The sequence below is a fragment of the Muscardinus avellanarius genome (assembly GCF_963383645.1).
Source record: "Muscardinus avellanarius genome assembly, chromosome: 12".
In the NCBI taxonomy this organism is placed as follows: Eukaryota; Metazoa; Chordata; class Mammalia; order Rodentia; family Gliridae; genus Muscardinus; species Muscardinus avellanarius.
Window position 1 is genome coordinate 78,305,464 of NC_137798.1, and position 143,607 is coordinate 78,449,070.

Genomic DNA, 143,607 nt, shown 5'->3' on the forward strand with positions numbered 1-143,607 from the left:
TGAGGCTGGCTTCAAACCCGTGCGATCCTCCTGTCTCAGCCTCCAAGCTTGGAGATTACAAGCGTGCACCACCACGCCCAGCCCCTGGGGTGTAGTTTGAAAGCAGAATGTCCCTGAATTTAATTCCCAGTACAAAAAAGAGAGACATCAATATGAAGCTGGCTTGGGAGACTGAGGCAGAAGAATTGCATGTTCAAGAACAGCCTCCTCAATTTAGCAAAGGCCTCCGCAGCTTTGCAAAATCCTGTTTCAAATTAAAAAATAAAATTGGGCTGAGGATGCAGCTGAGGTAGAATGCCCCTGGGTTCAATCTCCAGTACAACAAAAATAAAAAATAAACAAATACAAATAAAGAAAATAAAAAATAAAATAGGGCTGGGGGTGTAGCTTAGAGATAGAATGACCTTGGTTCAACCCATAGTACAATAAACAAACAAACAAACAAATAAATAAATAAAAGGCTGGGGGTGTAGCTTGGAGATAGAATGCCCCTGAGTTCAATACTTACTACCAGTAATAATTAAAAAGCTGGGTGTGATGGCACACATCTGTAATCCCAGTACTTGGGAAGCTGAGACCAGAGGATCGTAGGCTTGTGGCCACCTCAGCAACTTAGTGAGTCCCTTTTAAAATAGGAAATAATGGCCAGGTATGGTGGCCCACGTTTGCAATCCCAGCACTTGAACTTTGGAGGCTGAGACAGGAGGATCGCACAGGTTCAAAGCCAGCCTCAACTACTTAGTGAGGCTCTCAGCAACTTAGTGAGACCCTGTTTCAAAATAAAGAATAGCCGGGCGTGGTGGCACACGCTTGTAATCCCCGCGCTTGGGAGGCGGAGACAGGAGGATCGCGCTGGTTTGAAGCCAGCCTCGCTGGCTTAAGAGACTCTGTTTCCACATTAAAAAAAATGTTAAAAAATAGGTCTGGGAGTGTAGCCCATGGGAGTGTATCCCGGAGGTAGAAGGGCTTCCAGGAACCCCAGTACCACAAAATAAATAAATAAATAAATAAATAAATAAATAAATAAATAAAAAAAAATCGGGCTGGGGGTGTAGCTTGGAGGTAGAATGCTCCTGTGCTCACTCTTTAGTACCAAAAAAAAAAAAAAAACAAAACAACAAAAAACACTTCAGCATATCTTTTTTTTGGGGGGATCACAAATTCATAACCAGAGGCATTTTAGGACTATATTAAAATTAAAATTCTCTGTACCCCCCAGATGATGTAAATTATGTGTGCCTATATGTTTGTATCACTTTGAATCTCACAATAACGTATAATTAAAATGCACCAGTAATTGCCAGGCGTGGTGGCGCACGCTTGTAATCCTGTGCTTGGGAGGCTGAGACAGGAGGATCACACAGGTTTGAAGCCAGCCTCAGCTACTTAGTGAGGTCCTTGGCAAATTAGTGAGATCCTGTTTCCAAATAAAATATAAAATAGGTCTGGGAGTATAGCTCGGAAGTAGAAAGCCTCTGGGTTCCACCCCCAGTACCACCAATAAAATAAAATAAAATAAAAAATAAAATGCACCAGTAAAAGTATAAAAAAAATAAAGAGTTTCTTTCTGCCCCATTGAACTTGAAATTAAATTGCTAGCTGCTTGGCCACTTCATTCTGCCTACCGTGGTGGCTCTTCTCTACGCTCTGGTACCTACTTTCACCATACCACCTACTATACGGTAACCGGCTCTCTTTCTTACCAGGCGGCAAGTCATGGCCCTTGTTCTCCTTTTTATTGCCTAGTTCTAGCTCAGCGTAGGCACACAGGCTTACTGAATGAATGAAACGTCACAGATCACAGATCACTTTGGAGATAGTACATCACTACTTCCACAAGTCAGCTTCCTTGAAAACCACCCAGTTTCTTCTTGGTGCTCTTGACAGCTCTCTCTCTCTCTCTCTCTCTCTCTCTCTCTCTCTCTCTCTCTCTCTCTCTCTGCTCACATCTGGTTCCAGGGTACCTTTAAAATTGACTATGTGGTGCTTGCCCAGCATGCATGAGGCCCTGGGCTCAATCTCCTGCATTTAAAAAGAAGAAAAGACTATGTGCCTTTTAACTCAGGAAGCTCCTACCTTCCTGCCCATCCTCTTGCTCAATTCTGGTTGTCTCAGTTTCCATGGGTTGACACCTACCAGGATTTTCCCAGTGAGCAGTGACGTGTTAGTGGGCGTTGGTTATTCCTCTGCCTGTGGGTGCCTCCTCCTGACTGTTCCTCACTCCTCCCTTGGCAGCTGGTACGTGGGCCAGTCCTGGTCACCGCACCCAGGTTAATACTCAGCACGTTGGGCTCCTGTTCATATGAGACAGGAATCAGGCAGTCTATGGCTTCTTTTTATTTATTTATTTTGGTCCTTCCTAATTTACTTAGTAGCTTTATTGAGATATAGTTCACATCCCATAAAATCTACCATGTGTGTGTGTGTGTGTGTGTGTGTGTGTGTGTGTGTGTGTGTTATTGGGGATGGAACCTAGGGTGTTCTACCTCTGAGCGACACTCATCTAAAATGTGAAACATAATGCCAGGTGTGGTGGCACACACTTGTAATCCCTGCGCTTGGGAGGCGGAGACAGGAGGATCGTGCAGGTTCGAAGCCAGCAGCGCTGGCTTAAGAGACCCTGTTTCCAAATTTAAAAAAAGTATAAAAATGGGTCTGGGAGTATAGCCCAGAGGTAGAAGGGTTTCCAGGAACCCCAGTACCACACACACACACACACACACACACACACACACACACACACAAATCCAATAGGTATGTAATAAAATATGCTTCTTAGCCTCCAATTTGGCCATGCCCTGACAACAGACCAAGACGAGAAATACTCCAGGCATTGCAACTGTGGAGGTGGTGTGAAGCTTGGTTAATAGGAAAATCTCCTGTGACCTCAATCCTGAGAAAGAAGGAATTCAACTGCAGAACTCTTGGAGGGGGCCCTGCTGCTTGGCAAGCTGTCACCTCCCCAGAAGCCTGACCACCCAAGGAACCTTTTGCATCTGTGGCTCGTTGTTCTGTGGTTTTGATTGTTCAGTTTGGCCATTGTCTAAGCCATTGTCTACCAAGATGTTTGGGTTTGGAAATTCTTCATTATGCCTTTGAGCAAATGATATCACATTTTTCTCTCTCAATCTTGCATTCATTGATCTTTGTAAATTAGTGGAAAAATTAGCTTTAGTTTCCTTGGGCTTTGGGGTGTGTGTGTGTGTGTGTGTGTGTGTGTGGTACTGGGGGTGGAACCCAGGGCTTTTCTACCTCTAGGCTATACTCCAAGACCTATTTTATATTTTATTTGGAAACAAGGTCTCACTAAGTTGCTGAGAGCCTCACTAAGTAGCTGAGGCTGGCTTCGAACCTGTGCGATCCTCCTGTCTCAGCTTCCCAAGTACGGGGATTACAAGCGTGCGCCACCATGCCCGGCTGGCCTTTGGTTGTATTTGTTCTCATAGCTGTCAGCAAGTTCTTTAACTTTTTATGTATTTAAACTTCTCCCTAAACAAAAAACAAATATACTTTAAAAAATTAAGTTCTTTTTCATCTGGTTAAGATTTCTAGGATTTATAGTTAGCCTATCTGGAAGAATTGGGCCAGAAACAAAAATATTTAAATCTGACATATCTTTGCACTTAGGCCATTATGTTATCCTCTTTTTTTCAAACCAAGCCTCCTAACCAATGTAGTTAATAAGGGCTAAATATGTAAATTTCTCTGCGGAGACAATCACTTTCCCTGAGAGAGAAGCAGCTGAAATCTAGCCATCCCATGTCTTTACTTTCTAGTAAGTCAGGCCATACAATAGGCAGGGACAGCTCAGTCACTCCTCCAAGAGTGATTTTTGAAGCTAATCTATGACTATGTTGTTAGTCAATAAATGGAAATAGCACCCACCATTTAGGAAGGCACTGTGCAGAGATACCTACAAAAGGTCACAGAGTATATAGGTTCTTAGCAAGTAAAACTCCACAGCCTTTTAGAGGAAGAATCTGGCCTCCTCCAGACCCTCCATTCAGGATGACCTAAACCTACACAGGGCCATGGGGGGTCTTGGCTCATCTCACTGAGATGCTATAATGGAAATGACTGGGTTAACAACATGTATGTAAAGTATTCTTTCTCCTCCTTCTTCTGGAAATTTCATTTATTATTGAGCCCCTAAAAGATAGTCATGAAATTTTGTTGATCTAGTTGAAATAAAACAACTATAACGTGATTTATGTAATATGATAAATCTTTTTTTGAGTGTGGTACTAGAGATGGAACCCAGGGATATTCTACCTCTGAGCTACGTCCTTAGTGCCCCCTTTTAATTATTATTTTATTATTTGGAAACAGGGCCTCACTAAGCTGCTGAAGCTGGCCTTGAACCTAAGATCCTCCTGTCTCATCCTCCCAAGTACTAGAATTACAAGCGTGCCCCACCATGTCTGACGATGATGAGTTTTTTTTTTTGTTTTTTTTTTTTGTTGTTTTGTTTTGTTTTGCAGTACTGGGGATGGAACCCAGGGGCATTCTACCTCCAAGCTATATCCCCGGCCCTATTTTTTATTCTTTATTTTGAAGCAGGGTCTCACTGAGTTGCAAAGGGCTTCACTAAGTAGTAGCTGAGGCTGTCCATGAACTGTCACCCTCCTGTCTCAGCCTCCCGAATGCTGGGATTACAAGCATGTGCCACTAGGCCTGGCTCAATGATGAGCCTTTTAATAAAGCATTCATGCACAAGCTGGGCATGGTGGCGCACGCTTGTAATCCCCGCGCTTGGGAGGCAGAGACAGGAGGATCGCACAGGTTCGAAGCCAGCCGCGCTGGCGTAAGAGACCCTAGAGACCCTGTTTCAAAAATATAAAATGGGTCTGGGAGTGTAGCCCGGAGGTAGAAGGGCTTCCAGGAACCCCAGTACCACAAAAAAAAAAAAAAAAAAAATTATGCACAAAAAGGGAAACATCAGCATTTTCTCAAGGTAATAAAACTATAATTCTTTCATTTTATATTATTTCAAAAAAGTTTTTATAATGACTATACTTTATTTCAATAATTATAAGAATAGGCCGGGCGTGGGTTCAACACAGGTTCAAAGCCAACCTCAGCTACTTAGTGAGGCTCTAAGCAACTTAGTGAGACCCTGTTTCCAAATAAAATATAAAATAGATCTGGGAGTATAGCTCAGAGGTAGAAATCCTCTGGGTTCCACCCCCAGTACCATAATAATAATAATAATAATAATAATAATAATAAATAATAATAATAAATTATAAGAATAATAAAACATGGGGCTTAGAGCACTCTTTCTTTTTCTTTTTTTTTTTTTGCGGTATTGGAGATTGAACTCAGGGGCATTTTGCCTCCCAGCTACATTTTTTATTCTTTTTATTTGAAATAGGGTCTCATTGAGTTACAGAGGGCCTTACAAGTAGCTGAGGCTGGCCAAGAACCCTCGATCCTCCTATCTCAGCCTCTCAAGTATGCACCACCACGCCCGGTTTAGAGCACATATTTGAATCTACCACAATATGGGAAAACTTAAAAATAAGCAGCCTTTAATGGTGGAGAAGCAGGCCAAAAGTCTGCCGCTGGAGGGGGTGGTGCCCAGGCCTAAATTCCAGGTCACAGGGCAGTTTGCCAGGATGCCCAGTCACCTCATGGCATGTCTGCCCCCCACTGGACAACTGGGGAAAGTGCAGGTGCTGGCCCAAATCCTTTCTCCAGGGAAAGACCCAGACTGGATTCAATAACCCAGTGACATTTGGAAAACTTGGCTTCATTCCTCAAAAATGTTCTGGAAGAACTTGCCACAGAGCAACTAATCATGTGATGATTCTTTTATGATCCCTACCCACTTTTGAAACCCATTTGTTTTTTAAGTTTCCCAGAATTTAATCTAGGATTAAATACATACATACATATATACATAATTTGGATATTAGGGCTTTGTTGGTTGAAAATAACCCCCCCCCCGCCCAGCCCCGGATCCTGGGTATTGAACCCAGGGGCATTCTACTCCTCAGCAACACTCCCAGACTTTAATTTATTTTCTAATTTTGAAACAAGGTCTCATTAAGTTGCTGGAACAGGGTCCAGGACTGATGGGTGCATCTGGTGATGGCCTGTCTCTGGCACAGCCCGCGCTCATCATGAGCTTTCCCGGCGGCACACCGCGTTCCCACGATTGCAGCCGCGCTCCTCAGCTTCTCAATCCATACTCCAGTCTCCATCAGTTCATGGGAGGCAGCTGCTTTTGTTTGCTTATTTCCTCTTATCCCCATTTCCCACTCCCATTCCTTCCACATTTCCATAGACATTCACTGTATTGTGTTTGATAGGTATTAAAGCATTTGTAAGCTTTTCTTAAAAGAAAATACCATGTACAAGCTGGTTGTGGTGGTGCACATCTGTAGTCCCAGTACTTGGGAGGCTGAGACAGGAGGATCACAGCCACAGTAACTTAGTAAGACTCTCAACAACCCAGTGAGACCCTGTTCCAGAACAAAAAGTACAAAGGGATGGGGGTGTGTCCTGGCGGTCGAATGCCCCTAGGTTCAATCCCCAGTACCATGAAAAAAAATTGTATAGAGTATATTTATGTAAATGAGATTGTGCTATAGATCTTATTCTATTTCTGCTTTTTCTCAGCACTATTTTTATTTATTTATTTTTCTTTATTATTTTAAAATTTTTATGCTTTTATTGGTGCACTGTAATTTACATCATAGTGAGATTCAAAGTGGTACAAACATACATGCACATAGCACTTGGTGTGTTTTCCCCCACATTCTACCCCATACCCCCACCTCTTTCCCCTCATACATATTGGTAACAGTGATAGTGGCACTATCGCTATTTCAGCTGTTTTCTTTATCAAGTCTCCTTTCCCCACTCCACCTCTCCTACCACCAATCCCTTTCCCTATTATACTGTTCTCTATCCTCATTTATCTGAAGTCCCTTTTATCTGTGGGTTTTCACATATGAGAGAAAACATATGACAATTGACTTTCATTCTTTTTTTAACCTTTGACTTTCTGAAACTGGCTGCATAATGGAATTTTTCTCAACCAAAAAGAAGAACAAAATTATGTCTTTTACCAGAAAATGGATGGAATCAAAGTCTTTTTATATTGACCTTTCCATGTCGCGATTTTTTTTTTTTTTTTTTTTTTGCGGGTCTGGGGATGAAACCCAGAGGCATTCGACCTTCAATCTACACCCCCTGCCCGATTTTTTTTAAATTTTTTATTGGTGCACTGTATTCATACATCATAGTGGGATACAAAAAAAACTTTTGTAGACATACAAAAGTAGACATACATCGCCAGTCAGCCCCCACCCGATCCCCACCCCATTCCCTCCCCATCCCTCCTTCCCATGCTTGGCTTAGTGGTTGACATCTAGTATTATAGCAATTAATCCAAAATTAAAAATGATAATCTCATATAACAGTTTCATTTGTCTGATACCGAGCTTTTGATAACGTAAAGATAACATTTCAATATTTCTTTTTGCTTTCTTTCTTTCTCAGCACTATTTTTAAAGCTATTCACATGGCCAGGAAATGCTTAGTTTTGGCTTCTAATTGCAACAGTTCCTTCCCTTAGCATCAAGCCCTGGAGCCCCTCCTCCCATCACTGCACAAAGCCCTGCATGAACAATGTTTTGTATGGGCCTGGAGATGTTTCCAGGATTGTTTGCATTTTCTAATGCTCTTCAATTCATCTGCCCGTCCACTTTGATGGGTTGATATGAGTATATCTAGGTTTTGCTATGACCTTAACTCTGTTCTTTTTTTATTTTTTAGCACTGGGGATTGAATCCAGGGGCATTCTATACTCACCCCTAACCTTTTTATTTTGAAACAGAGTCTCACTAGGTTACTAAAGGCCTCTATAAGTTGCTGAAGCTGATCTCAAACCTGTAATCCTCCTGCCTCAGCCTCCCAAGACTAGAATTACAGGCATGTGCCGCCACAACTGGCTTGGACTCTATTGTTGAAATTTTCTGTTGACAAAAATAAATTTTTTTCCCAATTTTTACTTTGACCGTGTTCTTTTTTTTTCTGTTTGTTTTGTTTTGTTTTTGTTTAACAACTCTGAGCTAGGCTTTCGTTTTTTAATCTCAGCTTCCAGGTTTGTGTTAGATGATAACCGTACAACTTAGTTTGGATACCTCCTACTGCAGAGTCTAAGATGAGGCCTGTGATGACATTGTTTAATTGGGCGACTATCTCGGAAAGTGAGTGAGGAAGAAGGTAGAGGACACAGGGAGGCAAGAAGCCAGCCGTGGTGGCACACACTTGTAATCCCAGCATTCAGGAGGCTGAGACCGGAGGATTACGGTTTACAGACAGCCTCAGCTACTTATTGATGCCCTTCGCAACTCAGTGAGACCCTGTTTCAAAATAAAGAATAAAAAAATAGGGCTGGGGGTATGTCTCAGAGGTAGAATTCCTCTAGGTTCTATCCCCAGTACCGCAAAAAAGGGTGTGTGTGTGTGTGTGTGTGTGTGTGTGTGTGTGTGTGTGTATATATATATATATATATATATATATATATATAAATTTTTAGTACTGGGGATTGAACCCAGGGACATTCTACCTCTGAACTATACCCCCAGCCGTATTTTTCATTCTTTATTTTGAAACAGGGTTTCACTGAGTTGCAGAGGGCTTCACTAAATAGCTGAGGCTGGCCACAAAACTGCAGTCCTCCTGTCTCAGCCTCCCAAGGGCACTGGGATTACAAGCGTGTACCACCACACCTAGTTAGAAGGTGTATTTTTTTTTTTTTTGTAGGTCTGGGGATGGAAGCAGGGGCATTTGACCTCCGAGCCACACCCCCTGCCCTATTTTTATTCTTTATTTTGAAACAGGGTCTCACTAAGTTGCGGAGGACCTCACTAAGTAGCTGAGGCTGTCTGCGAACTGCGATACTCCGGTCTCAGCCTCCTGAATGCTGGGATTACAAGCATGCGCCACCACACCCAGCTAGACAGTGTATTCTTGAGCTGGTTACCACTGCGAACCACTGGCTCCCTCTCCCTGGAGACTTCCTGAAGACCTGTCTAGACACCACTTACAACTGTCCTACAGAAACTTGGGAGATTGGAATATCGATCCCACAACCTCAGCTTCCATCAGCAACCTTCCACCAGCCCCTCCCGATCCACACATTTCAGCTGTGGCCTTAATTTCACAAGAAGACTGAGTGAGCTTCCAAACTGAGGACAAAATCCCGAGGTAGAAAAGCCAAGGGCTCCCCTGCTACTCGAGATGGGGAACTACCAGCATGCACAGGAGCTCTTGACCCGGCTGTTCCAAGTCTCAGGCCCCGGTTCCAATCAGTCCACCACAGCTGCAGTGAGCCACACCTGTGAGTAAGACGTCTTTGCTGTTCTCTGACCTACTTCTTGCCCTGCACCTTGCTACTCACTCACTACACCTGACCTCTCTTCCTGCCCCAGCCAGACCCACTGGAACCTCTACCAGGGCCTGACCTAGAGAGGCAGCTCCAGCCCCTCCCTAACCCCGGCCGCCTTCTGCAGTGCACGTCTGGGGATTCCACACTCTCTTGCCCAGCAGATATGCTGCTTTCCTGTCTCTTTCTCACTTCTCTCCCGTTTTCACGTCAAGCCCGCCAGGATCTCCAACATGTTAGTGAGCCCTACTCAGATCATTGGCTTACCTGGTGTGTTAGCTGCTCAGCTTTCTGTCACTAAAACAAAAACACTCGAGATAATTAATGTCTAAAAGGAAAAGGTTAGCTGGGCGCACAGGTACACAAATCCCAGGAGGTGGGAGGCTGGGATAGAAGGTTCGAGGCCAGTCTCAGGAACTTAGAAACACCCTCAGCAGCTTAGCGAGACCCTGTTTCAAAATATAAATGAGATAGAGCTGAGAGTGAGGCTGGTGTTACAGATAGAATACCACCTGGTTCAATTCCCATTTACACAAACATGTGTGGTCACACATGCATGCAAATACACACACACACACAGACACAGACACAGACACACACAATCACAGAGAAGGTTTATTTTGGCTCATGATTTCAGAGGTTCCAGTTCATGACTGAGTAGACTTATTTGATTTTAGGCCTCTGGTAGGGACGGCAGTGGTGGGGAATAAGTGGCAGAATAAAGTCATGGGCAAGACAGCAAAGAAGAGGAAGGTTCTGGGTTCTACAACCCCTTTAAGGGCACGCCCCCAATGACCTAAAGACTTCCAGCAGGCCCCACCTCTTAAAGGTTCCAACATCTCCCAAGTAGTGTATACCTGGGGACTAATCCTTTAACACATGGGTCTTTGGGGGATGTTTAAGATCCAGATTCTAGCACCTGGGCTCACAGGCCACGCCCACGCTCAGCTTCAAATACTCTGAGTAAGCAGAAGGATGCCTGAGACTGACCACTTACTCCAGGCCAGCACAATGGGATATGCAGCTCAGTCATCACCTTATTTTATTTTCACAATGACCTGATGGGGCAAGTACGATCATCAGAAGTGGAACAGAGGGTGGGAGAAGGTGACTTCCTATGTGAGCTGGTACTCAAGTACATGTGGCCTTAAGGGTTTCTTTTTGGCTATGCCAGCACCAGTTGGGTTAGCCATTACTGCTCTGATCCTTTGAGAAGGGACTTCATTTTTTATGCCTGGTCTCTGATCTTTCAAATAGGATATTACACCTTGGCTGGTTTGTTGTTGCTGTTGTTGTTGTTGTTGGTGGTGGTGGTGGTGGTGGTGTGTGTGTGTGTGTGTGTGTGTATTTTTCATTTTCTTGGTCCATGGTATTATCACCATATGATGCTTTTTTCCAGGGCCAAAACTTTAAAGGATATCTCGCACACCAGCCTCTTGATCCCTAAAATTCTACAATTAGAAATTAACTCATTTGATGTCTCCTCACAGTTATATAAGAGATAATATGTATTAATCCTTCTTGGCCCTTTGTACCTTAGCATGAGTAATTTTATGATCCTCTCCTGAGAGCTAGTTTTGAAAGCGGAGACCAGGAAAAAACATGAATGCACTAAGCCTGGATTAAAGGGAAGCCACCCTAGGTCATCATCCTAGAAAAGAGCAGAAGCACATGTGTACCGGGACTTATGTGCAAAAATGTTCTTGGCAGCATTGTTTATGATTGACTGGAACTAGAAACAGCCTTACCCATTAGGAACAGAATGGGAAAAAATGCATTGTATCTGGTAGAGTAGATTCATGAAACACAGTACAATATAGGAATTAAAACAAGTAACCTCAAGCTATACCCAGCAAGTTATTTGAATCTCACAAACATAGTGTCAAAGGAAAGAAGTGTGATACAGAATAATGTATACAGTGAGGAGCCATTCGATATGTAGTTCAAATATAGGGGCAGATTATAAAGAATAAGAAGGAAATTAATATCATAAGAGTGGCATTAATTAGTGATTATTAATCAATTATTGATATTGATTAATTAGGAGGATAATTGTAATTACTTCTGATAGGGTTGGAGGAGGTCATTATTACTCTGAGGATGCACAAGGAACTTCTTAGATGCTAATAATAACAACTTCTTGACCTGAGTGTTGGTTACACAGAGTGCTATTTTGTAATTATTTGTTGAAAGCCCAAATATGTTCACTATGTTTTTTTATATGCATGTTTTATTTTACTCTTTTGAAAAACAAACAGGATCCGGGTGTGGTGGCGCACGCTTGTAATCCCCGCGCTTGGGAGGCGGAGACAGGAGGATCGCGCAGGTTCAAAGCCAGCTGCGCTGGCTTAAGATGCCCTGTTTCCAAATAAAAATATAAAAAAAAGGTGTCTGGGAGTGTAGCCTGGAGGTAGAAGAACTTCCAGGAACCCTAGTACCACAAAAAAAAAAAAAAAGAAAGAAAGAAAGAAAGAAAGAAAGAAAGAAAGAAAGAAAGAAAGAAAGAAAGACAAACAGGAAAATACAGTGGAAGTGAGGGAGTGAGAGAAAAAAGAAAGGGAGGGAGGCGAGGTAGGAAAGCCAGCCACCCAAATGTGAGGTGGATTATAGCTAACCCAGACCAGGTTCCAGAAGGCCACAGGGGGAGGGGTCAGGTCCAGGATGAGTGGCACAGACCATCTGTAAATTTTCAACTGTGCTGGATAAGATCAGTTTTCTGAAGTGACTGAGCCAGTTCTATTTTCTCATCAGAGTTCTCCCTTTTACATGTCCTTACTACTATTTGATAGTCCTTTAAAAAAAATTTTTTTTTTGTGGCACTAGGGGTGGAACCCAGGGGCTTTTTACCTCTGGGCTACACCCCCAGACCTTTTTTATATTTTATTTGGAAACAGGGTCTCACTAAGTTGCTGAGAGCCTCACTAAGTATCTGAGGCTGGCTTTGAACCTGTGCGATCCTCCTGTCTCAGCCTCCCAAGCGCAGGGATTACAAGTGTGTGCCACCACGCCTGGCGTTTGATAGTCATTTTAAATGTTTGCTTCAACCAGGCATGGTGACACGTGCTAGTAATATCAGTTCTTGGGAGGCTGAGACAGGAAGACCACAAGTTTGTGGCCAGCCTCAGCTACTTAGTGAGGCCCTCTGCAACTTAGTGAGACCCTGTTTCAAAATAAAGAATAAAAAAATAGGGTTGGAAGTGTAGCTTAGAGTTAGAATGCCCCTGGATTCAATATTAGCAACACACACACACACACACACACACACACACACACACACACACTAAATAAAAATGTTTGTTTCTTTTGTAAAGGCATACTCTTATTGATTAAAGTTGTATTACCTTAATGAAGTTTTTTTTTTTTTTTAACTGGGGGTGGAACCCAGGGGCATTCTACCTCCGGGCTATACCCCCAGACCTATTTTATATTTTATTTGGAAACAGGGTCTCACTAAGTAGCTGAGACTGGCTTTGAACCTGTGTGATCCTCCTGTCAGTCATTATTTTAATATGTTCTTCATCTTTTGTGAAACCCATATTCAGGTCTTTTGCCCTTTTTCCTTATTGGGTTGTCTCTCTTCTTGATTTATTTTAGTATATATAAAATTTGGATATTAGGGCTTTGTTGGTTGAAAATAACCCCACCCCACCCCCAGCCCCGGATCCTGGGTATTGAACCCAGGGGCATTCTACTCCTCAGCAACACTCCCAGACTTTAATTTATTTTCTAATTTTGAAACAAGGTCTCATTAAGTTGCTGAGGGTGTCAACAGGCTTGTTGCCCGTGACTTTCTAGGTGGGAGGGCCTTCTGGATTCTTGGATACCTTAGGGAATGTGCACATCTTTTTTTGGCAGCCTCTACCCTTTCTGGTGCAATTTGGACTTTCAGGCACCACCACCAGGGGCACTACCCTCCCCTTCAGGGGCAAACTGCCCAGGAAGCAAGTGCGGGTTGTTCTGAAGCTTTGATGATTGAGTCTGATGAGATAAACTGACACAAGACGGAGTAACAATGCCTGGGGGCATCACAAGAACGAAAAGTGAGTACCCAATAACCGAGTAGGATTTAGGAGCTTATATACCCTCTTCATAGTGGAGAGGTGGGGAATGTAGGCAAAGTGTGTGTGTGTGTGTGTGTGTGTGTGTGTGTGTGTGTTTGTGTGGATTTTTTTTGAAGATTTAAAGAAGTTTATTAAAAGATAGAAATACAGAGAATAGGAACAGCTCCATCCCAGATTGGCACAGAGGGGTGACTGGAATGAGTACACCCGATTTGTGTGATTTTAAGACTGAATCCAGGGGTACTCTACCACTGAGCCACATCCCCAGCCCTTTTTATTTTTTATTATTGATTTATTTTTGTGCTACTAGGGATTGAACCCGGGGACATTCTACTTTCAAGCTACACCGTAGCCCTTTTTATTTGTTTATCTTGAAACAGGGTCTCTTTAAACTGCTGAGGCTGGCTCTCAACCTGCGATCCTCAGACTCAGCCTCCCAAGTACTGGGATTACAGGTGGAAAGAAACTTGCTTTTTTAGTTCAAAGCCTTCAGCTTTAACAAAAGTGCCCTATTTCGGGGTATCTGGTTTCTGAGCCTCCATAGAAGGAGACTGCCCTGACAGTGACGCATGTGCACACGCGCTGTGAACATGCAGCCGGCTTTTTTCTTCCTTCCTACTCTTCCATTAGCAGAGGAAAAGGAATTGGGGCATCAGATCAACCACAGAAACTTTTACGTCCTACATTAGTGCTGGAAAGAACAAAACGGGACAGGACTTAGAGGTTGGCCAACTTCTGCAGCCCTTTTTACTAGCCCAGATTTGAGTTTAGACGGCAATAGCAGATGCGATCGGAGAACCAAGAGCACGACTGTGCCAGGCCAGAGAGCGAATCTCGCCGTACTAGGGGCAGCCATGTTGCCTGCTCCTGCACGGGCTGAGAGCTCTCTAGCAACCCTCCCTAAAATACCTAGATACCTATGTGGACATGGGACTGGCTTCCAGCAGGAAGTGGGGGGGGGCGTGACTTATAGATACACTGTCTGTTCTATGCCATTGTGCTAAGGGGAGGCCTGACTCTAGAGAGGAGGTGGAAAAAGAAATTGTAGTAAATTTATTTATTTATTTATTTGTTTTCAGGTCTGGGGATGGAACACAGGGGCATTCTACCTCTGAGGTACATCCTGTGCCCTATTTTTTATTCTTTAATTTGAAACAGGGTCTCACTAATTTTCAGAGGGCCTCACTAAGTAGCTGAGGCTGTCTTTGAACCGCAATTCTCTAGTCTTGGCCTCCCAAATACTGGGGTCACAAGCGTGCATCACCACGCTTGGCTGTGGTAAATTTAAGTAATTTTCACATGTGACAGGAACAATATTTCTGCATATGTGGCACTGGGGGTTGAACCTGTGGGCATTCTACCTCTGAGCTACAACCCCAAGCCCTTTTTAAAATTTTTGTTTTAAACAGGATTTCACTTTGTTGTTGAGGCTGTCCTCAAATATGCGATTCCCCTGTCTCAGCCTCCCACGTACTGGGATTACAGGCATTTGTCACTGTACCTGGCCAGGGTCAACATTTTTTGAAATACAATTAGTCCGTATCCCCTCTCCCCAGTCCCATTCCTTTCTCAACCTCAACCTCTTGAGGAAATATGTGGTAGTGGAAAGAGACGACAGGGGCTGAGATTCCTGAGGATTGAAGGAAGACTTAAGGAGTTGTCTGATGGGAGAACTTTGGGACTAGAGAACTTGCTTTCTTTTGGATAAGGTAGCCCCTCTTCCAGCTGATGCTTGTGGCTTTGATACTTGCAAGGCTATGTGGAGTCCTGTCTTGTCTTTTCTTTCTTTCTCTCTCTTTCTTTCTTTCTTTCTTTCTTTCTTGTGTAGTACTGGGGATTGAAACCAGGGGCACTCTACCTCTGAGCCACACCTCTAGCCCTATTTTATTTCAAAATAGGGTGTTGCTACATTTTTTATTTAATATATTTTTATTGGTACATTGTAGTCAAACATCTCAATGGAATACAAGCACATCATCCAATTAGCCCTTATCCAATCCCCATGCCATTCCCTCCCCCTCACTTAATCCCATGCTTGATTTAGTGATTGACTTTGATATATTTGTTTAAGTAACCATGTGCTTTAAAGGATTTGTCTGCATCTCCTGAATCCTGGCTACTGCCGCCACCATCTTGACCCCTCTCCAATAATATTTATTTATTTATTTATTTATTTATTTATTTATTTTTGGTGGTACTAGGGGTAGAACCCAGAGGCTTTCTATCTCCGGGCTATACTCCCAGACCTTTTTTATATTTTATTTGGAAACAGGGTCTCACTAAGTTTCTGAAAGCCTCACTAAGTAGCTGAGGCTGGCTTTGAACCCGTGCGATCCTCCTGTCTCAGCCTCCTAAGTGCAGGGATTACAAGCGTGCGCCACCATGCCCGGCTCCAATAATTTTTAATAAGAGAAGACAGTATGTGTGTTTTGAAGAGGTTGTGAGATCAAGCACTAAGCAGCAATGAATTTTATCTCCCCTCCAAGAGTGGAGGCACACAGCCTCACCATGTAGAGCAGGATCTGCTGTTCTGAGCACACTATGGCCCCCAGCGCAGCATAGAGGGGCATGGCGGCCAAGCACACTGAGTTCCCCGGGGCGCGTGGCTGGGCTTCCAGCCCAGCACTTCTGGGCTCCCTCCACCGTGCCCGGATCATTTTTCTTACAAGGTATGTTGTTAAGAGTTCCCCAGCATGGGCAGCCGAAGCGGTCTTTTCTCTAATCTCTTCTGGGATGTTCTTCCAAAAATCACTTTTCTTGCATGGTGGGCGCCTCCTTGTCATCTTGATTCTAATTCTGCCATCATCAACTCTCTCTCCTGTATTCTAGATAGGAAGTCATGGCTGAAAATGTCTCCTTAAGTTGTCCCAATCAGATGTTAAACCAAAATCTGGTGTCCAGGGCTTCTCCGAGGAATACATGTCCTTTTCGGCGGCCACCATCTTGCCCCCTTTTTCCTAAGTTTTTGAGCATCTCATTACTTGCTGAGGCTGTCCATGAACCTGAGATCCTACTGTCTCAGCCTCCCAGGTACTGGGATTATAGATGTGTGCCACCATGCCCAGCCTGATGTTAAGTCTTAAGGAAAGAAATGGGAGTTCTGATATATTTGGATCATACTCATATACTTCTCTTTATCTGCACCAACAGCACCTTATACACAAACAATACTTATTCTACTGGGATGACTATATAGGATGTAATATTATTGAAGGGCTGGGGATATAGCTTAGTGGTAGAGTGCTTGCTTAGCATAAGTCCCTGGGTTTGATCTACAGCAGTGAAAAGTAAAATAAAATCTGAGACCCTCATGATCCCCATCATTATCCCCCCTCAACCCTCCACAAGCATCTCCAGGAGCCTGCTCCAACTCTTAAGACCTGCAGCTGCTCTGCTGGGAGATTCTCCTTTGTATACATGAAGATGGTTTTTGAATGTTAGGGCAGATCTTTGAATTTAACCCATTGTTCCATCCAGTGAAGTCTGTGTAGGGTTAAATTTTCTCAGAAACCAATCTTGAAAGAAGGATTTTAGTGCAAGTAGTTTATTTGGGGCAGCCGAGGAAGCCCCAGTTGGAAATGAAGGGATGTGGGCCCAACTGCTGCTGATACCAAAGAGGCAATCCAATGGGGCAGTGACATCGTGCAACAACTTCAGAGCATCACAGCCGTTGCTTCTTTGGCCTTCCGTATCTTATGCAATTTTTCTTTTGTTGCCAACCCTAACTTATACACACTACAGGGTAGGGAATGTTGGGAAATGTAGTTCCAGTGGCTCTATATGAGCACCACCTGGCTTTCCTGATGAATGGACAGAGTGTGCGTCCACACCATCTACACAGTCAGACCTGCACAGCAGGATGCCCCTTATAAAGGTGTGTCTGGCTCACCCCACTCTGACAGGCTTGCAGAATACTTCCGGTCCATCATGCCTAGTGTTTTCCACTTTGAGATCAAAGATCCTATAATCTTACCCCAATTCCAACATGGAGGTGCCCCTCTGTCACTGTTACTAATGAGACTAACTTTGTCCCTTTCCCAGTAGACCCAATGGACTTGCGTGAAAGACGAAGGAGCCCTAGCCGGGTGTGGTGGTGCACAGTTGTAATCCCAGAATTTGGGAGGCTGAGACAGGAGGATTGCGGAGTTTCCAGCCACCCTCAGCTACTGAGTGAGGCCCTCTGCAACTTAGTGAGATCCTGTTTCAAAATAAAGAATAAAAAATAGGGCTTGGGGTATAGTTTAGAGGTAGAATGCCCCTGGGTTCCATCCCCTGTACCAAAAATAAATACATAAATAATAAAAATATGGCTAGAGGTGTAACTCAGAGGTAGAATGCCCCTGGGTTCAATCCTCAGTACCACCAAAAAATAATTTTTTTAAGGAAAGAAATAAAGACTGGGTATCCCTGTGCCTTTCCTCTCTGGGGTTTCGCCGCCTCCCTGGGGCCCTGCCAGGAAATCAAGACTGAAGGGACTCTGTTCTCTTCAGTTTTCTTAAACGTTGAAAACTCTTGAACCTTTTCCTTCTCTCTTCCTTCTGCTTCTACCACAAAGCTTCTCTGTTCTCCTAAGGACTTGGTACACAAGAAGTCAAGACTCTGCATTCTACCTTTTCCAACACCTTCTCTGAGGTGATAAAGTCTAAAGCTCCCTGCTTGATGGGAAAGGGAAAATGCAGGAGAGAAAACACCTCTTAAATAATAATATGTTTATTAAATTATAATATAAATTAATAATATATTTTTGGTGCTGAGGTAGAATGCCTCTGGGTTCAGTCCCTAGCAACACACACACACACACACACACACACACACACACACACACACACACGAGTCTATAAATGAATGAACAAATAAAATGTAATGCAGAAACTCTGGCTGCTGCAGCTGCTTCCTCTCTGTCTAGACAAGGATGATCACTGGTGACAGCAGCTGGAGGTGGAGGCCAGCACCCGCCTCAGTCACCACCACCCTCTCTACCTTGGATGCTTCTCCCAGCTGTGCAGCTGCAGTGGGCGGGGGAGAGCCCAGCCGCAGCAGGAGGCTCCAGTTGCTAGGAGACCTCTTGAGAGAAGGATACCTCTCTGCCAGCAACAACCTTCCAGGTGTCTTCCAGGTGTCTGTGGGCCGGAGGAGCCTGCCTGTGTGGGGACCGCAACATGAGAACCGACCATCAGTTTGGCTTCTATTTCCTTGGGGGGAAAAATGCAGCAACTCAGCCAGCCACAAACCCAGGATTGATAGAATTGCTCAAGGGAGCACGTTAGCATATTACAAACGATAATAAAAGTGATGGGGTGCAGGAAATACTGCCCCAAAATATAGCACCTTGGAAGCTGAGAAAATGAGAAGCAGGAAGAAAGTCACTGTCACCCTCCCCTTGCCTTGGTTCCTGAATTGACCATAAGACCCAGGAAGGTCACACCCTGCCCTCTTTCTCCCTTCTCCCTGGAAACTCTTCTGTGACAAGTGCCCTCTCTGTCTCTGGAAGAAAGAAATGTCCTTCTCCCTGAGACACAGAAGAATCCGAGCAAACAGGTCTTGCTAAATTGCTCCAAGTTTATCAGCGTAGATTACATTCTCTTTGTCCTTTAATCATACTTCTGCACTGCTGTCCATAAAAATGTCTTCACTGTTTCTTTAGGTTTTCATTTCTGAAGCCTCCCATGACACATAAACCTTACATTGAATAAAACTGATAAAACTGTATGCTTTTCTCTTGATAATCCTTTTTTGTTTTTGTTGTTATTGGAGATTGAACCCAGGGGCATTCTACTGCCAAGCTATACCTCCATCCCAATTTTTAAACTTTATTTTTTATTTGGAAACAGGGTCTTGCTAAGTTGCTGAGGCTGTCCTCAAACCTGTAATCCTTCTGTCTTAGCCTCCCAAGTGTTGGGATTACAGTGTGGACCACCAAGTCCAACTATAATCTATCTCTCTTTTTTTTTTTTTTTGTAGTATTTGGGATTGAACCCAGGGGCATTCTACCTCTGAGCTACACCCCTAGCTCTATTTTTTTTTAATTCTTTGTTTTGAAATAGGGTCTAAGTTGCTGAGAGCCTCACTAAGTAGCTGAGGTTGGCCTTGAACCTGCAATCCTCCTGTCTCAGCCTCCCAAGTACTGGGATTACAAGTGGATGCCACCATGTCCAGCTAATCCATCTTTTTTAATGGAAGACTCAGTCATGTATGTAGCAATGAGTGAGAAAAAATATTACTTTTCTCTTCTACAGAAGCATAAAGAAAAAAAAGATGAGCCAGGCATGGTAGATCATGCCTATAATAAATACCAGTACTTGGGAAACTAAGTCACAAGTTCATGGCCAATCTCAGCAATTTAGAAAGGTCCTCTGCAATTTAGTGAGGCCCTGTTTCAAAATAAAAAATAAAATGGGGCTAGGGTAATAGGTCAGAGGCAGAATGTCCCTGAGTTTAAGTTCAGTGAGAGAGAGAGAGAGGGAGAGGGGGAGAGAGAGAGAGAGAGAGCGAGCATTGTACATACGTACCTACACCGTGTGTAAGGACAGTATGCACACAGGTATCTAAGTCAGGGACCTCAGCAGCTACAGCATCACAGGTACCATGGGAGATAGGGAACAGCGGTGGATGATGTTGTTACCAACGGAAACCTGCTATTGCCTAAAGAGCTACTTAGCAAATTTCTTCTTGCCCAGCCTTAAAATCCGAAATTCTTAATAATTTACTAAAAACAATGTGACTTCCAGCAGCGAAAATGCCTACATCTTTTTTTTTCCATGTGTTTATCTATTCACTTTTACTATGTAGCTGTTTCTCGAGGTGGTGCTGAGCAGCTGGCTTCTTAGCAAATCTTTTGTGGCTAGTTTCTGAAAGTGGGGCTCCACTGAATGGTCTTCCAGAGAGTGACTTCATACCATTGTCAAGGACTTGGATGCACAGTGTGGAGTAGACTGATTGCACTTGACATCCCTTTCAGCTTGTTTTCATTCCTGATTTTATTACACATAATGCTTCCACTGTCCTTCCCTAGACACCCCTCCCCAGCATCCGGCATGTCCACTCAGTGGCACTGTGCTGTCAGAGATTTTTTTTTCTGGTACTGGGGAATCGAACCCAGGGGCATTCTACCTCTGAGTTACACCCCCACCCCTATTTTTATTTTTATTTTTATTTTTTGTGGTACTGGGGATGGAACACAGCAGCATTCTACCTCCGGTGACACTCCCTGACCTATTTTTTTTTCCTTCCTTCCCTCCCTCCCTCCCTCCCTCCCTCCCTCCCTCCCTCCCTCCCTTCTTTCTTTCTTTCTTTCTTTCTTTCTTTCTTTCTTTCTTTCTTTCTTTCTTTCTTTCTTGGTGTGTGTGGTACTGGGGTCCTGGAAACCCTTCTACCTCCGGGCTACACTCCCAGACCTATTTTTATACTTTTTTATTTGGAAACAGGGTCTCTTAAACCAGCGGGGCTGGCTTCAAACCTGCGGGATCCTCCTGCCTCCACCTCCCAAGCACGGGGATTATGAGTGTGCGCCACCACGCCCGGCTTTTATTCTTTATTTTGAAGCAGAGTCTCACTGAGTTGCAAGGGCCTCACTAAGTAGCTGAGGCTGTCCATGAATCCACAATCCTCCTGTCTCAGCCTCCCAAGTACTGGGATTATAAGCATGTGTCACCATGCCCGGTCTGAAAATAATGTTTTTTCAAGTTGAAGAGATGGTGAAATCAATTAAAAGAGGCACGTTCAAACTCATGTTTATTCATTTTATCAGAAGAATGGAAGCTGAGTGTGGTGATGCATGCCTGTAATCCCAGTACTTGGAGGCTGAGACAGGAGAATAACAGGTTCGAGGCCAGCCTCAGCAACTTAGATCCTCTGCAACTTAGTGGGACCCTGTTTCAAAATAATGAATTAAAAGGCCGGGTGTGGTGGTACACACTTGTAATCCCAGCATTCAGGAGGCTGAGATCCTAGGATCACATTTGTTGGACAGCCTCAGCTACTTAGTGAGGCTCTTTGCAACTCAATGAGACCTTGTTTCAAAACAAAGAATACGAAATAGGGCAGGGGGTGTAGCTCAGAGGTCGAATGCCCCTGGGTTAATTCCCCAGACTACCCCCCCCTCGCACGGGAGCGCAATAAAAAGCCCCTTGTTTCAAAATAAAAATAAAATAGGGCTGAGGCTTGAAGGTATAATGCCCCTGGGGCTCACTCAATCCCCAGTACTCCTCCCTTACAAAAAGAGTCTGATTCTGTATTTCATGTGTGTGTGTGTGTGTGTGTGTGTGTGTGTGTGTGTGTGTGTGTGTGCGTTACTACTATGGATAGAACCCAGGAGCATTCTACCTCAGAGCTATACCCTATTTTACTTTTTATTTTGTAGCAGGGTCTCATTAAGTTGTTGCGGGTCTTGCTAAATTGTTGAGGCTGGTATTAAACCTGTGATCCTCCAGTCTCAGCCTTCCAAGTACTGGGTGGGATTACAGATGTGTGCCACCAAGCCCAGCTCCAGATTCCATATTTTATTAGTCAGCTAATACACAAAAAGTAGGCTAATGGAGCTAAATTTTACTGGTAGGAGTAGAGAAAGAGGTGAATAGGCTTTTATTTAATAAAAATGAAACAAGTAGCTTACGGCATTAAAGTTCTTAAAAGATTCATGCCAACAGGAGGAATAGGAAAGAAAATTATGTTTTGCAAAAATATAGGTAATATAGTGACTATAAGTAAAATAGTGACTTTAAAAGCAGTAGGAGCCGGACGTGGTGGCGCACGCTTGTAATCCCAGCATTCAGGAGGCTGAGACTGGACAGCCTTAACTACTTAGTGAGGCCCTTTGCAACTCAATGAGACCCTGTTTCAAAATAAAGAATAAAAAAATAGGCTGGGGGTATAGCTTGGAGATAGAATGCCCCTTGGTTCCATCCCCAGTATCGCAAAAAAAAAAAAAAAAAAAAGGCAATAGGAGAAACTTCAGGTCCAACAACAGGACAACTTCAGCCATTTTAGTTCCAAGCTCCTCATAGAATTGGTTTCCCATGGAGTTTAACTACTTTTTTTTTTTCTGCACAAATCTGCTTCCTTCTTCTTCCTTTCATAGGTGCTCCTTCCAAAGGCATTTCCTAATAAACATCTTTTTTCATTTTTGGTACTCGAGATTGAACTCAGAGACATCTTGGCCCAGACCTTTTCACTTCTTATTTTGAAATAGGATCTAGTTAAATTGCTGAGGTTGGCCTTGAACCTGCAGTCCTCCTGTCTCAGCCTCCCAAGTAATAGGATCACAGGGCTGTGCCACCATGCCTAATTTCCTAATACAGTGTGTGTGTGTGTGTGTGTGTGTGTGTGTGTGTGTGTGTGTGTGTATCTATTACTGGGGATTGAGCCTGGGGCATTCTACTTCCAAGCTACACCCCCCAGTCCTTTTTATTTTTTGTTTTGAAACAGGGTCTCACTAATTTGCTCAGGGGCTCACTTTTGAGGCTGTCCTCAAACCTGCCATCCTCCTGTCTGCAGCCTCTCACATACTGGGATTACAAGTATATGCCACCATTTCCTGATCTAACATATTTATGATCCCACTTATATAAAATATCCTGAAAAGCCAGATGTGGTGGCGCACCTTGTAAAACTCACTACTTGGGAAGTTGAGACAAGAGGATCATAGGTTTGCTCAAAGCTTCACCAGTCTCAGCAACTTAATGAGACCCTGATTCAAAAATAAAGTATAAACTGGGCATGGTGGTGCACTCTTGTAATCCCAGCATTTGGGAGGCAGAAGCAGGAGGTTCGCGGTTCATGGACAGCCTCAGCTATTTAGTGTGGTCTTTCACAACTCAGTGAAACCCTGTTTGTATTTATTTATTTATTTATTTATTTATTTATTTATTTATTTATTTATTTGGTGGTACTGGAGTTCCTGGAAGCCCTTCTACCTCCGGGCTACACTCCCAGACCTATTTTTACATTTTTATTTGGAAACAGGGTCTCCTAAACCAGCGCGCGCAGCTGGCATCGAACCTGCACAATCCTCCTGTCTCTGCCTCCCAAGCACGGGGATTACAAGCGTGCGCCACCACGCCAGGCTGAGAACCTGTATAAAAAAAAAAAAAAAAAAAAGCCGGGTGTGGTGATGCACGCTTGTAATCCTAGCGCTTGGGAGGCTGAGACAGGAGGATTGCACAGGATCAAAGCCAGCCTCAGCTACTTAGTGAAACCCTGTTTCCAAACAAAATATAAAATAGGTTTAGGAGTATAGCCTGGAGGTAGAAAAGCCCCTGGGTTCCACCCCAGTACCACATACACACACACGCACCACACACACACATACACACAAATAAGTAAATAAAAAAGGAAAAAAAGACTAAAAATAGGGCTGGGGGTGTAGCTCAAAGGTAGAATGCCCCTGGGCTCAAACACCAGTACTGAAAAATAAATAAATAAATAAGTAAATAAAGTAAAAATCCATAGAAGGCAAATCCATGCAGACAGGAAGTAGATTAGTAGCTGCCAGGGGCTGGAGGAAGGGAAACAACATGGAATGATTGCTAATGAGTACAGTGATAAAAATATAAAATTAGATACTGTTAATGGTAGTGCAACCTTTTGACTATATTGAAGATTGCTGAATTGTATACTTTAAAATGGTGAGTTCTATGACATATCTCCATAAAAAATGTTAATAGCGGCAAATGTGGTGGCGCATCTTGTAAGCCCAGTACTTGGGAGGCTGAAGCAGGAGGATCACAGGTTCAAGGACAGCCTCAACAAGTTGTGAGACTCTCATCAACCTTATGAGACCCTGTTTAAAAATAAAAATAAAGCCGGGCGTGGTGGTGCACGCTTGTAATCCCAGCATTCGGGAGGCTGAGACCTGGAGGATCGCGGTTCGCAGACAGCCTCAGCTACTTAGTGAGGCCCTCTGCAACTCAGTGAGACCCGGTTTCAAAATAAAGAATAAAAAATAGGGCAGGGGGTGTAGCTCGGAGGTCAAATGCCCCTGGATTCCATCCCCAGACCTGCAAAAAAAAAAAAAAAAAAAAAAATAGGGCTAGGAGTGTAGCTCAGAGGTAGATTGTCCCTGAGTTCAATCTCCAGTCCCACCCCCTTCACAAGAATGTTAAAAGCATCAGCTCTAGCATATGTTTTTGACATAGTACTTGTGAACTTTGGACAAATTTATCAATATGAAATGTTTATTCACCCATTCATCTATGCAACTGATACTTATCAAGTACCTTCTTCTAGGCCTGATCCAATAAAAGGTGCTGAGAGGTTGAGATAAACAAAGCCCATGATCAGTGGGCGTTGAGTGCCTTACACACTAATGGGGAGACAGGTGTGGTTTCCATCTCTTACCTTGTCATTTTATTTCTCTAGGATGCATGTTTGGGTTTGCATTTGTGTCATTATGAACACATCATTGCCTTTTCCATGAAAAGATATTTATTTAGCATCAAATTATCTTTGATGTGGCATTAAGTGCTATGGACTATGCAGATTGGACGCACTTGAATTCTTTCTCCTGAGTAATTTTCACTTTGAAATGTGATGACTACACAGGAAGTCATATGAGGTCATTTTAATTTACAAATAATTTAGTGAGTGAATATTTAAACATATCAGATTAACCATTTATATTATGCTTGAGTGAAACAATGTATACTATAGCATTTTTTGATAAGGTGGAGGTGGAAAAAATTGACTTATACCTCTAGTTATATCTGGAAAGTCATTATCTGAGGAAGTGCTTCAATAAGGAAAAAGGCAGAGCAAAGGTCTGCAGAGGAGAAAGGGAAGAGAATTCTTGATTTAAGGCAAATATAGTGAAAGGGTTAGGAGAATGTGCTCCTTTCCTTCACACGCCTTAGCATCGAGAGCCTAATTTAATATTGCAGGGTTGCTTTTATATTTTGAAATACTATTTCTTTTTAGTTCCAATTTTTTTTTGTGTGTGTGGTATTGGGGTTCCTGGAAGCCCTTCTACCGCTGGGCTACACTTCCAGACCTATTTTATATTTTTTTATTTGGAAACAGGGTCTCTTAAGCCAGAGAGGCTGGCCCCGAACCAGCGCAATCCTGTCTCCGCCTCCCAAGCACGGGGATTACAAGCGTGCGCTACCACGCCCGGCTTTAGTTCAAATTTTAAACAAGCCAGGTGTAGTGATGCACACTTGTAATCCCAGTACTTGGGAGGCTGAGACAGAAGGACCACAGGTTTGCAGCCAGCCTCAGCTGTTTAGTGAGGCCCTCTGCAACTTAGTGAGACCCTGTTTCAAAAATAAATAATAAAAAATAGGGCTGGGGGTGGGAGTGTAGCTTGGAAGTAGAATGCCCGAGTTCAATCCCCAGTGCTGGAAAAAAAAAAAAAACACGTTTTAAACTACCCTTATTTTCTATTACTTTTAGTCTGAGCATTTTTTTCATCAGTTGTTTCAAAAGGTTACTGAAAGTCTAATCTGTACATGACAGATAGAGAGATTAGCTCTTGCTCGAAGGTGTTTGCAAAGTGCAGAATTCTACTACTCCTTTTCAGAGAAGTAATAAAATGTTCAGAGGTAAGGGTACCAGAGTGCCAACCTGTTTAATTGCTACCAATCTTCCTGATTATGTCAAATCTTCTTCCGGGTACTCTGTACCATAATTTGTGCTGTGCTATTAGCTCTCACAGGAATTCAACGAAAAAAACTGTGTGTGTGTGTGTGTGTGTGTGTGTGTGTGTGTGTGTGTGTGTGTTAATGGAGATTGAACCCAGTGACATTGTACCACTAAGTTACACCCCCAGCCCGACGTGTGTATTGTTATTAGGGATTGAACCCAGGGGCTTTCTACCACAGAGCTGCACCTACATCCCTTTTTTATTTTGAAACAGGATCATACTAAATTAGCACGCTGGCCTGGAACCTGTGATCCTCCTGTCTCGAGTCTCCCAAGTACTGGAATTATAGGGGTGTGCCCCCTCTTCAGCTAAACAGCACTCTTTATACCTGTCCCTAACTCAGCAGTCTCTCATAGGGTTTGAAGTCCCTGGGGATACAAAGCTGTGCTAGGAATATGCCGTGTGCATTCCAGTCCAGCATTAAAAGAGGTGCTTAATAATTAATGACATTGAGAAATCAGCCCGCATTAGGTAATTCATTTTGAGGAATCTGAAATTCTTTGCGAAAGAAAAGATTAAGCCGTGTCTTAAAGATGCGCCAGCAGATTGGAGCGAAGAGTTTTAACCTCAGCACTGTCCCCAACTCGCTGAAAGGTGGGTGGTCCAACCTCATCGGTCCTCCGAGCCTCAGTTTCCCTATTTACAAAACAAGGGATAGGCTTGATGGTCCCTCTCTCGCTGTAATTTCCCAGTCGGAGGCTCGCGGAGTCTAAAACAAGAATAAAATTCCTTTAAGGTTGGCTGGTTGTAAACTCGGTCAGAGTTGAACGATTTGTTCCTTGGGTCCAGACAATAGGGGCGGCCTCGGGTACCAAACCTGGTTAATTTATTAATGCGTTTTGCCCAGTTCGGTGACTTTTCTTTGAAGATTGTCCTTTTCCCCGCCTCTCAGGGAAAGGAGGCGGACCCGGGCATCGAACCTGAACTTCAAGATCCAACCCCTGCAGAGGGGAGGGGCGCGGAGCCGGGTCCAGCTTTGCGCTTGCGTACTGCGGTCGAAGGGCTAAGGTCGCGGCGCGAGTTAGCCCCTCTCTTCTCGTCAAGTCTCGCGAGATTTTCTCCCAACTCAAGTACAGCAAGTGACGCGCTGGGGCCGCTGGGTCTGCGGCTTCCGCAGCGGAGAGGCTGGCGCGGTAAGGGCGGGTACTCTGGACCTGGCTGCGCTACAGGCTCACTTCCGGGGCTAGTGCCGACCCCTGCGTTATTTTTTAGGACACCAGAATAGGGAATGCCCGAGAAGCTGATTTTTTTTCCTCCCCAAGAATTAGGGGTAGCCGGGAACCGTGGTGCACGCCTGTAATCTCAGTTACCTTAGAGGCTGAAGCAGGAGGATCGCAAGTTCGGGGCCAGCCTGTCTCAAAATAAAAAGGGCTGGAAGGTAGCTGAGAAGTAGGAAGCTCTTGGGTTCAATCCTCAGTACCGGGGGGAGGGGGTCATGTTAGGTGTAAGCACCTTCAGATTTGGACGTAGCTGTGTTTGGGGCTTTTCGTTGAATGCCTGTTGAGCAACTTGTGCCAGGCTTAGGGCACTTAGGTCACTGAATAACGCCGACACATGCTCTTAGCTTCCATGATCTCGGAAACCAGTTTGAACTTTTGGGCTAGGGACCCAGATTATTAGTAATTTTCGTGTAAGTGTTTGGTGGTGGGAATTGGAGAGGACAATGAGGTCACTGAGAGAAAGAAAAGCCATATAAGACTTGGAGAGCCGAGGGCTGGCAGAGAGAGTCAGGACAAGGCAGAGGTCAACAGAGTCATCGGTGGCAGAATAACTCAACAAGGGTAGAGAAGTGTTTTATTAAAAGGCGCTAGGGGCTGAGGATGTGGTTCAAGGCTAGAGCCCTGCCTGGTCTTACCGAGGCCCGGGTTGATTCCTCAGAACCCTGTGATAGGAAGCTCATGTTAGGAGAATGGTATATGAGCATGGGTTCTAGTGTGACTATTACAAGTTGTGGATCCTGGACAAATTATTAATCCTCTTAAGACCCGCCTTTCCTCTTATTTTGTAAAATGGAGATGCAGTTAACAACCTCATAGGACTTTTTGGAGTGGGATTGTGTTTAGACAAGATACTACAAAGCCTTTATCCCAGTTCGTTGTCACATAGGAACATTTAGAAAACAGGGTGAAAGAAGAGACTTCCAAGATTACACTTAGTTAGAAACAGGTATATTTGAGCCAGGCGTGGTGCCTCAAGCTTGTAATCCCAGCATTTGGGAGGCTGAGAAAAGAGGATCGTAGTTTATGGACAGCCTCAGCTACCTAGTGAGGCCCTCCATAACTTAGTGAGGACCCTGTTTCAAAATAAAGAATAAAAAAAATAGGGCTGGGGGGTGTAGCTCAGAAGTAGAATGTTCCTGGGTTCCATCCCCAGTACCATAAGGGGGAAAAAAAAAAAAAAAGAAAAAGAAGCAGGTGTATTCTAATTTTTTTTTTTTTTTTTTTTTTGGTGGTACTGAGGATGGAACCCAGGGGTGTTCTACCTCTGGGCTATACTCCCAGACCTATTTTTAAAATTTAATTATTTTTTGCAGTACTGGGGATGGAACCCAGGGGCATTCTATCCAAGCAACCCCCAGCCCTATTTTTTATTCTTTATTTTGAAACAGGGTCTCATTGAGTTACAAAGAGCCTCACTAAGCTGTGGCTGGCTTCGAACCTGCACAGTCCTCCTGTCTCAGCCTCCCAAATGCTAGGATTATAAGCATACACCACCAAGCCCAGATCTCCCAGACCTATTTTATATTTTATTTGGAAACAGGGTCTCACTAAGTTGCTGAGAGCCTCACTAAGTAGCTGAGGCTGGCTTCTAACCTGTGTGATCCTGCTGTCTCAGCCTCCTAAGTATGGGGATTACAAAGGTGCGCCACCACGCCTGGCTCCCAGCCCTATTTTTTATTCTTTTTTTTTTTTTTTTTTTTGGTGGTACTGGGGTTCCTGGAAGCCCTTCTACCTCCGAGCTACACTCCCAGACCTCTTTTTACATTTTATATTTGGAAACAGGGTCTCCTAAGCCAGCGCGCGCGGCTGGCTTCGAACCTGCGCGATCCTCCTGTCTCTACCTCCCAAGCGCGGGGATTACAAGCGTGCGCCACCACGCCCGGCCTTTTCTTTCTTTCTTTTTTGGTGGTACTGGGGTTCCTGGAAGCCCTTCTACCTCCGGGTTACACTCCCAGACCTATTTTTTATACTTTTTTAATTTGGAAACAGGGTCTCTTAAGCCAGCAGGGATGCTATCCTCCTGTCTCCGCCTCCTCCTTGATTGTGCCACCACACCTGGCTTATTCTTTATTTTGAAACAGTGTCTCACTAAGTTACTGGGAGCCTCACTAAGTTGCTGAGGCAGGTTTAACTCTTGAGTCCTCCTGTCTCAGCCTCCAAGTACTGGGTTTAGTGAAACAGGGTTTCACTAAACTGGAGGGTCTCACTAAGTAGCTGAGGCTGGCCATGAACCTGTGATCCTTCTGTCTCAGTCTCCCAAGTACTGGAATTACAATCGTGTGCCACTATGCTCAGTCAAGGCTGGCTTTGAACTTGAACTCCTGACTCAGTCTCCTGAGTCACTGGGATTTCCCAGATAAGACTACGTTTTCCATCTTTTCCTTAAATCCCCAAATCACCCCCATTTCATCCATATTCAGGCTTCACTTAAGCATCTGTGTTAACATTGCCATTGTTAAATATAACAAAATTAATAATACAAGTAATTCTTTAACATTATTTAACACCTAGTGCATATTCAAATTCCTCAATTGGTTTAAAGTTATATATTTTTACCTTGATTCATTAAAATAAGGGTTCTAGCTGGGTGTGGTGGCACATGCTTGTAATCCCAGTACTTGGGAAGCTGAAATAGGTGGATCACAGGTTTGTGGCCAGCCTCAGCTACGTGTGAGGCCCTCTGCAACTTGGTGAGACCCTGTTTTAAATTAAAGAATAAAAATCAGGCTGGGGATGTAGCTCAGAGGTAGAATGCCCCTGGGTTCAATCCCCAGTAAAAACACACACACACACGTCTCTAGGTTCACATAGTATATTTTGAGTTTCCCTAAATTTTTTATTTTTATTATTAGTATTAGTATTAGTATTATGGTACTGGGGATGGAACCCAGGGACATTCTACCTCCAAACTACACCTCCCAGCCTTATATTTTATACTTTATTTATGGTCTCACTGAGTTGCAAAGGACTTCACTAAGTAGTAGCTGAGGCTGTCTGCGAACTGTGATCCTGTCTCGGCCTCCCAAATGCTGGGATTACAAGTGTGTGCCACCACACCTGGCTCCTACATTTTTTAAATCCATAGTTTCTTGAATCTGTGGAAGCAAAGCTCAAGGATATGGGATATGGACTGTATTTATGTATATAAACGTTATAAGGAATAAGTAATGGAATCTTTGTGAAACTTTACTGTCATCACCACGTAAGTGCTATCTATGTTTAGCAAAAGTTGAAGAAAATACTCAGTTGGGCATGGTGCCACATGCCTGTATTCCCAGCTTCTCAGAAGGCTGAAGCGAGTGGATTACTTGAGACTGCAAATTGAAGACCACCCTGGGCAATAGAGACCTGTCCTAAGGAAAAAAAAAAAAAAAAAAGGTTTAACAAATTACTATTATAATCAGAAAAATTACTAAAGAATTTTTATTTTGATAAATGAATAAAAGAACCTTTGAAAATTTGATGATTTGATTACATAGTGGTTTTATTTTGCTGCGGGAATAACCATCTAGTTAGGGAAGTAAATATATTTTTCCTTTAATCAACCAATAATAGGATGTTTAATCATGATGATATAAGAGGAATGTACTTGAATTATCTAAGTCCAAAAACTACTTCTCATTTAATCTTTAGTGAAATCATTGCTTTTACGTAAGAATTCTAACTAGATTTAGTCCTTCTGCCTATCTGCCTATACTTGTTTTAGGAGGCAAACTCTGACAGAATATGTTTGTTTTTTTTTTTTTGATTCTAATATGATTTTTCCTCTTGTCATTCAGAAGCAAGAATGGATTTTTTTTTTTTTTTTTTTTTTTTTTTGGTACTGGGGATTGAACTACGGACATTCTACCTCTGACTGACACCCCCAGCGAGCTCTTTTTATTTTTTGTTTTGAAACAGAGTCTTGCTAAGTTATTAGGGCTGGCCTTGAACCTGGGGTCCTCTTGTTTCAGACTCCCAAGTACTGAAAATTACAAGCATGAATCACCATGCCCAACTATGAATAGACTTTTATTTTTAAGTATTTGAATAGCAACAGGCCCGGTGGCATACACTTGTAAAACTAGTACTCGGGAGGCTGAGATAGGAGGATCACAGTTTTGAGACCAGCCTCAGTCAACCTACTGAGATTATGTTTCAAAACAAAATAAAAAGGGTTGGAGGTGGCCGGGCATAGTGGCGCACGCTTGTAATCCCCATGCTTGGGAGGCAAAGACAGGAGGATCGCGCAGGTTTGAAGCCAGCTTCGCTGGCTTAGGAGACCCTGTTTCCAAATAAAAATATAAAAATAGGTCTGGGAGTGGAGCCTGGAGGTAGAAGGGCTTCCAGGAACCCCAGTACCACCAAAAAAAAAAAAAAAAAAGGGTTGAAGGTGTAGTTTGGTAGGATGCCCCTGGGTTCAATCCCCATTATAAAAAATATATATTTTCTAATACAGTTAGCTTTCTTTCTTTCTTTTTTTTTGATTGGGGATTAAATGAACACAGGGGCTCTGAGGTACACCCCCAGCCTTATGTTTTTCAATAAATAAATAATTAATGAATTGCAGTACTGGGGATTGAACCCAGGGACATTCTACCTCTGAGCTACATCCCCAGACATTTTTTCTTCTTTATTTTAAAACAGGGTCTAAGTTACAGAGGACCTGGTGTTGCTGGGGCTGGCCATGAACCTGTGATCCTCCTGTTTCAGCCTCCTAAGTAGTGGGATTACAAAAGTGCACCACCGTGCCAGGTGTTAGCTTTTTATCACTGTGGCTAAAATACCTGAGAAGAGCAACTTAGAGGAGAGAATATTTATGTTGCCCCATGGTTTCAGAGGTTGCAGAGCATGGTTATCTGGCTCCATTGCTTTGGGTCTGGAATGAGGCAGAACAAGGCAGAAGGGCATGGGATAGGAAAGCTTTTCAGCTCTTGGCACCTGGGAAGGAGGGGGGGGAGGGGGAGAGGGAGAGAGAGCGAGAGAGCACTACCACCTATCGTTTCTACCATTCCCAGTATTCAAATGATTAAATCATTGATAGGATCAGAACCCGCGTGATCCAGTCATGAATTTCCTAAAAGCCCCAGCACTGAACACTGTTGCAAGGGGGACTAAGCCCTCAACACATGAGCCTTTGGGGAGATATTCCAAATCTAATCCATAACAAATACTTGACATCTTTCTTGTGATTTGTTTTTATTTTTTATTTTTTGGTGGTACTGGGGGTGGAACCCAGAGGCCTTCTACCTCTCTAGGCTATACTCCCAGACCTATTTTATATTTTTATTTGGAAACAGGGTCTCACTAAGTTACCGAGAGCCTCACTAAGTAGCTGAGGCTGGCTTTGAACCGGTGTGATCCTCCTGTCTCAGCCTCCCAAGCACAGGGATTACAAGCGTGCGCCACCACGCCCGGCTTTTCTTGTGATTTAAACATTTTTCTGTTTATAGGAGTTATACAGATATCTTGTGAGACTGCAACAGAGTGATGATTGTAAAGCGAGTGGTATTGAATTCTCGACCTGGTATGTATTCGTCTATAATGAGTGAATAACTGTGGTCTTTGATAATTATTAACGCATGTGGGGAAATCACAACTAAAATGTCATCCAGGTGTGGGAGCATACACTTGTAATTTCAGTACTTGAGAGGCTGAGACAGGAGGATTATAGGTTCAAATCAAGCCTGAGCAACTTACTTAGGCCCTCTGCAACTTAGTGAGACCCTATTTCAAAATAAAAATAAAAGCCGGGCATGATGGCGCACGCTCGTAATCCCCGCGCTTGGGAGGCAGAGACAAGAGGATCGCGCAGGTTCGAAGCCAGCCGTGTGCGCTGGCTTAGGAGACCCTGTTTCCAAATAAAAATGTAGAAATAGGTCTGGGAGTGTAGCCCGGAGGTAGAAGGGCTTCCAGGAACCCCAGTACCACCAAAAGAAAAAAAAATAAATATAAAATATTATAAATATAATATAAAAATAAATCATTTATTTTTATTTTGAAACAGGGTCTCACTAGGGTAATGAGAGTCTCACTGTTTGCTGAGGCTGTCCTCGAACCTACAATCTTCCTGTCTCAGACCCAAGTACTGGGAATACATACGTGTGCCACCAAGTGTGGCTCTGAGTTCATTTTAGTAAAATGAGCAGTTAGATTAAGATCTTTACATTCTCAATTCTAGCTATTTGAGAGGTTGAAGAAGGAAGATGACTAGTGTGAGGTCAGCCTCAGCAATTTATAAGACCTTGTATCAAAATAATAAGAACGATGGCATATGCCTATAATCCCAGTACTTGGGAGGCTGAGAGACGAGGATTGTAGGTTTGAGGACAGTGTGTGTCAACAATGTAGTGAGACTCTCAATAGTCTAGTGAGACTCTTCAAAGCAAAAAATAGGTGGGTGTGGTGGTATATGCCTGTAATCCCAGTACTTGGGAGGCTGAGAGACAAGGATCACAGGTTCAAGGCTGGCCTCAGCAGTTTAGTAAGATGCTCAGCAACTCAGTGAGGCCTTGTTTAAAAAAAATAAAATAATGAGGAAGCAAATCTTACCTAACTTTTTACTCTGGATGATATGATTCTGCTGGCCTGAATTTTTTTTTTTTTTTTTTTTTTTTTTGCGGGTGTGGAGATGGAACCCAGGAGTATTCGACCTCCGAGCTACACCCCCTGCCCTGTATTTATTCTTTATTTTGAAACTGGGTCTCACTGAGTTTCAGAGGGCCTCACTAAGTACCTGAGGCTGTCCGTGAACCACGATCCTCCGGTCTCAGCCTCCCGAATGCTGGGATTACAAGCGTGCGCCACCACGCCCGGCTGGCCTGAAAATTTTAATTTCCATAATAATTTTGAAAGCCTCCTGTATTATTTAAAACACATGAAGTAATTTACTTATGATACTTTAAAAATAACAAAATTAGACTTTTACATCAGTATTAAAAAAAAACTTTGAGAAAATCAAGAGTAATAGACACTATTTGAGTATTTATGCGGAATCATCTCTACGGTTACAGAGAAGTTACAAGACAACACAGATTTATTCCTTGCTTGTTTTAGACAGGATTGCTCTGTATCTTAGGGTGACCTTTTAAACAATAATGGCTGTCTACAAGGAAGTGACTTTTTAACTTTATATTTTTGCCTGATATTTTAGGAAAAAATGGTAATCCAGTGGCAGAGAATTTCCGAGTGGAAGAAGTCAATTTGCCAGATAACATTGATAAAGGACAAGTACAAGTTAGAACTCTTTATCTCTCTGTGGACCCTTATATGGTAAGAATAGGGTGTTGTGTTTTGGTGAAAGTGACTATGTTTACATATTTTTCCTCTTCTTGCATCAGGATTTCATTGTACAGTCTTTATGACTTTGAGCAGTTGTTTCTTGAAAACTGTGAATGACAGATTATTCTTATTCACTAGTATTATTAAGGAATGTTGTAGAATAGAGATTGAACCCAGGGGCACTGTACTTTCAAGCTATACCCCCAGCCTTTATTTACTTATTGGTACTAGGGATTGAACTCAGAGGTATTCTGCCTCTGAGCTACACCTCAGCTCTTTCTCTCTTTTCTTTCTTTCTTTCTGTACTCGGGGTGGAACCCAGGGGCTTTTCTACCTCCAGACTATTCTCCCAGATATTTTATACTTTATTTGGAAACAGGGTCTCACTAAGTTGCTAAGAGCCTCACTAAGTAGCTGAGGCTGGCTTTGAACCTTTGCAGTTCTCCTGTCTCAGCCTTCTAAACGCTTGGATTACAAGTGCGTGCCACCATGCCCGACATTTTATTTTTTATTTTGAAACAGGATTTCACTAAGTTATTGAGGGTCTTGCTAACTTGTTGAGGCAGTCCTTAAACCTATGATCCTCCTGTCTCAGCCTCCCGAGTACTAGAATTATAGGCATGGGCCACTGTGCTCTCTGAATTATCTGTATTTTTATTACTGAATTGTAAAAGTTCTGTATGTATTCTAGCTATAAGCCCCTTACCTGATAAATGATCTGTATTTTCTCCCATTTTGTGGAGTGTGTGTGTTTGTGTGCATGTGTGTGTGTGTATTTTATTTACTATCTATCTCTCTTTTTGTGTCTGTGTGTGGGACTGGAGTTTGAACCCAGGGCCTGACACACGATAGGAAAGTGCTCTACAACTGAGCTACATCACAGCCCTTTAACTTTATTTATTTATTGCAGTATTGGGGATTGAACCCAGAGGGATCCTACCTCTGAACTACACCCCCAGCCCTATTTCTTATTCTTTATTTTGAAACAGGATCTCACTAAGTTGCTGAGAGCCTCACTGAGTAGCTGAGACTGGCAGAGAACCTTCGATCCTCCTGTCTCATCCTCTCAAGTACTGGGATCACAAGCGTGCGCCACCGTGCTCAGCTACCTTTAACTTTATTTTAAATTCTGAGACAGAATTGCTAAGTTGCCCAGACTGGTCTTGAAAAGTTTCTGCCTTAACCTTCTGAGTAGCTGGGTTTAAAGACATGTGCCACCATGCCCAGTTTGCCTTTTCACTCTCTTGATGGTATCTATTAAAGCAAAAGAATTTTTTTTTTTTCCGGTACTAGTGATGGAACCCAGTGACATTGTACCTCTGAGCTATACCTCAGCCCTATTTTTTATTCTCTTTATTTTGAAACAGGGTCTCACTGAATTTCAGAGGGCCTAAGTAGTAGCTGAGGCTGTCTATGAACCCCCAGCCTCCTGTCTCAAACTCCCAAATGCTGGGATTACAAGCATGTGCCACCATGCCCAGCTCTTTATTTATTTATGTATTTATGTACTTGTACTGGGCATTGAACCCAGGTACACTCTATCACTGAGCCAGCCGTATTTTATTTTTAGTTTTGAAACAGTGTCTCTCTAGGTTAATGAGAGTTTCACTATTTGCTGAAACTGACCTCGAACCTGCGACCCTCCTGTCTCAGCCTCCCAAGTACCAGGATTACAGGTGTGCATCACCATGCCCTGTCCTTTGACCTATTTTGAGTTGTTGGTATGAGGAAGAGGTTCTGTATTAGAGACACAAAACCAGTAGGATATAGATTAAGATATACAGATATATGAGAGGGGATTTATTAGGGGAATTGGCTCACATGATTTGGAGGCAAGTCTACAGACCAGAGAACCTAGAATCCTGATATCCATGAACAGGAGAAACAGAGAAATCACCCCTTTCACCTTTTCATTCTATCCCCCACAGCAAAGTGGATGGTGCCCACCTAAGAGCTTATCTACTCAGTACACCAACTCACATTCAAGCTCCTTTGAAAACACAAGATACAAGCCGGGCGTGGTGGCGCACGCTTGTAATACCAGCACTCGGGAGGCTGAAACCGGAGGATTGCAGTTTGCGGACAGCCTCAGCTACTTAGTGAGGCCCTCTGTAACTTAGTGAGACCCTGCTTCAAAATAAAGAATAAAAAGTAGGGTAGGGGGTGTAGCTCAGAGGTCAAATGCCTCTGGGTTCCATCCCCAAACCCGCAATAAAAAAGAAAGAAAGAAAAAAAGAAAGAAAGGAAGGAAGGAAGGAAGGAAGAAAGGAAGGAAGAAAACACAAGATACATGCAGAAACAGTGCTTCTCAAGTGATGTAAACATCTCTCTGTACAGTCAATTAACCATCACAGTTGAACTTTGTTCTTTAGCATGTGGCATACAGTTGAATCAGTTCTATTGGTTGATAAGATAGTTCTTCTCAGAGAAGTTCTTATCCCCTCCTCCTGCTGCAGAATGTGTTGCCACTGTAACATTTTGTCCTTTAGGGGTTGAGAGAGTATCCATCTGAAGTTGGTGGGTGTGATGTAGGAGAAGAGCGGGATGTAGGAAAAGTGCATGATCTGAACTGATGAACAAATGTATAAAAACTGTTTCCTTTCTTTTGGGTCACTTCCATTGAGGAAGAATTGCTAGTCCAAGCTGGGCGTGGTGGCGCACGCTTGTAATTCCCGCACTTGGGAGGCTGAGACAGGAGGATCGCACAGGTTCAAAGCCAATCTCAGCTACTTAGTGAGGCTCTCAGTAACTTAGTGAGACCCTGTTTCCAAATAAAAATATAAAATAGGTCTGGGAGTATAGCCTAGAGAGGTAGAAGGCCTCTGGGTTCCACCCCCAGTACCACACACACACACAAAATAAATAAATAAAAGAATTGCTAGTCCAAAAGAAATGAAGAGTTTGTGGTCTGTATTTGTGCTGAACGCAGGTCAACTCACTGCTCAAAAGCCAGTACTTGGAAGCTGAGAGTTGGTGGGGAGGAATCAGGTTTGAGGGCTGGTACTTTGGAAGGTGTTTATGAGGAAGCTAAAATACATTTTAGGAAACTTAGGTACACAGAAGGGCTTTTACAGTACAAGAAAAAGGCCTGCAGTGGGACAGAGAGTAGGAAGGCCATGTATTAGATTGTGTCTTCGTTATCAAGCCCCTATGTTTCCTTTTTTTCCCTTTGGCCAGAAGATCAAAATTGAGCTTGACCTCTTAGGGCCAATTCCTGCAAGTCTTTGTCTATCTGTATGTATGTATGTATGTATGTATGTATGTATGTATGTATGTATTTTATTTATATTTATTTATTTATTGTGGTCCTGGGGATGGGACCCAGGGGCCTCTACATCCAGGCTACACCCCTGACCTATTTTATATTTTATTTTGTAACAGGGTCTCACTAAGTTGCTGAGAGCCTCACTCAGTAGCTGAGGCTGGCTTTGAACCTGTGCGATCCTCCTGTCTCAGCCTCCCAAGCTCTGGGATTACAAGCGTGCGCCACCACGCCTGGCTGTATGTGTGTATTTTGAATGAGTGTGGTACTGGGGATTAAACCCAGGGGCATTCTGCCTCTGAGCTACATGCTAGCCTCATTTGTTTTCTTTTGTGGTGCTAAGATTGAACTAGGGGAAATTTACCTCCAAGTTATATCCCCGTCCTATTTTTCTTAGTTTTTATCTGGAAACAGAGTCTCACTAGGTTGCTGAGAGCCTTGCCAAGTTGCTGAGGTTGACTTCAAACCCATGATCTTCTTGTCTCAGCCTCCCAAGTACTGGGATTTAAAGCCATGCACCTCCATGCCCTGCTAAGTTTCTTTTTAATTATACTATTTTTGGGGGGTGGGGCACTGGGATTGAAGCTAAGGACCTTCTGCCTCCCGGCTATACCCTCAGACCTATTTTATTCCTTTATTTGGAAACGGTCTCATTAAGTTGCTGAGACCCTCACTAATTTGCTGAGGCTGGCTTTGAGCCTGCAATCCTCCTGTCTCAGCCTCCCACCACACCTGGCATACTTTTTTACTTGTTAAAGAAGAGGGATTTTTTTTATTAAGTAAAAAATAAAGCAATGGAGAAAGTAAGATACATTTTATTTATTTGTTTTTTATTTTTTATTTATTTTTATTTATTTATTTTTTGGTGGTACTGGGGTTCCTGGAAGCCCTTCTACCTCCGAGCTACACTCCCAGACCTATTTTATATTTTTATTTAGAAACAGGGTCTCCTAAGCCAGCGCGGCTGGCTTCGAACCTGCGCGATCCTCCTGTCTCTGCCTCCCAAGCGCGGGGATGACAAGCGTGCGCCACCACGCCCGGCGTTATTTATTTGACCAACACTTTATTCAGCAGTGCTTTAGTCTAATGTACTAGGTAAATTAGTAAACTGTGGCTCAGTATTATCCAGTAAAATTATCTTTTTGTGTGTGTGTGTGTACTGGGTATTGAACCCAGGGACCTTCTACCTCTAAGCTACACCTCCAGCCCTATTTTATTTTTAGCTTGAGACAGGGTCATGCTAGGTTGCTCAGAGTCTAATTAGATTGCTGAGACTGAGCCAGACGTGGTGGCACAGGTTTGTAATCTCAGTACTTGGGAGGCTGAAACAAGAGGATCACAGGTTCTCAGCCAATCTCAGCTACTGTAGTGAGGCCCTCACAACTTAGTGAGACCCTGTTTCAAAATAAAGAATAAAAATAGGACTGGAAGTGTAGCTTGGAGGTAGAATGCCCCCTGGGTTCCAACCCCAGTCCTGGGGGAAAAAAGAAAAAAAAAGAAAAAGATTGATGAGACTGGTTTTGAACCTGCAATCTTCCTGTTTCAGCCTCTCAAATACTGGGATTACTGGTGTGTGCCACCACCCCCAGCTCATCAAAATTACCTTATTCAGTGCCTTTTTTGTTTCAGCGTTGTAAGATGAATGAAGACACTGGCAGTGATTATTTAGCACCTTGGCAGCTATCTCAGGTGGCTGACGGTGGAGGTATTGGAATTATAGAAGTAAGCAATCACTCGAATTTAACTAAGGGTGATTTCGTGACTTCTTTCTACTGGCCCTGGCAAACCGTGGCTATTCTGGATGGAAATAGCCTTGAAAAGGTGATGTATGATACAAAAGTACCTGATTTTCCCCCCGCTTTCTCATTTTCTGTATTTTTTATTCACTTCTGTTTATTATCAGGGAAAACAAATAAAATAAAAGCATATCCTTTCTTTTAGGTACCTGCCAAAGTGTGGGAAGCCTTTGTTCCTTTTGCGTGGTTGGCTAAAACTATCTGTAACAATTCATAGATTACCAGAGAATGTTGTCATTTTCAGTAATTATCTCTCAGATTGTATGTATAATATACAACCTGAGCTATAAGCATCAAAAATATTTTATACTAGCTGGGTGTGGTGGCACACGCTTTTAATCCCAGAATTTGTGAGGCTGAGACAGGAGAATTGCGGTTTGCAGACAGCCTCAGTTACTACTTAGGCCCTTTGCAACTCAGTGAGATCCTGTTTCAAAATAAAGATTAATAATTAAAAAAAAAAAGAGCTATGAGTATAGCTCGGAGTTAGAATTTCCCTGGTACCACACACACAAAAAAATTAATGTTAGGAATTAGGAGTCCTCTTATAGCCCAGGATGGTGGCTAAGACAGGAGGATTGCAGGTGTGAGGACAGCCTCAACAAGTAGTGAGACTCTCATCACCTAGTAGACCTTGTTTCAAAATAAAATAGGGCTGAGCCGGGCGTGGTGGCGCATGCTTGTAATCCCTGTGCTTGGGAGGCTGAGGCAGGAGGATTGCGCAGGTTCAGAGCCAAACTCAGCTACTTAGTGAGGCTCTCAGTAACTTAGTGAGACCCTGTTTCCAATAAATATAAAATAGGGCTGGGAGTATAGCCCGGAGGTAGAAAGCCTCTGGGTTCCACTTCCAGTACCACCAAAAAAGATAAATAAATAAATAAAACAGGGCTGAGGGTGGGGCTCAGAGGTAGAATGCCCCTGGGTTCAATCCAGTACCATACATACACAAAATATGTCCTCTTATAATTATGTATTTTGAATCCTGAGAAGTAGTCACTTAAGAAATTCACCTGCCTTATTATTAAAATTCCATCTCAAATCATAAATCCTGAATTCAGTTCAGTTCTTAGAGTGAACCATGAGAAATTATCAATATTCATTGCTTTTTTTATTTTTAGATGTTGAGAGTTAAACCCAGGGGCATTTCTACCTCTGAGCTATGCCCCCATCCCTTTTTATTTTTTTATTTTGAAATAGGATCTCACTAAGTTGCTGAGGCTGGCTTTGAGGAACCTGTAGTCCTCCTGTCTCAGCCTCCCAGATACTGGGATTACAGGCGTATGCCACCATGCCTGGCTTTCAGTATTCGTTTTGGAATATGGCAGCTTCATGTAATTCAAACTAATTGATGTGTCATCAAGGAAGGGGCTTTATATCTCTGTCTCAATTTCCTTTTGTGCAAAATGAAAATAATAGCTATTTCACTGTGGATGTGATTTTTCTTTTTTGCAGTAATGGGAGTTGAACTCAGTGTCATTTTACTACCAAGCTACACCCCCAGCCCTGTTTTTTGTTTTGTTTTGTTTTTTGCAGTACTGGGGATTGAACCCAGGGGCTACACCCCAACCCTATTTTTTATTTTGAAACAGGGTCTCACTAAGTTGCGGAGGGCCTCACTAAGTAGCTAAGACTGGCCACAAACCTGCGATCCTCCTGTCTCAGCCTCCCAAGTACTGGGATGACAAGCATCTGCCACCATGTCTGGCTTTGGATGTTAAAATTATATACTATGATATATACTACAAAAGTTTTGAGAAGGCCGTATAAAAGTTTAGCTTTAAGCCGGACGTGGTGGCTCATGCTTGTAATCCCTGCGCTGGGAAGGCTGAGACAGGAGGATCACACAGGTTCGAAGCCAGCCTCAGCTACTTAGTGAGGCTCTCAGCAACTTAGACCCTGTTTCCAAATAAAGAATAAAAAATAGGTCTGGGAGTATAGCCCGGAGGTAGAAAAGCTCCTGGGTTCCACTCCCAGTAACACACACACACACACACACACACACACACACACACACACACACAAGTTTAGCTTTCTTTTTTTCCCCTCAAAACTAGAGATTGAACCCAGGGGCATTCTACCTCCAAACTATACCTCCCAGCCCTATTTTTTATTCTTTATTTGGAAACAAGGTCTTAAGGTCTCACTGAGTTGTAAGAGGTCCTCACTAAGTAGCTGGCCATGAACCTGTGATCTTCCTGTCTCAGCCTCCCAAGTATAGGGTAGCATTTTTTATTATTAGAATTTTTTCCTTTTTTTTTTTTTTGGTGGTACTGGGGTTCCTGGAAACCCTTCTACCTTCAGGCTACACTCCCAGACCTATTTTATATTTTTATTTGGAAACAGGGTCTCTTAAGCCAGCGAGGCTGGCTTCGAACCTGCACGATACTCCTGTCTCCGTCTCCCAAGCGCAGGGATTACAAGTGTGCGCCACCACGCCCGGCTTCTTTTTTTTTTTTCTCCTGCAGTACTAGAGATTGATTCCAGGGCCTATTCATGCTAGGTTAGCACTCTACCAATGAGCTACATTCTCAGCCTTATTTATTATTTATGATTTTTTTGAGACAGGGTCTTTTAAGTAGCCCAGACTGGCCTTAGTCGTCTTGTCTCTGGAGTAGCTGGTATTATAGGCATGCACTGCCATGCCCAGCCATTTGTATCTTTTTTTTCTTTTTTTCTTTTTGTAATATGGAGTTTGAACCCAGAAATATTTTGCGCTCAAGCTACACCTCTAGCCCTGTTTTATTTTTTATTTGGAAACAGGGTCTCATGAACTTGCTGACAGTCTTGTTAAGATGCTGAGGCTGGCTTTGAACCTGTAATCCTCCTGTGTCAGCCTCTTTAGTAGCTCGGAATGTAGGCTTCTACCTCCACACCTGGCCTTGCATTGGTTTTTTATAGATAAACATTTACTTTGGAATAGCTCAGGAATTAAAAACTTCCCAGTTTTTTCTATTAAGCATTTTCTTTCTTTTGATATATCTGGGTATTAATAAGAAAGAATATGAATTTCTTTTATGTGTAAGTTCTTTTTTTTTATAGTACTGGAGATGGAACCCAGGGGCATTCTACCTCCGAGCTCTACCCCCAACCCTATTTTTTATTCTTTATTTTGAATCAGGGTCTCACTGGGTTGCAAAGGGCCTCATTAAGTAGCTGAAGCTTTCCTTGAACCACGATCCTCCTGTCTCAGCCTCCCAAATGCTGGGATTACAAAGCTTGTGCACCATGCCCAGCTTGTAAGTTCTTTTTAAAGTTATTTAAGGGCTAGAGGTTTATCTCAGTGGTAGAGTGCTTGCCTAGTATGCATGAGGCCCTGGGTTTGATCCTTAGTACCACATACACACAAACACACACATGGGCATTCAACCTCCATGCTACACCCCCAGCCCATTTTATTTTTTATTTTGACACGATCTCACTAGGTTGCTGAGTCTGTACATTTGCTGAGGCTGTCCTTGAACCTGAGATCGATCCCCCTGTCTCAGCCTCCCAAGTACTGGGATTATAGGCATGTGCTATGTGCTGTGAGGCTTGCATTTTTATCTTTTTTTTTTTCATTATAAAGAGAATATTCTTCTGAGCATGGTGGCACATTTCTGTAGTCCCAGCATTCGGGAGGCTGAGACAGGAGGACCGTGGTTTGTGGACAGCCTCAGTTACTTAGTGAGGCCCTTTGCAACTCAGTGAGACCCTGTTTCAAAATAAAGAATAAAAAATGGGCAGGTGTAGCTCGGAGGTCAAATGCCCCTGGGTTCCATCCCCAGATCCCCCCCCCCAAAAAAAAAGACTTATTTTTTCTTCTTGAGGCTAGAAATCTAAAGTCAAGATTCTGAAGGATTTTGTTTCTGGTGAGGTCTTTCAGATAAAGCCTTCTTACTACATCCTCAAGTGGCCTTTTCTCAAGTAGGAAATTTGGCATTTGTATCAGATGTATTTTTTTCTTCTTCTAAGGGCACAACTCATTTTGGGTTAGGGCCCCACCTTTATGACCCTACTTAACCGTAAACATCTCCTTAAAGGCCCTATCTTCAGTCCAGTTATTAGTTGGGGTGTGGGGAGGCACAATTCAGTCCATAACAGGTCGTCTCTACTTTGTCTTAAAAGAGGTATTTCTAGTTTTATGTTAACAAGGTATATGTTTTATTTTAGGTAGACCCACGACTTGTGGATGGACACCTTTCATATTTTCTTGGAGCGATAGGTATGCCTGGTTTGACTTCTTTGATTGGGATACAGGAGAAAGGTCACATAACTGCAGGATCTAGTCAAACAATGGTTGTCAGTGGAGCAGCAGGTGCCTGTGGATCCTTGGCTGGGCAGGTAAACTTTCTGAATTACCTGATTTTTGTAAAAAAAGTAATCATAATTGAATCTATGGACACATGTATGTAATTTAAAATATAAAACTAGACAAATTTATAATATGATTATTTTTTCATACTTTAATGGTTGAAATTATTGTCTACTTAGACTTTGTTGATAACAATATAAAAAAGATTTTTGCGTCTTCTCTGTTAACAAAAAATAGATGTGATAAATTCTTGATATTTGCCCTTCATATAAAGATGAGAATGGAGCCAGGCATGGCATTGCACACCTGTGATTACTGAGGAATCACAGTATGGGATTGGAGAATCACATACTGAGAATTACAGTACTGAGATGGGAGAATTGCAGGCTTGAGGCCAGTTTCAGCAACTTAGCAAGACCCTATTTCAAAATAAAAAAATATAAGACGCCCGGTATGGTGGCGCACGCTTGTAATCCCCATGCTTGGGAGGCGGAGACAGGAGGATCGTGCAGGTTTGAAGCCAGTGCACTGGCTTAAGAGACCCTGTTTCCAAATAAAAAAAATATAAAATAGGTCTGGGAGTGTAGCCCAGAGGTAGAAGGGCTTCCAGGAACCCCAGTACCACCAATATATATATGACTGGTGTGGTGATGCACGCTTGTAATCCCAATACTTGGGAGGCTGAGACAGGAGGACTGTAGATTTTTATTTATTTATTTTTTGGTGGTACCCAAGGGCTTTCTACCTCCGGGCTATACTCCCAGACGTATTTTATACTTTATTTGGAAACAGGGTCTCACTAAGTTACTGAGAGCCTCACTAAGTAGCTGAGGCTGGCTTTGAATCTTTGTGATCCTCCAGTCTCAGCCTCCCAAACACAGGGATTACAAGCATGCATCACCATGCCCGGTGAGGATCATAGATTTGAGGATAGCCTCAGCAAATAGTGAGACTCTCATCAACCAGGGTAATAAATAATAAAACATAAAATAGGGCTGAGGTATAGCTTGGAGGTAGAATCCCCTGGATTCAATCCCTAGTACTCCCTCCCCAAAAAAAAGAAAAAAAAAAAAAAAGAAAAAGAATAGAAAGAATAGAGACCTGTCTGGGATTTTGTGAATTAAAACAGAAATAGCTGAGGGTATGGTTTAGTGGTAGATCCCATGCCAAGCAAGCTGGAGACTCTGGGTTCAATTGTGAGTACCAAAGTAGCAAAATAACAAAAACTTCAAACTCTTATTTATTTATTATTTATTTATTTATTCATTCATTCATTCATTCATTCATTTATGGTACTGGGGGTTGAACCCAGGGGCATTCTACCTCCAAGCTATACCCCATCCATTTTTTTTTTCAGTCCCGGGGAATAAATCCAGGGGCTTTCTACCTCTGAGCTACACTTCCAGCCCTATTCTTTATACTTTATTGTGAAACAGGGTCTTACCGAATTCAAAGGGCCTCACTAAGTAGCTGAGGCTGTCCATGAACTGTGATCCTCTGGTCTCAAACTCCTGAATGCTGGGATTACAAGCATGCGCCACCACACCCGGCTTATTTTTAATTTTTTTTTTTTTGGTGGTACTGGGTTCCTGGAAGCCCTTCTACCTCCGGGCTACACTCCCAGACCTATTTTTACATTTTTATTTGGAAACAGGGTCTCCTAAGCCAGCGCGCGAGTTGGCTTCGAACCTGCGCGATCCTCCTGTTTCCGTCTCCCAAGCGCGGGGATTACAAGCGTGCGCCACCACGCCCGGCTTATTTTTAATTTTTAAGGCATCCTTTGTAAAGAGTTTTTGTTTGTGCATCGTAATCCTCCGCATTATGAGGTTCAGAGTGATAGAGTCATACATGCAGACAGCACTTGGTGTGCTCCCCGCACCCCAACTGTCACTTCATTCACTTCCCTTCAAACTCATATTTCAAAGAAATATTTCCAAGTAAAAAACTGTTTATTTGTTGAACCAGGTGTGGTGGTGCACACTTGTAATCCCAGCATTTGGGAACCTGAGACAGGAGGATCTTGGTTTATGGACAGCCTCAGCTACTTAGTGAGGCCCTTTGCAATACACTGAGACCCTGTTTCAAAACAAAGAATGAAAAATAGGGCTGGGGGTGTGGCTCAGTGGTAGAATGCCCCTGGGTTCCATCCCCAGTACCGCAAAAAATAAATAAATAAATAAATAAATAAAATAAAATAAAAAAAGGAGGCCGGGCGTGGTGGCGCACGCTTGTAATCCCCGCGCTTGGGAGGCAGAGACAGGAGGATCGTGCAGGTTCGAAGCCAGCTGCGCGCGCTGGTTTAGGAGACCGTTTCCAAATAAAAATGTAAAAATAGGTCTGGGAGTGTAGCCCGGAGGTAGAAGGGCTTCCAGGAACCCCAGTACCACCAAAAATAAAATAAAAAAAGGAGGAAAGTATTTGTTGAATTCTAGAAATGTAAATATTTTGATATAATTTTATGACGTTCATTGTTTTGTAAGTAATAGCCTTTATAGTATGGAAACCATTGAAACAAAATATTCTATTTTAGCTGTGATTTTAGTTCCTCACAGGCTTGAAAAACATTGACTTTTTTTTTTTTTTGGTGGTACTAGGGGTGGAACCCAGAGGCTTTCTACCTCCGGGCTATACTCCCAGACCTTTTTTTAAAAATATATTTTATTTGGAAACAGGGTCTCACTAAGTTGCTGAGAGCCTCACTAAGTAGCTGAGGCTAGCTTCGAACCCCGTGCGATCCTCCTGTCTCAGCCTCCCAAGCGCGGGGATTACAAGCGTTCGTGGGGATTACAAGTATTCGCAGGGATTACAAGCATTCGCCACCATGCCAGGCAAACATTGACTTTTAAGATAGCAATGTTTTGAGTCTGAATCTTTGGGTTTTTGTTGTTGTTGTTTGTTTTTGTTTGTTTTGGTACTGGGGGTGGAACCAAAGGCTTCTTCCCTCGGGCTATATACTCCTAGAGCTATTTTATATTTTATTTGGAAACAGGGTCTCACTAAGTTGCTGAGAGCCTCACTCTGTAGCTGAGGCTGGCTTTGAACCTGTGTGATCTTCCTGTCTCAGCCTCCCAAGTGCTGGGATTACAAGCGTGCGCCACCACACCTGGCTTTGAATCTTTGTTTTATAAAATCAGATTTTTTTTTTTTTTTTGTGGTACTGGGGTTCCTGGAAACCCTTCTACCTCCGGGCTACACTCCCAGACCTATTTTTATACTTTTTTATTTGGAAACAGGGTCTCTTAAACCAGCACAGCTGGCTTCGAACCTGCGTGGTCCTCCTGTCTCTGCCTCCCAAGCATCGGGATTACAAACAGGCGCCACCATGCCCAGCCTAACCTCAGATTTAAATTGTCTTTTTAAACTAAGTTTAATTAATTTGATTAGTTAATTAAGTCAGTCACTTTTTGTACTGGAGATTGAACCCAATGGTATTCTAACTCCAAACTGCATTCCTAGCCCTATTTATTTATTTATTTATTTATTGCAGTACTGGGGATTGAACCTATGGGCATTCTACCTCCAAGATACACTCCCAGCCCTATTTTTTATCCCTTATTTTGAAAAAGGGTCTTACTAAGTTGTAGAAGGCCTCACTAAGTAGCTGAGGCTGGCCACAAACCTGCAATCCTTCTGTGTCAGCCTCCCAAGTACTGGGTTTACAAGCCTATACCACCACACTCGGCTTTTATTTTTTATCTTGAAACAGGTTCTTGCTAAGTTGCTGAGAATCTTGTTTAGTTTCTAAAGCTGGCCTAGAACCTGTAATCCTCCTGTCTCCGCCTCTCAAGTCTGGGATTACAGGTATGCTCCACCATGCCCAACTGTTTTAATTTTTTTTGGTGTGTGTGTGTGTGTGTGTATGTTACTAGGGGTAGAACCCAGAGGCTTCCTACCTCCGGGCTATACTCCCAGACCTATTTTATATTTTATTTGGAAACAGGGTCTCACTAAGTTGCTGAGAGCCTCACTAAGTAGCTGAGGCTGGCTTCGAACCTGTGCAATCCTCCTGTCTCAGCCTCCCAAGCGCGGGGATTACAAGCGTGTGCCATCACTTTCTGCCCAACTGTTTTAATTTTTTAAAAGGATGACATACTCTGTTCTCATTCTTTTCAGTTTCAGATTTCTTATTGCTAAAAGCTAAAATATGATGAACACTTTCATATACTTGTAATATTTTTGTACACTTTCATATTTTTACATTTACATGTGACAGTGTTATGCCATTTTTAATTTTCAAAAATTTTCCCTCTAGATTGGCCATTTGCTGGGCTGTTCCAGAGTGGTGGGCATTTGTGGAACACATGAGAAATGCCTCTTTTTGACCTCTGAACTGGGCTTTGATGCTGCAATAAATTACAAAAAAAGGAATGTGGCAGAACAACTCCGGGAATCCTGCCCAGCTGGAGTGGATGTTTACTTTGACAATGTTGGTGGTGACATCAGTGATACAGTGATAAGTCAGGTTGTTTGTTGATTTGTTTCTGTTATAAATTTGAATACTGCATTTATTTGTTGTAATCTCTTCTTGATACTGAGGGGGGAATCTTTATAAAATTGTAGCATTTTTTGGGACAAAAAAATGTGATGATCCTGGTTGTATTTAAGTGATACAAAGGAGCTTGCTGATACCTACTATAATTTGCTTGCAGATTTGTAGTATGAACTTTAGTTTTAGTCCTTTCTAGCATAATTATATTTCATTTTCCATTTATTTTTGTGAAAAGTTAGTTGCATTTTTGAAATGGCAAAGTTTGACTCCTAACTCAACATGGACCAACTCATACCATACCCCAGACTTTGAGTACAAAATAGGTTTTCATAGATTTCAGGTACTTATGTACGTTTTATTAACAGTATTTTAAAATGTCAACGTGAGCTATTAACAGTGCATAACCCTTATTCGTATAAAATTCTTTGCAGCTGAAGTTAAATTATTAAAATTCAAGCCGGGCATGGTGGCGCATGCTTGTAATCCCAGCGCTTGGGAGGCTGAGACAGGAGGATTGCACAGGTTCGAAGCCAGCCTCAGCTACTTAGTGAGGCTCTCAGCAACTTAGTGAGACCCTGTTTCCAAATAAAATAGCTATTAGGTCTGGGAGTATAGCTCAGAGGTAGAAAGACTCTGGGTTCCACCCCTAGTACCACCAGAAAAAAAAAAATAACAATAATAAATAAAATAAAACAAAATTCAAAGAATATAATATTGCTACTAATAAAAGTAGCAGCAACATTGACAACAAATGTAATTCTTTTGCTGATTGTCAAACTTTCATTTGCCTTTATATTCCTTTGTGGTGGATTTATTTCTAGCTATTTAAAACTCTTACATGCATATAATGGGTAAATTTTTGAAGCAAACTCAATTAACTAATTAATTATTTTTTCTGTGGTATTGGGGGTGGAACCTAGAGGCTTTCTACTTCTGGGCTATACTCCCAAACCTATTTTATATTTTATTTGGAAACAGGGTCTCACTAAATTGCTGAGAGCTTCACTAAGTAGCTGAGGCTGGCTTCGAATCTGTGCAATCCTCCTGTCTCAGCCTCCCAAGCACAGGGATTACAAGCGTGCGCCACCACGCCTGGCTAAACTCAATTGATTTATAATAAAGGATTAAATCTAGTGGTAAAGCTGGGCATAGTGGTGCAGGACTGTAATCCTAGTACTTGGAAGGCTGAGGCAGGAAGATCACAGGTTCAAGGACAGCCTCAGCAACTTAGGCCCTCTGCAACTTAGTGAGATCCTGTTTCAAAATAAAGAAATAAAATAGGACTGGGCGTATAACTCAGAGTGTCCCTGGGTTTAACACCCAGCACCAAAAATTAATTAATTAATTAATTAATTCGTACATACCTAAAATAGTCAGGCATGGTGGCATATACCTGTAATATCAGTACTTGGGAGGCTGAGACAGGAGGATTGCAGGTTCAAAGCCAGCCTCAGCAATTTAATGAGGCTCTCAGCAAATAAGAAATAAAACTGGGCAAGGAGTATAGCTTGTATGTAGAAGGCCCTGGGTTTAAATTTTACTACAATAAATAAATAAATAAATAAATAAATAAATAAATAAATAGGGCTGGGGTTGGAGCTCAGAGGTAGAGTGCCCCTGAGTTAAATCTTCAGTTCCATACACAAAAAGAATTGTGTGTGTGTGTGTGTGTGTCTGTCTGTCTGTCTGTCTGTCTGTCGAGGTTTTCATTGAGGCAGCTATGAATTAAACAGAAAAGTGGCTGTCTTAGGGTGTAATCATCAATTTTTCTCCTTACAGATGAATAAGAACAGCCATATCATCCTCTGTGGTCAAATTTCTCAGTACAATAAAGATGTGCCTTATCCTCCCCCACTCCCCCCTGCTGTAGAGGCCATCCTGAAGGAAAGAAACATCACAAGGTATATTCTTTCCCTTGCCTTTATTGAGATTAAATGGGGTTAAATATAGATCGTCAGGTGTGGTAGTACATGCCTATAATCTCAGTACCTGGGAGGCTGAAACAGGCCAATTGAAAGTTCAAGGACAGCCTCAGCAATGTAGTGAGACAGCAACCTAGTGAGATCCTGTTTTAAAAAAAGACTGGAGGTGTAGCTCGGAAGTAGAGCACCCCTAGGTTCAATCCTCAGTACCACAATAAAAATAAATATTATAGATATGATTAAAATGCAATTTTCTTCATATATAGTATTTCCTTATTAATAAAACTTAAGCTAGGAGTGGAGGCACATGTGTGTAATTCCAGTACTTGGGAGCCTGAGATGGAAGGATTGCAGGTTTGAGGTTAGCTTCAGCATCTAGTAAGACCTTGTTTTAAAACAAATTAAAAAAAAAGGGCTGGGTGTATAGCTTGGAGGTAGAATGCCCCTGGGTTCAGTCCCTGATAACACACAACACACACACACACACACACACACACACACACACACACACACTTAAAAAAACTTAAAAGTATATATATATGTGTGTATAATATATATATATATATATATATATATATATATACACACATACATATATACACATATATTTTGCAGCACTGGGAAACTAACCCAGGGTTGCTGTACCACTGAGTAGCATCCCCAGCCCTTTTTAATTTTTTTTTTTTTTTTTTGGTTGTGGTACTGGGGGTGGAACCCAGAGGCTTTCTACTTCCGGGCTATACTCCCAGACCTATTTTATTCTTTATTTGGAAACAGGGTCTCACTAAGTTGCTGAGAGCCTCACTAAGTAGCTGAGGCTGGCTTCGAACCTGTGCGATCCTCCTGTCTCAGCCTCCCAAGCGCGGGAATTACAAGCGTGCGCCACAACGCCCGGCCCCTTTTTCAATTTTTTATTTTGTGATAGGGTCTTGATAAATTGCCCAGGCTGGCCTTGAACCTGTTCCTCCTGCTCAGCCTCCTGAGTAGTTGAGATTATAGGTACCAAAAGTTTTTTTTTCTTTTCTTCAGTACTGGGTGCTTTACTACTGAGCCATACTGCTGACCTTATTTTATTTCTTATTTATTTTGAAATAGGGTCTGACCAAGTTGCTGAGGATGGCCTCAAACCTGTGAGCCTCTTGTCTTAGCCTCCAAAGTACTAGGATTACAGGCATGTGCTACCATAGTTGGCTAAAAGTATGGTTTTTTTTTTTTTTTTTTTTTTGAGGTTTTCTACCTCTGGGTTACATTCCCAGACCTATTTTATTTTTATTTGGAAACAGGATCTCACTAAATTGTAGAGAGCCTCACTAAGTAGCTAAAGTTAGCTTCGAACCTGCCTGACCCTCCTGTCTCAGCCTCCCAAGTACTGGGATTATAAGTGTGGGCCACCACACCTGGCTGAAAAGTATGTTTTGTTTTTTTTTCCTGTGGTACTGGGGATGAAACCCTGGGGCATTCTACCTCTGAGCTACACCCCCAGCCCTATTTTTTACTCTTTTATTTTGAAGCAGGGTCTCACTGAGTTGCAAAGGACCTCAATCAGTAGCTGAGGCTGTCCACAAACTGCGATCCTCCTGTCTCAGCCTCCCAAATGCTGGGATTACAAGAATGTGCCAACATGCCTGGCTTTTTCTTTTCTTTTCTTTTTTGTGGTCCTCGGGATGAAATCCAGGGATACTACCTCTGAGCTATACCCCCAGCCCATTTTTTTTTTTTTAATTCTTCATTTTTTAAACAGGGCTTCACTAAGTAGCTGAGGCTGGCCATGAACCCTGATCTTCCTGTCTCAGCCTCCCAAGTACTGCCATTACAGGCATGTACCACCACACCCAACTTAAAAAATATGTATTTTTAGTGCCCGGTGTGGTGGCACATACTTGTAATCCCAGCATTTGGGAAGCTGAGACAGGAGGATCGAGGTTGAAGGACAGCCTCAGCTACTTAGTGAGGCCCTTTGCAACTCAGTGAGACCCTGTTTCAAAATAAGGAATAAAAAATACAGCTGGGGGTATAGCTCGGAGGTAGAATGCCCCTGGGTTCCATCCCCAGTACTGCAAAAAAAAAAAAAAAGTAATTTTAAGGTGGCTCAATATTTAGGTTTTAACTAGCTCCTTGAAAACTCATACTTATGGTTTTGACTTTAGGTCAAAAGTCGAGAAAGGATGTTATCTACAAAAGAAAAAGTGGCAAAGCTATTACCAGATAAGGTTGTAGATGCTGGGCAGACATAAACAGTATACATTTCATCTACTTAAACTTATAGCTATACCTGAAACAGTATCTGACCAGTTTCGGGGGGATTCAGTCCTGATATTTTACGGATTAGCATATATTAGCTCTGGAATGGTATGATCCCGTATTCTCACACTCTTTCCTTATTCTCGATCATTATCTTTTTCTTCCCCATTATAGGGAGAGATTTCTGGTGTTAAATTATAAGGATAAATTTGAGCCTGGAATTCTGCAGCTGAGTCAGTGGTTTAAAGAAGGAAAGCTAAAGGTAGAATTTACTTCTATACTTTATCACTCTAATTGTTCTGCTGTATACTGCAATTGTTTGAATTCATTAGACTAAAAATTGCCTTTTTTTTTTTTGGTGGTACTGGGGTTCCTGGAAGCCCTTCTACCTCCGGGCTACACTCCCAGACCTATTTTTACATTTTTATTTGGAAACAGGGTCTCCTAAGCCAGCGCGCGTGGCTGGCTTCGAACCTGTGCAATCCTCCTGTCTCTGCCTCCCAAGCGCGGGGATTACAAGCGTGCGCCACCACGCCCGGCTTTGTCTTTTTTTATTTTTTATTTTTGTGGTATTTTGGGTTGAACCTGCCAGCATGCTAACTCTGAGCTACATCCATAACCCTTTCTTTTTCTTTTCGTTTAATTATTGGTACAGGGGATTGAACCCAGGGGCATTCTATCTTGAGCTATACCCCCAGCTCTTATTTTATTTTTTTATTTTGAAACAGGGTCTCGCTGAATTCTTGAGGGCCTCTCTAAGTTGTTGAGATAGGCCTTGAACTTGCAATCCTCCTCTCTCAGTCTCCCAAGTACTGGGATTACAGATGTATGCCACTGTGCCTGGTTACTTTTATTTTGAGATAGGGTCTCACTAAATTGCTGAATTTGGCTCAAATTTGACAGTTCTTCTCCCTCAGCTTCTCAAGTTGCCCGGATTACAGGCATGTGGCAGCATGCGTGGCCTCAATCATATTTGTTTAACTATTAAAATTTTTTGCTGGGTGTGGTGATACATGCTTGTAATCTCAGTACTTGAGATGCTGAGACAGGAGTATAGCAGGTTTGTGACCCAGCCTTAGCTATTTAGTGAGTCCCTCCACAACTCAGACCCTGTTTCAAAATAAAAAATAAAGTAGGGCTGCAGGTGTACCTCAGAGGTAGAATGCACCACCACACCTGGCTTAGTTTAACAAATATTTATGGAATTCTACTATGTGTTAGAAATTTTGCTTTCTAAAAAGTCATATAAGCACATCCCAGCTCTCTCTGGGTATTCTGATGTCTCCATTAGTTGTTGGTTGAACAATCAGAAATTATTAATCTGGAACCCAGAGATCTTGACCTTAGATATTCCCCAAACCCGCAAATGATAGACAAAGTTGTATATGTGTGTGCATATGTACCTTTTTTTTTAAAGAGTGTAAAACTTGTGATCTGTTACTTACTGAAGATTAGACAGTGAGAATATAGGATTTTATTGAAAATTCAAGTGACAGGAAACTTTTCTGAATTGCCTACGTAAAATAAAGAATATTTTTATTTTTATTTCTTTATTTTTTGGTGCTGGGGATTGAACTCAGAGACATCCTACCTCTGAGCTGTGCCCCCAGCCCAATTTCTTCCTCCTCCTCCTCCTCCTCCTCCTCCTCCTCTTCTTCTCCTTCTTCTTCTTTTTTTTTGTGGTACTGGGGGTGGAACCCAGGGGCTTTTCTACCTCTGGGATATACTCTCAGACCTATTTTATACTTTATTTGAAAGTAGGGTCTCACTAAGTTGCTGAGAACCTCACTAAGTAGCTGAGATTGGCTTTGAACCGGTGCGATCCTCCTGTGTCAGCCTCCCAAATTCTGGGATTGGGTGCACCACCAGCCCTGGCTTGCAGCCCAAGTTTTTATTCTTTATTTTGAAACAAGGTCTCAATAAATTTCAGAGGGCCTAAGTAGTTGAGGCTGGCCTCAAACCTGTGATCCTCCTATCTCATCAGCCTCCCAAGTACTAGTATTATAAGCATGTGCCACCACGCCTGGCTGAGTCCCAGCCTGATTTAATTAATTAATTATTTTTTTGCGGATCTGGGGATGGAACCCAGGAGCATTCGAACTCCGAGCTACACCCCCTGCCCTATTTTTAGTTCTTTTTATTTTGAAACCGGGTCTCACTGAGTTGCAAAGGGCCTCACTAAGTAGCTGAGGCTGTCCACAAACCGTGATCCTCTGGTCTCAGCCTCCCAAATGCTGGGATTACAAGCGTGCGCCACCACGCCCGGCTGATTTTATTTCTTATTTGAAAACTTTGAACCTGTGATCCTTCTGTTTCAGCTTTCCAAGTACTAGGATTACAAGTGTGAGCCACTATGCCTTGCTTAAAGAGTATTTTCAGATGGAAAATTCTAAATAATATTGCTGCCTTTTGCATAAATGGAAACCATTAATAAAAACATTGAAGTTTAAAGAAGAATACTAAATCTAGCTATTTTAAATTACAGATCAAGGAGACTGTGACAAATGGTTTGGAAAATATGGGAGGTAAGATGAATATAGATTTATTATACACATGTGATCAGTATAAAAATTGTTTTTTAGGCCGGGCGTGGTGGTGCATGCTTGTAATCCCAGCATTCGGGAGGCTGAGACCGGAGGATCGCGGTTGGCGGACAGCCTCAGCTACTTAGTGAGGCCCTCTGCAAGTGCAACTCAATGAGACCTGGTTTCAATATAAAGAATAAAAAATAGGGCAGGGGGTGTAGCTTGGAGGTCGAATGCCTCTGTGTTCCATCCCCAGACCTGCAAAAAAAAAAAAAAAAAAAAAAATTGTTTTTTAATGCTGCTTCTTCCTTCTCTTTCTTTTTTTAGCATGCATGCAGACTAAGAAAGTGCTCTGCCACTAAGCTGTATCCTAGTTTCTCTTTCTTTTTCTTTTTGTGGAGATGCTGCAGATCAATGTTAGCTGAATGGTTTTTGTGGGATTTTTGTTTTTTTGAAATTGCTCAGGGATCAAAATCAGGGCCTTGTGCAAGGGCTTTACATACAGAGCTATTTCCTCAGACCATGTTTTTTCTTCTTTTTGTGTGTGTGGTACTAGGGTGGAACCCAGGGGCTTTTCTACCTCCGGGCTATGCTCCCAGACCTATTTTATACTTTATTTGGATGGAAACAGGGTCTCACTAAGTTGCTGAGAGCCTCACTAAGTAGCTGAGGCTGGCTTTGAACCTGTGTGATCCTCCTGTCTCAGCCTCCCAAGCACTGGGATTATAAGCATGCCACTACGCAGACCATGTTTTTTCTAATTTTTCTTTTTCTTTCTCTCCCTCTTTTTGCCATACTGAAGATGAAACCCAGAGGCCCTCCTACCTCTGAACTATATCCCTCACCATTTATATTTTATTTTGTGGTACTGAGGATTGAACCCTGGGGGCATTCTACCTCTGAGCTATATAACCAGCACTATTTTATTTTTTATTTTGAAACAGGGTTACACAACGTTGCTGAGATAGCTGAAGCTGGCCATGAACCTGTAAAAATAGGGTGTGGGGGGGTGTAGCTTGGAGGTAGAAAGCCCCTGGGCTCAATCCCCAGTACCACAAAAAAAATAAAGAAAGAAAGGAAGGAAGGAAGGAAGGAAGGGAGAAAGAAAGAAAAGAAATAGGGTCTTGCTAAATTGCTGAGACTGGCCTTGAGCCTGTGACCCTCCCATCTCAGCCTCACAAATAAATAAATATATAAACAAATAAATAAAATTAAAAAAATTAGGACTGGCTCAGAAGGTAGAAGGGCCCTGGGTTCAATCTCCAGTACCACAATAAATAAGTAATAAATTGAGCCGGGCATGGTGGTACACAATTGTAATCCCAGTACTTGGGAGGCTGAGACAGGAGGTTTACGCAGGTTCAAAGCCAGTCTCAGCTACTTAGTGAGGCTTTCAACAACTTAGTGAGACCCTGTTTCCAAATGAAATATAAGTCAGGGAGTATAGCCCACAGATAGAAGACCCCTGGGTTCCATACTCAGCACCCCAAAATAAATAAATAAATAAATAAATAAATAAATAAATAAATAAATAAATAAAAATTGATTGTAATTGGGTTAGTCAGTAACTTTGTGTTTTGTTTGAGGTTTCTTTACATCACAGTTTCCTTCTCTGCTTAAAATTACAATCCTGTAAGAATTTATTCAAATGAATTTTATGTGTCTGACCTCCTGATAAGTACGGCAGTGACATTTATCTCTTCAGCTAACCTAATTTTTTTCTTTACAGCTGCGTTCCAGTCCATGATGACAGGAGGTAACACTGGGAAGCAGATAGTTTGCGTTTCAGAAGACATTTCTTTGTAATCTCTATAAATGTTTTCATCAAGGAAATCAACACATGTTTGTTTCTATCTTGCAGAAATATTTTTAAGATGCTTTAAATACCTTAGAAGACAGTTTTTGATTTAAATGTGATCATAGGTGCTATTTTCTTAATTGTATAACTTAATTCTTTTTTCATATCTTCAATATATATATCCTCTATATGTAACATTATACTTAATAAGATTGAAATTAACATATTTTTCTTTTTTGTTAAAGCTTATACATATATTTGTATCAGGTGTTTTGAAACTACTGTAGACTTCATACCACTGCTAATGGGTTATACCTAACACATTTTTAAAATAAATAACTTCTATTCATTTAAAGTAGGATAAGCATTCAGTTCTATTGAGAGGCACTTGGAAAACATTCATTGAACTGGAGAAATTGTACATGATTTTTAAACTGAATAAGAATAGAATTGGGATGGCCTTTCCACACTGTAGATGAAGGTACTGGGGCCTTTCTTGGTGGAAGTCAATGCTTGTGGACAGTTTTTGGGAAAGGGGCAGAGGCTTTGGATTGGAAGTGAAGGAAGAAGATAAATAATTGCGGTCAGAGTTGGGCATTGTGGCACAAGACTGTAATCCCAGTACTTGGGAGGGCGAGACAGGAGGATAGCTGGTTTAAGACCAGCCTCAGTAATTTAGCCAGACTCTTAGCAAACTAGTGAGACCGTTACAAAACAAAGCAACAGAAAAAGGGTGGGAGTTTAGCTCAAAGTCACTCTGGATTCAATCCCCAGTTCTACAAAAGAAACAAAACCCAAACAAAGTAAGGTCAGTTGAGTTGAAGAGACCAGATTTACATATCCAGGATGGCTTTTGCCAAATAATTTACTATACAACCAAAAAACTCTCTATATATTAATAAAAGCGTGTGTTCACTTTAGGTTAACAGGCACACACTGTCAAATTGTTGTAAAAATTAGCCGGCAAGTAAATAGATTACTTAGAATTTTAGGTGATCAAAGACAAAGGGATGGGGTGTGTGGCTCAGTGGCACAAGACTGCTTAGCAGGTGAATGGCCCTTAGTCAGTTCCCACCACCAAAACAAAAACAATAACGGCTTCAGAAAACGACAGGACCAGGTGGGCAAATTAACCAATTGTAAGAATAAATGTTTAAGACCTACTGATTTACCTTTAAATAATTGTGTTTTATTCATTGTAATTAACCCTTTGGAAAAGTAAAATCAAAGGTGTCTTTGAGTGTGGTTGTTCTTTAGTAATACAATGTTTGTAATAAGTAGATTCAAATTATGTTAGTAGCTTACGTCATTGGCCTTTTCTCTATATTTTTCCTGGACTCTTCTCTTTCCTGAGAGTACTTTATCTTCTATATATGTTGACAGCTCCCACATCTACTTATCTGTTTCTGATTGCTTACTTGAGCTCTGGACTTTTACCTCCAAAATCCTGTTGGCATCTCAAACTCTGCCCTTCCTTCCTTCCTTCTTTCCTTCTTTTTGTAGTACTGAGACTGGAACCCAGGGGCATTCTACCTCTGAGCTCCACCTCCAGCCCTATTTTTTATTCTTTTATTTTGAAACAGGGTCTCACTGAGTTGCAAAGGGCCTCACTAAGTAGCTGAGGCTGTCGGCAAACCGAGACCCCCTGTCCCAGCCTCCAGAATGCTGGGATTACAATCGTGCGCCACCACGCCGGCTGAAACTGTGCTTTTCTAGAGATACTATCTTTTCTAGAGATATATACCCCAACTAGTCCTTGCTCGCCCAATGTAGACCTGGCTTACCTTTAACCTTGACAAGACATTTTTTTACAGAACTCCTCTAACTCCCACTGTCACTGCCTTAGTTGAGTCTTTTATTCTCAGTAAGTATTCAAAGAATTAGTAATTTCAAGAAGTCACACTAAATATTCAAAAAGTAATTTCAAGAAGTCAGACAAAGTAAAAAAGCTCTAACAAGCGGTGGCATCCAGTCTGCAACTCAAATGCTGTGGCACCCAGTCAGGACACCCAAGAGCTCTTCACATGCTAATAGTTGGGACCCAGGCGCCAAGGAATTCCTAGTCCAAAGTTCTTGCAGAGCTTTGGGTGCAGTGCAGAACCTGATCTTGCAAGTGCCCTTCGCGGGCGGCGAGGACTGGAGGCCTCCTCACCGAGGGCGTTGCTGTGCAGGCAGGGTCCGTCTCCTCCCGTGGGCGGGCAGGCAGGGCCGGGCCCTGGCTCCGGCGAGGGGGCCGGGCGGCGCGCGGGGGGCGGCCGGCTTCCTGCCCCGCGCTCGAGCTGCTTCCGGCGGGAGCCGGAAGACGCCGGGTGTGGACGGAATCGGGACTGCCTGACGGCCGGCCGGCGGCCCGGGGCGAGGTGAGCGGCGGGCGGGCTGCGGGCTGCGGGCTGGCGGCGGCGGGGCGGGGCGCCCGGCCCGAGCTCGCCCCGGGGGGACGGGGAAGCCGCCCCTGCGCCCCGCGCCGGCGGCCGGCCTGGAGCCCCGCGGCCGCGGCCCTGCCCTCCCCGCGCGGGGTCCCGGGCGACGCCTTGGCCCGGGCTCGGGGTGGGGCGCGGAGGCCAGCCCGACCGCGGGAGCCGGGGCCGCGCGTCCCCGGGGCGGGGGCTCGGGCTCGCCGCCCCCGGGCCTCCCGGCCCCCCCCCCCCCGCGCCCAGGCCTTTGTGTGGGGGAAGGGCCGCCGCGGAGCGCCGCCCGCGCCCGCCCCCCCGAGCCGGACCCCGCCCGGACCCGGCCCCGCGGCGGGCAGCCGGGTGGGCTTCGTGTTTACGGACCGACTCCGTGCATTTTGCGACTTGGACTTAATCGCCGAAGTTTCTCGAGAGAATAGAATTCAATCAGTTTGTTAAAAGTTTATCCCGTTTGCTCACGAGGCTCAAATGCTTTGAGACACTCTTTGGAAGTTAAATATTACTAAGTTGGGGCTAAGAATTCCTATTTACATCTCACTTTGGCACAAGGGGCAATTTTGCCAAGAGAAGAAAAGAAACATTTTGTAATGAAGTCAGGTTTTTTTGTGATTAGGCAGTGAGAAATTACACTTTTAGGACAACTAAACTAAGGCGAGTTTTGGGTTCTCTTTAAAGTTCTGCATTCATGTAGATGTTACATTTTTGGTAAATTAGTTAATCTTTAGATTCGACTGGGAGGAATTTCTGTAAATGAAGAGGTTTACCCTTAGGGATTTGACCGTTATTTTGGTGCATTGGACTTTGAGTAGGGGGAGTGACATAGCATTTCTTGTGTTGTGAAAAGATAGCTTTTGTGGCCGAATAAAAGATGGGTTGGAAAGGGGAATTTTAAAGGCCAGGTGACCAGTTAGAATCCTGTTTTAATAGCATAGTTGAAAAATATTGAGAGACCTAAGCAAGACATTATAGTAGAAATAAATCTGAGGGGCTCAATTCTTGGGATTATTTCTTTATTTTTATTTTTTTGGTGGTACTGGGGGTGGAACCCAGGGGCTTTTCTACCTCTGGGCTATACTCCCAGCCCTATTTTATACTTTGTTTTGGAAACAGGGTCTCACTAAGTTGCTGAGAGCCTCACTAAGTAGTTGAGGCTGGCTTTGAACCTGCGCAATCCTCCTGTCTCTGCCTCCCAAGCGCGGGGATTACAGGCGTGCACCAGGGTTCTTGGGATTATTTAAATAGGAGAGTGAGCTGGGCATGGCAGCACACTCCTGTAATCCCAGTACTTGGGAGACTGAAATAAAAATAAAATAGGGCTGGGGATGTAGCTCAGATGTAGAATGCCCCTTGGTTTAATACCCAGCACCATAAGTAAGTAAATAAATAATAATGAGAGAGATTGCTAAAGACCTAGAATTTGCAGCTGAATGGGAAGAAGATTGGGTAATAATAATTGAAATGGATAATAACAAGAAGAACAGGTTTGGTGGATGAGATGATAAACTGGATTTTGTAAATTGTTAGGTTTTAGGTACTGGTGGACTTATGTGGAGATACCCAGCATGCAGTTAGAAATGAAAATCTCAAGTTCAGGAGAGAGGTCAGACCAGAGACAAAAAATTTGAGTACCAGCTTCTATATCATTCATTCACTATACAAATACTTAGTTTCTACTATGTGCTTGTAGGGATGTTTGTATGGAAGCCCTTTATTTTTATTTTTGGTGGTACTGGGGGTGGAACCCAGAGGCTTTCTACCTCCGGGCTATACTCCCAGACTTTTTTTCTATTTTATTTGGAAACAGGGTCTCACTAAGTTGCTGAGAGCCTCACTCAGTTGCTGAGAGCCTCACTAAGTAGCTGAGGCTGGCTTTGAACCCCTGTGATCCTCCTGTCTTAGCCTCCCAAGCGCGGGGATTACAAGTGTGCGCCACCACGCCCGGCTTATGGAAGCCCTTTAAACTTGCAGTTAAGACAACTTGAGAAGTTGGAAGTAACTTTAGGGTTTCAAAGATTGACTGTGGTTATGTTGCATAGCTGTGAATATACTACAGACTGCGTGTGTGTGTGTGTGTGTGTGTGTGTGTGTGTGTGTGTGTGTTAGTGTTACTGGGGATTGAACTGAGAGGCATTCTGCCTTCGAGCTACACCCCAGCCCAGTTTTATTTCTTGTTTGGAAACAGGGTCTTGGTAGGCTGATGAGAGCCTCTTTACTTGCTGAGGCTGTCCTTAAACCTTTCTGTCCTTCTGTCTCAGCCTCCCAGATACTGGGATTACAGGAGTGTGCCACCACTTCTGATTTAGAATGGATTTGAGAAGTAGAAATTCTTCATCAAAGCATACCATTATCATAAGTTTGATACCTATCGGGCCATTTCTATTTTAAAACTGAATTCTTGTTTCTTCAGATTTTTAGGACATATTTTAAAAACGCCTTTTATTTAGTTATATTTCCCACTGCTCTTAATGCTGTGTCTCTTTTGCTCCTATTTTAGGTTAAATTGATTACCACGCAGTTCACACTTTATGAGAAGAACATAGTGTTTCCTAGAGGAATATGAATATACCAGGAAGGTATCATTGACTCTGAATGAAATTTGAACCTGCCCCCCAACAGCTGTAGGATTTTGGAAGCTGAATCAATGTTATCAGATGAGTTAGAATCCAAACCAGAGGTGAGTCCGGTCAGCTTGTTTCCTTTTCTTGGGTATTTCAGAGTTTATCCTTAGTTCAGGGATCACGAAGCTTTTTCTATAATGATCTGATAGTAAATATTTAGGCTTTGTGAGCCAAATAGTTTTGATTGTAACTATTAATTTATTATTTTTCTATTAACTATTTTTCCAAAGACATATGAATCCTATTTTTATATTTAGTGGTTTTGTTTTTGTTATTTAAAGAAGTATAAAATTTTACATTTAGGTATTTATATAATGATAATATGTTTTGAATGTGTATGTGTTTAATTGTTTTTGGTACTGGGGATTGAACCCAAGGCATTCTACCTCTTAGCTACACCCTAGCCCCTTTATTTTATTTTATTTTATTTTATACTGGTGATTGAACCCAGAGGAATTCTGCCTCAAGGTACACTCCCAGCCTGGTATATATGTATTTTGGTGGTACTAGGGTTCCTGAAAACCCTTCTACCTCCGGGCTACACTCCCAGACAAATTATACTTTTATTTGGAAACAGGGTCTCTTAAGCCAGCAAGGCTGGCTTCAAACCTGCACGATCCTCCTGTCTCCGCCTCCCAAGCACAGGGATTACAAGCGTGCGCCACCACGCCCGACCCAGCTGGATGATATTTTATTTCTTATTTGAAAACAGGATCTCACTGGGTTGCTGAGAGCCTCACTCAGGTGTGAAGGCTGGTTTTGAACCTGAAATCCTCCTGTCTCAGCCTCCCAAGTACTGGGATTACAAACTGTGAACCACAATGTCCACGTTGTGTTATTTTGAAACAGGGTCTCACCAAGATGCTGAAGATTTTGATAAATTGCTGAGGCTGGTCTTGAAGCTCCCATCCTGCCTTAGCCTTCCAAGTACTAGGATTACAGATACATGCACCATCATACCTAGCTATATACATACGTATATATACATATATATATTATTAGTGTGTGATAGATAACGTGATGTGTGTATACACATGTAAATATCTATTTTACATATAAATGCTGTAAATTATACATGATTAAAGGATTAAAATGTTTTTTTCTTTTTTTGACATAGAAGAATGAACCAAGAGCCTCACACATGCTAAACAAGCAGCCTACCACTGAGCTACATTTCCAGGCCCTATTTATTTATTTATTTATTTATTTATTTATTTAGTGATACTGAGAATGGAACCCAAGGGCATTCCGAGCCATACCCCCAGCCCTATTTTTATTCTTTATTTTGAAACAAGGTCTCACAAAGTTGCAGAGGGTCTCACTAAGTAGCTGAAACTGGCTGTGAACCGGGGATTCTCCTGTCTCAGTCTCCCCAAGTACTAGGATTACAAGTATGCATACTTCTTATTTTATTTTGAGACAGGGTCTTGCAGAGTTTCCCAGGCTGGCCCCAAACTTGGAAATTTTTTGCTTAAGCTTCTTGAGCAGGTGGGATTACAGGAGTGTACTATTGCATTTACTTTAATTTTTAAATTAAATTTTAGAAATTAAATGTTTTAATTTTGCATTTATTTAAATTCAGTGAAAACGTCATTGAATTTGGGATCAGATTACTTAATTTTTGAAGATTGGTACTGTTGGTGTTTAATCATGCAATTGCAAACAAATCACTTAATGTCTTCAATTTATTTTCTTATTTGTAAAATATACATTGAATTTTTTGTGTGTGGTACTGTATATGGAACCTGGGGGCCTTCTACCTCCAGGTTATACCCCTCCCAACCTATTTCTTTTTTTTTCTTTTTTTTTTTTTTTGTACTGAGGATTGAACCCCGTGGCATTCTTCCTTTGAGCTGCACCCCCAGCCCTATTTTTTTATTGTTTTATTGTGAAACAGTATCTCACTAAGTTGTGGAAGGCCTCACTAAATAGCTGAGGCTGGCCATGAACCTGTGATCCTCTCTGTCTCAACCTTCCAAGTATTGGGATTATAAGCATGCACCACTATGCCTGGCTTCTTATTGTTTTATTTGGAAATAGGGTCTCTCTACATTGCTTAGAGCCTAAGTTGTTGAGGCTGACTTTGAATCTGAGATCGTCTTGTCTCAGCCTCCCAAGTACTGGGATTATAAGCATTTGCCACCATGTCCAGCTATACATTGAATCTTAACTAACTTAATGCAAGGATTACATAACAGTATGTGGAAAAGTGCTTTGTAAGATAAAATCAGTACAGTGCAGTTGACTTTTTAAATTAGCCACCATGGTACTAGGGACTGAACTCAAGTACATTCTGCTTCTGAGCTACAACCCAGCCCTCTTTATTTTTTGTTTTCAAACAGGATCTCACTAGGTTGATGAGAATCTTGCTAATTTGCTAGGGCTGGTCTTGAACTTCCAATCCTCCTGCCTCAGCCTCCCTTATCCTTTTAATTTGTTGGAAAGTGACAAAGGTTAATTATATAAATAAACCTTTCTCTATAGAAAAACTTGGTAAAATTGCATTAAATATTTATACTTAATCTAACTTTTCTTTGAATATGGCTGAAACTATTGAACAGTAAAATTACATCATCACATTTTTGTAAATTCAGAGGTTTAGATCTATTCCTAACAACCTTTATTTTTCAGTGTTGTCTTTTTTTTCCCCCCTCAGCTCCTGGTACAATTTGTTCAGAATACCGCCATCCCATTGGGACAGGGACTAGTAGAATCAGAAGCTAAAGACATTACTTGCTTGTCACTCCTTCCGGTGACTGAGGCCTCAGAATGCAGTCGGTTAATGTTACCAGGTAAAAATAAGACTCAGTAGACACAGGATAAATCTTAAGAGCCTAGCCTAATCTATGGTACTAATGTAATGGATAACTGATTTCACAACCATCTGGTGGAAACTAAAATTTGTCATGGATAGAAGTAACCATGAAAGTGATAAATGTATTGTTTTAAGCCATAAGAATGGATATGATCACCCACACAGTGTGAAAGTGAGAAAAAAGACCAAGAGAACTCTGTGGAACTCCCTTTTGAAAGTAGGAGATAAGCTGGGCATGGTGGTACACATTTATAATCCTAGTACTTAGGAGACAGGAGGATCGAAGGTTCAAGGACAGCCTCAGCAAGTAGTGAGATACTCACCCACCTATCAAGACCCTGTTTCCAAGTAAGAAATAAAATTGATCTGGGGTTGTACCCCAGAAGTAGAATGCCCTGGGTTCAATTCCTAGTACCACAAAAAAAAAAAAAAAGAAGAAGAAGAAAAGAAAGTGGCAGGTATGATAGGAAAGCCTGAAAAGGAAGAAAGAAGGATAGAGTAGAGTAGGGGAGTGGGATGAATATCAGCATAGAGTAGAGGCATGGAACCCAAGGGAGGTGAGTCTGTGAATTCCTCGCAAGAGGCCCACTGAGACAGGGACTAAGAGGAGGCCCTTGCTGACCTTGGCAGTCCACCGTCGTGAAGGGGTAGAGAGCCAAGTTGCAAGTTCAGCAGAATAAAGTATGGTATTTTATAAAGGTTCTTTTGCTATGAGAAGGAAAATGGTACAGTAGAGGGAGATTTTTTTTTTAGATCTGAGATATTTGAGGAGGGTTTAGTGTGCTAAAAGGAAAGAGCCAGTTAGAGAAATTGAAGACAGAAAGACGTAGTGGCAAACTGGTAAGAAGGCTCTGGGAAGCCGGGCGTGGTGGCGCATGCTTGTAATCCCAGCCTTTGGGAGGCTGAGACCAGAGGATCGTGGTTTGCGGATAGCCTCAGCTACTTAGTGAGGCCCTTTGTTTGCAACTTAGTGAGACCCGGTTTTAAAATAAAGAAGAAAAAATTGGGCAGGGGCTGTAGCCTGGAGGTCGAATGTCCCTGGGTTCCATCCCCAGACCGGCAAAAAAAAAAAAAAAAAAAAAAAAAAAAGGCTCCGGGAGAGGCAGCAGAAAGCAGAATTCTGAGCACAGGTAGGGAGATCAGCTTTGAATGGGAAGACTCTCAATTGACTGATAGCAAAGAGAACATTATTTTTAGACCTAGTGAATTCTTTATATTTTGACCTTTGTTTAAAAATACTAATGTATAATGGGGGGAGGTCTACATGAACCTTTTGGTGACAACTTACCTGTTTATAAGTCTTCTGGTTGCTATCATCTAGCAGTGTTCTTTGATTTTTCTTCTCTCTCTCTCTCACTGTTTCTTTTATCTCTTACTTACCTACCTACTTACTTAATTTCTTTCCGTGGCACTGGAGATTGAACCCAGGACCTCATACCCTGAGGTATAACCCTTTTTATTTTATTTTGAGACAGAATCTTGCTAAATTGCTCAGGCTGGCCTCAAACTTGGAATCCTGCTTGAGCCTCCTGAGTAGCTGAGATTACAGGTTTGTGTTATTTACCAGCTGTTGTTTGATTTTTGAAGTGACTTTGAAACCTCTTGTTAAGCCCAGTGCAATAGTAGCAAGACCAATCTCACAAAATGGAAAGGCCTAGGAATGTAGAGCAGTGGTGGGCACTCAAGATTCAATCCAGGTGTGGTGGCTCATGCTTATATAATCCTAGTACTTGGGAGGTAGAGACAGGAGGATTACAGGCTTGAGGCCAGACTCAACAACTTAGCAAGACCTTATTTATTTATTTATTTATTTAGCGGTACTGAGGATGGAACCCAGGGGTATTCTACCTCCGAGCTACACCCCCAGCCCTTTTTTTAATTCTTTAATTTGTAACCGGGTCTCACTGAGTTACAAGGGGCCTCACTAAGTAGCTGAGGCGGGCCGTGAACCGCAGTCCTGTTTCAGCCTCCCAAATGCTGGGATTACAAGCATGTGCCACCACGTCCGGCCTAGCAAGACCCTTTTTAAAATAAAAAAATACCTAAAAAGTGGTCTGAGGTTATAGCTCAGAGGTGGTAGAGTGTCTTTGGTTTCAATTCCTAGTAGCGCCCCCCCCCCAAAAAAAAAAAAAAAAAAAACAAAGATTCAAGAAGAGAGATGTTTAATCAGTCAGCAATAAAAAGTTTCTCTAACTACACCTTAGCTCTTCCACATCTTTCATCTCTACTCCTGTGTTTCTACGGATATGTTCACAATCCCTTGTGGATTTTCATCCTGTGAATTTTCCAGGTGCTAATAAATTATCTTTGTTAGGCTTTTCCCCCTCCATTTTCTTTCCCAATTTTAAATTATTGGATAAATAATTTAACAATAAATGAAATGAAAATAGGGACAAAAACATTCTGTTAGAATGGCCATTGTCAAAAAAAAATGAAAGATAACAAGTGTTGGCAAAGATATGGAAAAAATGAACACTTGTGAGCTGTTAGAACGAATGGGAAGTAGTACAGTTATGAAAAATGGGACTAAGATTTCTAAAAGATCTGAAAATAGAACTCTGATATAAATCAGTCACTTGTATATATCAGAAAAAATCTGAAAATAGAACTCTGATATGAATCAGCAGTCTTACTTGTTTATATACAGCCTACAGAAATGAAATCAATATGTTGAGCTATCTGCACTCTCAACATATTAATGTTAATTAAGGGCGCACTGCACCCTTATTCACAATAGCCAAGATATGGAACAGTCTAAATGTCCATCAGCAGATGAGTAGGTATTTTTAAAGTGTCTGTCTGCCTGGCTCAGTGCTGTGCCTCTAATACCTGTATTGGGAAGGTGAAACAGGAAGACTGAAGATTGGAGGCGAGTGCACAGTTATTTAGTGACCTCGTTTCAAAGTAAAAAGGCCTTGGGTTGTAGCTCAGACATAGAATGGACCTGGATTCAGTCCCCAGTATCACCACCAGGGGGAAAAGAAACCACCTACATTTTTACATATCTTCCTCTCTTTCCTTCCCCTTTCTTCTCTCCTCCACTCTCTTCCCTCCCTTCCCCTCCTTTCCTTTCCTGTTTACTTGTGCCAGAGATCCAACCCAGGGTCTCTCACATACTAAGCAAGGCCCCTACCACCAAGCTGTATCCTTAGCTCCTGCCTTCTTTTGGTTGGTTGGTTGGTTGGTTTTGTGGTACTGGTGGTGGAACCCAGGGTTATTCTACCCCTGAGCTATATCCCCAGCCCAATTTTTTATTCTTCATTTTGAAACAGGGTCTCCTGAGTTGCAAAGGGCATCACTAAGTAGCTGAGGCTGTCTGCAAACCGCGATCTTCCTGTTTCAGCCTCTCAAATGCTGGGATTATGTGCATGTGCCACCATGCCTGGCTTAGTTTTAATTTTTATTTAAAATATTTTAGCCGGGCGTGGTGGTGCACGCTTGTAATCCCTGTGCTTGGGAGGCAGAGACAGGAGGATCGCGCAGGTTCAAAGCCAGCCGCGCTGGCTTAAGAGATCCTATTTCCAAATAAAAAATATAAAAATAGGTCTGGGAGTGTAGCCTGGAAGTAGAAGGGTTTCCAGGAACCCCAATACCACCAAAAAAATAAAAAATAAAAAAAATAAAATAAAATATTTTAGCCAGAGCTGTGTGTGGTGGCACACGCTTATAATCCCCGCACTTGGGAGGTGGAGGCAGGAGGATCTTGCAGGTTCGAAGCCAGCTGCGCTGGTTTAAGAGACCCTATTTCCAAATAAAAAAAAATTAAAAATAAATAGGTCTGGGAGTGTATACCGGAGGTAGAAGGGCTTCCAGGAACCCCAGTACCACCAAAAAAAAAATTTTTTTCTTAAAATATTTTAGCCGGGTGTGGTGATGCGTGCTTGTAATCCCATTACTTGGGAGGCTGAGACAGGAGGATCGCGCGGGTTCAAAGCCAGCCGGATCTACTTAGGCTTTCAGGAACTTAGTGAGACCCTGTTTCCAAATAAAATATAAAATAGCTCTAGGAGTGTAGCCCGGAAGTAGAAAGCCCCTGGGTTCCATCCCCAGTATGTATATATATGTATGTGTGTGTGTGTGTGTGTGTGTGTGTGCGCACACACACACACACACACACACACACACACATATAATTTTTTTTTTAAGCCAAGTGTGATGGCACATGTCTGTAATCCTAGTACTTGGGAGGCTAAAGAAGATTGCGGGTTTGTGGCCAGCCTCAGAAACTTTTTGAGGCCCTCTGCTAGTTAATGAGACCCTGTTTCAAAACAAAAAGTAAAGTGGGCTGGGGGTGTAGCTTGAAGGTAGAATGTCCTGAGTTCCACCCCCAGCACCAAAAATAAATAAGTAAATTATAAAATATTTTAGACAGCCAGGTGTGGTGGCACACACTTGTAATCCCAGCATTTGGGAGCCTGAGACCAGAGGATCATGGTTTTAGGCCAGCCTTAGCAGCTAGTTAATGAGGCCCTCTGCAACTGAGACTCTGTTTCAAAATAAAAGAATATTAAAAAAAAAAATAGGACTGGGAATATAGCTCAGAGGTAGAATACAGCTGGATTCTATCTCCAGTAGCAAATATATAATATATATATATATATATATATATATATATATATATATATATATATATATATATATAATATATCAGACATATAAGCCAGGCATGTTGGTGCATACCTGTAATCTCAGTACTTGGAAGGAGAATTGCAGGTTCATGAACAGTCTTAGCAATGTAATGAGACTTTCGCCAACCTAGTGAGACCTTGTTTCAAAACAAAAAATAAAAAGGTAGCCAGGCATGGCAGCACGCGCTTGTAGTTCTAGTACTTGGGAGGCTGAGAAAGGAGGATCCCAGGTTTGAATCTAGCCTCAGCTACTTAGTGAGGCCATCTGCAACTTAGTGGGACCCTGTTTCAAAATAAAGAGTAAAAAAAAAAATCAGTTTCCCAGGCTGTTTTTTCCTCTTTTAATTATTTATTACGATGGTAATGTAAATGTTATTTATGTAGGATGTGTGGTACTGGGGGATTGAGCCCAGAGATGTTCTGCCTCTGAGATATAACCTATTCCTTTTTTTTTTTTTTTTTTTGGTGGGTCTGGGGATGGAACCCAGAGGCATTTGACCTCCGAGCTATATCCCCTGCCCTATTTTTTATTCTTTATTTTGAAACGGTCTCACTAGGTTGTGGAGGGCCTCACTAAGTAGCTGAGGCTTTCTGTGAGCCATGATCCTCCAGTCTCAGCCTCCTGAATGCTGGGATCACAAGCATGCGTCACCACGCCCGGCTTAACCTATCCCTTTTTATTTTTTATTTTGAGTCAGGGTCTCACTAAGTTGCTGATGGCCTTGCTAAAGTTGCTGAAGCTGGCCTCAAACCTTCAATCCCCCTGCCTCAGCCTCCTAAGTATTGAGGTTACAGGCATATTCTTGAGCTAATATTCAAGATATAGGTATACTTTTTAAGAAAAAAGTATGGATTTCTGGCTTCAAAAAGGGCTACGGTTTGTATTTCCCAAATGAGGATAGTTGGTTGTTAGCTATGTAAAATGTGAGAGAAATCTGGTCTTCACATTTTGGCTAATTACCTTGTTTGTTTAGTTTTTCCTCAGGATTGAAACCCGGGAGGTTCTACCACTGACCTCCATCCCCAGCCCTTTTTATTATTATTATTTTTTGAGTTAGGGTCTTGCTAAATTGCTTCATGCTGGCCTCAAACTTGCAGTCCTCCTGCCTCAGCTTCTTGGTCACTGGGATTACAAGAATGTGTCACTATGCCCAGCCTGGCTAACTACTTTTATTAATTAATTAATTAATTAATTAATTAATTAATTTATGTGGATCTGGGAGTGGGACCCGGGGGCATTTGGCCTCCAAGCTACACCCCCTATTTTAAAACTTTACTTTTTTTTTTTTTTTTTTTTTGTGGTACCGAGGATGGAACCCCAGGGCCTTTCTATTCCTGGGCCACACTCCCAGACCTATTTTATATTTTATTTGGAAACAAGGTCTCACTAATTTGCTGAAAGCCTCACTAAGTAGTTGAGGCTGGCTTCAAACTTGAGCGATCCTCCTGTCTCAGCATCCCAAGTGCTGGCATTACAAGTGTGCGCCACCATGCCCAGTTTACTTTTAGAACTTTAAACTCATCTCTGTTCTTTATTGAGGCAGATTTTATATTTAAAAATGTGAGAGCAAGCCGGGCGTGGCAGCGCAAGTTTGTAATCACAGCATTTGGGAGGCTAAGACAGGAGGATCATGGTTCGAGGACAGTCTCAACTACTTAGGCTCTTTGCAACTCAGTGAGACCCTGTTTCAAAATAAAGAATAAAAAATTGGGCTGAGGGTGTAGCTTGGAAGTAGAATGTCCCTAGGTTTCATCCTCAGTACCGCAAAAAAAAAAAGTGAGAGCAGAGCTGGGCATGGTGGCGTATTCTTGTAATCCCAGCATTTGGGAGGCTGAAACTGAGGCTGAGACCAGAGGATCATGGTTCAAGCACAGCCTAAGCTACTTAGTAAGGCCCTTTACATACTCAGTGAGACCCTGTTTCAAAAATAAAAAGACTAAAAAAATAAGGCTGGGGCATAGCTTGGATGTACAATGCCCTTGGGTTCCATCTCCAGCACCCCCCCCTCCAAAAGCAGCGAGAGCGGGGTATAGTGGCGCAGGCTTGTAATTCCAGTACTTGGAAGGCTGAGATAGGAGGATCTGGGTTTGCAGCCAGCCTCAGCTACTTAGTGAGGCTCTCTGCAACTTAGTGAGACCCTGTTTCAAATAGAAAAAATAAAAAATAGGTCTGGGGTGTAGCTCAGAGGTAGGATGACCCTGGGTTCATAAAATAAAAGGGGGATGCTCTCTGTTCCTATAAGGTTGCTAGATTCTGAGGGATGTTACATTGGTATGCTATGTCTCAAAGTGGTGAGCTCTTTAGAGGTAGATAATACATAAAGCTATGGTATTTTCCCTTTACCAGATGATACTCCAAATCATACTAACTCCTCCAAGGAGGTTCCTTCCTCAGCTGTATTGAGAAGCCTTCAGGTGAACGTGGGCCCAGACGGAGAAGAGACAAGGGCTCAGACTGTACAGAAGTCCCCGGAATTTTTGTCTACTCCAGAATCCCCTAATTTGCTACAAGATCTACAGCCAAGTGATAGTACTTCTTTTATTCTTCTTAATCTAACAAGAGCAGGTACTCTTTTTTTTTTTTTGTGTTTTTTTTTTTTTTAACTTTGCTCATGCTTAAGGAAAAAAAACTGGGGCTGGGGTATATTTAACTAGAAGTACTATTATTGATTACTTTGGAGTATTGATATAATTGGTAACAAATTTAACGTATTGAAGAAAAGGGAGGGCTCTAGGATGAATCTAACATATATTTTGGGGGAAATTAGGTAGTGCCATTTACCAAGGTAGAGAGCCTAGGAAGAACAAGGCTTGGGGCAGGATGATTAGTTCCATGTTTTGTCTGTTGATGTTGATATTGCAGAGGAACACTTAGGAAGAAGTGTCTTTCAGATTCAGAAACAAAATACAAACTTCTAGAAAGGTCTGGTGTGAAACAAGTAGTTTAGATGCTTATAGCATTCAAAAATGTATAAAACAATAAGCACAAATTCTTTAAAAGAAGTTGAAGCATAAACAAAAAGTAAAGCAAGTCTGGAACCCCAAAAGAAAAAGAAAAAACTGTGCACATTAAAGAGAATAGCAAAAGAACAAGAAGGGGCAGTTGGAAGGGAATGAAGAGAGCTTTGAGAGAAATGTGGGTAGAGATACAAGTAAGGAAAAAGTTTTAAGGAAGAAAAATACTAAGTCATTCCAAATACTACAAGATGAGCTAATGAGGTAAAGCGTGTGTGGTCACTTTAGCAAGACTAGTTGTTATTGGGTGTAGTAGAGGTATAGCAACCAGGGTAAAGAAATAGAGAGTGGAAGTTGAGAAAGCGGATGTACATGTTAGAAGGTGTACTTGTTCAAGAAACGACTTTGAAGGAACAATTACAATGGTAATTGTACCTAGAAAAGCATCGAGGTTTTCTACTTTAAAGGTAAAGATGGGAAGCCAGGAATGGTGGTGTATATCTGTAATCCTAGTACCTGGGAGGCTGAGAGAGGAGGATTGCAGGTTTGTGGCCATCCTGAGCAACTTATCTGAGCCCTCTGCGACTTAGAGAGAACCTGGAGGAGCTCAGCACAGTAGGACAAACTTGAGAGATTGAGACTAGAGTATCATAGGTTTGTGGCCAGCCTCGGCAACCTCCTGAGGTCCCCTGCAACTTGGTGAGACCCTGTTTGAAAATAAAATAGGATTGGGGATATAGCTCAGAGATAGAATGCCTTTGAGTTCAATCCCCAATAACACACACACACACACACACACACACACACACACACACACACACACACACGGGTTGGAGTAGTTTAGCTCAGAGGAAGAATGCCCCGGGTTCAGTCCCCAGTATTCCCCCCCTGTGACAGACTGGCTCAGATGGGCACTGAATATGGGCACTGAGTCCATTCGGAACCGAGTTTCTCAGAAAGGTGGGCAAAGGTTTCGGTTGTAGTTCTGCAGCCACTTATCTTCAGTGATTTTTTTTTCCCTTTTTATGAAATAAACTCCTTTAAGTTTCTGTTCACGGCGCTAAAAGTGGAGATTCCTTTTCGGGGGGGGGGCAATCTGAAATGATTGACACGGACAAATGCCTCTTGTGCAATTGACACTTTATTACAAGAACCCAGGAAAATTTATATCCTTCACAAGTGAGATTAATAATAAAAAAAAAAGAAGAAGCGTAATCACCACAAAACAATAGTGAAGGACATGTAAACAAAATAAAAAGACACACATTCAAGATTAGCTCCGAATCCTGTGACCAAATCCAGCCCCCTGCCCTTGCAGACAGGCGCCTCCAAAGGTCAAATTCCAGAAGGCACAGGCACGCCCAGGGCTTGGAGAATACGGCCTCTCATGGAATCTCCTTTAACTCTTTTTGGAACTTTCCGTTGCTAGGGCTTAGTCCATATAGCTGGCATGGGGAGATATGGCGATCCAAGGGGCTGCGATGGAAGTCTGCCGGGTTTTGTCTTGCAACGCCATCTGAAATCTGAAAGCTTAAACAAGCTCACAACACAGTTTAGCAGATAAACACCAAAAAGTAATATGAAGTTTTTAGATTTAGTTGTCAGATGTACTTCTCTAGCTGCTGAGCACCTTTCCTCAAACGATAGGCTTATTAGAAGCCTATTCCTCTTTTAATAATCCATTTTCCTATCACAAACCCTCTGCAACTTCCTTTTCTTTTCTGATTACCCTTATTCTCTCTTTCCCATTTGGGACAATCTTATGATAAACTCTTCTTCATACAAAAATGCTTTCTTCTCACCGTATTTCCTTTCTTCACATTTACACATTTATTATATCTGTCCTTTTGTTCTGACATATTCATTTCTTAACCATGTGGCGCCTCCCTGTCTCGGGCAGCGCACATACTGGGTGTAAAGGTCAAGAATCTTCCTAGCCTTCCGGCTCTATTGTATTGGGCAGTATTGGCTGCTCATCAACTAGGCTGCTTTCAAGTCACACACAAAGTTTATCTTCTCTGTATCTAGGCCGGATCACAAGGAGAGGGGGTAAACAGAGGCACCGTTGCCTCCCTTGCAAGTTTTTAGGGCTAATGGCTTCATTTGACTCTTAAGGCTTTTACTATAGGTTAATGATTAGAATGAAGGTCAGAGATAGATAGGAATTCTGCACTTGTAATTGCTGTAGCTGGAATGCTACCACAGCATCTGAATTCTGACTAGATTTACATCTTGAGCAAAGCCGAGGGCGTTTAGAGGCATAGACAAATTACTAGAAAATTTATTTTCCACGGACTCAGTTTCTCCCACAGTCCTGATCTTACATCACTGGAGCTTATTACTATAGAATTCTTACCAAAAGAATAATAGTTTATATCTAAGAGCATGGAGTACTTTGGCCAGAGGCAACGCTCCCTTGGGGCTTCTCCTTGAGATACCACGTCAGTCATGCGTGGGGGCACACGCAGACATCAAGGAAAGCGGGCTGTGGCACCCCCCCAAAAAAAATGAATGAGTGAATGAAAAAGGAAAGAAAAAGGTGGGAAAAACTTTAAAGGAAAAGGTAGCCAATAGAGAAGAATATGTTGGAGATGAGAAAGGACATAACTGAAGGATAGAGGAAGGGATGACTCAAGAATGGGATTGGGATATCAGAGGTGGGGATTAGCCTCGTTGCCAGGAGGGACAGTTTTGCCTTTGAAACAGGAGAAGGCAAGGTAAGAGCAAGCCCATAGGCTAATCATCTCCTGGAATAGAACTTTGAAGTGGCAGGCAAAGATCTGGAATAGCTGATTCAGGACACAATGTTTCTGCGCCAGGGAAAACAAAAGGATTCTTTGTTGGCTAACCTTCACATGTCTTCCTGTTTCTTCCAGGTCTGGGCTCTTCAGCTGAGCACTTAGTGTTTGTTCAAGACGAGGCAGAGGATTCAGGCAATGATTTTCTCTCCAGTGAGAGCACAGACAGTAGCATTCCATGGTTCCTCCGGGTTCAAGAATTGGCCCATGACAGTTTGATTGCTGCTACTCGTGCACAGTTGGCAAAGAACGCGAAAACCAGCAGCAATGGTGAGACACCCGTGGCATTTTCCTCTTCAGTATTCTGTGCAAAGAGATCTTGGTAATGACAAGTCTATATTTTTATTTGTAGATAGTCCAAGGTATTTTGTATTGGTAAGAACAGAAAGCTAGAAATGTATAAATTGTCTTTGCTATAAAATAACTTGGCTATACCAGGTTTGTGTACAAAATCAACTAACCTAGTATTCTGAATTCTCAATTTTAATTAATGTACAAAGCTCCATTTTTTGTTTTTAAACTACCCCCTCTGAGCTTGGGACTTGCTTTACTCCCTTAGGCTGCTTCCCTCAATCCTGGAAGGTCTGGGGTTCCAGCTCAGCATCCCCTTCCTTGCTCCTTTGTCCAGTGTTCCATGCCATCTCTGCTGGCCCCTGTATCCTTAGTCCCCCACTTAGGCCAGAATCCCTGAGTTGTTGGCACATGGGCTGTAGCATGTGGGCCACCTGCAGACAGCCCCTAGAAGGGCTCTTGTGGAGCTGAGCACTCTGGAACAGAGGTACAGGCATAGCAGGAAGCAGTTCTGCATAGAAACTGAGGGTATTAGCCATCTCCTGGAGTTATCTTTGCTGAACAGCCACCTCTGGAGGTGAACAACTTTGGAGGACTTTTGGCGCCCTACTCTCGAGCCTTGGTGAAGGCATTCTGGCCAGAGGATGTGTGAGTTGAAGCCCTGTTGCTCCTGGGCTTTAGGGGGCTGAGGAGACCCTAGATCCTAAGGGCAGTGTGTATGGAAGCTTTGGGAATTTGTGGCCTGGGCTCTCTGAAAAGAGGAAAATAGAGGTGAGATGCTGGAGGATCTCTGATGTGAGGTGATGGGGTACTAAAGTTGAATGATCTAGGGAGCCAGGTTCCTGGGCACCATATGGAGTAGGAGGTGGGTAGTATTATCCATGTTTCAGAAGTTTGGATACCCCAAAGGGGCAAAGATAAAAAGTTCAGCCGGATGTGGTAGTACATGCTTATAATCCCGGTACTTGGGATTTCTTTTCTTCTCTTCATCACCTGGCCCCCCCTCCCCCATATTGCTTGAAAAGGGACCAAGGGTCAAATAAAACTTCAAGTCATACAGGGTAGGATAGAACCTTGGGAAGTTATCTGGGTCCCTGAGTCATTGCCATCACTTGGCAACTTAGAAATGCAAACTCTCAGACACTATCCTAGACCTACCAAATCAGAAACCTGTTTATTTTTTTATTTTTTATATTTTGGTGGTACTGGGGTTCCCGGAAACTCTACTACCTCCAGGCTACACTCCCAAACCAATTTTATATTTTTATTTGGAAACAGGGTCTCTAAAGCCAGCAAGGCTGGCTTCGAACCTGTGTGATCCTCCTGTCTCTGCCTCCCAAGCATGGGGATTACAAGTGTGTCACCATGCCCGCCAGAAACTTGGTCCTGATACATGTTAAAGTTTGAGAACCATGACTGTATTCAAACTACTCCCAAACCAATGTAAATCCTTTGCTCACTTACTTTTTCTTTAGGGCTACCTCTCTGGTTTTATTAACTTGTGAAATCAGTTCTACATGGTTCAACATTTTCATTATTACAAACCAAGCTTAAGCACTGAAATCTTATGTCAGTACACACATAGTTTGTGCAGATGATCCAGACGGTGCTTATGATTATTTTAAAATCATCATTCAAATGAATGGGTCTCACTAAGTTGCCCAGGCTGGCCTCAAACTTGGGATCCTTCTGCCTCAGCCTCCCAGGTAACTGGGATTAAGCATGTGCCACTACTCCTAGTCTTCAAATGTGTCTTGAAGAAAGTGAAATAAAAGGAGTTCCACTCCCTAATCTTGAATTTACACAAAATTTTAATGAACCATTTCATTTAAAAATAAATGAAGGCATTTAATTTACTTCTCATGTTCCTTTATTTTTCTGAACAAAATGGCACTATATATTATGTCTAACTTCTTTTTAAATTTGGTTAAAAATTAGCCCAATTTTTGCATTTTAAATATTGTATAACTAAAGAGGGGTGAGGTAGGAAATTGGAAGTTTTTTTTTTATTCTGTAGAAAGATAGGAAACAAATTGACTTCAGAGATGGAAATCTATGAATTTTTATTTATAATAGAGATCTGCTATAAGCCTACATTAAGCCAAAATGACTGTTTCTCTGTAAAATACAAGTTTTTTTATGGGCAACCCAAAGATTCTATGCCCCACCACACCCAGCTAGTCTTTTTTTTATATTTGAAACAGGGTCTCACTGAGTGGTGAAGGGCCTCACTAAGTAGCTAAGGCTGCCTGCGAACCGCAATCCTCCAGTCTCAGCCTCCCCAATGCTGGGATTACAAATGAGCATCACCACGCCTGGCTTATTCTTTATTTTGAAACGGGGTCTCACTAAGTTGTGGAGGGCCTCACTATATAGCTGAGGCTATCTGCGAACCGCGATCCTCCAATCTCAGCTTCCCAAATGCTGGGATTACAAGCATGTGCCACCATACCTGGCAAAAAAATACAAGTTTTTATTATTACCCAGAACTTTAATCTTCTCTATAACATCCCATCCTGGATAGTGATCTACCTGTTTTCCCCACCAATCTGTATAATACAAAAGAGGTTACTGATAGGAAATTTCTGAGATTATAGATATTAAACCATTTTAGGTATTTCCTAGACTTGTCAAAGAGGCCTAGTCTTATGAAACAAAACATGGTAGTACTCTGGAGTAAAGGGTTGGGTTTGTAGAGCACTGTTGTTTCTGCTAGAAAACACACAGAGCTGGGAAAGGTCAAGAGAGATATCTGATTAATAATCGCTAGGACTAAAATATAGGAGCTTTATTGTTTGAACCTAAATATCTGAGCAGGGTTCTTTTCTGGATTATAAATATGTGACTCTTACAGGAGAAAATGTCCACCTTGGTTCTGGTGATGGGCAACCCAAAGATTCTGGACCGCTTCCTCAAGTGGAAAAGAAGCTCAAGTGTACAGTTGAAGGCTGTGACCGGACATTTGTGTGGCCAGCTCACTTCAAATACCACCTCAAAACCCACCGGTGAGCAAATCTTGAGGTCTTATAATTTTTGCAGTACTGGGGATGGAACCCGGGGACATTCTATCTTGAGTTACACCCTCAACCCTATTTTTTATTTTTTAATTCTTTATTTTGAAACAGGGTCTTACTGAGTTGCAAAGGGCCTCATTAAGTAGCTGAGGCTGTTCGCAAATTGTGATCCTCCTGTCTCAGCCTTCCACATGCTGGGATTAAAAGCATGTGCCACCATGCCTGGCTCCTGAGGTCTCATATTTGAAGCTTAAGAAATTGATGCTGTTGGGTATGGTGGTGCACACCTGTAATTCCAGTGCTCAGGAGGCAGAGACAAAAGGATCACAGGTATGAAACCAGCCTCAACAATTGAGGGAGACTCTCAGCAACCTAGTAAGACCTTAGTTTTAAAATAAAAAGGGTTGAGGATGTAGCTTGGAGGTACAGTGCCCCTGGCTTCAATCCCTAGTACTATACTAGGCGCGCGCGCACACACACACACACACACACACACACACACACACACACACACCATTGATGCTTCCAAAGGAATTACTTCCTAAATTGACAAATGAAAGCAGGAACTCTGGCTAACCTTTGGTAAGGTGTTCTTTGTTTGTTTGTTTTTAATAGAAAGATTTGCATCTTCTCATTTCTTTTTTCTTTCTTTTTTTTTTTTTTTTTGTAGTGAGGATTGAACCTAGGAGTGTTCTACCTCAGGGGTACGCCCTCAGCCCTTTTTTATTTCTTATGGTGAAATAGAGTCTTGAGCCAGACTTAATGGTTCACTCCTATAAACTGAGAACTTGGGAAGCTGAGATGTATCACAGGTTCGAGGCCAGCCTCAGCAACTTAGTGAGTTCCCTCAGCAACTTAGTGATACCCTGTTTAAAAATAAAACAAATAGGGCTAAGGCTGTAGCTCAGAAGTAGAAGACCTCTGGGTTCAATGTGTACCAAAAAGAAGAAAGAGGATCCAGTTAAGATGCTCAGGCCATTGCTAATTTGCAAAGGCTGCTTTTTTTCTTGTTTGTTGTTTGTTTTTTGGTGGTACTGGGGTTCCTGGAAACCCTTCTACCTCCAGGCTACACTCCCAGACCTATTTTATATTTTTATTTGGAAACAGGGTCTCTTAAGCTTGCGTGGCTGGCTTCGAACCCGCGCAATCCTCCTGTCTCTGCCTCCCAAGCACAAGGATTTCAAGCCTGTACCACCACACCCGGCTGACAAAGGCTGCTCCTAAACCTGTGATTCTTCTGTCTTCGCCTTCCAAGTACTGGAATTATAGTCGTTTTTTCATTCTTGGTAAATATTTAAATAAGATAGATGGCATCTAAATGTCTTAAGAGTTAAGAATTCTCAAGTCTCATTATAAAACATAGCTTCTTTGAGCCAGGCGTGATGGCGCACGCTTGTAATCCCTGCGCTTGGGAGGCGGAGACAGGATGATCGCGCAGATTCGAAGCCAGCCACGCTGGCTTAAGAGACCCTGTTTCCACATAAAAAAATATAAAATAAGTCTGGGCGTGTAGCCCGTGGGAGTGTAGCCCAGAGGTAGAAGGGCTTCCAGGAACCCCAGTACCACCACCAAAAAAAAAAATAAAGTAATACATAAACCTAGGCCCTTATCTTAAACCTATGAAACTAGTATTGGAGGGGGGCGGGAGATGGGCATCTGTAATTTTAGCAAACTCGTCAGACTACACTAATATATTCAGCTTTGGAAGTTACTGTCTTGAGAGGCAATAGGAATTTTGATTTGTCAATTCTTTTTTTTGTGGGTTTTTTTTTGTGTGTATGTATGTGTGTGTGTGTGTGTGGTACTGGAGGTGGAATCCAGGGTCCTTCTACCTTTAGGCTTATACTCCCATACCTATTTTATATTTTATTTGGAAATGGTCTCACTGAGTTGCTGAGAGCCTCACTAAGTAGCTGAGGCTGGCTTCAAACCTGCATGATCCTCCTGTCTCAGCCTCCCAAGTACTGGGATTACAAGTTTGCGTCACCACGCCCGGCCTTGTCATTTCTCTTTAAAGAATATTTTTGGTATTGTTGTTTATATATTTTTTTCCTTTTTTCAGAAATGACCGCTCCTTCATCTGCCCTGCAGAAGGCTGTGGGAAAAGCTTCTATGTTCTGCAGAGGTTGAAGGTGCACATGAGGACCCACAATGGAGAGAAGCCCTTCATGTGTCCTGAGTCCAGCTGTGGTAAGCAGTTCACTACAGCTGGAAACTTGAAGAACCACCTACGCATACACACAGGTATGTGCAACCCAGCATTCCCTTGGGCCTTCCTCTTGGCTCAGCAGTTGCTTACCTATCCTTGCAAAAGGCTTAAGTGGGAATGGCGGTGAAGATGTAGAGTTGTTGCCAGAACTCTGAAGACGTGATTTCGTGTGTGTGTGTGTGTGTGTGTGTGTGTGTGTGTGTGTGTGTGTGTGTGTGTGTGTTACTGGGGATGGAACCCAGGGGCATTCTGCCTCTGAGTTATAACCCCAGCCCTATTTTGAGAGTCTTCCTAAGTAGTGGAGAGCCTCACAATTATGCACCACCACGCCTGGCAGTGATTTTTTTTCCCCAAATGCCTCATAGTACTTTTCAATTCATACAGTGACATTTATTGAATTTAATCTGTGTGTGAGAAATGGACAGTAGCCTACCATATAGGAAGAAATATAAAACCTTCCTTTTTTTTTTTTTCTTTTTTTTTGGTGGTGGTACTGGGATTTCTGGAAACCCTTCTACCTCCGGGCTACACTCCCAGAACTATTTTATATTTTTATTTGGAAACAGGGTCTCTTAAGCCAGTGCACCTGGCTTGGAACCTGCACGATCCTCCTGTCTCCGCCTCCCAAGTGTGGGGATTACAAGGGTGCGCCACCACGCCCGGCTAAAACCTTTGATTGCAGTGATATGAGGAGATAAGGACAAAATCAGTCTGTTTTCAGATCTCATCAATGCACAGTTGTATTTTGGGCAGTAACATTTATTGAATGGTATAAACCATACAGAGCACTAAGTAAGCTAATATTGGGGTAAATACAAAAGAAAGGATGTGATTCTTTTAAGAAGTTTGCTTTCTTGTTAAAGCTTTACAAAATGATAAATAGAGTGGGAAGTGAATTGTTCCAGGTCATAGCATGCCAGTATCAAAGGAGGAAAATAAATATTCCTGACCCTTGGTCTAAGAATTGAAGGGTGAATTTTTTTTCTTTCTGGTAGTACCAGGGGTGGAACCCAGGGGCTTTCTCCCCCCCGGGCTATCCTCCCAGACCTATTTTATACTTTACTTGGGAACAGGGTCTCATTAAGTTGCTAAGAGCCTCACTCAGTAGCTGAGGCTGGCCTCTAACCTCTGCAATCCTCCTGTCTCAGCCTCCCAAGCACTGGGATTACAAGTATGCGCCACTACGCGCCTGGCTTCAAATCTTTTCGTGAAAGAGTAAGCTATACTTGTTCAAGAAAGCAATTTGCATAAAAGAATAAGAAAACTATCTAGCTGAACAGCTAAGGAAAGTAGGGTTCACCATGCCTTCATAGCTTCTTTATTCTCATACTACTCATCATCTCCATAGTGTTCAATAACACTGAACATCTTCACTTTCTTTTACTTCAAAATATGACCTTACTTTCCTCTTTGTATTTTTTTCCTTCATTGTAACTCTTGCCAGCTCTCATCTCATTGATCTCTTTATTGCTCAACAATTTTAGAATTTCAGGTTTCTTCCATTTCTTGTGTATGTGGTAGGGATACAGGGGAATGAACCCAGGGACAGTCAACCTCTGAGCTATACCCTCCATCCCTATTTTATTTATTTTTTTATTTTGAAACAGGGTTTCATTAAGTTGCCAAGGACCTCACTAAATTGCTGAGGCTGATCACAAACCTGTGATCCTCCAGTCTCAGCCTCCAAGTACTGGGATTACAAGTGTGTACCATCACGCCTGGCTTAACCTCAAATCTTTTTTTTTTTTTTTTTTTGCGGGTCTGGGGATGGAACCCAGGGGCATTTGACCTCTGAGCTACACCACCTGCCCTATTTTTTATTCTTTATTTTGAAACCGGGTCTCACTGAGTTGCAGAGGGCCTCACTAAGTAGCTGTCCGCGAACCACGATCCTCCAGGTCTCAGCCTCCCAAATGCTGGGATTACAAGCGTGCGCCACCACGCCCGGCAACCTCAGATCTTTATTAGCAGTAATTGAAATATGAATGTAGGACATACCACATACACCCAGATAAGAAAAAGGAGCCTGAAAGGCTGTCTCAAGTGAGAGCTGCAGCCAGGGCCTTTTGACAGTATAGGTTTTTGTTTTTAGGCATGGGGATTAAACCCAGGGGCATTCTACTTCCGAGCTTCACTCCCAGCGCCCTATTTTTTATTCTTTGAGACAGGGTCTTGCTAAGTTACGGAGGGTCTCATTAAGTAGCTGAGGCTGGCCGGGCCTGGTGGCGCACGCTTGTAATCCCCACGCTTGGGAGGCAGAAACAGGAGGATCGCGCAGGTTCGAAGCCAGCTGTGTGCGCTGGCTTAGGAGACCCTGTTTCCAAATAAAAATATAAAATAGGTCTGGGAGTGTAGCCCGGAGGTAGAAGGGCTTCCAGAAACCCCAGTACCACCAAAAAAAAAAAACCAAAAAACCCTTCTCTTCTAAATGCTTATTAAATGCTTATAGCATATTTCTTTTCTTTTTTTTTGTACAAGAACTTGTATTGCAGTTATTTACAAATACATTTCTCTCTTACACTAGGCTGTGAGACTTGGAAGACAGAAATTGTATTAATTTTTTCACTACATTTTTTACAGTCATAGAGATTAAACGCAGGGCCTTGTGCCTGCTAAGCCCATGATCTACCGCTGAACTACCCCTCAAGCTCACCCTCTTGATTTGACACAATTATAGACCCACAGGAAGTTGCAAATGTAGTATAAAGAACTTTTTGTTTCAGTTGGGCACAGTGGCACATGTCTATAATGCCAGCTATTCCAGAGGCTGAAGACAGGAGGATTGCAGGTTTGAGGCCAGCCTCAGCAATGAAGTGAGACCCGTATCTTTTCATCTTTTCTCTTTTCCGTTTTGCTCCCTCTTTCTCCCTCTCTCTCTTCTCTTTTTTTTTTTTTTTTTTTTTTTTTTTTTGGTGGGTCTGGGGATGGAACCCAGGGGCATTTGACCTCAAAGCTACACCCCCTGCCCTATTTTTTATTCTTTATTTTGAAACCGGGTTGCACTGAGTTGCAGAGGGCCACACTAAGGTAGCTGAGGCTGTCTGCGAACCGCAATCCTCTGGGTCTTAGCCTCCTGAATGCTGGGATTTACAAGCGTGCGCTACCACACCCGGCTCTTTTTTTAATCTTCTTTCTTGTGGTATGGGGATTGAACCTGAGGCATTCTACCTCCAAGCTCAACCCCAGCTCTATTTTATTTTCATTTGGAACAGAGTCTTACTAGGTTGGTGAGCCTTACTACTTGTTGAGGCTGTCCTTGAACCTGCAATCCTATCTCAGTTTCTCAAGTACTGGGGTTATAAATTTGTACTCCTACACCCGGCTTTATTTTTTATTTTTAAACAGGATCTTGCTAAATTGCTAAGGCTGACCTCAAACCTGTGATCCTCTCTCTCAGCCTCCCAAGTACCAGAATTATAGGCATGTGCCACTACACCCAGCTCCCAGATCCCAGTTTTGATTTTTAAAATAGCAAAGTAAATAACGGGCACAGTGGCACATTTTTGTAATCCCAGTACTTGGGAGGCTGAGACAGGAGGATTGATGGTATGTGGCCAGCCTGAGCTACTTAGTGAGACCCTGTTTCAAAAGAAAGAATATTAAAATAACAGAAAAGCAAGCCGAGTGTGGTGGCGTGCTCTTGTAATCCCAGCAGTTGGGAGGCTGAGACCAGAGGATCTCACAGATTCGAAGCCAGCCTCAGCTACTTAGTGAAGCTCTCAGCTACTTAGTGAGACCCTGTTTCCAAATAAAGTATAAAATAGGTCTGGGAGGATAGCCCGGGGGTAGAAAGCCCTTGGGTTCCACCCCCAGTACCACCAAATAAAGTAACAGAAAAGCACAAAGAAAAGAAATCATCCAAAACATGACTCTATACATATAGTCACTTTCACATTATAGCTACAGACTTTTGTCTACCCCTCTGACTGAATATCTGTCTTCACATTTTGGGTGTTATAAATTAAAACTATAGAATATCTATTGGGGTTGCTGGGTATTGATCCCAGTGATGTTCTACCCTGAACTAGACCTACATTCCTTTCTTATTTTGAATAGGGTCTCATTAATTGCTGAAGGCTTGCTAAGTTGCAAGGCCAGCCTCAAACCTTCAATCCTCCTATCAGTCTCCCAAGTACTGGGATTATAGGTATTTGACCACCATGCCCAGTACCTATTTTAAACCTTTAGAAATCTGTACTTATAAATGGATCTAGACTAGTCTTTTTGTTGTTGTTGTTAATAGTGCTGGGGATGGAACCCAGGGCCATTCATCTTCCAAACTACACACCAGCCTTATTTTTTCTGTATTTTTGAAACAGAGTCTCATTGAATTACAAAGGGCCTCGCTAACTAGTTGAGGCTTTCCTTGAACTGTGATCCTACTGTCTCAGCCTCCCAAATGCTGAGATTACAAGCATGTGCCACCACACCTGACTTTAGAGTCTTAATCTTAAGGAAAATCCTAACAGCATATACTGTTTCCTCTTCCTCCTCCTCCTCCTCCTTTGTGCATGTCAGGCAAGCATTCTACCACTGAGCTACACCCCCAGCCCACACTGTTATTCTTGATATTATCAGAAGGGATGGGATCCCTGGAGTAGAGGAGCCAGCCTTTGAAGTAAGGTGGGAAAAAGAAGTGTGAGGCCCAGAGATAACTCTTCTGGGCAAAAAGGCAGGGCTCTGATAGGCTGTATATACTAGATCATTAAGAGGCAGTAGTTGTGCTAGGTAGCCTGGTTAAAATTATGTAGTATGATTTAAAGAAATCAGAAAGAATATGTCATTGGAAACAATAAAGTTGATGGGAAAAGAAAGTACTAGTCTGTTCATCAGAAGATTGAATCTTTATCTCATTTTCCATCTCTAGGAGAAAAGCCTTTCCTTTGTGAAGCCCAAGGGTGTGGCCGTTCCTTTGCTGAGTATTCCAGCCTCCGAAAACATCTGGTGGTTCACTCAGGTATTAGAAAACATCTGAGGGTTCACTCTGACACTTGCAGATTTCAGGAAAAGTAGGCAAAGGTGTGGGGGAGTTGGTATGAGAAAAAAAAATAAAAAGAAGCAAATTGTTTACCCTAAAAGTAGACTGATTTCTTTAATTTAGCATATAATTTCAAGGTTCTTTCATGTTGTTCCATATATCATCAAGTGTGTGTGTATGTGGTACTGAAGACTGAACCTCAGGGGCATTCTACCTCTGAGCTATACCCTCAGCCCTATTTTTTTTTTTTTTTTAATTTTGAAATGGGGTCTCACTGAGTTGCCGAGGGCCTTGCTACATTGCTAAGGCTGGATTTGAACTATATGATCCTCCTGTCTCCACATCTTAGGTATTGAGATTATAGGAATACACCACTGAGCCTGGCCAATACTTCACTTTTGATGACTGAATAGTATTGCAATGTCTAGATGTGCACATTTTAGCTATTATGAATAAGGCTGTTGTGAACATTTTTGTCTATATGTCTTTATTTCTCTGGAGTATATATTCAGGAGTTGAATTGCTGAATCATTTGGTTACTCTCTGTTTGCTCTCAGTTTAACAATAAAGAGAAACTACCAAAGAGTTTTTTAAAGCAGCTGAACCATTTTACATTTCTACCAGGAGTGTATGAGGCTTCCAGTTTCTTCATATCCTCACAAACACTTGTTTCTATTTGTCTTTGATTATAGACATTCCAGAGAATATGATTTTTTTTTTTTTTTTTTGGTGGTACTTGGCCCCAGCCCTATTCTTTATTTTGAAACAGGATCTCACTGAGTTGCAAAGGGTCTCATTAAGTAGCTGAGGCTGTCCACAAACTGCAATCCTCCTGTCTCAGCCTCCCAAATGTTGGAATTATAAGAGTGTGTCATCATACCCGGCCCATGTTTATATTGTATAACTTTATTTAGTCATTCTCTAGGATGAATATTCAGGTTGGATCTAGTCTTTAGATACTTAAAATAATGGCACACTAAATAATCTTATGCATAGATTATTTCCATTTTGCCTTATAATTTTGGTACAGATTTCTATAAATGTGATTCTTAGAGGGCAAATGCATTTGTAATTTTTCTAGATAATGTCAGATTATCTTTCACAGAGGTTATAATCTTTTGCATTCTCACCAGCAGTAAAGACTGCTGCATGTTTTTATCAATTGTAAATTTGTTCCCAGTTTTACAAGTTGGGATATTATACCTTTAAAAATCTTCAATTTTAGCTTCCCTTTAACAAAAAATAAAGTATTTCATAAAATCTAGCGGTGCTAGGCCTCTATCTGTACATGATAACAACTGGCTACAGCTAGATAACAACTGTCCCTTTTATAGGGAACGTATTCTCTGGGTTACTGGGGCCCAATTTGGTGATTTTACTTAATTTTCTTAGCTTCCAGTTCCCATGGGCATGAGCTTTGACCCCCCACTCTAAATATGGTTGTCTGGGTAGGTAGAATGGAAACTGAGTTTGGGACTAGAGGTAGTTCAGTTCATTATGTTAGAAGAACTGCCAGTGTGAATGTTGAAAACCCCAAGTAGTGAGAGAAAAAAATAAGAACCCATAATTAGAGCTAAGTGTGGTAGCACCTGTCTGTAATCCCAGTATTTGGGAGCCTGACACTGGAGGATAGCAGGTTTCAGGCCAGTATCTAGTAACTTAGTGAGACCCTGTTCCAAAATAAAAAAATAAAGCTAGGTGTGGTGACACACATCTGTATTCCTGGTACTGGGAGGCTGAGACGGGAGGGTTATAGGTTCAAGGACAGCCTCAGCAATAGAGCACAACTCTCAGGAACCTAGTGAGACCCTGTTTCAAAACTAAAAAAATAAACCGGGCGTGGTGGCGCACGCTTGTAATCCCTGCTCTTGGGAGGTAGAGACAGGAGGATCGCGCTGGTTCGGAGCCAGCCTCGCTGGCTTAAGAGACCCTGTTTCCACATAAAAAAGTTAAAAAATAGGTCTGGGAGTGTAGCCCGTGGGAGTGTAGCCCAGAGGTAGAAGGGCTTCCAGGAACCCCAGTACCACACACACACAAAAAAAAACCTAAAAAAATAAAAATGACTAAAGGTATAGCTTAGAGGTAGAGTGCCCTTGGTTTTTATTCCCAGTAAACATATACACACACAAGTGCATGCACAGACACACAAGTAAATAAAGAGTTGGGGGAATATCTCTGAGGTAGAATACCCCTGGGATTGATCCCCTAGTACCACCAGCAACAGCAACAACAACAACAACAAAAACAAGATTGGAATCTCTGAGGAGAGGACATGTCCTAGAGGTCCATGGAAAACTATCTGAAAAGAGGAGTAAAAGCCAGGTTCAATGGCACATGCCTGTAATCCCAGCTACTTAGGAGGCAGAGTCAGGAGGATTACAGGTTCATGGCCCAGCCTCAGCTACTTAGTGAGGCCCTCCATGACTTAGACCCTGTTTTCAAAATAAGGTATAAAAAGTAGGGCCGCGGGTATAGCTCAGAGGTAGAATGTTCCCGGGTTCAATTCCTAGTACCTAAAAAAAAAAAAAAAAAGTAAGCTAGGCATGGTGGTACATGCCTATAATACTAATACTTGGGAGGCGGAGACAGGAGATCGATCACCTGTTTGAAACCAGTCTCAGCAATTTAGTGAAGCCCTCAGGAACTTAGTGTGACCCTGTTTCAAAATATAAAAAACTTGGCTGGATGTATAGCTCAGATATAGAATAACCCTAGGTTCAATCCTAGTGCCACAAAAATAAATAAAAAATAAAGCCTAGTGATAAAGTACCCCTGGGCTCAATCCTTGGTACTATACACACACAGAAGTAAGTGGGGTATGGTGGTGGGTATGCATGCCTACACTTCCAGTGCTTGGGAAGCTGAGACAAGACAATTGCAACTTCAAAGCCAGCCTCAGCAACTTAGGGAGACCTTTAGCAGTTCAGCGAGACTGTTTCAAAATAAAAAGTGCTGGAAGTGTAGCAGTATAGCCTAGAGGTAGAATGCCTCTGATTTCAATTCCTAGTACCACAAAATAAAAGAAAAAAAAATACTTTGTGTGGCTACCATGATTCCACACTGAAGAGACTGTTTTGGAAGGCCACAATACAGTGGGTTTGGGAGCAAGGGTTTTCTGAGCCTTGTTACATCCTTCCTGCCTTCCCTGAGTACTGAAGGTTGGGAGCCTGGGGAAGATAGGCAACTGGGAGAAGAAGCAGCCTCTTATGTTTAACGTCCTCTGGCCTTCTCCATCTAGGTCAGTCTACTTGCTAGCCATCAGAAATATACCCCTTCTTTTTGGCTCCCCTGTCTTAACCTGGTCCCTGTTTCAGGAGAGAAGCCTCATCAGTGCCAAGTTTGTGGGAAGACCTTCTCTCAGAGTGGGAGCAGGAATGTGCACATGAGAAAATATCACTTACAGCTGGGAGCAGCTGGGAGTCAAGAACAGGAGCAACCTGGTGAGGAGGGTGGGCATAGTGGAGGGCTGCATCTTTTATGCCTCTTCAGAGAGCCAAGTCACTGGCCTGCCTGGCTCTCTGAAGATTTGCTAACTGTTTTGGTTGTAGAATCTTGGTCTCGTTTGATGGACTGATGGTTTCCAAACATAGCTGTACAATATAGTTATCCCCATTCCTCACCCCCCAATCCCGTGGTACTGAGGATTGAACCCAGGGGCATTCTACCACTACACTGCCAACTTTTTTTTTTTTTTTTTTTGGTTCTGGGAATTGAACCAAGGGGCATTCTAATTCTAATTCCAAGCCAAACCTCCAGCCCTTTTCTTTTTTATTTTGCAACATTCTCTCAAAAAATTGCTTGAGGATGGCCTTAAACTTGTGATCCTCCTATCTCAGCCTAGTCATGCACCACAATGCCAAGCTCGTTTTTATTTTTTGAGATAGCATGTTACCAAGTTACTGTGCTCAGGACTCAAACCTGTGCTTCTCCTGTCTCACCCTCCCAATTACTGGGATTATAGGAATAGTGGTGCCTGGTATCTGCATTCTTTTTAAAGCATATATTAGTCAGACATGGTGGTACATGCTTTTAATTCCAGTACTTGGGAGACTGAGATAGGAGGATCACAGATTTGCTGCTAGCCTAAGTTACTTAGGCCCTTCACAATTTAATGATACCCTGTTTCAAAATCAAGAATTAAAAATAGGGCTAAGGGTAGAACTCTGAGATTGCATGTCCCTGGGTTCAATCCCCAGTACTGAAAAAAATTTTTTCTTGTTATTCCTCTCTCCATCCATACAAAACAAAAAAACCTAATAAATGATAATTTAAGATCCCAGAATATGTAGTTTTAAAGTTCTTCTAGCGAGGTTCAGTGGCATCTGTCTTTAAATCTGAGTGACTCAGGAGCTGAGACAGAAGGGTTGCAAGTTCAAGATAGGCTGGTCATCTTGGTGAGACCATATCTTAAAATTTAAAAATGAAAGAGCTGGGATATATTTCAGAGGTAGGGTGCTTGGCTATCATGCATGAAGCTCTGGGTTAAATTCTCAATACTTGGGGCGGGGGAAGGCTCCCCTAGGGACTGGGGTATAGCTCAGTGGGAGAGCTCTTGCCAGCACTGCAGAAAAAGAAATAAGAAAAAAAGTCACAAGGTTCCCCTAATGGCATTCACTTGTTTTCCTAGCTACACAGGAAACTGAGTTTTGAGTACCTCTGCATTTTGAGGTCCAGGAGTTTTGATGCCTCCTTATGCAGCATAGGGAGATCCATTCATAAACAAGTGAACAAAATCTTAAAGGCTCTCTTAATGAGTTTAGTGGTAACTAGTCTGGTCCATGAGACAGCATTTGAATAGCATGGTGATAAAAGATAGTAGTTTAAGCATTTTTTACTTGTTAATTATAACTACTTTTACCCTACCTTAAATTTAACAACTTTTCGAGCCAGGTGTGGTGGCGCATGCTTGTAATCCCAGGTACTTGGGAGACTGAGACAGACAGGAGAATCGCAGGTTCGCAGCCAGCCTCAGCAACTTGTGAGACCCTTTGCAACTTAGTGAGACCCTGTTTCAAAATTAAAAAAATAAAATAGGGCTGTGAGTATAGCTTGGGGAAAAGGGGATAGAATGCCCCCGAGTGCCACCCCCAGTACCACAAAAAATAATAATAATAATTGATAGCTCTTCAAGATTCTTATACCTTTTCTATGTCTTTCCCGAGTTACTTAATATCAAGTACTCCTTTCTAAAGATCTATCCATCTCATTTCATATACTAATTCTTCAGATATTGGTCACAAGTAAGGGTAATTATACCCAAGGTTTAACCTTTCATTCTAGGTTTATTCTTATTTCCTGAAAGTTGATGAAATAGGATGTGGTGTCCAAGATATAGCTTAACTTCTACCTTTCAAGAGAAGGCCAGCTTTCTTGTGAAGGAAAATGAGGACCAGGCATAGACTTGGCTTTATTTGTCTCTCATATCCTATTCTCTGTGCAGCTGAGCCACTAATGGGCAGTGGTTTGCTTGAAGAAACTTCAGTACCCAGTAAAAACCTGGTGTCTATAAATTCTCAGCCTAACCTTGGTGGAGAGTCCTTGAACCTACCAAATACCACTTCTATCCTGGGAGTTGATGATGGTAAAAGTTCTAATTTTTCTTTATTTGGGGAAAGTGGGCTGCAACTACAGGTTAAAGAATAGGCTGTCTCAGAAATGGAGGTTTAAATCTTGTGAATAGCTATGGTATGATTGAGTAACATTTGTGTTCTTATTCTCTGGGGTGAATAAGTGAATCTGTTTTTTAAAAATTCATTGAAAGCTGCTATTGAAGGCGGCTATTAAAGCTTAATAGTAGAATATATACCTAGCATGTATAAAGTCCTGGGTTCAATCCCCAGCACCACAAAAAAAAAAAAAAAAAGAAAGAAAGAAAGAAAAAATATAGTCACTGAAAGTGATAAGAAAGAAAAAAAATTTTAAGGAAAAATTATCTGAAACTCTAGCATCCTAGCCCAATTATTTCTGTCTTTCCTATTACAGTTATGGAAGAACTTAACTTTTAAAACATTTAAACAGAACATAACCAGGTTTTACAGAGGAGATATAAAGCAGTTTCTCCATACCTTCAAAGCCTTATCTTCTGGAGAAAAGAAAGGGCTCTCTAGAAAATAGTTGCTCTACTCTGTTATAGAAATTTCACCCAAGTTACACAGGCCCTCTTCTCTGAAAAACTTACCAGGTGAGGTCAGCATGCATTTATTCAGTGCCTACTATGTGCCCTGGCACCATGGGAAAGACAGGAATAGAAATAGGAACCTTAAAAACAAGTTACCAAGCCAGGCGTGGTGACGCACTCTTGTAATCCCAACATTTGGGAGGCTAAGACCGGAGGATCACAGTTCGCAGACAGCCTCAGCTACTTAGTGAGGTCCTTTGCAAATCAGTGAGACCCAGTTTCAAAATAAAGAATAAAAAATGGGAGCTGGAGCTGGGCATGGTGGCCCATGCTTGTAATCCCAGTACTTGGGAGACTGAGACAAGAGTATCACAAAGGTTCAAAGCCAGCCTCAGCTACTCAGTAAGCCTCTCAGCAATTTAATGAGACCCTGTTTCTAAATAAAAATATAGCCGGGCGTGGTGGCGCACGCTTGTAATCCCAGCATTCAGGAGGCAGAGACCTGGAGGATCACGGTTCGCAGACAGCCTCAGCTACTTAGTGAGGCCCTCTGCAACTCAGTGAGACCCGGTTTCAAAATAAGGAATAAAAAAAAATAGGGCAGGGGGTGTAGCTCAGAGGTCAAATGCCCCTGGGTTCCATCCCCAGACCCGCAAAATAAATAAATAAATAAATAAATAAGTAAATAAAATATAAAAAATAGGGCTGGGGGTGTAACCTGGAGATAGAAGGCCCCTGGGTTCCATCCCCAGTACCACACACACAAAAAAAAAATAAAAATAAAATAGAAAGAGAGAGAGAGAAAGAAAGGGGGGGGGGATGGGAGCCGGGCGTGGCAGTGCACGCTTGTAATCCCAACAATTGGGAGGCTGAGACACGAGGATCGCACAGGTTCAAAGCCAGCCTCAGCTACTTAGTGAGGCTCTCAGCAACTTAGTGAGACCCTGTCGCCAAATAAAATATAAAAAATAGGTCTGGGAGTATAGGCGGAGGTAATAAAAAAAAAAAAGCCTCTGGGTTCCACCAAAAAAAAAAAGCAACAACAACAAAAAATGGGGCTAGAGGTGTAGCTCGGATGTAGAATGCCCCTGGGTTCTATCTCCAGTACCGAAAGGGGTGGTGGGGGGAGTTAGCAAATAAAAATTTATTATCTAGCCAGGCATAGTGGCGCACGCTTGTAATCCCTGTGCTTGGGAAGCGGAGACAGGAGGATCGTGCAGGTTCAAAGCCAGCCTTGCTGGCTTAAGAGACCCTGTTTCTAAATAAAATATAAAATAGGTCTGGGAGTGTAGCCTGTAGGTAGAAGGGTTCCATCCCCAGTACTACCAAAAAAAAAAAAAAAAAAAAAAAAAAAAAAATATATATATATATATATATATATATATATATATATGTGGTAAACAACACTAAGTAGATAGAAGAGAGTATATTAGCAAACATTAAAGTATATGGTACAGTCTGGAAGATCAGTATAAGCTACAAAACTCCTAGAAGACACTTTGAATTTGAGGAGTAAGTGGTTTGTAAACTTTCTAGAAAAACTTTATGGTGATCCCACTGATGAAAACCTAGTAAGTATGAGATTCTGTGTTTTAGTCATATCCTACCAGTCAGTTTTGGAAGTAAGTGACCAACCATGTTTATGTTACTTCTTTATGGAGTCTACATGGAACTGATGGATAACTAAAGCAAGAGGCACAGAAATTGCATTGAGTTGTTTTGCCAGCCTTGAAGAAGAAACTCTCAAGAGAGAAAGGGACACTAAATAGGAACTCTGAAGGCAGAATAAGTTCTTGATCTGTACATGTTGGACTGTTAGTATCATTGGTGACTGCTTCAAGGGCTGGTTCTAGTCCCCTGATCTGCCTGCCAGAACTGCATTTGTCAGTTTCATAGTTTTAATTCTGGGAACAGTGCTAAAGCCAGATTACTCTAAATTGGTTTATTGAAAAATGATCTTCTAAGTGGAATGTGGTGGTGCACACTTGTAATCCCAGTACTTGGGAGGCTGAGACAGGAGGATCGCAGGTTTGTGGCCAGCCTCAGCTACTTACTCAGGTCCTCTGCACCTTAGACCCGATTTCAAAATAAAGAATTAAAAAATAGCACTGGGAGGATGACTCAGAGGTAGAATGCCCTTGGGTTCAATCCCCAATACCAAAAAAAGAAAAATGACTTTTTTTTTCTTTCCTTTTTGTGGTACTGGGGATTGAATCCAGAGACATTCTACCTTTTAATTTGGACACAAGGTCTCACTAGGTTGATGAAAGTAAAAATGACCTTTTATATCAAGATTCCTTGCTTTTTTCTTTTCATCCTCCTTCTAAATACTTTCCAAATTCACTGGTAATGATTATCAGGCAGGAATTAACTTAAAAGAAATACAGGAACCTGAGGTTCAGTTTTTCAGGGAATGTTTTTAGAGTTTTTAATGAGAAGCTTGGTGAGGCAGTAAGTAAATCTGTGGACTCTGGTTTCTTTAATGATTCATTTTTTCTGTTGTTTCGCAGAGGTGCTTACTGAAGGATCCCCACGTCCCCTGTCTTCAGTGCCTGGTGTGACACATCACTTGGTGGCCATGCAGTCAGGGAGGCAGTCATACGAGGTTTCTGTCTTAACTGCAGTAAATCCACAGGAGGTAAAACTGTCTTGCCCTTGTTTGTTTCTGTAGCTGCTTGAAAAGGATTGGGAATCTAGTTGAGAAGATCTGAAAAATTCTTCAAATTCCATTTCCTGGAAACTTCAACTAGAATCTCTTAATTCAAGCTAAGCATAACTCCAACTGGAAAGGAGCTTGAGTTAGGGTCTTGTGAGTTGGGAGACTGGCCGTCTCAGCTAGGACTCACTTTTAGAGTTGCTCTGTATACATTCCTTAATGAGTGATGCCTCTTCCCAGTGTTCTTACTGTAATAAAGATGCTGCTTTTATTTTATAATGAAAATAACATCCAGGAACAAAGTGATCCCTTAGCCAAAAAACATCAGTGACAGAATAATTGAAAATAATTTTCATTCTGTTGTGGCCATACATCTTAGAGATACCAGGCTGAAGCAGCCAGGAATGAACCATCATCCCAATCAAGGAGGGGTTTATTGATTTTAAGCACTTCCATTCTATGGTTTTGACTCTGACCCAGGAAACAGAATGAAAACCAGTCAGGCTTCTAGAATCTTAGGGTATTTTGTTGGTCTAGTGACATGAGAGTATCTGACTTCATCACAAGTTTACTTTATATGCATAAGCTTTTTTCTTTCTTCAGCATTAGGGATTGAAACCCAGGGCGCTCTACCACAGGCGCACACCACCATCTGCAGCTGTGCATAGGCTCCTCTCTTTTTTTTTTTTTTTTTTTTTTGGTACTGGAGAGTGAACACAGGGCGTGCTACCTCCAATCTATATTCCCAGACACTTTTTTTTTTTTTTTTTTTTAAACAGGATCTCAATAAACTGCTGAGGCTGGCCTTGGACCTGCAATCCTCCTGTCTCAGCCTCCCAAGTACTAGGATTACAGCCCTGTGCCTCCGCCCAGCCACGCATAAGCTTTTACCAAAAGTTATATAGCTTGGTTCCCTTTGCTATTAGATAGGGTTTCTTTCTTTCTTTCTTTCCTTCTTTCTTTCTTTCTCTTTCTTTCTTTCTTTCTTTCTCTTTCTTTCTCTTTCTTTCTTTCTTTCTTTCTTTCTTTCTTTCTTTCTTTCTTTCTTTCTTTCTTTCTTTCTTCCTAAATAATACTCTTCCTTTTCCCTTTCCTTTCATTGCTTCATTTTCATTTTCTTTCAAGGACAGCCATATCAACTTGTTGAGGCCCTCCACAACTTAATGAGACCCTGTTTCAAAATAAAAAACATAAAATAGGGCTGGGGGTGTAGCTCAGAGGTAGAATACCCCTGAGTTACTGTTTAAGCTGTTACCTTTTTCAAATGACTCTGCATCCTAGTTTGAATTTTCTTTTCTTTCTTTCTTTTCTTTTCTTTTTTTTTTTTTTTGGTGGCATTGGGGACGGAACACAGGGGCCTTCTACCTCCAAACTATACCACCAGACATATATATATTTGGAAACAGGGTCGCACTAAGTTGTCCATAGCCTCACTAAACTACTGAGGCTGGCTTTGAACCTGCGATTCTCCTGTCTCAGCCTCCTAAGTAATGAGATTACAAACATGTGCCACCATGCCCGCTTTTTTTTTTTTTTTTTTTTGTATTGGGGGTTGGGTGCAGAAGAATTCTTCTGAGCTACACCCCAAACTCTTTTATTTTTTATTTTGAAACAAGTCTCGCTTAGTTGCTGAAGCCTTGAACCTACAATCGTGTCTCAGCCTCCTAAGTACAGGCATGAGTCACTACACCCCGCTAACAATAACTTACTAATATTCTCTAATACTGCATTTGTGTTTGTGTGTGTGTGTGTGTGTGTGTGTGTGTGTGTGTGTTTTCTCAGAAATATCTTTTTGCTGTTAGTTTACTTGAATTAGGATTCAAACAAGGCCCGTATATTGCACTTAACTGCCTTTCTTATATCTCTTTTATAATAGTCCTTTTCCTTTTCACCCCTCCTCTCCCAGTATAATTTCCCACATCTATTTGGGCTGATGAACTCCTTTTGCTTAATATTAATGCCTCTGTCTAGTACTAGATTTAAAAAAAAATACTGGTATATTTATAAGTTTGATTAGATTCATTTATTCTCTCAGCAAAAATACTTCACAGGTGGTATTCTTCCTAGTGTATTTCATGGAGAAGCACATACTTGCTCTCCTCATCCTAATCATTTTTTTTTTTTTAATGTAGTGCTAAGAATTGAACCCAGCTGCATTCTACCTTCAAACTATACACCCAGCCCTATTTTGTGTGTGTGTGTGTGTGTGTGTGTGTGTGTGTGTGTGTTTTAATTTGGAAACAGGGTCTCTCATGGCCCAAAGGTATAACTCAGTGGTAGAGTGCTTGCCTACATGTAGAAAGTTCTGGGTTTGATCCCCTTGCACTTGCTAAAAAAAAAAAAAAAAAAAAAAGCCAGGTGCATGCTTGTAATCCCAGTACATAGGAGGCTATCCTGAGCAAGTAGTGAGACTCTCATCAACCTAGCAAGATCCTGTTTCAAAATAAGAATAAAAATAGGGCTAGGGTAGATATAGCTTGGAAATAGGATGCCCCTAGGTTCAATCCCCAGTAAAAAAAAAAAAAAAAAATGGGGGCTAGGCTGTAGCTCAGTGGCATGTCTCTGGGTTCAATCCCCAGTACCACAAACACAAAAAGAAGGGCTGAGGGTGTAGCTTGGAAGTAGAATGCCCCTGGGTTCAAATCCTAGTACCTAAATAGATAAAAAATAAATAAATTAGGGCTCAGGGTGTCACTCAGAGGTAGAATACTCCTAGGTTCAATGCCCAAACCACAAAAAGAAAAAATAAATGCTTTTCCAATTTTTTTTTTTTTTTGAGAACATTGTGTAAAATAGACCTCTAAGAATCTCCTGATGAACCTCTAACTGGGTTCCTGTAAATATGTTCTAAAAATCAAAATAACTTACTGAGAATATCAGGGAGCAACCAAATCACAAATCAGAAATTATAGGAAATGTCAAAAACTATGAGCCAACTCTCGTTTTTGTGGTTCTGATTGTATAATTTGTATCTTCTCTGAGGTTTTCTGCCAGTTAGAGGACTTACTTTCCAAACCTAACTGAGTTCAATACTGTGAGCTCAACATGACTATAGAACCTCATTTGGGATGAACTTTAGTTCATATGAGAGTCCAGAAGCCCAGGGGTTCCAGTTAGCTTTAGAAAGTAAGTCCTCTGTCTAATTGTCAGAAAACCTGGGGGAACAGGTTTTTTAAAAATTTTTAATTAAATTTTTTATTTTTAATTTATTTTTATTGGTGCATTGTAATCATATATCACATTGGAATACAAGATTTGAGAGGATATACAAGCACACATCATCCAATTAGCCCTCATCCAGCCCCCATCCCATTCCCTCCCCCTCCCCCCATCCCATGCTTGTTTGGTGATTAACTTTGATACATTTGTTTATGTACCTCCTGCATTTTAAAGAGGCTCCATCCTCCCCTATTCCATACCCTCTGATTGGTCACCTTAATTGCTTCACTATAGGGCCCTTTATATAGCTTGACCTCTTCCTTTTAAAAAATTAAAAAATAAAAATGTTTAATTCCACATTGTTATATTCTGCTGTATAAATTACCTTCATCCAATTTATACATATAAATATATATAATAAATATATAAATGTATATTTTGGTGCTAGGGATTGAACCCAGGAGCATTTTACCTCTGCGCTACACCCCTAGCTCTTTTTTTTTTTTTTTTTTTTGGTAGTACTGGGTGTGGAACCCAGGGGCTTTTCTACCTCTGGGCTACACTCCCAGACCTAATTTTATACTTTTTTATTTGGAAACAAGGGTCTCTTAAGCCAGCACTGCTGGCTACGAACCTGTGTGGTCCTCCCGCCTCCACCTCCTAAGCGCGGGGATTACAAGTGTGCGCTACCACGCCTGGCTTCATTTTCTTTTTATAATATTATTGAAACAGGCTTAATTAATTATTGTACAAAACTTTTTTTTGTGTGTGTGTGTGGTACTGGGGGTGGAACCCAGAGGGTTTCTACCTCTGGGCTATACTCCCAGCCCTATTTTATATTTTTATTTTGAAACAGGGTCTAAAAGTTGCTGAAAGCCTCACTAAGTAGCTGAGGCTGGCTTCGAACCTGCACAATCCTCCTGTCTCAGCCTCCCAAGCATGGGGATTACAAGCGTGGGCCACCACGCCCGGCTTGTACAAAACTTTTTAGAATAGAAGCCTAAAGTATAGAGTAGAATGTCAGTGTTTGTTGTCTCCCTGTGAGGTCCTTCAGGCCTATCTCCATCACAGGAAAGGTTTTCTTTTTTCTTTTTTTGGTGGTGGTATTGGGGATGGAACCCTGGGGGTATTTTACCTCCAAACTATACCCCCAGCCCAATTTTATTCTTTTATTTACTTTTGAAACAGGGTGAGCCAGGCGTGGTGGCGCACACTTGTAATCCCAGCGCTTGGGAGGCTGAGACAGGAGGATCACACAGGTTCAAAGCCAGCCTCAGCTACTTAGTGAGGCTCTCAGCAACTTAGTAAGACTCTGTTTCCAAATAAAGTATAAAAATGGGTCTGGGAGTATAGCCAGGAGGTAGAAAAGCCCCTGGGTTCCACCCTAAGTTGTGGAGGACCTCACTAAATTGCTGAGGCTGGCTGTAGACCTGTGATTCTCCTGTCTCAGCCTCCCAAGTATTGGGATTATAATCGTGTGCCACCACACCCACCCGGCAGGAAAGGTTTTCTTTTAAACCTAGGGAAGCCCTGGATCTCTGATGAGTGGTTTCCACCTCTTAGATCTTATAAATGGAACAGCTTCCATTCCTGCTTCCTTGTACTTTAACCTTCAGGCTATGTGTGCTTTGACTGCTTATAACTTTTGCTTATAAATTTTGGTTCCACCATTTCTGATTTCCTAGTAAGTTACAGATTCCTCCATCACTGATTGGTGAGTAAATGATTCCACAAACAATTGTTCAGATTATAGACAGGATATTTTATTGCACAGTTCACATGATACCATGATGAAATGGTCAAAGTGCAGTCCAAAGGCCAGTATATAAATGAGGTGTATTAGTCTATATGCATGTCTTTTGCTTTGGAAGTAGATATCCTTGATTTACCCCTTAGTGGGTTCCCCACTCTACATGCTTACTTTAACTTGTACTTAGTATGAATTATTTTTTCTGTAATACAACTATAATCTATTCTAGACTTCCTTTTGATCTTTTACAGTTACTAAACCAAGGAGATTTAACTGAAAGACAAACATGAGTGTGTGTACTGACTCCTGGAAGGGCACCTCCATCTGACCCCAGAGTGCATTGTGGAAACAGGATGCAAAGGCTTATGTCCTGCTGGAACTAAAATGAGTATATGAAGGACAAGATTCTGCTTTTGATTTTGTTTATCTTCCCTGGCAGAGAAGATGCTTGTACGAGAGCTTCTCTTCGACCACCATCCGATTCAGACAGGGAGCCAAGCAGTGATTGTGGGCTGGCAGTGATTGCACCTGTCTGTCTTCTCACTGCAAAATTTTGGGACAGACTTCTCCCAAAAGTGAGTTGTATTATGTGTTGGCTGATGTTTTTCATAATGGCTGTTGAGGGGAAGTTTTCCTTTGAAGAGTTTTCATCCTGGACTCAGCTGTCTTTTTACATGAATGAATAATATCCTGCCACCAACCATAGAACTTCACCAGGAAGTTGAGTTTTCAAGATGCCTTGTTGCTTGAAGAAGGGAGTGTGGTCACTAGTACTGTGTCACTCTCCCTTTAGCAACCTGAGTAATAGACTCTCAGCCATTGAGCTGCAAAAAAAAATTACTTGAATCTCCCCTTGGCCTAGGCTGAGGTACTATCTTGTCCTATACACCTCTACTTGGTCACTTTGCTTTCTCTGTTATGGACCATACAGTAGCATGTTAAGAAAGGATTATTTTGTTTTGTTTTGTTTTTTAAGTTAAAAATCATATGTTCCAGAGCTTCGGATTTCCCTTTAAATAAATAAAACTACACAGTTCATTGGCTCTTTTTTTTGGACAACTTGTTTTCTTAGAGATTAAGAAAATAATTCTGTTTTTCTCTTTAAGATAGGGCACTGATTTGCCCTCAGGATTCCAAGCAAGTAAAACTGATCTGGAGAGTCTTAGAAAACATGATACAAGTGTCTTTATTTCTAAATAGTAAATCCAGATGGTTGTTACCAGAGTATCCCTCTGCCGCCATCAGAAAAGACTGTGTCTGCTGGGCGTGGTAGCACACGCTTGTAATCCCAGTACTCAGGAGGCTGAGACAGGAGGATCGTGCAGGTTCGAAGCCAGCCTCAGCTACTTAGTGAGGTTCTCAGCAGCTTAGTAAGACCCTGTTTCCCAATAAAATATAAAATAGGTCTAGAAGTGTACCCTGGGGTAGAAAGCCCCTGGATTCTATCCCCAGTAACACACACACACACACACACACACACACACACACACACACACACACACACACACACACACAGAGTGTCTGAGTTCTGGAGAAAGGGCAAAAGATAATTTTGAATTTTTCCAGAAAGATAGTTAAAACATGAGAAAGGTGCTCCTGTGAGAGCAAGCACTCTGTTTGTTTGTTTGTTTGTTTGTTTTATTTGGGGGGGTTGTTTGGTTTTTTGTTTTGTTTGCCATGCTGTGGATTAAACCCAGGGTCTTGCACATCCTAGGATCTTGCTAAGTTGTTTAGGCTGGCATCAAACTTGTGATCTTCCTACCTCAACCTCCTGAATAGCTGGGATTACAGGCATATACCATCACACCCAGCTTCTAGAACAGGCATTCTTGCTATCCTGTCTACAACTACTGAGACGATAGCCAGTTATTATTGGAGAAGAATATTCCAAAGATTGCCTACTAGTCGAAAATCATGTCTATCATGGAAGTTTTAGATTTATTTAAAATAGGCTCTATGCTGATAAACATACATGCATATAGTGGCACATTCTAAACAGATAAGAGAAAAAATTCCTTTTTAAAATAATTAATGAGATACATAATCATTTTGTACTCTGTAGATTATGTTCATGGTAATTATGTTCTTAAAATGCCTATTTTTAAGCCAGGCGTGGTGGTGTATACTTGTAATACCTGCATTTGGGAGGCGGAGACAGGAGGATCACGCAGGTTCATAGCCAGCCTCGCTGGCTTAAGAGACCCTGTTTCCAAATAAAAATATATAAATGGGTCTGGGAGTGTAGCCCGGAGGTAGAAGGGTTTCCAGGAACCCCAGTACCACCACCACCACCCAAAAAAATATGCCCATTTTTGCTTTCTACAGTCTGTCTTTGATACTAGAGCTGTGATTCTCAACCTGGTGCATTTGGCAATATCTGGAGACGTTCTTGCTTGTTAAAACTAGAAGAGGGGCTAATAGCATCTAGTGAGTAAAGCCAGGGATACTGCCTATATGGGACAACTTCCCTCCCTTACCACTAACAAAAAATAATTTCTCAACCAGGCGTGGTGGTGCATGCTTGTAATCCTAGTTTTGAGGGCTGAGATAGGATCACAGGTTCAAGGACAGTCTCAGCAAGTCAATGAGACTCATCAACCTAGCAAGACACTGTTTCAAAATAAAAATAAAATAGGGTTGGGGGTGTAGGTTGGAGGTAGAATGCCCCTGGGTTCAATTCCTACTGCCACACACAAAAAATAATAAAAAGTAATTATCTTACAATACTAATTTCTGAGGCTAAGAAACTAAAGGCTGCAAATTTGCCATCTCATGAGCTAAATATGATAAGCAGAGGGTGTTTTATTTTGCCCACCCAATATTTCTAGATAATTTTTAATTAGTGGCCAAGAATGCACATTTCAGGCTTCTGATGAAAATGTGGTTGCTGTTGTGATTCTGGGTCTATTCTAGCAGGATTTATGCTCTCTCGTCTTACTATCTTCTATTATCTTGTATCCATGCCCTTTGACTCACTTAAGTTTCCTTTTTCTATATCTACATTTAAGAGTCAGGGATAAAGTAAGAACCCTCAAGTCTGGCCTATGGTCCCTTCACCTGAGCTTCTCCACTTTGTTTTCCTCAAATCATGACCATTATTTGCCACTCGTCGTCTCTCCATTCTCTAACAGTAGCCATGACTAGTTTTGCCTGCCTTGATTTAACCCCTATCCCTAGTTTTATGCTGTTCAAAAGCAGTAATGTTAATATATTGATTAAGCAAGTGACTTGAGATTGTCTGGTAAATACAGTTCCTCAGATTCTTTCTTGGAACATGTAGACTGTTCCAGAGATTCTTCTAAGTCCTGCTGTAGATTCCCAATACTGAGTTTTGTAGTTTTGTGGATGCTGCAAAATAAAACATTATGAAATAGAACATTTTAAATTAAATCCTGTGTAAGGTTTAAGAATGGTCTCAATATCTTAATTATTTTACATAGGATATAAAGGGACATTAGTGAGGGGAAAACATAGGAATCAGGGGAGGGACTACCAGAACCTAAACAAAATCGAGAATAGTGGAGATAACTGCCTTTCTCCCTTAAACTTAGATAATATCAAAATGGGTCTTGGAGAAGGTGATGCTAATGAGTTCCCTTTATGGAGTGTTAGAAAGTTTCTTCAGAGGCAGGTGCACGCTTGTAATCCCAGTACTTGGGAGGCTGAGACAGAGGATTGCAGATTCATGGCCAGCCTCAGCTACTTAGGCCCTCCACAACTCAGTGAGACCTGGTTTCAAAATAAAGAATAAAAAATAGGGGGCCAGAGTGTAGGTTGGAGGTCAAATGTCCCTGGGTTCCATCTGTAGTACCACCAAATAAATTTTTTTTTTTTTTTTTTTTTGTGGGTCTGGGGATGGAACCCAGGGGCATTCGGCCTCCGAGCTACACCCCCTGCCCTATTTTTTATTCTTTATTTTGAAACCGGGTCTCACTGAGTTGCAGAGGGCCTCACTAAGTAGCTGAGGCTTTCTGCAAACCATGATCCTCCGGTCTCAGCCTCCCAAATGCTGGGATTACAAGCATGCACCACCACGCCCAGCTAAGTTTTTTCATTTTTTGAGTAAAAATATACATGATTTTTTCCTCAAAAGTAATGTGGAAACACTTATAACTTAGAGCATTATAACTGGAATTGTAAAATTATCTGTTTCAAGTGAAAAAAATCTAAACCTGATATACGGTGGTTGGATTTAATTCATAACTGCACTATAAAATCCAAACGTGCTGCTTGTAGATCTTGGATTAGTAATAATATAGGAACATGATTGTGATTTCCAAATATGAGTGGCTGTTCTAAAGCTTCCTCTCAGAAGCATTCCTGGGGATTATAATTTAGAGCTTCAGAATAACAGCAGCATCTCAGATTACCTGGGAGAATCCTTGACTGTGGCCTTCCGTTGTGCAGGTTTAGTGCCCTGACTCTTACTTTTCACAAAGTCTTCCTCCAGTCCAGCCTGCTTCAGGGTGTTCCGATACCGTTGTTCTGCTTCTTTTCTGGCAAGGTCCTGGGGAATGGAAATTAATCTGCTATAGCTGTCTTGTGAATCAACTAGATGATTTTTTTCCCCCAGTACTGGGGATAGAGCCCAGGGGCATTCTACCTCTAAGCCACACCTCCAGCCCTATTTTTTTTTTTTTTTGAAACGGTCTTAAACTGAGTTGCAAAAGGGCCTAAGTAGCTGAGGCTGTCTGCAAACTGCAATCCTCCTGTCTCAGCCTCCCAAAGGCTGGGATTACAAGCATGCGCCACCATGCCAGCTCACGGAAGCCTCACCTTTGAAAAGAAAGAAGTTAGATTTGTATGAAACCAGATGAAAAAAGATGAACTAAAAGCATTTTAAGACTCAGAAGCAACCAAACCATCTTCAGGAGCACTAAATGAACAAAGTAAGCTGCATTGAGAGCTTCGTAACAGAATGATGATGATTGGCGTGTAGGTCAGAGAGAAGTTTTAATTTAAGCACTCGAGCAAAATCATTTCTTCATTTTTTCCTAGAATGCTGAAAAATCTGTTGACATCTTGAGAGTAATCCTGCTTGACACAAGTTAACATAAAAAGGAAAGGTCAGCATAAGAGCTGTTGAACACTGAGTTACTAAGTAAACCCCACACAGTCCAGCATGGTGGGGTATACCTGGGAATGCCTAAATTTTGCACTATCTAGGATAGAGCTAATGCCTAGCAATGGGAACAGATCACTAGGGAACCCCAATTTTTCTTTGAAACCGAGAGGAAAGGGATCCTCTTTCCTGATGCAACCTAGACTGCCTGGGATGGTAGCCTTTCTGGGCTGTTCAGATAGCTCCAGAGATGCTTTAGGGAGATCTCAACTGAGTTCACATATCTTCAAAGAATCTGGCTGATTCTTTCAGCCAGAAAGCCACTTAATCTGGAAAGAACTTCTCAGGGTGTTTGCACGCATCTGAAAGCCTATATTTGGGGGGAAAATGGTAGTAACATAAGTCCAATTTAGAATATCTGAGTCTTGAAGAAATGTTTTAATACCCAGATATTAAAATTTTCTCAGAAATTTTTTGTTGTTGTTGTTGGTACTGGGGTTCCTGGAAGCCCTTCTACCTCTGGGCTATACTCCCAGACCTATTTTTTTTTTTTTTTTTAATTTGGAAACGGTCTCAAGCCAGCAAGGTTGGCTCCGAACCAGCATGATCCTCCTGTCTCCGCCTCCCAAGTGCAGAGATTACAAGCGCCCGGCCAAAATTATCTCAGAATTTCTAAAAGCCCTTTTGCCCAAGGCAGAAAGAAAATGAGTGATAGTTTGGTTTTACCTTGGTAACTTGTTCAAAGAGATAGGGCCTTGTTTGTACTCTCTTCTTCATTTCCTCCAATTCTTTCTTATATTCTTTTGCTCTTTTACGGTCATTGTTCCTGAAATTAACAAGATTTCTAGAAAGAACTCCATCTTTTCCAATCCAGAATATCCCTTGTCCAGTTGAACAGAGTAACTCCCATGTGTACCGTAAATTCCCAACTGCCTGGCAAAATCCTTGACTCCCTATGAGTACAAAAGCTTACCCCAATAACTCCACTTTGCCATTTTTAAGGCCAATATTATGCTGGATCCCATGGGAGGCACCCATTTGATATATGGAGGACACTGACCGGTTCTCTTTCAGCTTTTCTCTGAACACCTCCTCCAGGCTTTTGTGAGGATCCATGGCTTTTGCACGCAGGGTCACAGATTTGGACATGGCTAGACACTTCTTTTTGTGCATCTCCAACCACTGAATACTCTCATCTGCTTTGTCCTTTTTTTCAAGTGAACTTCTAAAGGGAGGAAGCAAAAGTAAGAGTACAGATGACCAACCTGAGTGTATTAGAGGTGATCTTAGTAACTAACCCCTCTGGAAAGTAAGCTGATGTTTCTATGAAGGAGGCAGGCAAATTACCACAGTTGGCATTTTCAGAGAGAAGCTTCTGAGATCAAATCCACTGACAGATGAAACCTTTCCAGCACTGTGGGCCCAGTGATTTCCTATCCCAGTAAAAACTGATTCACAGACCTAAAGAATGTGTAAATTAAACTACCCTTAAATATCCAAAATAGATTTGCTAGGCTTCTCACTTATCTGGAAACAATTCTAATAGCTACCAATTGCTGATCTACCTACCATGAAACAAGTGCCATTACATTTCATGTAGTCCTCCTAAGTCTGTTTCAGGGGAGGAGACTAAAGGATGGAGGGAGTAAACCACTTGTTCAAAGCTACCCAGCATATTAATGGAAAAGCCAGGATAGGAACCAGGATTTCTGACTCGCAAGCCTCTGCCCTTGACCAGTATTGTAAACACTGGGCTGGAAGATACTTGGGTTTATAAATCTTTGGAAATATAAAATTTGCATTTCTAGCTGGGTGTGGTGGTACACACTTGTAATCCCAGCATTTGGGAGGCTGAGACAGGAGAATTGAGGCTCGTGGACAGCCTCAGCTACTTAAGACCCTTGCAACTCAGTGAGACCCTGTTTCAAAATCAAGAATAAAAAACAGGGGTGGGAAGCCGGGCATGGTGGTACATTCTTGTAATCCCAGCATTTTGGAGGCTAACATGGGAGGATCAGTTTGCAGACAGCCTCAGCTACTTAGTGAGGCCCTTTGCAACTCAGACCTTGTTTCAAAATAAAGAATAAAAAATAGGGTTGGGGATGTATCTCGGAGGTAAATTGCTCCTGGGTTCCATTACCAGTACCCCCCCCAAAAAATTGCATTTCTAAAAAGAACTGGAAATGAGTCTCCTTCAATTCAGACAATTTAGAGTCAATTTGAAGGACTCATTTGTGTAATTATCTTTCTACAAGTTCTACGAAAAGGAAAAATCAAGACTTGCACTAATGTTATACATTCAAGTGGAGAGATCAGGTAAAAGGGCATGAATGTTTAATATGCTAAAATGTCAAACTCTGCCAGGTGTGGTAGTGCATAACTGTAATCCCAGCTGTTCAGGAGGCTGAGGCAGGAGGATCACAGTAAGTTGCAGGTCAACGTGGGCATCTTAGCAAGATGCCTGGGAAGGCACTAAGAGGACTCAGCTTTATGCCCATGACTCGTCCTGCTTACCTCAACTCAGAGCCCTGTTGGAGAACTCCTACTGGGGGTCTGGTTCAGTCAGAACAATATCACAGGTCATTTGAAGAATTAAAAAAGAAGGCTTGGGCTAGGGGTGTAGCTCATTGGTAGAGTGCTTGCTTAGCATGCACAAGGCCCTGGGTTGATCCCCAGCACTGCAAAACAAAACAAAACAAAAAACAACAAAAATAGGCTCCTCCTTCCTATTTCTTTTTCTTTTTTCTTTTTTTCTTTTTTTTTCTTTTTGCAGTACTAGGGGGGTTGAACCCAGGGGCACTCTACCTCTGAGCTACACCTGCAGCCCTATTTTTTTTTTTTTTTTTAAACACGGTCTAAGTTGTGGAAGGCCTCACTAAGTTGTTGAGGCTGGTCTGTGACCCACCTGTCTCAGTCTCCCAAGTACTGGGACTACAAGTGTACGCCACCACACCCAGCTTCTAACTGCATTTCTTCAAGATGAATCTCAGCATATCTCAAATCTGGGCAATGGAAGTTTCATCATCTTTTTGGCAGGTTTAGCCACCTGCATCACACATCTCTGAATTTTTGTCCTCGTGGCTACTACCTTCCTCTTTTATGTATGTTATTCGTCTGTCTGAGAGCTTCTTTCTGTCGAGCCTTTGGCTACCTCCTTGTCATTCTTCAAGCTCTTCCTTAGCCATTATTCCAAAAGATAAGAGACCCCTGCTGCAGGCTCCCTTGTGTCCTCACAGTCCTCAGAGCTGGCACTCTTCTCGTAATTGTATCTTTGCCCTTAGTCTTTCAGCCTGGACATTACCCTTAGGTTCTCTAAGATATCTTGAGCCTTAACAGCATACCTTGCACTGAATAAGCTCCCCATGAGTGTTTGCTGGATGACGGCCAGGTGTTCAACAGAACCAGGCATGGAGAACCATGGATATTCCTGCCCTAGTCAGACCAGCCCTTTGACCCCTTGAGTTTTCTCTAACAACTGACAGGCCCAGTTGGAGGGTGAGTTCCAGCATTTAGACCCATATCAGGGCAGTACAAGTCGTATTTGGCCCGATTGCTCACCTGACTGCAGATTCCCTCTTCCTGGTGGCATCCGTAATGTGAACAGGGAGGGTATTGGCAGAGAGCGAAGCAAGGCCACTCAGAGAATGGCTCCTTGGTAGGGGTGTGGCTGGTGGCTGTGGGGAATCCTTGAAGAAAGGAAGGCTGGCATTGGTGGGACAGAATGTAAGATTAGTTTCTATCTGAACTGAGACTCACTTACACTGGAGGACTGAAATATTAGAACCTTAATTTTTTTCTCTGTGAATAAGGCAAAGGTAATGAGATCTCAAGTTTAGTAACTAGGCCAAGACTTGCATGTCAATTCTAAAGTTTCTTTGTGTGTGTGTGCGGTACTGAGGAGGGGTACAGAAGCATTTTACCTCTGAGCTATACTCTCAGCCCTATTTTTTTTAAATATAATTTATTTGGAAACAGGGTCTCACTAAGTTGCTAAGTAGCTGAGGCTAGCTTCAAACCACTGTGATCCTCCTGTCTCAGCCTCCCAAGCACTGGGATTACAAACGTGCACCACCACACCCGGCTTTTGGGATTATCTTAAAGCAAAACCCTTAGAGGAAGAGGAGGAATGAAAGGGAGTGTTCCTGTGGTCTTAATTTTATAGAAATGTGGATCTGCTTACAGCTGAGCTGGTGCTTGTTAGAAATTAGGAAGCTGAGCATGGTGGTGTACACTTGTAACCCCAGTACTTAGGAGGCTGAGACAGGAGGATTGCAGGTTTAAGTTCATGCCAGCCTCAGCAACTTAGTGGGACCCTGTTTCTAAAATAAAATAAAATAGGGCTGGAGTTGTAGCTGAGAGAATGTCCCTGGGTTCAATCCCCAGTACTACAATAAAGAAAGTTATAATAGGAAACCGCTATGAGAAGTGCTCTCCTCTGAGCCCTGGGCCCACTGCATTACAGGCCTCAGGCCTTGGTCCTCCCCCAGCTGCCTGGGCTCTCACCCTCTTCCCTCTGCTGGTGGCAGCATCACAGGGTCTTGGAGTGTGACGCAGGTTGGCAGTCCTCAGCAAGAAGGGCTTGTTGCGAGTGGCCTCTCGGGTTTCCCTTCTTTTGGCAGCTCTTTTCTGGAAGGCTTTGTAAAGACCCTCATAGTCAGGGATGACAGGATTCACCCGAGGGTGGAATTCAAAGTCAGTCTGCAGAAAACCGAGCTTTTCTGCCTGGGTTCGGGTAGCTGTGCGGGGCCGTGGTTCAGCCTGGCTACTCGAGGAAGCGATGGGGGAGGAGGCCATCCGGAGCATGTCCAGGGCCCTCATCTGAATGCGGATTTTCCTCAAGAGCTCAGCTTCTGTGGAGAGTCAGAGCAGAGATGGGTGAGAAGGGACTGAGCTTTATACCAAAAGGTTTGGAGAACCAGATGTGGTGGTGTACATCTGTAATCCCAGTATTTGGCAGACTAAGACAGGAAGATTCAAGGCCAGCCTCAGCAATACAGGTTCCCAGTAACCTAGTGAGACCCTGTTTCAAAAAAAGAAGATAAAATAAAAAGGGCTAGGGGTGTAGCTCAGAGGTAGAATACCCTTGAGTCCAATCCCCAGTACCACAAAAATAACATTCTTTTTAAATTTGGTGCATTATAATTTTACATCATGTGGAGGGGATGCTCCCTCTTAAGCACTGTCAGTAATGTGCTGAAACCAACATTTGATTTTCCAGGAACTCTGTGAGCTCACTGATGTAATGTAGGAAACATGGAATTGGTCAGAATAGGAATATCTACACCAAAGAAATGTCAAACACTGCAAACCAGTTTGCTTTTTTTTTTTTTTTTTCCTGAACGCTTGTTAGTACTGTCCACGCCAATCAGGCTGCAGAAGCAGCTACTATTTACAATTTATTGCATACTTTCTGCAACTCCCTCTTTAGAGACGAAGCAGGAAGAAAGTAGCCAGCCACCTGCTCCCGTCCCAAGTTTCCCCACATTGTAGGAAGGCCCTACCAGTTAATTGTCTACACAGCCATCAAACTGATCATATCTGACACTGAGCCACCCTGCTTAAAGCCTGTTAGTGCCGGGCATGGTGGCGCACACTTGTAATCCCCGTGCTTGGGAGGCTGAAACAGGAGGATCCCACAGGTTCGAAGCCAGCCTCAAGTACTTAGTGAGGCTCTCAGCAACTTAGTGAGACTGTTTCCAAATAAAATATAAAAAAGGTCTGGGAGTATAGCCCGGAGGTAGAAAGCCTCTGAGTTCCACTCCCAGTACCACACACACACACACACACACAAAAAAAAAATAATAATAAAGCCTGTTAGTGGCTCCTAGTACCTTTGGTATGAAGTCTAAATTCCCTCACGTGGCCAGCACAGCCCTGCAGGGTTTGCCTGTGCCTGCACCTGTCAGTCTCCCTCTTCTCTAACCCTCTCAGCTTCCTTCTTATCTCCAGGCCACATTTCTGCTGGCGGCTCTTCCATCTTCACTAAATTAGCCAGGCTCCTCTTTCAGGGTCAGCCCTTTGCTCATTCTCTGGGTCCTTCCTGAACTGCTCCCAGCCCTCACCACACCCTGAGTTAGGTCCCTCTGTTGTATGATGGCAGGGTCCCCATGCTTCCCGGCGTGTATTCTTATAAACCACTCATCCTGTGTTGTGGGTGGTGGTGTTCTTCAGTACTGGAGACTGAAACCAGGGGCACTCTCCCTAGCCACTCCCCCTCTTTTAATTTTGAAACAGGGTCTCACTAAGTTGCCAACTTTCCTGCCTGAACCTCCCAAGTCATTGGGGTTAAAGTGCTGTTGCACCCACCTGACTCATTCCATTTGTAATAATTTGTCTGTTACCTGCTTTCCTCACATTTACAAACTCTCTATTATTCACCATAGAAGAGTGCCTGGTAAGTGGTGCACGTGACTGAAGAATGAATAGAGCCCGAGGCCCTTATCCATAGCACAGAGCATAAGGCCTCTAGCGGGTCCTTCCACATGGCTCATCAAGCCACGTTGACCCGAGAGCCCCGACTAACTCTCTAGAGTGCATCTCGGTTCCCCCAAACAGGAGTCAGCAAGGTGGCAAGGATGTCTGTACCCTGGAGTTTGTCCCCGAGGGCTGGTTCCAGAATGGACTTCGGGATCCTTCTGATGGCCTTCTTTCTGGGCACCTTGGCCTTGGCTGTGGCAGCCAAGTCTCTCTGCAGAGCAGCTTCTTTTCGCTGCTCCTCCTTCTCCAGGAAGCTGAAGGGCTTGAGGGATGAGAGGAGCAGTTCCTTCCTCTTCTGGATACCTGCCTGCCTCCGGGCCTCACTGCGCTCCATGATCTCCTGGTAGAGGGGCAGGAAGACGTGTGCGGGCACAGGCTGTGCCCGGAACTGCCGGTGGCACTCAGCCTCCTCCTGGCCTTGCCTCTGGGCCTGCTGTCTCTCTTGCTCAAAGCAGGCTGGTGAGGCCAGCCACTGGGCTTTCTTCCGGGCCTCACGCAGTGTCATGCGAAATGGCTGAGGGACAGTGATGGACGATGCCCAGGAGCTGACACTTCTGTGCTGGGAGGGAGGCCTGGAGCCTGAAGATGGCTGGGCCTGAGCCCTGGGAAGGCCAGAGGGAAGATTGCTCAGAGAGCTGCAGCGCCTCATGGAGCCACACCTAGGGAAGAAAGCAAATCTGTGCAGAGGACAAACAGGAGGCCCACTGCTCCCTGATCCTCTTCCCCAGCAAGTCACAGTGGCTCTTCAGCCTGACATCACAGCCCTATGGGCCTCCCTGCCCATAACCTTCCTACCAAGGCCCTCCTTGCCTTCCCACAGGCAATCCTAGCCGAATGGGAGCTCTCTGCTTAGAATGGATCCACAATGGCCACTTTGCCCTGAGATATTTGCATATGAAAGAAAATAGTGCAATAGGGCAGAGCAAGGATTTAGAGTCAGACAGATTCAAGTTAAAAGCCTGATCCAAACTCTTAGGTTTTAAATTTCCTCATGTGTACAGTATGAAAAATAATCTCCATTTACAAGGTTACTGGGAGGTGAGAGCAAATATTTTAAATTACTTTATTTTGCAGAATTAGGGATTGAATCCAGGTGCATTCTACATCTGAGCTACACACCAGCTCTATTTTTTATTCTTTATTTTGAAACAGGCTCTCACTAAGTTGTAGAGGGCTTCACTAGGCAGCTGAGGCTGGCCATAAACCTGCAATCCTTCTTTCTCAGCCTCCCAAGTACTGGTATTACAAGTGTGCACCACCACATCCAGCTGAGAGCAAATTTTCTTTTCAGGTCTGGGGATGGAACCCCCTGGCCTATTTTTTATTCTTTATTTTGAAACAGGGTCTCACTGAGTTGCAGAGGGCCTCACTAAGTAGCTGAGGCTGTCTGCAAACCGCAATCTTTAGGTCTCAGCCTCCCGAATGGGATTACAAGCGTGCGCCACCACGCCCAGCTTTGAGAGCAAATATTTAATGAGATAAAGTTCATACAACAAACTTGGCTAGGAACAGTGTACCTTGGTATCATTCTTGGGAGAAGGGTATTTGGGAGAGTTGTCCTAATCAATTCTTTTTCATTTTTATTTGGAAACAGGTTCTCCTAAGCCAGCGCGCGCGGCTGGCTTCGAACCTGCGCGATTCTCCTGTCTCTGCCTCCCAAGCGCGGGGATTACAAGCGTGCGCCACCACACCCGGCCCTTCTAATCAATTCTAATGCTCCATTAAAGTGAGTTTCCAGAAGTGATTCAGGATTTTTTGGTACAAACTGGAAGACTGAGTTGGGCCCTAAAGTTGATTCTGAGCTTGAGCCTGGATAAGTGGCAGCTTGCAGAAGTGGTCCCTGCCTGACAAGAAGACGAGGCCATGGCATGGCATGAGGGCCTAGAATGGTGGAATGGGGTGGTGGCTGGCTGCAGTGCCTTACCTCAGGGACCCCGGGTACCAGACCTGTGACTTCCCCCTGCCTTTGTCCTGGAAGAGACTCTCCAGGTCCTCATTGTCTTCAGAGATGTTCTCATCACTGTCTGGGTCAGACTGAAAGAGGGACTCCAACAGACCCCATCTGCTTTCCTGCTTCAGAACCTGTAATGTCTCATAAAAGCTTCCAGTTGAATCAGAAGTAGACTCTGTCTCCTCCTCTGGGCTGAGGAACTCATGAAGTTTGCCATCCCTTGGCAAAACTAGCTCATCTCCAAATAATTTGTCTTCTGCCTCAGTGTCTGAGGAGGACGTGGGGGGAAATATCTAAAATGAAATGGAAATAAACTGTGGGTTAAAATATAATGCAAAGGTCTTCAAAATATAAGTGTTAGGTGGGCATGATGGTGCACACTTGTAATCCCAATACTTGGAGGCTGAGGCAGGAGGATCGCAGGTTCTTAGGCCCTCTGCAACTTAATGAGACCCTGTTTCAAAGTAAAGAATAAAAAATAGGGCTGGAGTTGCCGGGCGTGGTGGCACACTCTTGTAATCCCAGTGCTTGGGAGGCTGAGACAGGAAGATCACACAGATTCAAAGTCAGCCTCAGCTACTGAGTGAGGCTCTCAGCAACTTAGTGTTTCCAAATAAAATATAAAAGATAACCTTGCGTGGTGGCGCATGCTTGTAATCCCCACGCTTGGGAGGCTGAGACAGGAGGATCGCGCAAGTTTGAAGCCATCCTCAGCTACTTAGTGAGGCTCTCAGCAACTTAGTGAGACCCTGTTTCCAAATAAAATATAAAAATGGGTCTGGGAGTACAGCCCGGAGGTAGAAAGCCTCTGGGTTCCACCCCCAGTACCACCAAAAAAAAAAAAAAAAAAAAAAAAAAAAAACAAGAGGCTTTATTTAAGGATTCAGGGGGAAAAAAAAACGCAAAATCATGCTCTGGGGCAAGCCCCAGTCTCCTGTGACCATAAAACCCTCATCCTGGGAGTGTGTGTGTGTGTGTGTGTGTGTGTAGCCTCTACATGCCAGCCATGAGCACTTCCCTACACTCTCCATGAGTATCCTCCACCCCCAACACTGCAGGGGTCTCTGGAAGCTCATATACAAAAGACAACTGCTCTATTACATTTCTATCCAGATAATAATGGGATACTAAAAAAATAAAAAAATATATAAAAAATAAAAGATAGGAATGGGACTATAGCTCAGAGGTAGAAAAGCTCCTGGGTTCCATCCCAGTACCACACACACACACACAAACACACACACACACACACACACACACACACACACACGGGCTGGGGTTGTATCTTGGAAGTAGAATAGTAGAATGCCCCTGGGTTTGATCCCCAGTATGTAAGTATGTACCAACATACACACACGTACACACACACACACATAGATATCTATATGTGTGTGTATACCATGCCCGGCTAATTGTGATTTTAAAAGTGAATTAAGAGCCAGGTGTGGTGGCGCACACTTGTAATCCCCGTGCTTGAGAGGCTGAGAAAGGAGGATCGCGCAGGTTCGGAGCCAGCCTCAGCTACTTAGTGAAGCTCTCAGCAATTTAGTGAGACCCTGTTTCCAAATAAAATATAAAAATAGGTCTAGGAGTATTGCCCTGAGGTAGAAAGCCCCTGGGTTTCACTTCACCCCCAGTACCACTCAAAAACAAAATAATAAAATAAAATAAAATAGACCCAGGCGTGGTGGCGGACACTTGTAATCCTAGCATTTGGGAGGCTGAGACAAGAGGATCCCAGTTCGCAGCCAACCTCAGCTACTTAGTGAGGCCCTTTGCAACTCATTGAGACCCTGTTTTAAAATAAAGAATATAAAATAGGGTATAGCTCAGAGGTAAAATGCCCATGGGTTCCATCCCCAGTACTGCAAAAAAAAAAAAAAAAGAAAAAGAAAAAGCTGGAGGTGTCGCTTAGAGGTAAAACACCCTTGTGTTCAAAACTCAGTATCAATAAAAATAAATTAAACTCAATCCCAAAAAGCATTGTTATTGATATTTAATTTCCATAGCATACAATTCACTCACTTAAAGTCATAAATCAAAGCCGGGCGTGGTGGTGCACACTTGTAGTCCCAGCGCTTGGGAGGCTGAGACAGGAGGATTACACAGGTTTGAAGCCAGCCTCAGCTACTTAGTGAGGCTCTCAGCTACTTAGTGAGACCCTGCTTCCAAATAAAATATAAAACAGTTCTGAAAGTGTACCCCGGGGGTAGAAAAGTCCCTGAGTTCCACCCCCAGTACCACAAAAAAGTGCATAATTCTATAGTTTTTAGTATAGTCAGAGCCATGCAACTATCACAATGAGACAGACAGACAGACAGACAGACAGACAGCAACAGGAAATTGAACCCAGGGGAGTTCTACCTCTGAGATATAACTTCAACTTATTTTTATTTTGTAACAGGGTCTTGCTAGGTTGCTGAGTGCCTCAATACATTGTTGAGGCCTTAAAACAATGAGCCTCCTGTCTCAGCCTTCCAAGTACTGAAATTACAGATATGCACCACCACACTTGGCTTCACAATAAATCTTCTAACATTTTCATTGCCCCCCCAAAAAAACCTCCATACTCTTTAGGAGTTATTCCCTATTTCTTCTAACCCTTTCTTTTACATTGTCCTTACCTCCAGCTTAAGCAACCACCAACCTACTTTCCGTCTGTATGGATTTGGAGTCAATTTTCTCTTCTAAAAAACTGGGACAATAATTGTGCTATTGGTCATAGAGTAGTTGCAAGGAAAAGTAAAAACTACAAAACAAAAAAGCTTCTGCTTTTTAAAAATCTATCAAAAATCAGCAGGGCATGGTGGCGCGCTTGTAATCCCAGTACTAGGGAGGCTGAGACAGGAGGATAGCAGGGTCAGGCCAGCCTGACCTATTTAGTGAAGTTCTCCGCAATTTAATGAGACTTTATTTATTTATTTTTGGTTGTACTGGGGGTGGAACCCAGAGGCTTTCTACCTCCAGGCTAACTCCCAGACCTTTTTTATATTTTATTTGGAAACAGGGTCTCACTAAGTTGCTGAAAGCCTCATTAAGTAGTTGAGGCTGGCTTCGAACCCGTGTGATCCTCCTGTCTCAGCCTCCCAAGCGCGGGGATTACAAGCGTGCACCACCACGCCCGGCTGAGACTTTGTTTTTTATTTATTTATTTATTTATTTATTTAATTTTTAGTGGGTTTTTTTTTTTTACCTCCGGGCTATACTCCCAGACCTTTTTTATATTTTATTTGGAAACAGGGTCTCACTAAGTTGCTGAAAGCCTCACTAAGTAGCTGAGGCTGGCTTCGAACCCGTGTGATCCTCCTGTCTCAGTCTCCCAATCGCGGGGATTACAAGCGTGCGCCACCACGCCCGGCTGAGACTTTGTTTTAAAATAAATAATTTAAAACAGGACTGAAGTTGTAGAATGCCCCTGGGTTCAATCCCCAATACCACAAAAGAAAAAAAATCTAAAAAAAAAAAAAAAAAAAAAATTTAGCCGGGCGTGGTGGCGCACGCTTGTATTCCCCACGTTTGGGAGGCTGAGACAGGGGGATTGCACAGGTTCGAAGCCAGCCTCAGCTACTTAGCGAGGCTCTCGGAAACTTAGTGAGACCATGCTTCCAAATAAAATATAAAATAGGTCTGGGAGTATAGCCCGGAGGTAGAAAGCCTCTGGGTTCTGCCCCAAGTACCACCAAAATAAATAAATAAATAAATTCTAGCAAAAAAAGCAAAACATGCTATGGTTCTATGAAAAGCCTGGTTAAAGGAACAAGCAGTTCAAGTCCCTACACAGAAATCGCCTCCGGGTACTAATTGCTGCTAATTTTAATCCCACATCCCCCGTGACACGCCCCCGTCGTCTGTCTCCAAGGCAACGCCAAACAGTTTCCACATTTAAGGATTCCTTTTCGGGGCGCAGCGCTGCTTCCTCCCTTCTCTCTCCTTACCTGACGGCTTCTCTCTGCCCCACTCGGGGACCCCGCGGGCTGGCCCACAGTCATCTTAGCCCCGCAGAAAATGAAGCTGCAATGACGGCTGCGGTGACCCGCTGGAGGTGCTGAGGCTGCCCCTTTCTAGCTCTGGCCTCTCATTGGCGTCTCAGGCATCCTTCCCTCCATCCCGCCCAAGGAGGCAAGTATCGTTAGCTGATTGGTTTATTCCCTTCGCGCAGGTTGGCAGGGCGAGGCGGAAGCGGCCCGGATTGGAGAACTCTGCTCCGGAAGCACTACCCGAGGCACGCAGGTCAGCAGCATGGCGGCGTGGCTAGCTGTGAGCTGGAGCGGGGCTGGGCCCGCAGCTGCCCGGAGAAGCCTTCCGCTCTCCTGCCGGAGGTGGTCTGGCACTTTGGCAGACACCGTATACGATGTTGTGGTGTCTGGCGGAGGTCTGGTGGGCGCTGCCATGGCTTGTGCCTTGGGTAAGCACATCTCAAAGCAGAGAGCAGCGTGGAGCCGGGCAGCGGAGGGGCGTTGCGGCCCACCCAACCGCGGCGCTCTTGGCCCAGAAACTGAGCTTTCTAGATCTCACGGTCCATTTTCTGCTTTATTGGGGGGAGCCCCACGGCCTCCAAGAATGCGGTTGTGCTTTAGGGTCCGGTAGGACCAAAAGTGACCCCAGTACTTGGGAGGCTGCAGCCTCAGCATTGTATCCAGATTCTCAGCAACCTAGTGAGGCCTTGTTTCAAATATCGGGCTGGGGGTGTAGCTCGGCGGTAAAATACCCCCATTCCCCCTTGGGTTTAATTCCCCGTACCACCCCCCCCCACACACACACACACAAAAGCAGCAGCAGCAGCTGAGGCTGTCCTTCAACCTTCAGTTTTCTTTCCCAGCCTCCCAAGTACTGGTATTACAAATGTGCACCACCACCATGCCCAGCTCAGGACATTTTCATTACCCTAAAAAGAAACTTGGAAAGCCAGACATGCTGGTGCGCTCCTGTTATCCCAGTACTTGGCAGGCAGAGACAGGAGGATTGTGGGTTCAAAGCCAGCCTCAGCAACCTAGTGAGACCTTATCTCAAACTAAAAATAGGGCTGGAAATGTAGCTGAGAGGTAGCACACCCCTGAGTTCAATCCTCAGTGCCACGGGGGGGGGGGGGTGCACTTGGAACCCTTAGCAGTCACTCCCCATGTCCTCAGCCCCAGGCTATCACTTGCCTACTTTCTGTCTCTATAGATTTGCCTTTTCTGTACAGTTACATGTAGCTGGAATCTACAGTTACAGCTTAATGTTTCAAGGTTGATCTGTGCTGTAGCATGTATCATTACCCCATTCCCTTTGAGGGCTAAGTAATAATATTTCATTGTGCATATATGCCATGTTTTATTTATACATTATTTGATGGACATTTGAGTCTTTCCACTGTTGGCATATTACAAATATTGCTACTATGAACATTTCATGTATAAACTTTTTTGGGAGGAGGAGTACTGGGGGTTGAACCCAGGGCACTCTACCACTGAAGTATATCTCCAGACCTTTTTATTTATATGTTGAGACTGAGTCTTACTAAGTTATCCAGGCTGGCCTTGAGCTTGCAGTTCCCCCTGGGATTACAGGTGTGGGCTGCCACTTCTGGCCCATGTGATGTTTTGTTCCATGTATACATTGTATAATGTTATAATGTTTAAATTAGTAACATATTTCTCCTCAACCATTTATCATTTCTGGTAAAAACTTTCAAAATCTTTTTTTCCTAGCTTTTTGAAATATATAATGCATTGTTGTCTATAGTCACCCTACTTGATATATAATTCTTGATATATATATTGCAGTACTGGGGATAGGACCCATCCAAGCTCCACCCCCAGCCCTATTTTTTTTTTTTAATTATTCTTTATTTTGAAACAGGGTCTTACTGAGTTGCAGAGGCTGTCGGTGAACTGTGATCCTCCAGTTTCAGTCTCCCTAATGCTGGGATGACAAGTGTGCACCACTACACTTGGCTTTGATTTTTCTAAAATGATAAAAAAAAATGCTTTGTTTTTCTTTTTATTTAGGACATGATATTCACTTCCGTGACAAGAAAATCCTGTTGATAGAAGCAGGTCCAAAGAAAGCACTGGAGAAATTGCCAGAAACATACAGCAACAGAGTCAGCTCACTTTCTCCTGGCTCTGCAACCCTTCTCAGTAGTGAGTAGAAGATTGCCTCTCCCAGGCCAAGCCTCCTTCCTCCTTGCCCTCCTGTGGCCCCTCAAGCAGCTACCAGGGCATCTGTGAGAAGGCACTCACTGTGTTCGTGGCAGTGGGAGGTGGGCTTGTAGTCTAGGACATAGCCCACCATGAAGACCCCTGAAGTAGTCAATGTATGACCTCCTGGCTTGGGGAAGACACCCTGCGGACATGAGCCCGAAACATGTAGACTTCTTTTGTGATGTTAGATCCTTGTGGTGGAACTGAATCTGTCTGAACTAATTATGAATATTTATTTTTGCTCTCCATTCCCAGAGTTCTCAAGAGAGTTGGGGAGCCTGCATATTAAATGATTTTGGGGATGTAGATAATGTGTGCAATACAACAGTTAGCAAATTGTTTTTAGGTCTTTGACAGATGTTACTCCCTCAGTCCATCCTGACTGAAAGCTTCTTATCTAAAACTCTTCAATCAAGTTGGGCATTATGACACATTATCTGTAATCCCAGTACTTGGGACACTGAGACAGTAGGATTGCAAGGTTGATGCCAACCTCAGCAACTTAGACCCTGTTTCAAAATAAAATGGGCTGGGAGTATATTGCTCAAGGGTAGAAAATCCCTGGGTTCAATCCCTAGTACCACAAAAATAAAAAAAATAAAAATAAAAAAATGCTTCTATCACTGTAGCCCATAATACTATTTTATTTTTCTTCAGAACACTTACTACTACCTGATATTTCATTATTTTTCCTTTTTTTTCCTTTTTTTTTTTTTTTTTTTGTGTGTGTGTGTGTATGTGTGGTACTGGGGATTGAACTCAGGGGTATTCTACCTCCAAGCTATACCTCCATCTCTTTTTTTTATTTTTTGAAGCAGACTCTTACTAGGTTACTGAGGGCCTCACCAAATTGCTGGGGCTGGCTTTCAACTTGCAATCCTCCTGTCTCAGCCCCCCAAGTACTGGGATCACTTGTATGTTGCCATGCCTGGCCATTATGGGCTTTTTTGTGTCTGTTTCTCTAGTTAGAATGTGAGCTGCAGATGGCAGGAACTTTTGTTTCCCATTTTCTGCTCGGTACCTAGAATTGTAACTGGCACATAGTAGGTGGTCAGTAAATGTTTCAGCAGATAATGAATCTGGCCAAGCATGGTGGCACACACCTATAATCCCAATACTTGGGAGTCTGAGACAGGAGGATTGCAGGTTTGAGGCCAGCCTCAGCAACTTAGCAAGACCCTGCTTCAAAAGTAAAAAGTAAGTAAAATGGCAGGAGGTATAGGTTGGAAGGAGAATATTTCTTTTTTTTTTTTTTTTTTTTTGGTGGTACTGGGGTTCCTGGAAGCCCTTCTACCTCTGGGCTACACTCCCAGACCTATTTTATATATTTTTTGAAACAGGGTATCTTAAGCCAGCCTGGCTGGCTTCGAACCTGCACGATCCTCCTGTCTCCGCCTCCCAAGTGTGGGGATTACAAGCGTGCGCCACCACGCCTGGCGGGAGAATACTTCTAGGTTTAATCCCTAGTACTAAAAATAAAAACAAAAAGAGAATGAATTTGTTTAGTGCTTGAAGGGTTAATCAAATAAACTTTAGAGTATTTTATAACTTTAAGAAAATGATGAAGAAAATTAACAATATAGTTTAGTTTTCTTTTTTCTTTGTGGTACCAGAGATAAAACCCAGAGGCATTCTACCTCTGAGCCATACCCCAGTCCTATTTTACTCTTTTACTTTGAAACAGGGTCTCACACTAAGTTGTGGAGGGCCTCACTAAATTGCTGAGGCTGGCTGCAAACCTGTGACCTCCTGTCTCAGCCTCCCAAGTACTGAGATTACAAGTGTGTGCCACCACACCCAATTGATTTTCTTTTTCTTTTTTGTACTGGGAATTGAACTCAGGGGCATTCTGCCACCAAGTTACATTCCCAGTCCTTTTTATTTTGTTGATTTTGAACCTGGGTCTCACTAAGTTGCTGAGGCTGGCCTCAAATCTGCAGTCCTCCTGTCTCACCCTCTCAAGTACTGAGATTTCAGGTATGTGCCACCACGCCTGGCTGATTTTCCTTTTTTATTTCCCCACTTTAATGTGATTTGACCCTTGGGACCTTTTTTTGCTGCACAATTAAAAACTAGGGAACAGAGTAGCAAACGGGGTAGAGGTGGAGAGGATTTTTTCTTACTGGAGAACATTGAAAACAACCTCTTACTTAGGATGATGGGGTGACAAAAGGGAGCCCAGGCCCCTGGGAGGTCGCCACGCTCGACAGATCCTTTCTTTTGTAGGTTTTGGCGCCTGGGACCACGTCTGCAGCATGAGATTCAGAGCCTTTCGGCGGATGCAGGTGCCTCCTTCACCTTTCCCACTTTTAGCAGATGTCTTGTCCTGCCTTCTGTTGAGGTGTTGGAGGCCCCGTCCTCCAGGTTTTCTGTGAACGTGGGCGGAATCACATTGCTGTAAGGAAGTGTTCTGGGGGAGCCTTCCCAAGAGTCTTTTCACTTCGTATCTCCTGCCCAAGAGGCTGACAACTTGTGTTCCTGCTTCTGTCACTTGGGAAAGCAGTCCTCGGTGTCTGGTAGGAGTCATGTTCTCTTCCCCTGGTTTTAATGCAGCCTTTCTTTTTGTGTTTGCAGGTGTGGGATGCCTGTTCAGAGGCCTTGATAATGTTTGATAAGGATAATTTAGACGACATGGGCTATATAGTGGAGAATGACGTCATCATGCACGCTCTCACTAAGCAGCTGGAGGCAGTGTCTGGTGAGGCACCACCTCACCCTCCTGCATTTACTGTCTGGGAAATGAACTGCCTTAGGACTTGATGGGAGAAACCATTCCTTACAGATACTGAATGTCCACTGCAAAGAAATCCTTTGATGGTTATCTCAGGGGTGGTTCTTTTTTTTTTTTTTTTTTTTTTTTTTTTGGTGGTACTGGAGAGCTATACTCCCAGACCTATTTTATACTTTATTTGGAAACAGGGTCTCACTAAGTAGCTGAGGCTGGATTCGAACCTGTGCAATCCTCCTGGCTCAGCCTCCCAAGTGCGGGGATTACAAGCGTGCGCCACCACGCCTGGCTAGGGGGTTCTTCTTTTCCTTTTTTTTTTTTTTTTTGGAGCATTCTACCTCCGAGCTATACCCCCAGTCATATTATTTATTTATTTATTTATTTTTATTTTTTATTTTTTGGTGGTACTAGGGTTCCTGGAAGCCCTTCTACCTCCGGGCTACACTCCCAGACCTATTTTTACATTTTTATTTGGAAACAGGGTCTCCTAAGCCAGCGTGCGCAGCTGGCTTCGAACCTGCGCGATCCTCCTGTCTCCGCCTCCCAAGCGCGGGGATTACAAGCGTGCGCCACCACGCCCGGCTATTTTTTATTTTGAAGCAGGGTCTCACTGAGTTGCAAAGTAGCTGAGGCTGTCTGAGAACTGTGATCCTCCTGTCTCAACCTCCCAAATGCTGGGATTACATGCGTGTACCACCATACCCGGACTTTTTTTTTTTTTTTTTTGCCTGTATCAGGGATGGAACCCAGGGACATTCTACCTCCAACCTACACCCCCATCCCTATTTTTTATTCTTTATTTTGAAAGAGTGTCTCACTGAGTTTCGAAGCACCTCACTAGCTTAGGCTGACTGTGAACTGTGAACCTCCTGTCTCAGCCTCCCAGGTACTGGGATTACAAGCGTGCACCACCACACCCAACTACTTTGTTTTTAATGAGTTATTTTTTAGATCTTGTTTGGCAGTAAACGAAAAGACATTGCTTTCCTGGGACCTTGCTTTAGGTTTATATACAGCTTTATCTTTAGCCATTTGGCCCACCTTTTTAATACTTTGGTTTTTTTTCTCTTCTCGCATTCTCAGATCGAGTGACGGTTCTCTACAGGAGCAAAGCTGTTAGCTATACCTGGCCAGGTCCATTTTCCATGGCAGACTCCAGTCCTTGGGTCCATATTACCCTAGGTGATGGCAGCACCCTCCAGACCAAATTGTTGGTAGTTAAAGATTCTTACTTTGCGAGGGGTCTTGCATGTCTGTGTCTTATCCCAGAATCTAGAGCTCTAGTTGCAGACCTAAGCTATGGATTAACTCTAGGCAAGGTGCTTGTTGATATAATGAACAGTACCCATTCCAGGCAGCCCAGGTTAATGCGGTCTTAGAAATTCTCTATAGGAAGCAATCTCATGGACTGTCTTAGGTCATGAAATGAATATAGTAATCAAGCAGGGCCTCCCAGGGGCAGGAACCCAGAGTGCTTGGCACCAAGGCTGCTCTTTCCCTCTGTGGGATCCATTGCGATCCATCTTGCAGCTCATCCCCCCTCCTGCTTCCTCCCGCTTTTCTAGCTCACCAGCTTTCGCTGTGACGTGGCAGTCATCCCTAACCTAATATCAGGACAAGTCAGCACAGTTCCTGCCCTGTGCTGAAACTTTTCTCTCTAGTTCAGTTATCAAGAGCATCTGGCTGAGCTTCACCTACGACTGGGCCCTGTTGGGTCAGATGTCCATTTTGGCTCCTCTGGCTGAGGCTGGGTCATGTTATAGGGCTTCCCTGTAAGGGGCATTGAGTGAGAGGAGCCTGATTGGAAGCTCCCTGCCATGGGTGGGCTTGCCATCCATGCAGTTGGGACGAGAAGAAACTTTAGGAGAAAGAGATAACTTCCGGAGCAGCTGGATTTATGAAGAGGTCATAAGATTTAGTGGGAGCGGGCATGGTGACACAAGTGTAATCCCAGCACTTGGGAGGCTGAGACAGGAGGATCGCAGGTTCACAGCCATCCTTGACTGCTTAGTGAGGCCCTCTGCAACTTAGTGAGACTCTGTTTAAAAAAATATATGTGTGTGTGTGGCTAGATAGAATGCCCTTGGGTTTCACCCCCAGTACTGCAAGAAAAAAAAAAGAAAAGAAAAGAAAAAGACTTAGTGGGCTCTTGTCTCTATAAAGATTGGCGCTGACGGTCACAACTCAGGAGTACGGCAGGCTGCTGGAATCCCAACTGTGAGCTGGAACTATGACCAGTCCGCTGTTGTGGCTACTCTGCATCTGTCAGAGGTACGAGCTGGGCTGCTGACTGGGGAGCCTACTCATGGGCACTAGGCACTCACAGGAGCCTCTCCCACTCTTACAGGCCACAGAGAATAACGTAGCCTGGCAGAGATTTCTTCCCTCTGGACCTATTGCTCTGCTCCCGGTAAGAGGTCCCCTGGCCAGTCTGCTCAAAGGCATCCCTTCATCTTTGTGGCTTCAGTTTCTCTCAGCCCCTTTTTGGGATTTCAAAGGAATATGCCCAGGCTGGTGGGGGCGGCAGCATCCTCATCTTCCTTTTCCTCTTCTTCTTTGTGGTACTGGGGATTGAGCCCAGGGCTAGTCTTCTCCTGACCTACATCCCCAGTCCTGTTTTGTTTCTTATATTGAAACAGGCTGCTAGGTTGCTGGCGCTCTCACTAAGTAGATGAGGCTGGCTGTGAACCTGTAACCCTCCTGTCTCAGCCTCCCAAGTACTGGGACTACAGGCGTGCACCTCCTCGTCTGGCTATTGTTTTTCCTTCTTGTCTTCCTTTATGCTTGAGGCTCCCCAAGTTCAGAAGGGTGTTAAGCCTTAGTACTGGTGCTTTTTCTCTTTTCTTGTCACAGCTCTCAGACACCTTGAGTTCCTTGGTTTGGTCCACGTCCCACAACCATGCAGCAGAGCTGGTCAGCATGGATGAGGAGGAGTTTGTGGATGCCATTAACTCTGCCTTTGTGAGTATCAGTTTGTCTGGCTGATGATGAGCAGCAGGGGTGGGAAGGAAAGGTGGTTTTGAGTAAGGGAAAAGCAAAGCAGCTCCCCTGTGTAACTGTAAGCCTTAACCAGAAGAGGAGGAGAAACAGGGAAATACAGAACAGTGGATTTTCAGAGGGTGCACATTGCTGTTATGTTAACTAAAACAGCAGCCAGGGTGGTATTTAATACTGCCTTTTTTGAATTGAATGCTTTGATAATTTTGAACAGTTCTACTCAGTCCCCAGTACTTGAACCTTTGAAATCTGACTCATTGGAGCCCGATGTGATAGGACACACCTGTAATCCCTGAGAGCCAGGCATGGTGGTGTACACTTGTAATCCCAGTACTTGAGAGGCTGAGACAGGAGGATCATAGGTTTTCATCCAGCCTTGTGAGGCCCTTTGCAACTTAGTGAGACCTTGATTTTAAATAAAGGATAAAAACAAATGAATAAATAAGTAGGGCTGAAGGTATAGCTCTGAGGTAAAATGCCCCTGAATTTGAGCCCCAAACTCAGTTTCGGGGAAAAAAAAAAAAAGATCTGGGGATGTAGCTCAGTGGTACAGTGCCCTGGCTTCAATCCTCAGTACTGGGTGTGCGGAGGGGGCAGGGGATCTTCTGAAAAATGCGAATAGTGTCCCCAGCCTTTCAGGGTTGAATGAAGACATTTAAAATGAGAGAATTGGCTGGGTGTGGGGGCGCACGCTTGTAATCCCCGCTCTTGGGAGGCAGAGACAGGAGGATCATGCTGGTTCGGAGCCAGCCTCACTGGCTTAAGAGACCCTGTTTACAAATAAAAGAAATATAAAATAGGTCTGGGAGTGTAGCCCGGACGTAGAAGGGCTTCCAGGAACCCCAGTACCACCAAAAAATAAATAAATAAATAAATAAATAAATAAATAAATAAATAAATAAATAAAATGAGAGAATTGAACCCACAAAGAGTAAATAAAGGATCTTCAGTATAAAATAATAAAATAATAAAGTAAAATGAGAGAATTGGGCCAGGAATGTGGTGCAGTCCTTGCATGTCTGAGGCCCAGGGTTCAATCCCCAGCACCATAAAGAAATACAAATAAAAACTAACATAGCCAGGCATGGTGGCACATGCCTGCAATCCCAGTACATGAGAGACTAAGTAAGACAGCAGGATCGCAGGTTTGAAGCCAGTCTCAGCAACTGAGACCCTATTTCAAACTAAAAAATAAAATAGGCCTGGGGATATAGCCCAGAGGTAGAATGCCTCTAGGTTCAATCCCGAGTGGCAAAAAAGAAAACTGACTTGAGACACTGGACACTGTATGTAAAGTGCTTGGAGCTGAGCCGGGCATGGTGGTGCACGCTTGTAATCCCCGCGCTTGGGAGGCTGAGACAGGAGGATCGCACAGGTTCGAAGCCAGCCTCAGCTACTTAGTGATACCCTGTTTCCAAATAAAGCATAAAATAGGTTTGGGAGTGTAGCCTGGAGGTAGAAAGCCTCTGGGTTCCACCCCTAGTACCACACAAAAAAAAAGTGCTTGGAGCCCTGTATGTAAAATGTAAAATGCTTGGAGCACATCTAGTTCATTGCAGGCACTCAACAAATGGTAATCACTATCCTCTAGGTAACATGGACACCAGATTTCTGGAGCTTATATTACACATTTACGTAAATTCATCAGTGGTAATAATTGGTATCATTTATTGAATGCTTACTATGTTCCAGGTACAAGATAGTTTTATGCCTGCTTATTTAACTGAGTAAGTCTTTGAGGGTAGGTACTAGTATTATCTTCATTTAGAGAGATTAGGAACTCTGCTAAGCTAGTGCAGAGCTGGGTTCGGCAGTCAGCCTTGTCCTCAGGGCCCATGTTCTTAGCCAGGTTCCACTTCCTCACTGAGGAGTTCGCCCTGAAGGATATGGATACCACTGCTCTGCAGTCGAAACAGAGTCAAGGTCTGAACAAGTAAAGTGGATTCCCAGATGAGTGGTAAATGCCGGCCCTCTCTGGGTCCTTAGTAGATATCCCTGGCACAGACCTAGCACCTTCATAGTACGAAACCCATTCAACATTCTGAGTGCCTTCTGTGTAGCAGGCTCTGGAGATAGAGCAGACAGTCCCTGCTTTTCAGGAAGCGCGTAGTCAAGTGGGGGAGAAAGACACACAGTAGACAGCTCAGGTGTGGAGGAATGCGTCGGAAGCTGTGGGAGCGTAGAGGGGAGACACACAGAGGAGGGCTGCGGGCTGTTACAGAGCGAGCTGCTGTCTTCTGGAGGCCCCGAGGTGTTGGTTACCCTGGTGCGGTCGAGGCGAGGACATTGTACGCGGCGGGGAGTGCTGGGAAATTATTAGTTTTTTACACTTTTTGTTTTCAACACTAGGGACTTAACTCAAGGACATTCTACTTCTGAGCTATACCCTATAGCCCTACTTTGCTTTATTTATTTATTTATTTATTTATTTATTTATTTATTTATTTATTTTTGTATGTGAGGCTGGAACCCAGGCACATTCTGCCTCTAAGCTACATCCCCAATCCTATTTTTTATTCTTTATTTTGAAACAGGGTCTCATTAAGTTGTGGTGGGCCTCACTAAGTAGCTGAGACTAGCCAAGAACCTGCAATCCTCCTGCCTCAGCCTCCCAAGTACTGGGATTATAAGAGTGAGCCACCATGCCCAGCTTACTATCTATCATCTATCTATCTATCTATCTATCTATCTATCTATCTATCATCTGTATTGCTTTCGGTACTGGGGATGGAACCCAGGGGCTACACCCCCTGCCCTATTTTTTATTCTTTTTTCTTCATTTTGGAATAGGGTTTCACTGAGTTTGGAGGGCCTCACTAAGTAGCTAAGGCTGTCTGCGAACTGCAATCCTCTCGTCTCAGCCTCCCAAATGCTAGGATTACAAGCATGCACCATCATGCCCGGCTTTTTGTTTTTTATTTTGAAACGGGGTTTAAGTTGCTGAAGGTCTCCCTGGCGTACTGAACATTAAACCCAGAGTTATTCTATCTCTGAGCTACATTCCCAGCCTATTTATTTATTTATTTATTTATTTATTTATTACTTTTTTTTTTTTGTAGGTCTGGGAATGGAACCCAGGGGCATTTGACCTCCAAACTATAACCTCTGCCCTATTTTTTTATTCTTTAATTTGAAACAGAGTCTCACTAAGTTGCAGAGGGCAGACCTCCCGAGCTATAACCTCTGCCCTATTTTTTTATTCTTTAATTTGAAACAGAGTCTCACTAAGTTGCAGAGGGCCTCACTAAGTAGTTGAGGCTGTCTGCAAACCATGATCATCCAGTCTCAGCCTCCGGAATGCTGGGATTACAAGCATGCGCCACCACGCCCGGCTCCTAGCCTATTTATTTATTTATTTAATTTTTTATTGGTACTAGGGGTTGAAACCCAGAGGCATTCTACCTCTGAATTACATTCTCGGTCCTTTTTAATTTTTATTTTGAAATAGGATCTTGCTAAGTTGCTAAGGCTGGCCTCAAACTTGTGATCCTCTTATTTCAGCCTCCCAGGTGCATGTGCCACTATGCCTGGCTCCTTGATAAATATTTGAGAGGGGTGTGTGTGTGTGTGTGTGTGTGTGTGTGTGTGTTTCTGGGGATTGAACCCAGGGACATTGTACCCCTGAGCTATATCCCCAGCCCAATTTTTTTATTCTTTATTTTGAAACAGGGTCTCACTAAGTAGCTGAGGCTGGCTGAGAACCTGCGATCCTCCTGTCTCAGCCTCCTTAGTACTAGGATTACAAGCGTGCGCCACCGTGCCCTGCTCTTGTTAAATATTTAATTCCCTGGTAGTCACTGATCAAATTTCCCTTCTGTTTTGTGGCTGGTGCTGATCAGTGGAGTGATGCTAACCACACGGACTTCATCGACTCAGCTGGCACCATGTTGCAATACGCTGTCGCCCTTCTGAAGCCCACTAAGGCCGCGGCTCGTCAGCTACCCCCAAGTGTAGCGAGGGTGGATGCCAAAAGCAGAGTGCTCTTCCCTCTGGGGCTGGGGCATGCTGCTGAGTACGTCCGGCCCCGGGTGGCACTCATTGGGTAAGGCAGTCACGGAGCAGGGCCACCCCTTTCTCACTGCTGCTGAGGCCACACCTGAAAGCTGCTTTATTCTCAGGGACGCCGCCCACAGAGTCCACCCACTCGCAGGACAAGGAGTCAACATGGGCTTTGGGGATATCTCCAGCCTGGTCCGTCATCTCAGTACTGCAGCCTTCAATGGGCAAGACTTGGGTGAGATTGAGAGGTCATAGAGCTAGAGATGAGAGCCCCCACGGCCCTCAGGAGCAAGATGGGTGGCATCCTGTGTGTCTGGTTTGCTGGGAGGGAAGAAACTTCTTTATTAGATTAGAATTAAGCCTATTCTTTTTCCTCCAGGTTCCATGCACCATCTCACAGGCTATGAGACAGACAGACAGCGTCACAACACTGCTCTTCTGGCCGCTACAGACCTCCTGAAAAGGCTGTATTCCACCAGAGCTACTCCGCTCGTGCTGCTCAGGACCTGGGGCCTGCAGGCCACTAACGCCGTGACTCCCCTCAAAGTAAGAGGCCCCTGCGGCTCCCACGGTCTTCTTCACTGAGGAAGAGGTGCAAACAACTCTAAATTTCTTTCTTTTGTCTTCCTTCCTTCTTTCCTTTTTTTTTTTTTTTGGTGGTACTAGGGATTGAACCAGGCACATTCTACCTCTGACCTATACCCCCAGCCCTATTTTATTTCTTATTTAGAGACAGGGTCTCACTAAATAGCTAAGGCTGCCCACAAACCTGCAATCCTCCTGTCTCAGCCTCCCAAGTACTGGGATTACAATCATGTGCCACCATACCCAGCTAACAACTCTACATTTCTTTGAATTACTTTTCTTAGCTACATTATTATTACCTTTATCTGTCTACCTCCCCCACTGGTGAATAAGAGTTGCTGGGCTTAGCAGAATGTGGTGGCACACACCTGTAATCCTAGTTATTGGGAGGCTGAGACAGGAGGATGACAAGTTCAAGGACAACCTAGCAAGATCCTGTTTCAAAAAAAAAAAAATAGGACTGGGGGTGTGGCGTGGAGGTGGAATGCCCTCAGGATCAATCCCCAGTACCACAAAATAAATAAATATTTATTTATTGGAGCCAGGGTGTGGTGCCACACCCTCGTAATCCTAATACTTGGGAGGCCGAGACCAGAGGGTCACAGGTTGGCGGCTGTTTTTTATTTTTTCATAATAAAATTTTTTTAAAAAGGGCTAGCAGTGTAGCTTTGCAGTACAACACCCCTAGGTTCAATCTACAGTACAAAAAATAAGAGCAGATACTTAGTGAGGCCCTCTGCAACTTAGTGAGCCCGTTTCAAAAGTAAATAAAAAGTAGGGCTGAGGTGTAACTCAGAGACAGAATGCCTATGAATTCAATCCCTAGCACTTAAAAAGAAAAAAAAAAAGATGTCTAAGATTCTTTTTTACTGCCTGGCCAGCTTCTTCCCTCAAATACTTCCATTTAAATATACATTTAGCTAGGTGTGGTGGTGCACGCTTGTAATCCCAGCGTTTGGGAGGCTGAGACAGGAGGATCGCACAGGTTCAAAGCCAGCCTCAGCTACTTAGGCTCTCAGCAACTTAGTGAGACCCTGTTTCCAAATAAAGTATAAAAATAGGTCTGGGAGTATAGCCCTGAGGTAGGAGAGCCCCTGGGTTCCATCCCCAGTACCACACACACAAAAAGATACATTTAAAGCCAGGTGTGGTGGTGCATAATTGTAATCCCAGTAGTAGGGTGGCTAAGACCACAGGTTCAAGGACAATCTCAGGAAGTAGTGAGACTCTTATCAACCGAGTGAAACTCTAAAAGTAAACTAGGCTGAGGGTGTAGTTTACAGGTAGAAAGCCCTAAATTCAACCTCAAGTACCACAGTAAAATAAGAATACATGCCAGGCATGGTGGCCATGCTTGTAATCCCAGTACTTGGGAGGCTGAGACAGGAGGATCATAGATTAGTGGCCAGCCTGAGCTACTTAGTGAGGCTTTCCAAAACTTAAATCCTGTTTCAAAATAAAAAGAATTTAAAAAATAGGGCTGGGGGTGTTGATGGAGGTAGAATGCTCCTGGGTTCAATTCCTAGTAACACACACACACACACACACACAAATAAAGATGCACATTATCCAGGTGTGGTGGTGTTTGAACTCCTGTAACTAAGACAGGAGGATCACAGGTTTGCAGCCAGCCTCAGCGACATAGGCCATCTACAACTTCTGAGACCCTGTTTCAAAAAAAAGAATAAAAAATAGGCCTGGGGATTTAGCTCAGAGGTAGAATGCTCCTGGGTTCAATCCTCGGTACCACAAAAAAAGGGGGGGGGGGTTGGGTGTGGCTTAGAGGCAGAATGCCTCTGGGTTCAATCCCTACTACCACCACTCCAAAAAAAGATTTCTACCCCCAGCTCTATTTTATTTTTCATTTAAGCTGAAATAAAGCCAAGACTCTTAGGAAGAGTATCTGTATGAGACTTTTGATAAGTTTTTGCTTTAATCCCATCTTGGAATTTCATTTTTAAGTATTTTTCCCCCACCCTCCCACTTTACAATATCAAGAGTATCACTCAAGCCAGTTGTGGTGGCACACACTTGTAATCCCAGCATTCGGGAGGCAGAGACAGGAGGATTGCAATTCAGGGGCAGCCTCAGCTACTTAGTGAGGCTCTTTGCAACTCAGTGAGACCCAATTTCAAAATAAAGAATAAAGGGTTGGGATGTAGCTCAGTGGCAAAGCGCTTGCCTAGCAAGTGTACCGCCCTGGGTTTGATTTCCCCAGTCCAAAAAGACCCTCTTTAAAAGAATAAAAAATAGGGGTTGTAGTATGGAGATAGAATGCCCCTGGGTTCCATCCCTAGTACTACAAAAAAAAAAAAAAAGAAAGAAAGAAAAGAAAAAAAGGAGTATCACTCATTGTGTGATTTTTCTCCAGGAACAGATTATGGCCTTTGCCAGCAAGTGAGTGCTCCCCTTCTGGAGATTTTGTTGAGAAAAGAACTTCTTGCTCCACACCATCACATTTATTTCCAAGATTTAATTTAATAAATTTCCTTTCCATTAGAATTCTTGTCTCTCTTTGTCGTCTGCTTAATGGAGCTGTGGAGTACAAATACTGAGGAAAGGCTGTTAGCTAAGCTGGGGGGAAACCCAGAAGAAGCCAGTACTTGGGAGGCTGAGACAGGAGGAGCCTCGGCAACTTAGTAAGACCCCGAGGAACTTAGTGAGACCCTGTTTCGGAGCAAAATATAAGGTGGGGGGTGCGGCTCAGAGGCAGAACATCTCTGGGTTCCATCGCCATTACCAAAAAATACCAAAAACAAAAGGCAGCTATTACTGTTTGGTTGAAAAGAGCATTTTATTACCAAAAGAAAAATTATTAAGGTGCTCTCTCACTCATTTTCACTTGTTAACAGTCCTTTTTAAGGAAAATAATTACTTTTTTTATCCAGTGCTGGTCATAAGTTCACACGGTTGCCTTGATAGAGGTAAGAATTAGAAACACTTAGCTGAAACATTTTTGTTAGAATGGCCTTTTAAAATGAACATTAGAATGGAAGTTAAATATAAATTTCTTTAACCTTTATTATATGTGCACTAGACTTTCTAGAAAAACAAAATAACCAAATCTTATTAATCCTAGTATGTCCCGTCTTCATAGCACCAGATTTCAGTTTTATCTATGGTTCTTCTCTGGGACACCATTCTCTATTAAATAACAAAATAGATAATTTCACTGCATAGGATTGAAGACCTCAGGAACCAGGTGAGAAGGGACACTAGGCCGAGCATGGTGGCACACGCTTGTAATCTCAGTACTTGGGAGGCTGAGACAGGAGGATCACAGGTTTGAGGCTAACCCCAGCAACGTAGTGAGACCCTGATTCAAAATAAAGAATAAAAAATAGGGCTGGGGATGTAGCTCAGAGGTAGAATGCCCCTGGGTTCCATCCCCAGGACTGGGGGTGAGGCAAGTGGAGGACACTAATTAGCAGAATCTGTCCACGCTCGGTGGCAGACGGCGGCCAATGGAGAGAGCTGTATGTTGCTGTTTTTATTTATTTTATTTATTTATCTTTTGGTAGTATTTGGGATGGAAAACCTAGGGCCTTGTGCTAGGCAAGTGCTCTACTACTGAACTATATCTCCAGCCCTTTTTTATGGTACTGGGGTTTGAATACAGGGTAATTCAAACTGGGTGTGGTGGCACAGGGCTGTAATCCAGTACTTGGGAGGCTGAGGCAGGAGGATTGCAAATTCATGGCCAGACTCAGCAACTTAGTAAGATCCTGTTTCAAAATGAAAAATAATATAGAAGTGTATCTCAGAGGTAGAATGCCCCTGGGTTCAAACCCCAGCACAACAGCAACAAAAAAAGTACACACAATTCTACCTTCAAACTATACCTCCAGCCCGTGTGTGTGTGTGTGTGTGTGTGTGTGTGTCTGTCTGTCTGTCTGTCTGTCTGTCTGTCTGCACTAGGGAACTGGGGATTGAACCCAGTTGGGACTGTACCTCTGAGCTATACCCCCAGCCCTATTTGATTTTTATTTTGAAACAAGGTCTTGCTAGGTTGATGAGAGCCCCATGGTGCTAGAAATGCCTCTGGAAGAGATCTCTAGGTCCGATGGACTTGCACATTGTAAAGAACATCCTACCCAGCCAGGTGAGGTGGCACATGCCTGGAATCCCAGCTACTGGGAAGGGTGAGGCAAAGGATTACAATTTCGAGGCCAACTTCAGGAACCCAGTCTCAAAATAAAAATTAGAGGACAGAAGATATAGCTCAGTGGTATGGTAAAGTACCCTCAATTTAAATCCCCAGTACCAAAAAAAAAAAAAAAAGAAAGAAAAGAAACAAAATAAAAATCATCTTGCCAAAAAGCCTGATTTGAAGATGAAAAGAAAATAATCTGCTTTAGCTGGGCAGGGTGGCACACACATGTAATCCCAGTACTTGGGAGGTTAAAATAGGAGGATCACAGGTTTGAGGCCAGCCTCAGCAATTTAGGAAACCCTGTTTCAAAATAAAAAAGGGCTGGGGTATAGCTTACAGGTAGAATACCCCTGGGTTCAATCCCCAATAACCCTGCCCCCACTGGCCCAGTATTCTACTTTTGAAGCAGGTTAAATTACTGAGTTGTTTTTTTTTTTTTTTTTTGGTGGTGCTGGGGATGGAACTCAGGCATTCTAACTCCTAGCTATACCCCAAGCCCTATTTTTTATTCTTTATTTTGAAACAGGGTCTCACTAAATTGCAAAAGGCCTCACTAAGTATTAGCTGAGACTGTCCACAAACCGCGATCCTCCTATCTCAGCCTCCCAAAAACTGGGATTGCAACTGTGAGCCACCACACCCATCTTATTGAGAATAATTTTTGAAGGGATGAGAAATCTGTTGGTACATGGGACCTTTTTATGCAAATGTTGAAAACTGGTAAACAGTTTTTAAATATGACTATCACAAACCTTCCTAGGATCCTAGGAAAAATATGCTCAGAATAAAAGATGGCAAACTGGGCACGGTGGTGCACACTTGTAATCCCAGCATTTGGGAGGTGGAGACAGGAGGATCATGGTTCCCAGACAGCCTCGGCTACTTAGTAAGGCCCTTTGCAACTTAGTGAGACCCTGTTTCAAAATAAAGAATAAAATATAGGGCTGAGGGTATAGTTCAGAGGTAGAATGCTCCTGGATTTCATCCCCAGTACTGCAAAAAGAAAAAAAAAAAAAAAAAAAGCAGCTGTGAAAAGCTGTGTGACTACTAGCAGAGACCATAGAAATACAAAGAAGTTTGGAGTCATGGATCATAGCATATGCATACACCTACAAGGTCAGATATGTTCATTAATCCCAGAGTTGACCTAAAAAGTTGACTAAAGAAGATAGGCTATAAGAAGCAGTCACACCCTCCAAAACTAAGCTCCTGAAGACCTGATGGCCGTGTGTGTGTGTGTGTGTGTGTGTGTGTGTGTGGTTCTGGGGACTACGCCTGGGGCATTCTACCTGTGAGCTATACCCCTAGTCCTACTTTATTTTTTATTTTGAAACAGGGTCTTACTAAATTACGAAGGGCCTAATGAGTTGCTGAGGCAGGCCGCAAACCTCTGATCCTCCTGTCTCAGCCTCCTAAATACTGAGATTACAAGCGTGCATCACCATGCCCAGCTGCAGTCTCCTTAAGGCTGCAATCTTGCCATCCTGTTAGGATCTGAAATGGCTCTCAGCTGGTGGATCAGAGCTAGTAAGCAAGACTGGACAAATCCTGGCACATTAACTTTAAAAAATAATTACACATGGGAAGCAAAACCAAATATTTTTTTCTCTTTTTTAAGGGAGATGGGCAGACAAGGGAAGCAAGGACAGTGTACAGGAAAAGTAAAAAATATTGGTATTGATAGGTCACAGGATTACAATAAATCAGCTTAACTTAACACATAAGAGGAAAAATAAAATGTTCAAAGGCAGGAGGCACTCCAAGGGTTGAATGAGATTTCTCTTTGGTTCCCAGGGACCTGTCCCTGAGCTCTCACTTCAAAGTTGATTTCCAAAGCTATTTTCTTTTTGGCTTACAGGGCTCTGTGACACAAACAATCTCAAAGATGTGTACTCTAGTGCCATCTGTGTACCCCAAGTGGTTAGACAGCAGTTCACATTAGACATGTAAAATTAATTCAACACAAAATGGAAGGCTCGAGGGCAAGACCCATCTACAGAAGTCTCTTCGTCCTGATAAAGCCGCCTCCTGGGCTTGAGCCCAGGCTGTCCCCATCCTGCTCAGAGAATGACTGAGTCCTTTCTCCTTCTCCCCTTAAAAAGGTTGGTGGTGAATTCAGGCCACAGAGTGAGTGCTTGGCCTCAGTGGGAGATGCCCAGAGACTGCAGCAGGTGAAAGGTGGCCCCCAAGGCCCAGCCCGTCTCTATGTTGTTCACTTTCTTGGTGAGCTGTGGAAAAGCAAAAAGAGTTCACATTTTCATCCAGTTTCAACTAGAAGCTCGGCCCTGCGGTGGCTAACATCGCAGAGAGCACCTGCATGGCCGAACCCGAGCCTCCGGGAGCTCCCCCGCTCCTCGTAACGCTTTCCCTCCAGCCGCGGCCATCGGCCCACATGCGCCATTGACTGTATTTCCACCCAGGCCTTTTAGACGGGCCAAACTCCCTAATCCTGAAACCAAGCGTAGAATTCCCTGCTTTTTTTTTTTGCAGGTCTGGGGATGGAACCCAGGGGCATTCAACCTCCGAGCTACAGCCCCTGCCCTATTTTTTATTCTTTACTTTGAAACCGGGTCTCACTGATTTGCAGAGGGCCTCGCTAAGCAGCTGAGGCTGTCCACGAACCGCGATCCTCCGGTCTCAGCCTCCCAAATGCTGGGATTACAAGCGTGCGCCACCATGCCTGGCTTCCTACTTTATTTTCTTAACCATCAATTATTTCTGACAAGTCCATTTATAATGAAATGTTAATGGATATGGCAGAAAGGGAATTATCAGGAACTGGGAATATATTTAGAGGTAGAAAAACACACCAAGCTTCTCAGTGTAATTTATAAGCAACTGCCTCCTCCTTTTCCTTTCTCTTTTTTTTGGTACTAGGAATTAAACCCAAGAGCATTCTACCACTGAGATAGACACTCCTCCCCATCCCTATTTTATTATTATTATTATTATTATTAGTAGTAGTAGTAGTAGTAGTAGTGTGTGTGTGTGGTGATACTGGGAGTTGAACCTAGGGGCATTCTACCTCCAAGCTATACCCTATTTTTTTTTTTTTTTTTTTTTTGTGGTACTGGGGGTGGAACCCAGGGGCTTTTCTACCTCCGGGCTATACTCCCAGACCTATATTTGGAAACAGGGTTTCACTAAGTTGCTGAGAGCTTCACTAAGTAGCTGAGGCTGGCTTTGAACCTGTGTGATCCTCCTGTCTCAGCTTCCCAAGCGCTGGGATTACAAGCGTGTGCCACCATGCCCGGCTACTGACTTTTTTTTTTTTTTTTTTTTTTTGAGGTACTGGGTATTGAACCCAGGGGCGTTCTACCTCTGACCTATATCCCCCCTTTTTATTTTTTTATTTTTATGTTTTTACGGGTCTGGGGATGGAACCCAGGGGCACTCTACCTCCGAGCTACACCCCCTGCCCTATTTTTTATTCTTTATTTTGAAACCAGGTCTCACTGAGTTGCAAAGGGCCTAAGTAGCTGAGGCTGTCTGTGAACTGCGATCCTCTGGTCTCAGCCTCCCGAATGCTGGGATTACAAGCGTGCGCCACCACACCTGGCTCCCTTTTTATTTTGAAATAAGATCTCACTAAGTTGCAGGAAGCCTCACTAAATAGCTAAGGCTGGCTGCAAATCTGTGATCCTGCTATGTCAGTCTCCCAAGGATTACAAGCGTGTGCCACCACTCCTGGCTCTATTTTACTTTTTAATTCGTTTGTTTTGGGTGCTGAGGATTGAACTGAGGGGCATTCTACCTCTGAGCTATACCCCCAGTCCTATTTTATTTTTTGTTTTTTGAAACAGTGTCGCACTAACTTACAGAGGGCCTCACTAAGTTGTTGAGGCTGGCTGTGAACCTGTGATCCTCCTGTCTCAGCTGGGTGTGGTGGCGTACACTTGTAATCCCAATTTTTGTTGAGGACAGTCTCAGCAAATAGACTCTTTTCAACTTAGCAAGATCCTGGGTTTTTTGTTTTTGTTTTTGTTTTTGTTTTTGTTTTTGCGGGTTTGGGATGGAACCCAGGGGCATTTGACCTCCAAGCTACACCCCCTGCCCTATTTTTTGAAACAGGGTCTCACTAAGTTGCAGAGAGCCTCACTAAGTAGCTGAGGCTGTCCGCGAACCATGATCCTCCGGTCTCAGCCTCCTGAATGCTGGGATTACAAGCGTGCACCACCACGCCCAGCTTAAGATTCTGTTTTTAAAATAAAAATAAACCAGGCATGGTGGCGCGCACTTGTAATCTCAACATTCAGGAGGCAGAGACCAGAGGATCGTGGTTCGTGGACAGCCTCAGCTATAGTGAGGCAGGCCCCTTGCAACTCAGTGAGACCCTGTTTCAAAATAAAGAATAAAAAATAGGGCTGGGGTATAGCTCAGAGGTCAAATGCCCCCGGGTTCCATCCCAGACCTGCAAAAACAAACAAACAAATAAATAAAATAAAAAGACTAAAACATAGGGCTGAGGGTGTAGCACGGAGGTACAATGCCTCTGGGTTCCATCTCCAGTACCATAAAAAATAAAAAAAAATAATTAATTAAAAATAAAATAAGCCGAGTTTGGTGGTACTCGTAAATCCAGTACTTGGGAGGCTGAGACAGGAGGATCACAGATTTGTGGCCAGCCTCAGCTACTTATTGAGGCCTTCTGCAACTTAGTGAGACCCTGTTTCAAAATAAAGAATAAAAAAATAGGTCTGAGGGTGTAGCTTGGAGGTAGATGCCCCTGGGTTCAATTCCCAGTACCGCATAAATAAATTTTAAGTAATTAATTAGTAGTGCTGACATGTAGCTTAGAGGTAGAATGCCCCTGGGTTCAATCTCTAGTGCCACACACACAAAAGTCCTGGGATTGTTAGGCGTGCGTCACCATGCGTGGCTGCTGCTGTCCCTTAAACATTAAGTATAGCCAACCAGGGTATTTAAGGTGTTCTGGGCCAAACTGGCCTCAATTAACTCAGTGACCTTGGGCAAAACTTTAGGTCTGATTTTTTCCATTACAGAAGTAGGGGATTAGATTAGTGTTTTTAAATTGCTTTCTTCAGAATCCTGGAAAAGCTTCAAAGAAGAAAGGGAAGCCAGCTGACCAGGGGTTGCAGGCCCCTGACTGCGGCCTCAGCCAGAGCAGCGCCGCCTGTGCTGAGGCCGCTCGCATTCTGCATGAGCTTTTGCTGACTAAGCTGCCACAGCCACCACCAAAACAAAGTTGGGAAAATAGTGAGATGTTCGTGTTGACTTGATGGAACTGGGTCTAGTCACCATGCCCCACACTGGGGAGAACGGCTCTTGAATGGTTATCTTGAGATTCAGTCGGGGCAACCTGAGATAACTGGGAGTGCCCCACGCGGGTGTCGTCCGGAGACACGGGTGACACGGTCGGTGGCATGGAGAACTGTCCACCCCGGCTTAAAGTCTGTCCCCGTTGAAATGATAGGGATTAGAAGGATGGCAGCACTAAGAGTAGCTCAAAGGTTGGCCTTAGATGATGTGGTTACTATTGATGTGCAAGCAGAGGTGGTTAACTTAGTACAGACTGAGAGGCACAGGAAGACCTACCTACCTACCTACCTACCTTCCTTCCTTCCATCCTTCCTTCCATCCATCCATCCATCCATCCATCCATCCATCTTTCTTCCTTCTGCCCTTCCTTCGCCTCTCTATTCCTTTTTTTGTGTGTGTGTATGTGGTACTGGGGATGGAGTCCAGGGGCATTCTACCTCCAAATTACACCCCCAACCCTATTTTATTTTTTGCTTTGAAACAGCATTTCACTATAGTTGCTGAGAACCTCACTATGTTGTTGAGGATAGCCTTGAACCTACAATCCTCCTGTTTCAGCCTCCAAAGTGCTGGGATTATAGGTGTGTGGCACCATGCCCAGCTTGTATTAAGAATTTTAAATGCTGATATTCTTTCATTTTTTTTCAGTACTGGGGATAGAACCCAGGGGCCCCTTACCACTGAAATATACCCCCAGCCCTTTTATTTATTCTGAGGGTCTCTCTAAACTGCTGAGGCTGGCCCTGAACTTACAGTCCTCCTGCCTCCGCCTCCTGTGTAGCTGGGATTACAGAAATGCCAGTATTCTTGACAGATATAACAATACATTAAATCTAAATCTCTAATAGGAATGACTTTATGAAATCTGTGTAACACAGAAATGGTCAATATAAAATCACCTGGACCTGGGGAAACAGGAAGAGGCACAAGGGAAGGCAGGGGGAGGGGCTAGTTCACAGAGTGGCCTTGTGCCAGAGCTGTATTTGTGAAATATAGCTGTCTGGTACTTGAGAACAAAGATATCATTTTAATCATCTTTGTAACTATAAGGTACATTTCTGTAACTACAATTATGATGTAGAAGACAAGAAAGTAAGCAGGATAAATCAAACTCATAAGATACACTGTAGATAGAGCAGAGCTGTGTGTGCTGAGATCAATGAAGAAAGACAGGACCAAAGGGAACCTACGACTCGGGGAGCGCTGACACCTGAGGCGCCCCGGGACACAGGCCGGCATGCGCGAGCCTCTCCAGGGTGACTCCTTTCTGGTCCCTCACGTCTGCTGCCATAGCCCTACCTAAGAGGCTGGTGGGTGGGCTAGAGCCACTGGCCAGGCGAGTCAACCATGGCTTCTCCAGACAGGGCAAGTCTGTGCGATGCACGCGGGCACCTGCTGTCCTGTGCTCCATAGATCAAACTTCTGCTGAAGCTGTTGTAACCACCCCTTCAGGAGCAGAGAGAGGCAGAACATGGAGCCCAGGACGGTGACCGGGAGGCAGGAAGTGAGACGCTTACGGCCTGCTCTACCCTGTCCTGCGTGCTCACCTCTCCCATCTCGTCCGCCTTGCTTCTCGCCGAGCTCTAAGTTGACGTAATCAGCCCTGTCACTTGGGCCTCTTCCTTTGGCTGCAGGCCGTTCTGTCGTTTCCGCTGAGACAGCTTGCCTGGCATAATACTCAGAGGCTGCCTGGCATAATACTCAGAGGCTACCCACATTCGTGGTGCCTAGCACGGTGCCCTGAACATAGCCGGGGTACCAGTGCCTCCTTCTACAGCTGCTGCGATGACTAAAAATGTCCTTAGCTCCTTTTTTTCCAACACCCACAAAAGAAGACTGTTGCAGGACTCTGAGGCCCTCCCTGTCTCTTACCCGTAACAGGGTGCTGTCTGCAAAACCAAAGCCATCTTTTAACAGGGCTGTGATGTAGCTGAGATCCATGCATAGGAAAGGACTGCCGGAGGTGAAGTTCTCCAAGTTGTCACATACTGAAAGAGAGACAGAGGTGTAAGATTTTCAGAATAAGCAAAGCAAGCCTCCATTTGGTTGGTGCCTAGGCCTCCTGACCTAGGCACACCTCCTGTGCCTAGACCACACCAACTGCCTCCGCAAGGCACAGGTTCTTAAGAGCTTCTGCTTGAACCCTACTCATATTTACACGGCCCCGTTTATTTGCCACATTTATTTTGGGGACAGGTGTTGGGGATCCAACCTAGAGCCTCGTGCCTGCTGGACAAGTGCTCTGGCGCTGACCCCCAGCTCCCTCTCAGCTAAGTTTCTATGATCTGTTGCTTAGTTCTAAGTCCCTTATCTATTATTTAGTTCTGAGGTCCAGAAAACAGGGAAGTTTATCCCTCTGTGGAGCCAACTGATAAGATGATTTGTATTTTCAGTCAACTCTTAAGGAAGCCCCCTATGGCATTTCTCATGTGTTTTGGTGCTCAGTTATCAGCATCAAACGTGAATTCAGTTAAAAAACAATAAGGAAAAGAAAGAAGTAACGTGATCTGGGTGTGGTGGCACACGCTTGTAATCCCCCAGTACTTGGGAGGCTGAGTCAGGAGGATTGCAGGTTCGAGGCCAGCCTCAGCAAGTAGTGAGCCTCATCAACCGAGTGATAAACCTATTTTAAAATAAAATTTTTTTAAAAAAGGGCTGGGGGTGTAGCTCAGAGGTAGAATGCCCCTGGATTCAATTCTCAGTACCACATTAAAAACAAAACAAAACAAAAAACAACCCAAGGAAAAAAGAAATATAGAATGAAGAGACCTCTTCTTTCCCCATTTCCCCAAAGTCTCTTCTGATACCCTTGCCCAGAATCGGACGCCCCAGCGCTCTGAACGCTCGCACAGACTGGATGGTCCGGGAGCGGCCAGGCCTGCGTCCGGGTCACGGGAGCTCACTGGAGCGGCCAGGCGCATCGCACGGCTCGCCTCCGAGGCCTCCCTGATGCTCACCTTCCCTGGCTTTCCTGTCAAAGTCTTCAACTTTTAATACACCTCCCCTTTCATAATCTGAAACGAAACAGAGCAGCAGCTGGTGTCAGAAGCCTCGCGGAGACTTATCCCAGTGAAATTTAAAATAACGAAAAACTCATAAACATGTCAGATACATACAGTACAAATCTATGCCCCCTATTTATTTATTTACAATTAATGTGCACTATTTTATGTTACATAAATTTATGAAGCCGTCACACATTTTACAAAGTAAGCTGGACCTGGTGATGAGTATCTGTAACCCCAGCGCTTGGGAGGCAGGTTTGAGGCCAGTCTCGGACACGTAGCAAAGCCCGCAGCAACTGAGGCCCTGTTTCAAAATTAAAAAAAAAAGCTGGGCACGGTGGCACACGCTCGCAATCCTAGTACTTGGGAGCCGGAAACAGGAGGACTGCAGTTTAAAGCCAGCCTCAGCAGCTTGTGAGGCCCTCTGCAATTTAGTGAGACCCTGTCTCAAAATAAAGAATAAAAAATTGGGCTGGAGCTCAGAGATAGAATGCCCCTGGATTCAACTGCCAGTACCACAAGGGGAAAAAAAAAAAGGAGTATGGTTGGGCACAGTGGTACACACATATGTAATCATGCTTGGGAGGCTATGACAGGAGGATCACAGATTCAAGACCAGCCTCAGCAACACAGCAAAACTGTAAGCAACCTAATGAGACCCTGTTTTCAAACAAAAAATAAGATGACTAGGGGTGTAGCTTGGAGAAAAAATAGCCCCGGTTCAATCCTTGGTACCACAATAAAATAAGTAAATAAAATGTAAAGTAGGGTTGGGGATATAGCTCAGGGGTAAAACGCCCCTGGGCTTAATCCCTAGCGCCTCCCCCCCACCAAACACACACACAAAAAGAAAAATTAAGCTGGGCGTGGTGGCGCACGCTTGTAATCCCCATGCTTGGGAGGGGGAGACAGGAAGATCACGCAGGTTCGAAGCCAGCCGCCCTGGCTTAAGAGACCCTGTTTCCAAATTTTAAAAAAACATACAAAAATAGGTCTGGGAGTGTACCCAATAGGTAGAAGGGTTTCCAGGAACCTCAGTACCACCAAAATAATAATAATAATAATAATAATAATAATAATAATAATAATAATAATAATTAATAAATAAATAAAAAGAAAAATTAAAAAGTAGGCTCATAGCCGGGCGTGGTGGCGCATGCTTGTAATCCCCACGCTTGGGAGGCTGAGACAGGAGGATTGCACGGGTTTGAAGCCAGCCTCAGCTACTTAGGCTCTCAGCAACTTAGTGAGACCCTGTTTCCAAATAAAATATAAAAAAGGTCTGGGAGTATAGCCCGGAGGTAGAAAGCCTCTGAGTTCCACCCCCAGTACCACCAAAAAGATAAAAAATAAATAAAATAAAATAAAAAGTAGGCTTATAGAAAACTTGGTACATAGAAAGCTGGTGTGGTGGTGCATGCTTGCAATCCCAGTACCTGGGAGGCTGAAACAGGAAGATCTGGGTTTGCAGACAGCCTCAACTACTTGGTGAGGCCCTTTGCAACTTAGTGAGACCTTGTTTCAAAATAAAGAATAAATTGGGTGTGGTGGCACATGCTTGTAATCCAAGTGCTTGGGAGGCTGAGACAGGAGGATCGCACAGGTTCGAAGCCAGCCTCAGCTACTTAGTGAGGCTCTCAGCGACTTAGTGAGACCCTGTTTCCAAATAAAGTATAAAATAGGTCTGGGAGTATAGCCCGGAGGTAGAAAAGCCCCTGGGTTCCCACCCCCAGTTCCACACACACAAAAATACATACATAAATAAATAAAATAAAGAATAAAAAATAGGGCTGGGGGCATAGCTCAGAGGTATGCCCCCTGGGTTCCATTCCCAATACTGCAGAAAGATAAAATAAATAATAAAAATAGGACTAGGGGTATAGTTC

At 43.1% G+C, this 143,607-nt stretch overlaps 5 protein-coding genes across 12 annotated transcripts in view; 3 read left to right on the top strand and 2 right to left on the bottom strand.

The window, feature by feature from the left end:
* Positions 1 to 32,784: 32,784 nt before the first annotated feature.
* PTGR2 (prostaglandin reductase 2) lies at positions 32,785 to 56,907 on the top strand (the record flags this gene model as incomplete). Of its 3 annotated transcripts, XM_080707424.1 has the most annotated exons (9): positions 32,785 to 32,821; positions 34,448 to 34,566; positions 39,467 to 39,658; positions 43,783 to 43,953; positions 48,177 to 48,386; positions 50,193 to 50,314; positions 52,751 to 52,838; positions 55,062 to 55,101; positions 56,831 to 56,907. In XM_080707424.1, 9 exons carry the CDS (start codon positions 32,785 to 32,787, stop codon positions 56,905 to 56,907), a joined length of 1,056 nt encoding a protein of 351 aa, XP_080563550.1. The 3 variants fall into 3 exon arrangements, with proteins under 3 accessions (XP_080563550.1, XP_080563552.1, XP_080563551.1); XM_080707426.1 differs by lacking the exon at positions 48,177 to 48,386; XM_080707425.1 differs by lacking the exon at positions 43,783 to 43,953.
* A 5,044-nt stretch (positions 56,908 to 61,951) lies between these two features.
* ZNF410 (zinc finger protein 410) lies at positions 61,952 to 99,589 on the top strand (the record flags this gene model as incomplete). 5 transcript variants are annotated; one of them, XM_080708112.1, is made up of 11 exons in its annotated part: positions 61,952 to 61,984; positions 64,585 to 64,720; positions 71,719 to 71,937; positions 75,203 to 75,394; positions 78,270 to 78,420; positions 80,492 to 80,673; positions 85,506 to 85,595; positions 88,931 to 89,056; positions 91,057 to 91,197; positions 94,245 to 94,372; positions 99,551 to 99,589. In XM_080708112.1, 11 exons carry the CDS (start codon positions 61,952 to 61,954, stop codon positions 99,587 to 99,589), a joined length of 1,437 nt encoding a protein of 478 aa, XP_080564238.1. The 5 variants fall into 5 exon arrangements, with proteins under 5 accessions (XP_080564238.1, XP_080564239.1, XP_080564240.1 ...); XM_080708113.1 differs by lacking the exon at positions 99,551 to 99,589 and adding an exon at positions 99,529 to 99,540; XM_080708114.1 differs by lacking the exon at positions 91,057 to 91,197.
* Positions 99,590 to 102,514: 2,925 nt separating this feature from the next.
* Positions 102,515 to 116,778, bottom strand: FAM161B (FAM161 centrosomal protein B; the record flags this gene model as incomplete). Its single annotated transcript, XM_080708250.1, has 9 exons — positions 102,515 to 102,647; positions 103,670 to 103,806; positions 105,088 to 105,187; positions 105,422 to 105,586; positions 107,920 to 108,047; positions 108,865 to 109,211; positions 110,947 to 111,497; positions 112,763 to 113,082; positions 116,725 to 116,778. The coding sequence occupies 9 exons, from the start codon at positions 116,776 to 116,778 to the stop codon at positions 102,515 to 102,517; spliced, it is 1,935 nt and encodes a 644-aa protein (XP_080564376.1).
* Positions 116,779 to 117,028: 250 nt separating this feature from the next.
* COQ6 (coenzyme Q6, monooxygenase) lies at positions 117,029 to 131,684 on the top strand (the record flags this gene model as incomplete). Its single annotated transcript, XM_080706983.1, has 12 exons — positions 117,029 to 117,194; positions 118,780 to 118,914; positions 121,201 to 121,259; positions 121,549 to 121,672; positions 122,786 to 122,916; positions 123,866 to 123,973; positions 124,050 to 124,112; positions 124,556 to 124,663; positions 128,539 to 128,741; positions 128,818 to 128,933; positions 129,078 to 129,244; positions 131,655 to 131,684. The coding sequence occupies 12 exons, from the start codon at positions 117,029 to 117,031 to the stop codon at positions 131,682 to 131,684; spliced, it is 1,410 nt and encodes a 469-aa protein (XP_080563109.1).
* Positions 131,685 to 135,577: 3,893 nt separating this feature from the next.
* ENTPD5 (ectonucleoside triphosphate diphosphohydrolase 5 (inactive)) overlaps positions 135,578 to 143,607 on the bottom strand; it is a gene marked incomplete at both ends in the record, with an annotated part of 20,032 nt that continues 12,002 nt past the window's right edge. For both annotated transcript variants that reach the window (XM_080708188.1, XM_080708187.1), the window contains 3 exons: positions 135,578 to 135,664; positions 140,589 to 140,704; positions 141,674 to 141,730. In XM_080708188.1, the coding sequence (XP_080564314.1) occupies positions 135,578 to 135,664; positions 140,589 to 140,704; positions 141,674 to 141,730 (260 nt within the window). The remainder of the gene's footprint in view (positions 135,665 to 140,588; positions 140,705 to 141,673; positions 141,731 to 143,607) is intronic.